This window comes from Staurois parvus, unplaced genomic scaffold (genome assembly GCF_062004578.1).
Source record: "Staurois parvus isolate SC_StPar_1 unplaced genomic scaffold, SC_StPar_1.0 ptg001648l, whole genome shotgun sequence".
Taxonomy (NCBI): Eukaryota; Metazoa; Chordata; class Amphibia; order Anura; family Ranidae; genus Staurois; species Staurois parvus.
The window spans coordinates 71738-215916 of NW_028319444.1; the positions used below are offsets into that span (position 1 = coordinate 71738).

General features: G+C 43.4%; 1 protein-coding gene and 1 pseudogene across 3 annotated transcripts; one reads left to right on the forward strand and one right to left on the reverse strand.

Moving 5' to 3' along the window:
* Positions 1 to 29171: 29171 nt before the first annotated feature.
* On the forward strand, positions 29172 to 102111 carry LOC149434870 (serine/threonine-protein kinase 38-like). Of its 3 annotated transcripts, none has more exons than XM_089663282.1 (14): positions 29172 to 29291; positions 78923 to 79067; positions 81880 to 81931; positions 82548 to 82670; positions 83630 to 83713; positions 85919 to 86042; positions 86878 to 87032; positions 91093 to 91195; positions 91505 to 91566; positions 93082 to 93199; positions 94972 to 95095; positions 95512 to 95607; positions 97448 to 97557; positions 101171 to 102111. In XM_089663282.1, the coding sequence occupies exons 2-14, from the start codon at positions 78934 to 78936 to the stop codon at positions 101296 to 101298; spliced, it is 1413 nt and encodes a 470-aa protein (XP_089519408.1). In that variant the 5' UTR covers positions 29172 to 29291; positions 78923 to 78933; the 3' UTR covers positions 101299 to 102111. The 3 variants fall into 3 exon arrangements, with proteins under 3 accessions (XP_089519408.1, XP_089519410.1, XP_089519409.1); XM_089663284.1 differs by having other exon boundaries at positions 97448 to 97539; XM_089663283.1 differs by lacking the exon at positions 29172 to 29291 and adding an exon at positions 75769 to 75881.
* Positions 102112 to 139165: 37054 nt separating this feature from the next.
* On the reverse strand, positions 139166 to 139281 carry LOC149434871 (U2 spliceosomal RNA; annotated as a pseudogene).
* Between the last annotated feature and the right edge of the window lie 4898 nt (positions 139282 to 144179).

A 144179-nucleotide genomic window follows, 5' to 3' on the forward strand; every position in this document is an offset into this window, starting at 1 on the left:
GTATTCAGCTATCTTTTTAGTAAAACAAATAACCCAAATTAGTTTATAACCAAAAAATATAATTTTTCTAAATCTTTTTTACATTTTTATTTTATTTTTTTAACATACTGTCACCCTAGCAGTACAGTATCACCATAGTGACACTGTACTACTTGTGGGGGGTGATGAAGATTTTTTTTTTTTTACACTTATTGCTTTTACACCCATAAAGGCTGTAAAAGCAATAATTTCTCCTTCTCTCTGGCTGCATTCTTGTAGCCATTGAGAAATACCGTGAGAGCTGTGATTGGTCATAGCTTGTCACATGGTACAAGACTGTTGTGAATAGCCTTGTACCATGTGACCTCTGTGATCATTCACATGTAGTAAGCAATAATGTCAGGAAGTGACATCTTGCTTACTTCTATTCATGTGATCACTGATTGGCCAATCAGTGATCACATGATCGGAACCTCACACAGGGGTTCCGTACAGTGATCGGTGTTCCCAGGGAGCATGCACAGGCTGAAAATGCGGGCGCCGTTTATGAATGGCAACCCACTCCTGCTCTGCTCCCGCCCGGCCTTTTATATACATGGGCCAGACGGGAAGTGGTTAAAGCAAGACTTTCCTAAGAAAATATTGGGGCTTCCAATACTGGTCTGCTCCCTAACAATTTCGGTTGCCAGGCTGTTAAAGTGGTATTAAACCCGGAAGCAAATATTTATCATATCGCAGTTTAGCAATGTTTTGATGTGATGGCTGCATTTGTTTTCTCTTTAGACTTTCTTTCGTTTATTTTCACTTGGTGATCTGGCCAGTAAGTCTATTGCTTTTCAAAAGAACAACCTCTCCTGCAGATATAGCAGTTACAGGATGAGACAAACCATGATCAGAGTTATTTATGTAAAATCTTTATTCCAAAAGTTAAACAAGTTTGCTGAAACTGCTTTTAAAGAATTAGCTGGAATTTAGCTCCATTTTGTTAGTGTTTTTAAATCTGCTAGTACATCTAACATTCCCCTCCCCCCAGACTGACAAAGCTGTTGTCCAAAGGTTCCCCTTGAAGCTGGGTTCACACTTCTGCGGTGCGGTATATCACATGTTATATGCAAAGGAACAGCACCGCATTCCTCTGCAAATCACATGCGAATTGTGTACATTTTGTATGGCTCAAATCGCACCTGATCCGCACCAAAAAGGTGCAGGACCCTTTTTTTGGTCCGCACTAGAATCAGATCACATGGGTATTCACACCTATGTGATCCAATTCTGCACATCGCACCACGTTTTGCAGACCGATTTCAGGGTGTTGTTAACTTAACATACACACCCGCAGAGGTTCGCATGAATGGGGTGCGATTGTGATGCAGTGCAGAATTTGCACAGAAAACGCTGCAAATTCAGCACACCATCAGTGTGAACCCAGGATCATACAGACTGGAGGCACTCTAAGAGCTGATTCACAGATGTGTGGTACGGATTGAAGCTCAGGTTTCACAGCTAATAGATACATTAGTTGTTCACAGGTTCAGGTCAGGTTTACATCAGGTTTAAGACAGGATTAGGTCAGGATTTTATCCTGTTCACACATATGCGGTTTAGAAACAGTTCCCACAGAAGTCAATAGCCTGTAATCTGCACCTGAACTGGACCACACTGCTCAGAAATCGGACATGACTCTTTTTAAAACTGCAAAAATAAAATAAAATTTGTTTCCGAACCTTTAGGCCTCATGCACACAGGGCATTTCTGCAGTGACTTTCAAGGGCTTTTTACAGCTTCCAAATGCCCCTCCATATTGCCCTATGTATCCATGCACACATAGACTTTTAGAAGCTTTTAGTGGAACAGGCTTTTAGGAGCTGTAAAAAAACCCCACTGCCAGTGAGACCAGGAGCAGCAGCAGCAGCAAGCGTTTTGGCAGACAAATGCTTGACACGTGTAAACGCATCTAAATGTGCTTAAACATGTGTTAACGCTGGGCGCTTTCAGCGCTTGAACATTAATTCATTTCAGTGGCCAGAATTACTTATTATTCTGGCCAATAAAATGCATTGATGCCCAAGTGCTTGACTCCTGTAAACACTTCTAGGTGCTTGTAAAATCGTGAGACATTTGTACAAGAATCAGGCATTTTTCTGCCAAAATGCTGCTGCCAAGAGGAGGGGAGTTTTTTTAAACGCCCTGTGTGCATGAGGCCCTATAATGTAGTATGAGGTGATAGGGCATTTGAGGAATGTTTCTGTGCATTGCAGGGTGATTTTTAAAGGTGGGATACCGGATGAAGTGTTGGAGCTGCTTGCCAATACTGTATAAAAAGCTAAAGTCATTGAAGTCAGAAGCAGGGCTGAAAATGGGCGCGTCATCATAAAACTGGACAGTCTGATTGTTCAATCTCAAATAACTATAACTCTACAAATAACTATGTAGCATGCATGATTGGATGCAGATTGAATAGTTTGTATAGGCAGGTCCTGACATTGCATAGTTTAGATAAATCTAAGGCATAGATCATGCGACTTACTTTCCTGCAATCAGGGGAGGACTGACCATTAGAGCACTTGGGCACTGCCCGAGGGCTCAGGGTCAGTAGGGGGCCCATGAAATGCCCCTGGTATCTTTTGTAGGCTTTTTTTGAGTGTGCTTTGAGTGTGGACAAGGACACAGAGGCCCCATGATCCCCTATTGCCTGGGGACCCTATGAGCTGTCAGTCCTCCCCTGTCTGCAACCACGGGTTGCAGGAAAGAAAATGGCTCAAGGCAAGCCATAGATCATGCAACTTTCTTTCCTGCAACCATGCTTTGCAGGAAAGAAAATGGCTCAATTCCTCAATCAATACAGTCAGTGTTGATGGAGAATCCCACCCGCTGAGCTATTGTGTTCTCCCAGCAAGAAGCCTTCCCTGCTGGAAGAACACAATGATTACTGTTAGTGGCTATAGCCACCAGCAGTAATCGCATGTAAAAAATGTGCCATGCTGATTGTACTAAGATTGACCAATGGATTGACTTAAATACAACCAGCCTGTCCATATGGATCCCTGCTGAACCGGCCAAGATTCTACACTTACAGTAATAGCAACTATACTTATGGTTGCATGCAGATTTTTTTTCTAAAGCACATTTTGATGACAGTTTGTAACTGCAATATCCACTGCCGTGTCCAGTTTGTTGCTGTTTGTAAACCACTTTCCTATGTTCTGTGGCCTCTCCTTCCACAAACATTACGAATGGGTTTGTAGGCGAAGAAAGGGTTAATAGGATTCTTGTTTTCTTGCGTGCCTGATGGGTGTGTTGCTTGCGCTGTTAAAATCGTTACAAGTGCATTTTCAAGGGCATTTCTGAAATAGTTCTGAAACAGATCTGCAATGTTGATGCATAGCAAAAATCCTCCTTTCAAGTCTGGAGGAGAGAGATGGATTAAGAAGACAGTTAAGCTGACCTTTCTTTTTCAGATAATGTAAGACAACAGGAGACACACGTGAGATAAATGGGCTCAAACACTTGGCTTGGCTTTGTAACTAGAATACTTTTGCTACATTTAACTGCCTTTGCTCCTCATATAAAGCTAAACTCCAGGGAAACAGCTGAATATGTAAAGGAAATATATATAAGGGGCATTTTTGTCCATCGATTTCTGAGATTTATAGGGCAGGAGACCTACTTTTTCACACTTACAGGGGTTGTCAACAAACCAAACATCCCAAAAAAGGGACATGCCTCAAAAGTTTACCTTAATGCAGTAGTTTCCAAACTGCAGCTCATGGCCTTTTGCTTGTCTTTATCCAGTCCTTGGGGGACTGATCCTCCCACGTATGTGAGGAACTATGCCTCACACTGACATTAGTGATACAGCACTATTCCTTCCACTGACACCAACTATGGGACATTATTCCTTCTGCTGAAACCAATGATGGGGCACTATTCCTTCCACTGACACCAACTATGGGACATTATTCCTTCTGCTGAAACCAATGATGGGTCACTATTCCTTCTACTGACACCAACGATGCAGCACTATTCCTTCCACTGACACAAACGATGAGGAATTATTCCTTCTGCTGAAACCAATGATGGGTCACTATTCCTTCTGTTGACACCAATGATGGGTCACTATTCCTTCTACTGACACCAATGATGCAGCACTACTCCTCCCGCTGACGCCAACAATGGGGCAACATTCCTCCCACTGACACCAACGATGGGGAATTATTCCTTCTGCTGAAACCAATGATGGGTCACTATTCCTTCTACTGACACCAATGATGCAGCACTATTCCTCCAACGGACACCAACAATGGGGCAATATTCCTCCCACTGACACCAATTATGGGCTATTATTTCTTTTACTGACACTAATAATGTGGCACTATTCCTTCTACTGACACTAAAAATGGGGCATAATTCCCCCACTAATATAAAGTATTAGGCACTATTTCTCCCACTGACATCAACGATGGGGCATTATTCCTTCTGCTGAAACCAATGATGGGTCACTATTCCTTCTACTGACACCAACGATGCAGCACTATTCCTCCCACTGACACCAACAATGGGGCAATATTCCTTCCACTGACACCAATTATGGGCCATTATTTCTTCTACTGACACTGATGATGTGGCACTATTCCTTCTACTGACACTAAAAATGAGGCATAATTCCCCCATTGATATCAAGTATTAGGCATTATTCCTCCCACTGACACCAATGATGGGGGATTATTCCTTCTACTGACACCAATGATATGACACTATTCCTTCTACTGGCACTAACAAATGGGCATAATTCCCCTATTGATATAAAGTATTAGGCATTATTCCTCCCACTGACACCAACAATGGGGCATTATTCCTTCTACTGACACCAATGATGGGGCACTATTCCTTCTACTGGCACTAATAATGGGGCATAATTCCCCCATTGATATAAACAATTATACACTATTCCTCCCACTGACACCAACAATAAGGTACTATTCCTCCCATTTATACCAAAGATGGGGCACTATTCCTCCTCCTACTGACCATGGGTGCGCTGTAACTTTTTCTACTCTCACTGACCCCCAGCCCTAGGACATTTTCTACGTTCACTGGCCACAGTCTGACCCCCTAAATTCTGAAGGACTGGACTTTTGCTTGGAACTTTGGAGACCCCTGCTTTAGTGCATTAGGGTGCTATTCAAAAATGAATGGTGTCACCAGGGGTGGACTGACAACTCATGGGGCCCCCGGGTAATAGGGGATCATGGGGCCCCTGTGTCCTTGCCCAAACTCAAAAAAGGCTATGAAAAAGGTCGCTGGGGCATCTCATGGGGCCCCCTACTGACCCCGGGCCCTCGAGCAGTGCCCCAGTTTCCAAATGGTCAGTCGGCCTATGGGTGTCACCAATGTGTCAACACATGTAACGCACATTGCTGCAGGTTGGTTAATGTGTGCATTCCCACATTGCAGAGATGTAAATGGGCCCTGAGAGGTGTGTGCTGTTGGTGAGTGGATGGATGTTGGGGCCCATTCAAAATGGATGCACCTGCAGCACACATGTATAAGTGTGTGTAATGTGCCAATGCAGATTACAACATGCATAGGTGTGAACAGGGCATGATGGTTTTGTGACATCCAAGTAAAGTAAGAAAAAGTGAAAAAAATGTAAGATGAAAAAAAAGGATTATTATTATTATACAGTATTTATATAGCGCCAAAGGTTTGCTCAGCGCTGTACATTACAATGGGAGACAATACATGAGAAAGTACAATAACAATACAATACAGGAGGGGTTCGAGGGCCCTGCTCCTTGGAGCTTACAATCTAGGAGGGAGGGGATAGTGGTACAGGAGGAAATGGCTATGGGGGATGGAGTGGTAGGAGGAGTGGAGGAGATTGGCAGTTAGGTGAGGGCGGGGTAGGCTTCCCTGAAGAGATGGGTTTTCAGGGTGTGCCTAAAGGTAAGGAGGGTAGGTGACAGTCTGATGGATTGGGGTAGTGAGTTCCAGAGGATGGGGGAAGCCCTGGAGAAGTCCTGGAGCAGGGCATGGGAGGAGGAGACCAGGGAGCTAGAGAGTAGGAGGAGCGAAGAGTACGTGTTGGGTGGTATTTGGATATCAGGTCGGTGATGTAGTTTGGGCCAGTATTATGGATAGCTTTGTACGTCAATGTTAGCAATTTGAATTTTATGCGTTGGGCAATCGGAAGCCAGTGGAGGGATTGGCAGAGGGGGGTGGCGGATACGGAGCGGTTAGTAAGGTGGATGAGTCCGGCCGCAGAGTTCAAGATAGACTGAAGCGGGGATAGCCTGTGACAAGGTAAGCTGGTGAGGAGGGAGTTACAGTAGTCAAGTCGTGAGATAATAAGGGAGTGAATGAGTTGCTTAGTAGTTTCTGGGGTTAGGAATGGACGTATTTTGGAGATGTTGCGGAGGTGGAGCCTGCATGAATTTGCCAGTGATTGGACAGATTGGCTGGAAGGACAGATTGGAGTCTAGAGTGACACCTAGAACTTTGGCTTGGGACTGATGGTGGTGTTGTTGGTCGTGATGGAGAGGTTAGTAGGGGGGGGGTGGGCTGGGGGGAAAACTAGGAGCTTGGTTTTGGAAACGTTTAATTTGAGGAAGTGGAGTGACATCCAATCTGATATGTCGTTCATTAGGCAAGTGATTCAGGTGGAGACTGAAGGGGTGAGGCGAGGGGTAGAGAGATAGATTTTCGTGTCATCGGTGTAGAGTTGGTAATTGAAGCCATGGGAGTGTATCAGCTGGCCCCGGGAGGAGGTGTAGATGGAGAAGAGAAGGGGCCCGAGGACAGAGCGTTGAGGGACCCCAACAAAGAGGGGGAGATAGGGGGAGGTGGAAGCGTTATAGGTAACACTGAAGGAGCGCTGGGATAGATAGGAAGAGAGCCAGGAGAGAGCGGAGTCTCTGAGGCCAAGAGAGCATAGTTTTTTAAGGAGGAGTGGGTGGTCATCCGTGTCGAAGGCCGCGGAGAGGTCGAGGAGTAGGAGCACTGAGTACTGGCCATTAGCTTTGGTGGTTAGCAGGTCATTAGTGATTTTGAGTTGGGCAGTTTCGGTGGAGTGTAGGGGACGGAAGCCAGACTGTAGGGGATCAAGGAGGTTGTTGTTGTTGAGGTGGGAGCTTAGGCAATTATAGACTAAGCGCTCAAGAAGTTTAGATGTAAATGGCAGCAGGGAGATGGGTCTAAGGTTGTTCAGGTCAGTGGGGTCCAGGGAGGGTTTTTTAAGTATGGGAGTGATGTGCACATGCTTTAGAGGGGAGGGGAATGCACCAGTAGAGAGGGGGAGGTTGAAGATGTGAGTGAGGGAGCGAACGATGGAGGAGGAGGTTGACTGTAGGAGTTGTGTGGGGACAGGGTCAATGGGGCAGGTGGTGAGGCGGGCTTAGGAGAAGACCTTAGTGACCTCTTCAGTGGTAGCAAGGTCGAAGGAGTGGAGTGTTGAGGGGGTTTTAGTGTGAGGGATGTTAGGTGGGGTGGAGGTCTGGACAGTTGCGAGGTCAGAGGAGAGGAGTGTTGAGGGGTTTTCATGTGAGGGAGGCTAGGTAGGGTGGGAGTCTGAGCAGTGGCGATGTCCCTACGAATTGCGTAGGTCTTGTTTTGGAAGTGGTTAGCAATCTCGTGGGTGGTGAGTGAGGTACTGGGTGGGAGTGGGGAGAGAGTAGAGAGTTAAAAGTAGAGAAGAGCCGGCAAGGACTAGGCTTGTTTGGCAGCATGGAGGGAGGAGGTGTAGGTGAGGAAGGCAGATTTTGGGCCCCAAAAAGGATATGAAAGCCCAACTCCAGATTTTTTTTAGGCCACACATGTCCAGAAGCATTTTCAGCAAAAAATACATAAATGTACATGAAATGAAACACATCATGAACCAACTAAAAGGATATGCCTTGTAAAGGAAACAGGCGAGAATGTGGCCTGATGGTTTCCTCTCAATAGTAGGTTCTTCTTAATGTTGTTTGGACTGTTAATTTCTGCGGGGATAAATGGCTTTGATTCTTCCAAACCCTCAGAGGGTGTCCCCACCCATGGCAAACAGAGCTGCAATTATCCTGGCAGACTGTGGAGGGTTTGTGACTTTGCCGCCTTGTTTAACAATTGTCCTCTTATTTGCTCTTTCACACAGATCACATCTGCTGTGTGTCTATTTTCACCTTTTCACAGGTGTCACACAGCAGTGTCATGTTTGCAGTAAGTTCAGGAATGACATGTTCTTGTCATGCGGCCAAGAAAGGTTACACCGAAAAAAAGTTACTTTACATCTGTTCCTTCCAGGGCTCTCTTCCCTGTGTATGGTTTTGAAATAATACAGCCGAGTAAGGAAAATAATAGATTTTTACATTTGTATTAAAGAGTATGTAAACCCAAACTTTTTCTTAGTTTTAGATGGATTAGGGGATGGTTAGGTGTCCCTCATTCATACAGGGCGTCTCCAAACTTACAAAACAAAGGGCATTAGGAGGGCCGGATTGTGGCTAGGGAGTAGAAGATGCCTAATCTTTGGTATTACAAGAGGAATAGTGCCCCATCTTTTGTGTCAGTGGGAGGAATAGTGCCCCATCTTTTGTGTCAGTGGGAGGAATAGTGCCCCATCTTTGGTGTCAGTGGCAGGAATAGTGCCACATCGTTGGTATCAGTGGGAGGAATAGTACCCCATCATCGGTGTCAGTGGGAGGAATAGTACCCCATCATTGGTGTCAGTGAGAGGAATAGTGCCCCATCTTTGGTGACAGTGGGAGGAATAGTACCCATCATTGGTATCATTGGTATCAGTGGGATGAATAGTGGCTCATCGTTGGTGTCAGTGGGAGGAATAATGCCCTGTTCTTGGATGGTGCCCCAAGGACCTTATAAAGGCAAGAAAAGAGCCACATCTTATCCCATGGGCCACAGTGTGGAGACTATGGGTTTAGACGTTTGGAGCTGCCTTTAGCTATGTGCAGGCAGTGTATACGTACAAAGGTGCATGTCCTTAAAAAACATGCAGGACAGGTGAGTGGCCCCGACTGCACTGTTTGCCACTGGCGATGAGAAAGACAGACATCTTATAGTACAAAGTATATAAGTAAAGGATACACTCCCTGCCACACCTCCAGTGATGCTGATCAGAAAATATTAAAACACAAAAAGTGATTGTTTAACCCCTTGCTGACTACTGTACATAGATATATGACCTGTCAGCAAGCAGTTGGACCAAACTACAGCCACGAGCTTGGTGGCATTTTTTACAGCCGGTGATTGGCTGTTTGGTAAGAGCGATCCAGGCAGCTACTTGACTCTTTTTCAATTTGCACTGAATCCTCACTCTGGCTGCACCGAACATATGTGAACAGGCACAACAGAAAACAATGCTCTTTCACAAGTCATGCGAATCGGTTCAAAATGCATCCAATTCGCATATGTATATTAAATCATTGTCGCTTCCAGCTTCCTTAGTCACAGAGGAGATTGGGGAATGGATGTTCCTCCATCTTATTTGTGTGAAAGGATCCTGTTCCTGGATCCTGAGAAGTTCCCACCCCTCAGGATCCAGGAACAGGATCCTTTCACACAAATAAGATGGAGGAACATCCATTCCCCAATCTCCTCTGTGACTATTGCAGGCCATAGACGGGTCAAAAACCGTCCGTTTTTAAAAAAAAAAAAAGGAAAAATCGGTCATTCAATAGGCCGACGTTACCACCAACGGTAAAAAAAATCGACCGATTTTCGTCCCGTCTATGGCCGGCATTAAATTACTTCTGTCCCTGCAGAGAGCTCCGCTATTATATTTGACATGAAAAAGTATTGCGGTTGCAACAATGTATCTATTTGTATCCATTTCGGACACAGATGGTCTTATTCAGATACAAATAGATACATTGTTGCAATCGCATACTTTTTCATGTCAAATATAATAGTGGACTGGAATTCTTTTTCTTTTGCTTCTTTTTCTTCTCCTTCTTTTTCTTCTTCTTGTAGGTCATGGCTCATGCGCAGATTTTTTATCGGTAAAAAGATCGGCCAATTTGCCCATCATTGCAGGGAAAATCGGCCGCTTGGCAAAATCAGCCGATTTTTTTCCAACTTCACCGATTAAAAAAAAAAGTGCCCAAATCCCGAAAAACGGTGGACCAATTAACCCACTAATGGTGCGAAAATTGACGATTTTTTTTCTGGCTGAAAAATTGGCCGATTTTTGACCCGTCTGTGGCCTGCATTAGGCAGCTGGAAGCGCCAAAGATTTAATCACTTCTGCTTTAAGAGCTGTCATTATAGTCGGGGAAGCAGTTGATCAAGAATGATCTGTGCTTGATTAGCTGCTTTGGAGGACTGGAGAGTTATTGGGGGCCTAATAGACCCCTGGTGTTGGCATAAAGAATATCTGTCAGTTGCTCAGGGTGGGCTCGTCCTAGCAATAAAGTTAAAGTGGAACTTTAGGGTCCCAAATTAAAATGGGCAGACAAGCCGGATTTTTAATGCAGAAGACACATGCCTTCCTCTGTAGTGCCGGCTCCTGTCCCAGGTGGAGTGATACCAAATGCACTTTGCCTGGGACCTATCTAGCAGCTTGGAGAGTGATGCCAGCAGAAGCTGAAAGAGGAAAAGAAGGTCAGTGTATTAAACATCACACACACTGCACTGTTGCAATGGGCATATTAGCACCTGTAAAAGTGTTAAGCAGAAAGTGGAAGCTCCGCTTGTTTGCCTCCTTTCCCCCTCCACTGCCTTATTTGGCACCTTTTGGGGGGGAGCGGATGCCTGCTTTTGACAGGTACCCACTCCTACTTCTGGCTCATTTCACCACGGCGAAGTGAGCCGGAAGTTCGGCCCCCTCCTTGCTCCTGCAGTTTTTGGGGAACCTTCACAGGTCCCAGAAGACTGCCGGACCAATCAGGAGGTGCAGCGTGACTTGCGCATGCGCAGTGGGCACCCGGCTGTGCAGCAACAAGCTGTCACAGCCTGGTGCTCACAAATGAGATGCCAGTGCCATGGAGAGAAGAAGAGAAGGGACGATGCGGGTGAGCACATCGCTGGACCTCAGAACAGGTGTGCGTTTATTAAAAGTCAGCAGCTACAGTTTTTGTAGCTGCTGACTTTTAATAAACACAAAAATGGCTGAAACTCCACTTTAACAACTATTAGGCTACTTTCACACTAGCTTTGTCAGCAGGCGTCAGACAGGCGTTTGGGAAGCATTTTTGATGCTTCTCAAATGCCTGTGAAAATTCTGCACATGGCTGCACACATTGCTGTTCACACGGAAGTGTTAGCGTTGCGTAGCAGCAAAACTGATACCTCATGTCGAGTCTTGAGGAGTTGAAGCCTCCCATTCAAGTCTGTGGTGCTGCTCCGCAAACGCCTGCCAGTCGTTTGCAGTGCGTACGCGAGGCGGTTGCAGAGCGTTAATACCATTAAACTTCATTATAGGCGGTTGTGGTGTGGTTTTAATGTTTGGCCAATGACTATCAACCACCTCAAAACAGCACATAGGGTGTTTTGGGAGCATTTGGGGAGCGTTTGAGGAGTGTTAAAAATGCTTCCCAAAAGCCTGTCAAACGCTATAGGGGTGTTTAGCAAGAGTTAGAAAAAAAGTCAAGTGTGAACGAGCCCTTAGGCTGCTTCCATACGGATCTGTGGGTGCAATGCGGTGCACCTGCATCTTTCCTATAGGTTGGCTGCACTAAGCCATATACATCTATTATATCCTGTGGGTTTGATGAGCTTTCTGTTGAAGAACAACTGACTTACTGGGCAGATTACCAGGTGAAAATACAAAAAACAAGCCTAAAAAAAGAAAACCAATGCAGCCATCACATCTAAGAATTGGTTATCTGCAATATAATAAATGTTTGGTTTTGGGTTTAAAGTGGTTCTAAAGCTTCAGGGATTTTTACCTTAATACATTTTCTGCATTAAGGTAAAAAAACCTTCTGTGCTGCAGTATCCCTCCAGCCCAAGGGCGGACTGACAACTCATGGGGCCCCCGGGCCCAAACTCAAAAAAGCCTATGAAAAAGGTACCAGGGGCATCTCATTATTGCTGAAATAGTGTATTTTAGCCCTGGTTCACACCAATGAGACTTGTCATGTGATTTGACAGTTCCAAATCGGGTGACAAGTCACACCCTATTGTCCGCAATGGAACCGTTGAAATCAGTGCGACTGCGACTTCGTTGGAGTCACACCAATTTTGAAAGTAGTACCTGCACTATTTTCTGCAATTTCAGGGGCAAGTTGCTTAGACATCTGTGCATGAAGTTGCAAAAATGTCAGGCGAGTTGCACCTGAAATCACACTGACCTGTGGCTTTGCAATGGCAAAGTCGCATCCAGTGTCAACCAGGGCTAATGGATGTCACATTCCAAAACTGCAATGTTGATACATTTAGCAAATATCTTCCTTTCATACCTGGTGGAGAGATAACAATTAAAGTGTGTCTAAACCTGAGAAGAAGAATATAATTTATTGCAGCTGACCAGTCCTTACATATGATGACTGCATTAGTTTTCTTAGACTTTTTTCCCTTACTTTCACCTGATGATCTTGCCATTAACACACTTCCCGACAAGGGTGACAACATTTACTCATTGTACTCTATCTATGGATAAGCAGCTTTGTCGCCCTAACAGGAGCGGGCTGACAACTCATGGGGCCCCCGGGCAATAGGGGATCATGGGGCCCCTGTGTCCTTGCCCACACTCAAAGCACACCCAAGCCTATAAAAGGTACCAGGGGCATTTCATGGGGCCCCCTACTGACCCCGGGCCCTCGGGCAATGCCCGAGTTTCCAAATGGTCAGTCCGCCCCTGCTCCAGCCCCCCAGTTCTTGCAGATACAGGTGTCTTAGCGCTTCTACCTTCCCATATCCCAGCTCCACCCGGTGCTCAGACTCACAGGCTGCCAATGCCTCTAAGTAACAAAGATTACAAGAGGAGAAGTCAGCGCTCAGAATGGCATCCAACAACGGTTATCATTTATTGCAAAAACACGTACAACAGCTATAAAGCTTCCAATGCATTTCGGCTGTCAGGCCTTAGTCATGGAGGCCGAAACATGTTGGCTGTTTTACAGCTGTTATACATGTTTTTGCAATAAAGGATAACCATTGTTGGATGCCATTCTGAGTGCTGACTTGTGACTCCCCATATTCTTACATGATCCAGCGATGTGCACGAGAGCAGCTGTCTCCTTGTTCACTGGGCAGATTGATGGTAGCAGGAGCCATTGGCTCCCACTGCTGTCAATCAAATGTTGTGATAAGGGAGTGGGGGACAAGGCTGAGCTGCCCCCGCTGTGTCAGTAGATGCAGACAGTTCAGTTTGAGAATGAGTATGCACAGGTGCCCCCATAGAAAGCAGCTTTCCATGGAGGCACTGACCGAAGAGTAGCCTGGAGCACCGACGGGGGACCCTAGAAGCAAAAAATTTGGGCTCTTCTGTGCAAAACCATTGCACAGAGCAGGTAAGTATAACATGTTTAATATTTTAATAAAAAAAATAAGGTTTAATGTTATCTTAGTACCCCTTTAACTTTTAAATATCACAAAATGACACCTTATACAACACACTGCAGCAAACTGTGATGCTGTGCATTTAGCTGCGTATAAATGCAAACAGGTTTGAAGTGCTTTTAATTTAGAAGTGGACCATAAAATACTTTGTGATGAAGATGGGCCGTCAGACTCGGCTGGTTGCAGCACTGCGATTATACTCAAATAGCACCGAAAACAAACCAAAAAAGCAGAATCTGATTCTTATGGTTTTAGTTTGGCTTGTGCTGTGTACATTCAGCTGTGTTTCATGTTTGTTGATGCCCAGAGGTGTGCCGGGTGTGTGTAGGTGTCAGTGTGTACAAATGGAATGCAAAAAAAATGTTTATGTCTCCAAGTCTTGATACATTAGCGCAACAGTAGCAGACTGTAGACAGATATTAACCAGACATGTTTCACAATAATCATTCCAAACAAGTAGATTTAAAGGTGAAGGAGATTAGAAGGTTTAAAGAGCTATTAAATTCAAAAACAAACATTTATTATATTGCAGCTTACTAATTATTAGATGTAATGGCTGCATTAGTTTCCTTAATTAGTTTTTTTTTCTTCTGTTTTGTTGATTCAGCCAAGGATGAGACAAACCCTTTACACTGGAAGGGGTGCTTACAATGATCAGCTTTTATTTATTCATTCAAAACCTTTAGGGTTCAAGTACACTGCAGCTGCTAAACTGACGTTTAGGAGCTGTTCAGCGTTTTTTTTTCAGCAGCCCCTGAACTCTCCCTAATGTTTTCCTATGTTTACAGTCATTTTTTTGAATGCACCAAACGTGCATTCAGGAGTAGATTTTACTGGTGTTTCAAACACTTGTAGATGTGTGTAAACGCTTGTACGCTTGGTTAACCGCGTTTATAAGTATTTGTGTTTAGAGGTGTTTTTTAACTGTTCCATATCCAGATGCTGTCCAGAGCCTTTTTTCATCATCAGAAATGCATGCAAAGCGTTTTCCATGTATTCAAATGGACCCGGTACACCAGCGCAGGCAGTTCCAGGTTTCGCGTGAACCAAAAAATGGTAGAACGTGCCGCATTATGCTCATGATGGGATCCATAGTGAATACAACCAGAAAAGACAGGTCATCTCAACACATACTGCTCTCTCTGGTTCTGCTCTTTCAATTTCTCTCAAAATGTCTGAAATAGTTAATTATTTACTGTTTTTCAGTGCATTCTGGGCATTTTGGAAGCAGCTGGATGTTCCACAGCACTACTGGCAAAATATACTGTGGACAGATGAAACCAAGATTGAGTTGTTTGGGAAGAACACACAACACTATGTGTGGAGAAAAAAAGGCACAGCACACCAACATCAAAACCGCATCCCCACTGTAAAACATGGCGGAGGGAGCATCATGGTTTGGGGCTGCTTTGCTGCCTCAGGGCCTGGACGGATTGTTGTCACTGATGGGAAAATGAATTCCAGAGTTTATCAAGATATTTTGCAGGAAAACATACGACCATCTGTCCGCCAACTGAAGCTCCGCAGAGGATGGGTGATGCAACAGGACAATGAGCCAAAGCATACAAGTAATTCAACAAAACAATGGCTGCAACAGCACAGAATACGCCTTCTGGAGTGGCCCAGTCAGAGTCCTGACCTCAACCCGATTGAAATGCTGTGGCATGACCTTAAGAGAGCGATTCACACCAGACATCCCAAGAATATTGCTACACTGAAACAGTTTTGTGAAGAGGAGTGGTCCAAAATGACTCCAGATCGTTGTGCAGGTCTGATCTGCAACTACAGGAAACGTTCGGTTGAGGTTATTGCTGCCAAAGGAGGGTCAACCAGTTATTAAGTCCAAAGCTTCACATACTTTTTCCTCCCTGCACTGTGAATGTTTACATGTTATGTGCAATTAAACCATGGCAACATCTAATTTTTGTGTAGTATTATGTTCAGCAGACTGTGTTCTTCTATTGTTGTGCCTTAGATGACGTTCAGAGCACATTTTATGCCCAATTCATGCAAAACTCCACGTAATCCCAGGGGGTTCACATACTTTTTCTTGCAACTGTATATCAGTGCCCATCAGTGCTGCCTTTCAGTGCCCATTAATAATGTCTGTCAGTACCCATCAATGCCCCATATCAGTGCCAATCAGTGCCATCTACCAGTTTCAGTCAGTGCCACCTATCAGTGCCCATCAGTATCAGCACCAGTCATTGCCCCATATCAATGCCCGTCAGTGCCACCTATCAGTGCCATATATCAGTGCCCATCAGTGTTGCCTTTCAGTTCCCATTAATGATGCCTGTCAGTACCCATCTGTTTTGCCTATCAGTGCCATCTATCAGTGCCGCCTATCAGTGCTGGCTATCAGTGCAGCCTCATTAGCACACATCAGTGTTTTGGTACAGTGTTGCATGGCCACGTTGACTGGGCCAGTGACTCACTTCACTGACACTTCAAACACTGAGGACATTGGATCAAAATGACAGCCAGGGGAAATAGTATTTTCAGAAGCAGAGATCCACAGCAACAGCTTACAGATTTCCTCAATACAGGAGATCCTCCTGTTTAATGAGACAGACAATGACAGTCTGATCTGTCAGCGGAAATGCCAGTTCATACTTGGGATAGCCTACACACCCTGCCTGCACCTGAACCGTCTCCCTAGACCTACTTTCATTTTACCTTGCCTCCTCCTACCTCCCTCTCTCACACTTGGATATACAATGAACAATTTTTTTTTTACATTTATTTAAATAGATTTTGTTGTGTGTGGAAAAGCAGCATTTCCATAATTCTCACACTTTAGTATCCCCGCTCCCCCTCCTGCATTCTGCACATGTGCAGTTGTGCCGCCCAAGCTCTACAACATATCTGCACATGCATATGTTTCTCTCACAACTGCGCATACACAGCTTTTACCGTGCATGCGCAAAGTAGTTTAAAAACTGTCATTCTTACACATGCTCCTGTTCATACACTGAAATGCTCAGCATGGACCCCGAAAGCTAGGCAGAGCCTTTCAGCACATCTGTGCATGCAACATAATAGGATAGTGGCACTCGGAGGGGTGAGTCTAATAAAAGGAGACTGAAGTTTCGCTTTAAGCTGCAAAGGCATTCAGCTGCCAGTACCAGTAAAGATACACTGCTCAAAAGAATTAAAGGAACACTTAGAAAACACATCAGATCTCAATGGGGAAAAATCTTATGCTGGATATCTATACTGACATGGACTGGGTAATGTGTTAGGAATGTAAGGATGCCCCATCATTTGATGGAAATGAAAATTATCAACCTGCAGAGGACGGAATTTTAAAAATCAAAGTGAAATAATTATGCAGCAGGCTAGTCCATTTTGCTGAAATTTCATTGCAGCAACTCAGAATGGTACTCAGTAGTTTGTATGGCCCCCATGTGCTCGTATGCATGCCTGACAATGGAATGCTCCTAATGAGACAAATGATGGTGTCCTGGGGGTGTTTCCTCCCTGATCTGGATAAGGGCATCATTGATCTCCTGGACAGTCTGAGGTGCAACCTGGCGGCGTCAGATAGACTGAAACATGTTATCCCAGAGGTGTTCTATTGGAATAAGGTCAGGTGAGCGTGGGGGCCATTCAATGGTATCAGTTCCTTCATCTCCCAGGAACTGCCTGAATACTCTCCCCACATGAGGCCGGGCATTGTCGTGCACCAGGAGGAACCCAGGACCCACTGCACCAGCATAGGGTCTGACAATGGGTCCAAGGATTTCATCACGATACCCAATGGCAGTCAGGGAGCCATTGTCTAGCCTGTAGAGGTTTGTATGTCCCTCCATGGATATGCCTCCCCAGACCATCACTGACCCACCACCAAAACGCTCATGGTGAACAATGTTACAGGCAGCATAACGTTCTACATGGCTTCTCCAGACCCTTTCACGTCTGTTTCATGTGCTCAGGGGGAAGCTGCTCTCATCTGTGAAAAGCACATGGCTCCAATTGTGGACCTGCCAATTCTGGTGTTCAATGGCAAATGCCAATCAAGCTCTATGGTTCTGGGCAGTGAGCACAAGGCCCACTAGAGGATGTCGGGCCTTCAGGCCACCCTCATAAAGTCTGTTTCTGATTGTTTGGTCAGAGACATTCACACCAGTGGCCTGCTGGAGTTAATTTTGTAGGGCTCTGGCAGTGCTCATCCTGCTCCTCCTTGCACAAAGGAGCAGATACCAGTCCTGCTGATGGGGTAAGGACTTTCTACGGCCCTGTCCAGCTCTCCTAGAGTAACTGCCTGTCTCCTGGAATCTCCTCCATGCTCTTGAGACTGTGCTGGGAGACACAGCAAACCTTCTGGCATTGGCATGTATTGATATGCCATCCTGGAGGAGTTGGACTGCCTGTGCAACCTCTGTAGGGTCCAGGTATCGCCTCATGCTACCAGTACTGACACTGACCCTAGCCAAAGGCAAAACTAGTGAAAAACAGTCAGAAAAGATGAGTAGGGAAAAAAATGTCAGTGGCCTGTTTTGGGGGTCGTCTCATTGTTGCCCATCTAGTGCACATGTTGTTAATTTCATTAACACCAAAGCAGTTGAAACTGATGAACAACCCCCTCTGCTACTTAACTGACCAGATCAATATCCCAGGAGTTTAATTGACTTGATGCTATACTCTGATTAAAAAGTGTTCCTTTAATTTTTTTTGAGCAGTGTATATAGCATATAAGATTCCTGATGAAAAGTTGCAGCACACTTCTGAGATTTATTCTATATTCAGGAAGTAACAGCTTAAAATAGCAACACTTCTGAGCATACCATGCTCTCGGTCAAGCTTGACAAGGATCATGGTATGCTCAAAACTCTCTGTCTGGATTGCTATGCAAAGGAGTTAAAAGTTGGATTGATCTCCTACAGCCTATTAGCAGCCACTTCCTGTCTATATGTACTCCAGTGGTGGCTTCATAGTGATAGCCTGTTCCCTGATGTGTGTTGAAACAGCCATTTGTTGTTTCTGTCAGAAGCCATGGTGACAACTCTGGAGCACAACTGAGAGAAAAACACGGAGTGTTGTCATCCTATTAGAGAAAGTCCCTGAACAAGGACCTTCATGGCAGGATCACCAAGGAGTATTTTATTGAAAATGCCAAAATGTAAAAATATTGATAATTACTTATGAAATAGCATTGACATGTTAATGTTTATATGGGATTTTATTAGTCAAGTTTAAATATTTAATGGCCTTTTAATTCTAAAAAAAACCTATTGACGTAACTGCTCTGAATAGTCTGTTTTTAATAAGGTGGCATGAGGAAGAATAACCAAGGTCAAACTATAGAAATCCTTTGCAACCAGTTGTAGTTTGATTAGTTTACAGGGTCCTTCCTCCCACATTGTATATGTGCTTTAGCTGATGCTAGAGAATTAAAATGCCAGTCCACCCATAACTGATTTTGTGTTTGCTAATGCTGGAGAGCTGAAGAAACAGGCCACTGCAAACAAGTGATTTTGTGTTTGTTTAGATGCTGGTGAGTTAAAGTGTTACTTAACCCACAACAGTAAAATCAGTCTGTATATGCAGTAAAGCATGCTTGTTATACTCACTGTGGAACCTAAGGGGTTAATATTCTGCATTGTGTAAAAAGAATGTTTGATTCTGTCTTCTCTGATCCTTCCCTTCTTTCACAGTTCCCAATCCTTCTGCTGATAGAGTTAAGCCTTGAGGGAAAGTTGCACATGCTCAGTTTGGTGTGTATTGCTAGAGAGTTTTTTCTTTTTCTTGGGAGAGTGCATACTGTATGATCAGCACAGGGCCAATCAGCACTGTGCAGACAGAGAGTTAGGGGTTCTGCAGCCTCATAGGACAATCAGGGGAGAATGAAAACTCCTCCTACAAGCCTTAACCACTGCTCTGCTAGACACTGATAGAAGTCTCAAGACTGTTCTAACTGCTGATGAGAAAAGGTATTTAGTAGTTTATATTCACTAAAATAATTGCATTTCCATGTATGTACTGTGGGAGATCAGATATAGTGAATTCAGAGTCCTGGGTTTAGTAACACTTTAAACTCACTGACAGTTTCTTTTATCTCTGTTGGTGAGGTCTGCACACCTGTTCTGCCAATTATGAAGGGTTCCCACAATCCCTGCACTGACATCCTGGTTCTGCACACCTGCTCTGCCCATTATGAGGGGTTCCCACCATCCCCACACTGATTTCCTAGGTCTGCATGCCTGCTGGACCCATTATAAGGGGTTTCCCCTATCCCTGTGCTGAGCTTCCTGTGCCCATTATGAGGGGTTCCCACCATCCCCACACTGATTTCCCAGGTCTGCATGCCTGCTGGACCCATTATAAGGGGTTTCCCCTATTTCTGGGCTGAGCCTCCTGTGCCCATTATGAGGGGTTCTCACTATTCCTGCACTGAATTACTGGTTCTGCACACCTGCTGTGCCCCTTATGAAGGGTTCACACCATCCCTGCATTGAGTTCCTCGGTCTGCCCACCATCCCTGCCCTAAGTTCCCAGAGTGCACATTTTTTGTGCCTGTTATGACAGGTCACCTCAACTGGTTATTACCTATTATTATTATTATTATTATTATTAATATATGTTGAGTGTGCCACGTGTTACTAATTTTCAGTATAATGGTAAGTAGGCTGGATGTCATACATTTCCCACATTACACTCTTCCTTCCTCTGTGTTTTCGCACGTGTGCAATTATCATTGTTAATGATGTGATGAACCGCTGGTAATAATTACTGTTTATGTATGCTATCACTGCTAATACATAAACAATACATTTGGCAGGATCTACAATACCGGTGCTGCAGATTTATTTACTCGGCTGAGATGGGCAGGAGCCCCAAAAACTGTGGGATGAGAGGTAGAAGCACCAATAATTGGGGGAGAGTTCAGAGGCAGGAACGTCAAAAATTGGGGATGAGTTCAGAGGCAAGAACACCAAAAATTGGGGAAGAGTTGAAAGGCATGAACACCAAAAGTCGGGGGAGAGATGAGAGGCAGGGACACTAGAAATTAGGGGAGTGTTGAGAGGCAGCAGCAGTATAGGTTGGGGAGAGATGATAAGCAGGAGCCATAACGACCAATACTAACTGGGGCTGAGATGAGAAGAAGGAGCACCACAAACTGGGGGATAAATAAGAAGCAGGAGCAGTACAAATTGGGGGTGAGATGACAGAAAAGAACAGTACAAACTGAAGGTGAGATGAGAAACAGGAGCACACAAACTAGGGGAGAGATTGGAGGCAGGAGCAACACAAACTGGGGGTAAGATGAAAGGCAAGAACAGTACAAACTGTGGTCGAAATGAGCAGAATAAGCAGTACAAACTGAAGGTGAGGTAAGATTAGAGGCTGGAGTACCAAAAATTGGGAGTGAGATGAGAGGCAGGAATAGCATAAACTGGGGGTGAGATGAGAGGCAAAGGCAGTACAATCTAGAGAAGAGATGAGAGGCAAAGAGCACCACAAACTGGAGGAGAGGTGAGAGGCAAGGAGCACCACAAACTGGAGGAGAGGTGAGAGGCAAGGAGCACCCACAAACTGGAGGAGAGGCGAGAGGCAAGCAGCACCACAAACTGGAGGAGAGGTGAGAGGCAAGGAGCACCACAAACTGGAGGAGAGGCGAGAGGCAAGGAGCACCATAAACTGGAGGAAAGGTGAGAGGCAGGAGCACCACAAACTGGAGGAGAGATAAGAGGCAAGGAGCACCACAAACTGGAGGAGAGGTGAGAGGCAAGCAGCACCACAAACTGGAGGAGAGGCGAGAGGCAAGGAGCACCACAAACTGGAGGAGAGGTGAGAGGCAGGAGCACCACAAACTGGAGGAGAGATGAGAGGCAGGAGCACCACAAACTGGGGGAGAGATGAGAGGCAGGAGCACCACAAACTGGGGGAGAGATGAGAGGCAGGAGCACCACAAACTGGGGGAGAGATGAGAGGCAGGAGCACCACAAACTGAAGAAGAGATGAGAGGCAGGAGCACCACAAACTGGAGGAGAGATGAGAGGCAGGAGCACCACAAACTGGAGAAGAGATGAGAGGCAAGAGCACCACAAACTGGGGGAGAGATGAGAGGCAGGAGCACCACAAACTGGAGGAGAGGTGAGAGGCAAGCAGCACCACAAACTGGAGGAGAGGCGAGAGGCAAGGAGCACCACAAACTGGAGGAGAGGTGAGAGGCAGGAGCACCACAAACTGGAGGAGAGATGAGAGGCAGGAGCACCACAAACTGGGGGAGAGATGAGAGGCAGGAGCACCACAAACTGGGGGAGAGATGAGAGGCAGGAGCACCACAAACTGGGGGAGAGATGAGAGGCAGGAGCACCACAAACTGAAGAAGAGATGAGAGGCAGGAGCACCACAAACTGGAGGAGAGATGAGAGGCAGGAGCACCACAAACTGGAGAAGAGATGAGAGGCAAGAGCACCACAAACTGGGGGAGAGATGAGAGGCAGGAGCACCACAAACTGGAGGAGAGGTGAGAGGCAAGGAGCACCACAAACTAGAGGAGAGATGAGAGGCAGGAGCACCACAAACTAGAGGAGAGATGAGAGGCAGGAGTACCACAAACTGGGGGAGAGATGAGAGTTAGGAACACCACAAACTGGGGGAGAGATGAGAGGCAGGAGCACCACAAAGTAGAGAAGAGATGAGAGGCAGAAGCACCACAAACTAGGGCAGAGATGAGAGGCAGGAGCACCACAAAGTAGAGAAGAGATGAGAGGCAGGAGCACCACAAACTAGGGGAGAGATGAGAGGCAGGAACACCACAAACCGGAGGAGAGATGAGAGGCAGGAGCACCACAAACTGGAGGAGAGATGAGAGGCAAGGAGCACCACAAACTGGAGGAGAGATGAGAGGTAAGGAGCACCACAAACTGGGGGTGAGATTGGAGGCAGGAGCACCACAAACTGGGGGAGAGATGAGAGGCAAGGAGCACCACAAACTGGAGGAGAGATGAGAGGCAAGGAGCACCACAAACTGGAGGAGAGATGAGAGGCAGGAGCACCACAAACTGGGGGTGAGATTGGAGGCAGGAGCACCAAAAACTGGAGAAGAGATGAGAGGCATGAGCACCACAAACTGGGGTGAGATTGGAGGCAGGAGTACCACAGACTGAGGGTGAAATGAGAGGCAAGAACAGTACAAACTGGGGGTGAAATGCGAGGAAAGAGCAGTACAAACTGAAGGTGAGATGAGAGACAGGAGTACCACAAACACGGGGAGAGACAGGAACAGCATAAATTGGGGGTGAGATGAGAGGCAGGAGTACCACAAACTGAGGGAGGGGGAATGAAGGGCAGGAGCACCACAAACTGGAGAAGAGATGAGAGTCAGGAGCACCACAAACTGGAGAAGAGATGAGAGTCAGGAGAACCACAAACTGGGGGAGAGAGGAGAGGCAGGAGCACCACAAACTGGGAGAGAGAGGCATCACCTAGGGCAGATAGATGCCCGAGTCCCCAAAATTATAAACTGTGCAACAACACAAATTATCTACTTCTGCTGTTAGCTGAAATGCCACTTTTGGGTGGACAGAATCTTTAAAATGATTTATGATGTTTGATATGGATAACTGTATGTTTGTAGGATAGGAATTAAAGAAATAAAGGAGGAGAGGAGAGAAGATGAAGAGAGGAGGAGAGGAGATGAGAAGATAAGGAGAAGATAAGATAAGAATGGGAGAGTAGGAAAGAAGAGGAGTGGAGTGAAGAGGAGGAAAGGAGAAGAAAAGAGAAGGGTAGAAAAGAAGAAATGGACAGACAATGAAGAAAGGAGGAGAGGGGAGAACATGAGGAAAGGAAACAATAAGGAGAAAGAAGAAGATGGGGGGGAGAAGACCAGATGATGACAGAAGAGGGAAAGGAGACAAGATGAGGAGAGGATGTCAAAAGGAGAGAAGGTGAGGAGAGTGAAATAGATGAGGAGGTGAGGAGAGAAGAATAGATGAGGAGGGGAGGAGATCAAAAAGAGGGGAGGAGAAAAGATGGCAATGAAAAGGAGAGAATATAAGTAGAGGAGAAGATGTTCAGAAGATTAGGAAAGGAGACATAGAAGAAAGTAGAAGATGAGGACTGTAAGACCTCGTTCACACCATACATGCAGAAAAATTGACGGAAACTGACGTGCATATTTGACTTGCAGAGACATCAGTTTTCATACATGCTTCAATGAGTTTTATACATGTTGCAGATTCCTGGGCAGAAAAAATCTGCAGGTGATACTAGTGTTGCGGTGTAAACAGGACACATAGAGAACAATTGATTTTGTTGTGCCCTTGCAGAATGCATGCAAAAAAACTGATGTCTCTGCACCATGGTGTGAGTGAACCCTAAGAGAGGATATGATGAGAGGAGAGAGGATGAGGAAGGGAGAAGGGGAGAAAAAATCAGATGAGGACAGGAGGAGAGAGGATGAGGAAAGGGGAAAAGGTGTGTATATGTAGAGAGTAAATAAAGAGAGGAAAGAAGAGGATGACAGGAGAGGAAAAGATGAGAAGAGTAAAAGATAAAATGATAAGAGGAGAAATGAAGAGGACAGGAGAGGAGAAAATTAGATGACAAGAGGAGAGAAGAATAGGAGAGGAGAAGATGTGCAGTGAAGATGAGAAGATTAGGAGAGAAGAGGAAAGGAGAAGATAAGGAGAGTAAGAGAGAATATATAGGGAGATGAGGAAGGGAGGAGAGGAGAAAGGATGAAGAGAAAGGGACAGAAGGAGACAGGATGGAGAAAGGAGGAGGGGAGCAAAGATGTAAATGACAATGGGGGTTGAGCAGAAAAAAGAAGAGAAGAGGACAGGGAAGAAGATGAGGAGAGTAAAAGATGAAATTCAGGAGAGAAGATGTGCAGTGGAGAAGAGAGAAAATGAGGAGATAGGGACAGGAGAGAGGGGATGAGGAAAGGATGAGAGGAGAGAAGATGTAGAGAGTTTATGAGGAGGGGAGTTGGGGAGAAGAAAGAAGATGGGAAGAGGAAGACAGGAAAGGAGAAGGAGAATAAAAGATAAAATGAAGAGAGCAGAAAAGAAGAGAAGATGTGCAGTGAAGAAGAGGAGAACATTAGGAGAGAAGAAAAGGAAAGGAAAGGAGAAGATGAGGATAGTAAGGGAGAATATGAGTAAAGGAGGGAGGACCAGGACAGGAGGAGAAGAAGAGAGAAGATGAGAAGAGGACAGGTCACAGGAGAGGATGAAGAGAGTAAAAGATGAGGAGAGGAGGACAGGAGAGAGGAGAAGAAAAGCAGACAATTAGATAAGGGGAGGGGAGCATGAGGTTCCTTTTTTAAAGTTTCCATTAAAACATTGATGCTAAAACACATAGATGTGATTCTGGTCTAAGGCTGAGAACACACTACAGTGCCTTCAAAAAGTATTCATACCCCATGAAAGTTTCCACATTTAGTCATGGTACAACCAAAAACGTAAATGTATTTTATTGAGATTTTATGTGATAGACCAACACAAAGTGGCACATAATTGTGAAGTGGAAGGAAAATGGTAAATGGTTTTCAAAATTTTTTACAAATAAATATCTGAAAAGTGTGGCGTGCATTTGTATTCAGTATTCAATACTTTGTAGAACCACCTTTCGCTGCAATTCCAGCTGCAAGTCTTTTTGGGGATGTCTCTACCAGCTTTGCACATCTATAGAGGGACATTTTTGCTCATTCTTCTTTGCAAAATAGCTCAAGCTCTGTCAGATTGGATGGAGAGAGTCTGTGAACAGCAATTTTCAAGTCTTGCCACAGATTCTCAGTTGGATTTAGGTCTGGACATTGACTGGGCCATTCTAACACATGAACATGCTTTGATCTAAACCATTTCATTGTAGCTCTGGCTGTATGTTTAGGGTCATTGTCCTGTTGGAAGGTGAACCTCCACCCCAGTCTCATGTCTTTTGCAGACTCTAACAGGTTTTCTTCTAAGATTGCCCTGTATTTGGCTCCATCCATCTACCCATCAACTCTGACCAGCTTCTTTGTCCCTGCTGAAGAAAAGCATCCCCACAACATGATGCTGCCACCACCATGTTTCACGGTGGGGATGGTGTGTCCAGGGCGATGTGCAGTGTTAGTTTTCTGCCACACATAGCATTTTGCTTTTAGGCCAAAAAGGTAAATTTTGGTCTCATCTGACCAGAGCACCTTCTTCCACATGTTTGTTGTGCCCCACCACATAGCTTCTCGCAAACTGCAAACGGGACTTCTTATGGCTTTCTTTCAACAATGGCTTTTTTCTTGCCACTCTTCCATAAAGGGCAGATTTGTGGAGTGCACGACTAATAGTTGTCCTGTGGACAGATTCTCCCACCTGATCTGTGGATCTCTGCAGCTCCTTCTGAGTTACCATGGGCCTCTTGGCTGCTTCTCTGATTAATGCTTTCCTTGCCCGGCCTGTCAGTTTAGGTGGATGGCCATGTCTTGGTAGGTTTGCAGTTGTGGCATACTCTTTCCATTTTTGTAAGATGGATTGAACAGTGCTCCGTGAGATGTTCAAAGCTTGGGATTTTTTTATAACCTAACCCTGCTTTATACTTCTCCACAACTTTATCTCTGACCCGTCTGGTGTGCTCCTTGGCCTTCATGATGCTGTTTGTTCACTAATGTTCTCTAACAAACCTCTGAGGGCTTCACAGAACAGCTGTATTTACACTGAGATTAAATTACACACAGGTGGACTATATTTACTAATTAGGTGACTTCTGAAGGCAATTGGCTCCACTAGATTTTAGTTAGGGGTATCAGAGTAAAGGGGGCTAAATACAAATGCACGGCACACTTTTCATATATTTATTTGTAAAAAAAAAATTAAAACCATTTATCACTTTCCTTCTACTTCACAATTATGTTCCTCTTTGTGTTGGTCTATCACATAAAATCCCAATAAAATACATTTACGTTTTTGGTTGTAACATGACAAAATGTGGAAAATTTCAAGGGGTATGAATACTTTTTCAAGGCACTGTATGAGTTTCAACACACATAAATTTCCATTGGGAATCAATAGAAATACATGTATAAAATAAAGAAAAGTGAGCGCACTCCAGTGAGCGGCAAATGCACAAAAAAGGAACTACAAGCCCTTCCAACCAGAATAGAAACAATATAAGTGCAGCGCTACAAATAATATCCAAGTGACAATTATATACGATCATCAAATATAAGAATATTAAAGATGATAAACAGTTCAGTGATGGGGGACTCGCAGGGAGTATAGGTGTAATCCAATCCCAGGAATAGATAAATTGCCTGCTTACCAGAAGCGCAATTATAATACGCATGTACAGGTTTCATGGCATCACCCCTACAGTAGACGTGTATTGACACGAAACGCGTCCAGGAGGAGCCTTCGCACGCCTTGACGTTACGCCGCCGGGTCAGGAGGTCCGGCGGCCCACCTATGGTTTTCACTGGTCAGTGTATAGAATCTCTTTTTCAAGCTGCTTATACTGGCTACAGGCTGCAGGCATGCGTTTTGTAACTTCTATGGTTTTACGTATTGGATTTAATAAATATTTTTAAAAACATACTACACTATGAGTATTTTTACTCCTTATACCTGGCACTGAGTTCCCATACCTCAGCCCCAGCATTTTTAGGTTCTCTGTGTGGATCCAAGGAGCAGTGTGATCCGACCAGGCCAGCATCGTCTTACCACCGACGGACCATCTGGGTACTATAAAGCAGTGCCTACATGGGACCCCGGCTACATGAAACCTGTACATGCGTATTATAATTGCGCTTCTGGTAAGCAGGCAATTTATCTATTCCTGGGATTGGATTACACCTATACTCCCTGCGAATCCCCCATCACTGAACTGTTTATCATCTTTAATATTCTTATATTTGATGATCGTATATAATTGTCACTTGGATATTATTTGTAGCGCTGCACTTATATTGTTTCAATAGAAATACATGTTAAAGCATATCCACGTGTTAAAAAACATGCAAAAATGTACAGAAATGCAGGTTTACGCTTGTTAATATGCATCAATACACAGGTTTTCTCACCTTAATCTGCAATGCAAGCTACAGTTACAAGGCACAGGACTCTGCATTCACTATCTCTGGTCTCCCACAGTACACACAACATGGAAATGATTTTAGTAAAAATAAACTGATAAATACATTTTCTCATCAGCAGTTAGAGCAGTCTTATGACTTCAGCAGAGCACTGGTTAAAGCTTGTAGGGGGAGTTTTCTTTCTGCTCTAGGAGGATGCAAAACCCCTGACCTCTTTCTGGGCAGTGTTGATTGGCCCTGTGCTGATCACATGCACTCTCCCAAGAAAAAAAAAATCTTTCTGTCATTACACACCAAACTGAGCATGTGCATATGACTAGGGCTCTGTCTGTATCAGGTGGTCATTTCAACAATCAGTCTTTTTACACAATGCAGGGGATTAACCCCTTAGGTTCCACAGTTTGTATAACCAGCATGCTTAAGGGATCGATCACACTTGACTTTATTTCTAACTCTTGCCAAATGCCCCTATAGCGTTTGACAGGCGTTTGCAGAGGCGTAGTTAGGATATTTTGCGCCCGGGGACGAATGGCCACCTCATGACACCCCCCCTGCTTCATATGGTGCCTGTAGACACCCCTCCCGCACATTGCCCCCGCCCCCTTCATCCATGGCACTACTCACCTGGCTCGGCTCTCCCCTCCGGCACATGCCCGGCTCACTGCCCTCCTCTCCACTCCCGGCCGGCTCCTCTCATAACTCACTGTGGATGGCAGATGTATCAGATGACACGTCTGCTGCAGCCGCTGCAGTGATCTTGTGACCTCATTTTGGCGCCCCTGTACCTTGGCGCCCGGGTACATATGTACCCCCCTGCCCCCCCCAGCTATGCCTCTGGGCATTTGGGAAGCATTTTTAACGCTCCTCAAATGCCCTATGCGCGGTTTTGAGGCTGTTGATAGGCGTTTGCCAAGCGTTAAAACCGCACCATAATCGCCTATAGTGAAGTTTAAATGGTATTAACGCTCCGCAACCGCCTCACAACCGCGTTGCAACAGCACCGCAACCACACCGCAAATGTCTGCCAGACGTTTGCGGAGCGGTAACATAGACTTGAATGGGAGGCCTCAACTCCTCCTGACTCAACACAAGGCATCAGTTTTGCCGCGACGCTAGCGCTTCGGTGTGAACAGCACTGTGTGCTTTCATGTGCAGAATTTTCATAGGCCTTAAAAAGGCTTCCCAAACGCCTGAAGCCTGCTGACAAAGCTAGTGTGAACTGAGCCTTACTGCATATACAGACTATTATTACTGTTGTGGGTTTAGTAACACTTTAATACATTTTCTTCTCTCAGCTACGTTCATAAACAATGGAAAATAAATAGTAATAGGCACATGGCAGTAACTGAAGACAACCAAAGCTCAGGTTACTGTAATCCCTAATAAATAACAAACTTGTCACAGCTTTACTACACTTTACCCATAGATTCCACACCCACCAAGCGCACTAGACATCATTTCTGATAAGAAGAATTTATTGCTATGTCTCCAAAACAAGAGCCATTTAATTGAAGCCAAAGCAATGTTTATAAATACAGTGAGTCTACTTTGAAATGGCGGCATGCCGCCTACACTTGGGAGACTATTATGGGGGAAGGGCACAGGCCTCTAGCGGTAGCAGATCGAGACTTGCCGAAGGAGGGGGCGTGGTGTGTGCACAGGGTGTGCCGGTGGGCGGGGTGTACAGGGACAGGTGCGTGGATCTCGCGAGAGGTGGGAGAACTACTGCTGATGCTCCTTGAGCGGCCGGAGGACGCTGAAGGCTGAGTGGAGACACCGGGGGTCCCCGGAGGAGGTGAGATGGGGGGCGTGCTCCGTGTACCGGGATACTTCATTGTATATCATGTCTTTATTGTCGGATGCGGGCTGCGCTTGGCCTCTGCTGTGATATTAGTAGAATGACAGGTCAGCGCTGTGTGTTCTGTACAATGATAATCATCCATAGGACTGACACTGCACTCACTGCTGGCTTCATCCTCATCACTGACACGAGGACTAGTAATGTCATTCTATTGCAGGACATCACTCTGGGGTTTCTGTATGAAAAGTGTGCTAACTACATACTGATATTCCTTGTTGCCTATAGCAACCTACACTACATGGCGGATGAGGAAATAACTGGAAGTGGTTGCTATTGGTGACGTGAAATTGTCTTGCAGCGTTTTTTTAATGCATGGCTTATATAATCACCTACCATAGCTGTGTACTTACCTGTCATGATGATTATCATATACCAGGGCAGCCCTGATCTCTGCATACACTGTACTAATACGTCATACAGACCAGAGCCTGATCTCTGTATACACTGTACTAATACGTCATACAGACCAGAGCCTGATCTCTGTATACACTGTACTAATACGTCATACAGACCAGAGCCTGATCTCTGTATACACTGTGTGCTGAACGAGGAACACGCTTTGTTCCTGTATGTGGTCACTATGTATTATGTGTAACGCCCTGCTTTCACACTGAGGAGTTTTTGAAGCACTTTTGTTAGAAAAGCTGAAGGAAAATGCTTCCCAATGTGTGTTTTCACACTGGTCCAATGGAAAAATATCCTGCTTGCTGCATTTTGGGGGCATATTTGGTCAGTTTTAAAAAACGCACCCTTCCATTGAAATGCACTTGTGTTGCAGTTTTGATGTGGTTTTGATTCACATGTCCTGTGAAAAGTGCACCATAATTGCAGTAAAATCGTGGCAAAAACAAGTGTTCTTCCTGCGGATCAGTGTGAAAGTGCCCTAATGTACTGTATTGTGTCTAGATGAGACATAGCTGTGTGTATATATACCATATAATAGTACAGAGCTGTGTGTATATACCATATAATAGTACAGAGCTGTGTGTATATATACCATATAATAGTACAGAGCTGTGTGTATATATACCATATAATAGTACAGAGCTGTGTGTATATATACCATATAATAGTACAGAGCTGTGTGTATATATACCATATAATAGTACAGAGCTGTGTGTATATACCATATAATAGTACAGAGCTGTGTATATATACCATATAATAGTACAGAGCTGTGTATATATACCATATAATAGTACAGAGCTGTGTATATATACCATATAATAGTACAGAGCTGTGTATATATACCATATAATAGTACAGAGCTGTGTATATATACCATATAATAGTACAGAGCTGTGTATATATACCATATAATAGTACAGAGCTGTGTGTATATACCATATAATAGTACAGAGCTGTGTGTATATATACCATATAATAGTACAGAGCTGTGTATATATACCATATAATAGTACAGAGCTGTGTGTATATATAACATATAATAGTACAGAGCTGTGTGTGTATATACACACCATATAATAGTACAGAGCTGTGTGTATATACCATATAATAGTACAGAGCTGTATATATATACCATATAATAGTACAGAGCTGTGTATATATACCATATAATAGTACAGAGCTGTGTATATATACCATATAATAGTACAGAGCTGTGTGTATATATACCATATAATAGTACAGAGCTGTGTGTATATATACCATATAATAGTACAGAGCTGTGTGTATATATACCATATAATAGTACAGAGCTGTGTGTATATATACCATATAATAGTACAGAGCTGTGTGTATATACCATATAATAGTACAGAGCTGTGTATATATACCATATAATAGTACAGAGCTGTGTATATATACCATATAATAGTACAGAGCTGTGTATATATACCATATAATAGTACAGAGCTGTGTATATATACCATATAATAGTACAGAGCTGTGTATATATACCATATAATAGTACAGAGCTGTGTATATATACCATATAATAGTACAGAGCTGTGTATATATACCATATAATAGTACAGAGCTGTGTGTATATACCATATAATAGTACAGAGCTGTGTATATATACCATATAATAGTACAGAGCTGTGTATATATATATACCGTATAATAGTACAGAGCTGTGTGTATATATACCGTATAATAGTACAGAGCTGTGTGTATATATACCATATAATAGTACAGAGCTGTGTATATATACCATATAATAGTACAGAGCTGTGTATATATACCATATAATAGTACAGAGCTGTGTGTATATATACCATATAATAGTACAGAGCTGTGTGTATATACACACCATATAATAGTACAGAGCTGTGTGTATATATACCGTATAATAGTACAGAGCTGTGTGTATATATACCGTATAATAGTACAGAGCTGTGTGTATATATACCATATAATAGTACAGAGCTGTGTGTATATATACCATATAATAGTACAGAGCTGTGTGTATATATACCATATAATAGTACAGAGCTGTGTGTATATACCATATAATAGTACAGAGCTGTGTGTATATATACCATATAATAGTACAGAGCTGTGTATATATACCATATAATAGTACAGAGCTGTGTGTATATATAACATATAATAGTACAGAGCTGTGTGTGTATATACACACCATATAATAGTACAGAGCTGTGTGTATATACCATATAATAGTACAGAGCTGTATATATATACCATATAATAGTACAGAGCTGTGTATATATACCATATAATAGTACAGAGCTGTGTATATATACCATATAATAGTACAGAGCTGTGTGTATATATACCATATAATAGTACAGAGCTGTGTATATATACCATATAATAGTACAGAGCTGTGTGTATATACCATATAATAGTACAGAGCTGTGTATATATACCATATAATAGTACAGAGCTGTGTATATATACCATATAATAGTACAGAGCTGTGTATATATACCATATAATAGTACAGAGCTGTGTATATATACCATATAATAGTACAGAGCTGTGTATATATACCATATAATAGTACAGAGCTGTGTATATATACCATATAATAGTACAGAGCTGTGTATATATACCATATAATAGTACAGAGCTGTGTGTATATACCATATAATAGTACAGAGCTGTGTATATATACCATATAATAGTACAGAGCTGTGTATATATATATACCGTATAATAGTACAGAGCTGTGTGTATATATACCGTATAATAGTACAGAGCTGTGTGTATATATACCGTATAATAGTACAGAGCTGTGTATATATACCATATAATAGTACAGAGCTGTGTGTATATATACCATATAATAGTACAGAGCTGTGTGTATATACCATATAATAGTACAGAGCTGTGTGTATATATACCGTATAATAGTACAGAGCTGTGTATATATATACCATATAATAGTACAGAGCTGTATATATATATATATACCATATAATAGTACAGAGCTGTATATATATATATATATACCATATAATAGAGAGTATATCTGACAGTGCAGTGTGTATACACTATAGTAATACACAGTGCTGGCATTGCAGTCTTGTATACTGTCAGTGCACTAACCTCTCTATATATTTTATTTATATCATTTATGACTCTGTTGGCTTTATTGGGTCTATATATGAGACATCATGGTCTGTATACACTAAAATAGTACACAGTGGAGTCACTGCTCCCTATATACTGCAGTACTGAGCTCTGTATTTTTCTTTCACATACATGACTCTGAAATGTTCCATTAAATGTCTTTAATGTCATGAGACCATGCCATGTGTAGTATGTAGCGCAGTGTTCCACTAACCTTCATTATTACTATTATGGGTAACATAGTGTGCAGTGCTGCCCCATAAGTATCCAGATTAAAGTACAGAAACGTGACCTCAGAGAAGAGCATTGTTCCCTATTACTGTCCTTATTCGAGTATAGAAGACTCAGTTTACGAAGTTATTGGAATCCTTTGCCATTTTTGTTGTTGGAATCCTTTGCCAAATTACAAATTTGCCCCCCCCCCCCAAAAAAAATCCCTCTTTTCTATATTGAGAACTAAAAATTCACATGGCAGAATCTAACAATCATTGTGGCAAATAATGCATGCATTGTAGCTGTCATCTGATATTATTGATAAAATGTTACAATACAATGGCCTCTGCTTAAAGCGGTATTAAACCCAAAAGCAAAAATGTAATGTATTGCAGATGAACTCAGTCATTAGGGCTCATGTACACTGCAGCTGATGAACTGACATTCAGGAGCTTTTCTGCATTTTTTTTTCAGCGGCCCCTGAACTCTCCTTTGTTTTCCTATGTGTCCACGTACGCTATGTCCTTTACAGTCGTTTTTTTTTTAACCACTTGCCTACCAGGCACTTATACCCCCTTCCTTACCAGGCCAATTTTCAGCTTTTAGCGCTGCCGCACTTTGACAATTGCGCGGTCATGCAACATTGTACCCGTATGAAATTTTGATCATTTTTTTCTCACAAATAGAGCTTTCTTTTGGTGGTATTTAATCGCCACTGGGCGCTTTACTTTTTGCGCTATAAATTAAAAAAGTGAAAAATTTTATAAAAGAAACAAAGAAACTTTTTTTTTTTTTTCAAATTTTTTGCAAACAGGTAATTTTTCTCCTTCACTGATGTGTGTTGATGAGGCAGCACTGATGGGCACTGATAGGCGGCACTGATGGGCACTGATAGGCAGCACTAAAGGGCACTGATAGGCAGTACTAATGAGGTAGCACGGATAGGCGGCACTGATAGACAGCACTAATGAGGTGGCACGGATAGGCGGCACTAATATGCAGCACTGATAGACGGCACTGATAGGTGACACTGATGATGGGTACTGATAGATGGCACTGACTCGCATCACTGCTGGGCACTGACTGGCGGCACTGACTGGCACAACCGCTGGGCACTGACTGGTGGCACTGACTGGCAGCACTGCTGGGCTGCACTGGTGGGTGGGCACAGGTGGGTGGCACTGGTGGGCACAGGTGGGTGGCACTGGTGGGCACAGGTGGGTGGGCACAGGTGGGTGGCACTGCTGGGCACAGGTGGGTGGCACTGCTGGGCACAGGTATGTGACACTGCAGAGTGGCACAGGTGGGTGCACTGCTGGGCACAGGTGGGCGCACTGCTGGGCACAGGTGGGCGGAGCTAGTGGGCGCACTGCTGGGCACAGGTGGGCGGAACTTGTGGGTGGCACTGCTGGGCACCGATCATCAGGGCACTGATCATCAGTGCCCTGAAGATCGGTGCCGATCCTCGCTCTGACAACTGCCGGTTCTCGGCAGTACTTTCCTCACGATCTGACAGCGTGAGGAAAGTGCAGCCGAGAACCGGCACTTGCAGTTCCCTGTGATCAGCGTGTCATTGGACACCGCTGATCATGTGGTAAAAGGCCGGTATGATTGGCCATTTACCACATCACGTGATCACGTGATCACGGAGATCGCCGGGTGCGCGCCCCCTGGGGCGCGCAGGAGAGCGCGTTCTGGGGGGACGTCATATGACGTTCACCCAGAACTGGCCGGCTGCAGTGAAGCCGTCATTCGGCTATCTGCGGTCGGCAACTAGTTAATGCACAAAACTTGCATTCAGGAGTAGATTTTATTCAGTGTTTCAAACGCGCGTAAACACGGCTAACCACGTTTAAAAGTGTTTTTGTTTAGAAGCTTTTTTTAACTGTTCCATATCCAGATGCTGTCCAGAGCCTTTTTTCATCATCAGAAATGCATGCAAAGCGTTTTCCATGTATTCAAATGGACCCGGTACACCAGCGCAGTCAGTTCCAGGTTTTGTGTGAAGGAAAAATGTTAGAACGTGCCGCATTATGTTCATGATGGGATTCATAGTGAATACAACCAGAAAAGACAGGTCATCTCAACACATACTGCTCTCTCTGCTTCTGCTCTCTCAATTTCTCTCAGAATGTCTGAAATAATTAATTTGTACTGTTTTTCAGTGCATTCTGGGCATTTTGGAAGGTCTTCTGATGTTTTCTTTAAAAAAATGTTCCTAAACGCACCTAAACACAGTATGCAAATGTGGCTGAACAGACATTTTTTAGCTCACACATCCAGCAGTCAGTTTCCATTGTTCAGAAGTGTTTTCCAAACGTCCCGTGTACATGGAGCCTTAGATGTGATGGCTGCATTAGTTTTCTTTTTCAGGCTGTTTTCACCTGGTGATCTGTCCAGTAACACACCACCTGTATTAGAGTGCCCTATGTAGGAATAGGATGGAGGGGAGTATTGGATGGACTAGCAGATTTAGATACATTAATAAATTTAAGCTGAATGCCAGCTCACACTTTATAAGCAGTTACAGGAAACATGTTTTTTTTCCCTTTTCAGATAAAGGTTTTACATAAATAAAAGCTACCGTAGTTATTCTAAGCAGCACCCCTGTCAGTGGTAAATGGTTAGTCTCCTGTCTGTAACTAATACATTCTGCTGTAGAACTTGCTCTTTGGAAAAACAACAGACTTACTGGTCAGATCACCAGGTGTGAATAAAGGAAAGCAAGCCTAAAAAGAAAACTAAGGTAGTCATCACATTTAAGAATTAATAAGCTGCAATATAATGTTTACTTTTGGGTTTAATACTGCTTTAAGATATAGACATGTGCATCTGTATATCATTCAGTGACCATGTGTTATTACACAGTATGGAAATTTCTATACAACACACGACTCTGCTACTGTAAAACTATGCCTTGTGTACAAGCCTGGCATTTATAACTATATAGTCAGTAATGATAGAGAAGCCTCGAAGTGTACGATTTGTTTATATGTCAGCTTAGATGCTGCTCTCTATATGGTTGTGTGCCTTGGTTACTATACATAATCTATTACTAATACATTGTCATTTTCCTATATTAATATACATTATATTGCCAAAAGTATTGGGCCAGCCCTCCAAATCATTGGATTCAGGTGTTCCAATCACCTCCATGACCACAGGTGTATAAAATCAAGCCCCTAGGCATGCAGACTGCTTCTACAAACATTTGTGAAAGAATGGGTCGCTCTCAGGAGTTCAGTGAATTCCAGCGTGGTACTGTGATAGGTTGTCACCTGTGCAATAAGTCCATCCGTGACATTTCCTTGCTGCAAATATTCCACAATTAACTGTTAGCTGTATTATAACAAAGTGGAAGCCAATAGGAGCAACAGCAACTCAGCCACGAAGTGGTAGGCCACGTAAGATGACAGAGCGGGGTCAGCGCATACTGAAGTGCACAGTGCGCAGACATCTCCAACTGTCTGCAGAGTCAATAGCTAAAGACATCCAAACTTCATGTGACCTTCAGATTAGCACAACAGTGCATAGAGAGCTTCATGGAATGGGTTTCCATGGCTGAGCAGCTGCATCCAAGCCTTACATCACCAACTGCAATGCAAAGCGTCAGATGCAGTGGTGTAAAGCACGCCGCCACTGGACTCGAGTAGTGGAGACATGTTCTCTGGAGTGACCAATCACTCTTTTCTGTCTGGCAATCCAATGGACATGTCTGGGTTTGGCGGTTGCCAGGAGAATGTTACTTGCCTGACTGCATTGTGCCAAGTGTAAAGTTTGGTGGAGGGTGGATTATGGTGTGGGGTTGTTTTTCAGGGGTTGGGCTTGGCCCCTTAGTTCCAGTGAAAGGAACTCTTAAGGCATCAGCATACCAAGACATTTTGGACAATTTCATGCTCCCAACTTTGTGGGAAGAGTTTGGGGATGGCCCCTTCCTGTTCCAACATGACTGCACACCAGTGCACAAAGCAAGGTCCATAAAGACATGGATGAGCGAGTTTGGGGTGGAGGAACATGACTGACCTGCACAGAGTCCTGATCTCAACCTGATAGAACACCTTTGGGATGAATTAGAGTGGAGACTGCAAGCCAGGCCTTCTCGTCCGACATCAGTGCCTGACCTGACAAATGCACTTCTGGAAGAATGGTCAAACATTCCCATAGACACTCCTAAACCTTGTGGACAGCCTTCCCAGAAGAGTTGAAGCTGTTATAGCTGCAAAGGGTGGGCCAACTCAACATTGAACCCTACGGACTAAGACTGGGATGCCATTAAAGTTCATGTGTGTGTAAAGGCAGGCGTCCCAATACTTTTGGCAATGTAGTGTATGTGTAATCTTTGCAATGTTATCATTGTGTGATTTGTGCAGGATGGGCTGTGTAGTGTGCATGCTATTATGACACACAGAAGCGACACCTGGACTGTATAAACTACCACACACTGGAGTAGTATTGTGGGTTTGTGTCCCCCCTGTATTTCATATATTATTATGTCAAATTTGCAAATTATTACTCTCAAAATATACTGATCAGTAAAAACATATGGAAACCCAAAATCTATTTTTCAGTATGTTTGGCATAGTTCCTCACTAAGTGACACTAAAGCTTCGTATTTTGGTTTTTTTTTTCCTAAAATAACAAACTTCTCTATACTTACCAGATCTTTTCAGTGGTTTTGCACAGAGCAGCCCCGATATTCTTCTTTTCAGGTCCCCGCCGGCGATCCTGGCTCCTTCCCCTCGAGCCGTGCCCCCAGGGAAAAACGCTTGCCCTGGGGGCACCTCTGCGTGCTTGTCCCCAAGCTGCTGCTCTATGTGTCCATAAGACACACAGAGCTGTAGCTCCATCCTGCCCTCTGCTCTCTTCTCATTGGCTCACTGGCTGTCATTGAACCAATGGGCTCCCGCTGCTGTCTTAGACAATGAGGAGGAAGAGTACCCAGACAGCAGAGGCTGTGGAGAATGTCACTGGATCACAATGGGACTCAGGATTTTTTTAATTTGCAGGGATTTCCTCTGACTTCCTCTTTTGGCAGTGGGACAGGAAGTGAAGGTATATCTCTCCAATGGGAAACAGATGGAAAAAAATGACAAGGCTTATACTCTCCCTTACTCTATCCAAAATGAGAGAGAGGGGAGGGGAGTTGTGCCTATATTTCTATTTTAAAGGGTATGTCTAGTCAAAACTTTTCAAAACTTTTTTAATTTGCAGGGATTTCCTCTGACTTCCTGATTTGGCAGTGGGACAGGAAGTGAAGGTATATCTCTCCAATGGGAAACAGATGGAAAAAAAAAGACAAGGCTTATACTCTCCCTTACTCTATCCAAAATGGGGGGGAAGTTTTGCCTATATTTCTACTTTAAAGGGTATGTCTAGTCAAAACTTTTCCTTTGTTTTGGACAGAGTAGGGAAGGGTTAGCACACCCGTTGAACTGTTACTGCTATATAAAGCTCTGTAAGGTTCCATTCACACGATGCAATTGGGAAAATGTGCATGTGTCTTGGGCAGCCCATTCATTTCAGTGGGCTGCCCTTCATGGGAAAATTGAACAAAGGTATAATGGGGTGCCATTAAGAATTAATGTCACCATTGTATGTCTGCAAAAGGGACGCACACTTGTTACACGTTGCGGTTGCACGCATTCCCACAGTACACAAAGGTGAATCTAGCTTTAGAGAGCTTTTCCCTTACTTCTGTCCTGCTGACAAGCCTCTCCAACAGCAACACAGACAAGTTTTTTTTGTTTTTTTACATACACTGTAAAGCCCAAGTGTATGTTTAGTTTTAATCAGCTAAATACTTTACATGCATCAATACAATTTGTCCTATGTCTTACAGTTTTGTTTTTTGTTTGAAAGCAGCCACATCCAGAGTAGAAAGGCCTGTTCCCTGCCAGAATGCTTCAGACTGGGTCCCTTGCTCTTTGTGCGGAAGCAGTGGTTTCTCTGCAGATGTCTGAAATGCTTTTTACCGAGTCAGACCTATAGCCCTGTATTCAGCAAAGGTTGTCCTTCAGTGTTCAGCCAAGGTTGTAGTTCCCACTGATTGGCTCTGACTCAGAAGGGGAAGTGTGGGACCTCTGCGCAGAAGCCACTGCCTACCTTGCAATGGTATTTTATTTCTTGCGCCCCTCGCTTCTTATCCTGCATTTCAGCTTTAAGATATGATGTCAAAAATACTGAAAAATTAATTTTTAGTCTACATACACGCTAATTATCCATGAGTAGTGGCAACCGGTCTTTTGGCCTTTTTTTTTTCTCCTTCAGTTAGTCTTCTTTTCACCTTATTTTGTACTTAACCATCACAGCTTTCCATATCAGTCTTCTATAGGAATGAACGTTTAGCAGTAGAGAACAGAGCAGGTTGAGGCACGAAGCTCAGTCTTGGACCCATGGTGAGTCCTTGCCGTATTGTATACCATTATACAACACTCAGCTGTACTATTTACCACACTATTGTGCAATATTTCTATGTCTGGGGTAACCTGGCTTCATGGTGTTGTGTATTTTCTCAGTACTGTACACCGTTCTGTATAGATCTGCAGAAGATCTCAGATTGCAGTGCTGGAGTAATGGGTGTTTACAATGATGACTAAGCTGCAGAATCCATTCTTTTGTATTATATCATTCTCTTATTACTTGGGTAAATATTTGCTGTGCAGTATGCATTAAAGTGATGTTATTAAGCATGCAGTACTGCACATAGTTATATTTTTAATCTCGTACGGTATTTTATATAGTAATGAGCCACCATGAGCTAGTATGTATCATCATTGATTATTACATCCTGGTGCTCAACTCTTTTGTGAACCAGGCAGCATTGTGATGCTGGGTGCATAACATTGATCCTAAAAATTCTATATTCTAAACAGGGTCAAAATCATTCCACTGTGGTAGGGAGTGTGGCTTTCCAGAATTGGGTTTCCCACCAGTAAGGGAATTTGAACATAAAATTACCTCCCTGTCATAACAAACATGTAGGATAAGTTAACTTTCTCCCCCCAAAAAATAGCCTGGAAAGCATTGCATCAGCAATCAGCAGGACTCCTGCAGACTATCAGTGTGAGCTGTCGGCATCGTACGGGCAGGCAGTTTCACATCGACAGGAAGAATCAATGAACTACCACAGCGAACAACAGTGCCACTTTAGTTCATTGAGAACGACAAGCTAACAGCCACAAAGGCTGTTGGGACTTGTAGTTTCTCATTCATAAAATTTTTAAATTGTGACAGCTTATCCAATATTGGCTGTGCTCACAAATGAGACACAGATCAGCCCCAGCCTCTTATGCCTTGTTCACATGGACAAATGTATGAGTACAATCATGTGAAGGGCTGTGTTCGCCTCCACAGGATACACAGGTGTTCGTTTGCACCTTTCAGGAAGTCCTAGTCATGTCAGTTAAGCTGGTCATACAGTCGGGTCCATAAATATTGGGACATCGACACGATTCTAACATTTTTGGCTCCATACACCACCACAATGGATTTGAAATGAAACAAACAATATGTGCTTTAACTGCAGACGGTCAGCTTTAATTTGAGGGTATTTACATCCAAATCAGGTGAACAGTGTAGGAATTACAACAGTTTGCATATGTGCCTCCCACTTGTTAAGGGACCAAAAGTAATGGGACAATTGGCTTCTCAGCTGTTCCATGGCCAGGTGTGTGTTATTCCCTCATTATCCCAATTACAATGAGCAGATAAAATGTCCAGAGTTCATTTCAAGTGTGCTATTTGCATTTGGAATCTGTTGCTGTCAACTCTCAAGATGAGATCCAAAGAGCTGTCACTATCAGTGAAGCAAGCCATCATTAGGCTGAAAAAACAAAACAAACCCATCAGAGAGATAGCAAAAACATTAGGCGTGGCCAAAACAACTGTTTGGAACATTCTTAAAAAGAAGGAACGCATCGGTGAGCTCAGCAACACCAAAAGACCCGGAAGACCACGGAAAACAACTGTGGTGGATGACCGAAGAATTCTTTCCTTGGTGAAGAAAACACCCTTCACAACAGTTGGCCAGATCAAGAACACTCTCCAGGAGGTAGGTGTATGTGTGTCAAAGTCAACAATCAAGAGAAGACTTCACCAGAGTGAATACAGAGGGTTCACCACAAGATGGAAACCATTGGTGAGCCTCAAAAACATGAAGGCCGTATTAGTTTGCCAAACGACATGTAAAAAAGCCTTTACAGTTCTGGAACAACATCCTATGGACAGATGAGACCAAGATCAACTTGTACCAGAGTGATGGGAAGAGAAGAGTATGGAGAAGGAAAGGAACTGCTCATGATCCTAAGCATACCACCTCATCAGTGAAGCATGGTGGTGGTAGTGTCATGGCGTGGGCATGTATGGCTCCAATGGAACTGGTTCTCTTGTATTTATTGATGAAGTGACTGCTGACAAAAGCAGCAGGATGAATTCTGAAGTGTTTCGGGAATATTATCTGCTCATATTCAGCCAAATGCTTCACAACTCATTGGACGCCGCTTCACAGTACAGATGGACAATGACCCAAAGCATACTGCAAAAGCAACCAAAGAGTTTTTTAAGGGAAAGAAGTGGAATGTTATGCAATGGCCAAGTCAATCACCTGACCTGAATCCGATTGAGCATGCATTTCACTTGCTGAAGACAAAACTGAAGGGAAAATGCCCCAAGAACAAGCAGGAACTGAAGACAATTGCAGTAGAGGCCTGGCAGAGCATCACCAGCGATGAAACCCAGCGTCTGGTGATGTCTATGCGTTCCAGACTTCAGGCTGTAATTGACTGCAAAGGATTTGCAACCAAGTATTAAAAAGTGAAAGTTTGATTTATGATTATTATTCTGTCCCATTACTTTTGGTCCCTTAACAAGTGGGAGGCACATATGCAAACTGTTGTAATTCCTACACCGTTCACCTGATTTGGATGTAAATACCCTCAAATTAAAGCTGACAGTCTGCAGTTAAAGCACATCTTGTTCGTTTCATTTCAAATCCATTGTGGTGGTGTATAGAGCCAAAAATGTTAGAATTGTGTCCATGTCCCAATATTTATGGACCTGACTGTAGATGGTTCAAATCTCACCCAGTTAAGCAGGGAAAGTTCGAGATTCGATCCATCTGTAGGCAGACTGATTGTACCCAAGTCAATCCTTTGATTTGAGTACAACCACCATGTCGGATTTTTGGCATTCGATTATTGCCAGCAGTAATCCCTGTGTTCTCCAGCTCTCTCTTCCCCGCAGGAAGAACATAATAGCTCTGTGGGAGGGATTCCCCCGTCAACACTGAATGTGTTGATGGGGGAATCAAGCGATTTTCTTTTTGCAAGAAAGAAAATTACATTATCTATGGCCTGTGGATGCAGAGGCTGCACAGACACCTCCACTGCTCCCAGTTTGACATCCGTGTGGGTGCGTGTCTCTGAACCCAAACTGTCTGTGTTCTGGGACATACATTGCACCCAAATGGATGTCAAATAGGGAGTAGTGGCTGTGTCCTTGCAGCTGCTGCATCCCAATTGACATGAATAGGACTGCCTGCACACGGATGTACAGAACACCTGTGCATCCCATGTAGGAAACACGGGCCTTCACACAGGTGTACGCTTAAAGTGGCATTCCAGTCATAAACTAACACTTAATACACTTCCACCCCCATTTTAAACCTATGCTATCTAACCCTGTAAAGAAAAGATTGCTGTACTTGCCTGTTCTGTAGCCACTCTGGTCCAGTCTCCTACGGCGGCTTCTGTGTGCAGGAAAGAAAGCCGACAATGGCTGGGAGATGACTTCACCCATAGACTTCCTTTCGGGCATTTGTTATGGCTGCCCCTCCTACACACAGAAGGTGCCACTGATGGCTCATCCTGGGACCGGACAGGAGCAGCTTCAAAATAGGTACGTAAAGGGATCTTTTCTTATTCAGGGTTAGATAGAATAAGGTTAGTATGGGGGGTGGGGAATAGGTTTAGTCTTAAGTTATGGGTGGAATTCCACTTTAAGTATGCCCGTGTGAACGAGGCCCTACCTTGTGACTTGCTACCAGGTTACAACATTACAGTCCACTCCCTGGAGGAGAGGAGACTGAGGAAATGCTTCCCCCTGCCTGCAGCAGACAGACAATCTCATCTCCAAATACGCACAGTCACTGATTGGAGAACAAAGGTATCCTTTTGATAAAAGGTGGAGCTTTCCTGAAAAAGACAGATTATTCATGCAGATTTATAAAGTTACCAAATGTTTATACCACTGCTGGCATAAATTGAAGGATTCGCCTGCCCCCTACCTACTTGATAACGTGCAGACCATGGGATAGGTTCTGTAGGTTCTAGTCTTTGAAGGAATGGGGGTGAGTGTGCCTAATATCCACTACCAGGAAGGGATGAAACTCTGAGGGTCATGTCCATCACAAAGCTGTATGCGTAGCCAGTTATTTCCCTATTGCTGTTATAACATTGTAATATAATGCCCAACAACTTTACCTTTTATTGAAGTTGTCCTTTAATACCCCCACCCCACTCCCATCAGTGCCTCCCACTTGGGATAATCTAGCGCACTTTTACCCGACAAGGTCGTGGCCTGCTCTTCATCCTGTGACCACATTCATTCCGTTGGGTAGCCATACTCATGGTCGCCTCCAGCAGTTTCAGGGAATACAGCTTGCCTATAGGAATGAACGGGGTTGTGGTGCGCATGTGCAGTATGAAGAGGAGCCGGCTGAGACCTTTGCTGAAGGAAAGATCGCTGGATTGGGGAGGAAGGGAAGCGTTATCCCAGGTGGGCTTCACTGGTGGAGAATATAGGACAACTTTTTTAAGGTGAACCTGGCCTAAGCCACATGTTTATCCCAAGCTGTATGAACAAAGATCCAGTTGAATTTACTCCTTCCTCTGTATTTGTTATCTTGGGCTGCTGAGATTTCTGTGTGAATGAAACAAAGAAAATGTGTGTTCTGTATTTCTTAACAAATATGACATTTCCTGTGTTTTCTTTTGATTTAGTAAGTGATATGATTTACGATTTCTCTAACTGGTTAACTCCCATTTTCTTGTTTTAGTTTTACTACTGTGACGAACTAGACTCATTGATCTCAAATAAAATAGACTGCCAGTGGCCAGTCAGGTTGCAGGTTGGAAGTTTAAAATCTTCAGATTGGTTGATTTGAATAGCTAAGGGGTCATTAAATGAGCACAGGGACTGTACAATGTGTAGATGCTTTCAGGAATTTCATATACAGTCATGTCCAAAAATATTGGCACCTCTGCATTTCTGTCAGATAATTCACTACTTCGCCCAGAAAAAAATGTTGCAATTACAAATGTTTAGGCATTCTTATATTTGTTTATTTTGTTTGTATTGGTATGACACAAAAATAAGTGGAGAATCAAAAATTCAAAACCTCAATAATGACTGGACAAAACTATTGGCACCCTCAATTTAATGTTTGGTAGCACACCCCTTGGAATAAATAAATCAATTGCTTCCTGTAACAATCCGATGAGTTTCTTACACCTCTCGACTGGAATCTTGGACTACTCTTCTTTTGCCATCTGCTCCAGGTCTGTCAGATTGGTAGGGTTCCTTTTTCCCAACTGCTGTTTTGAGATTTTTCCACAGGTGCTCTATGGGATGGAGATCTGGATTGCTGGCCAGTTCAGTACTCTCCAGCCCTTTGTCTGAAACCATTACTGGGTACTTTTTGATGTGTGCTTTGAGTCATTGTCCTGCTGTGAGACCCATGACCTCTGACAGAGACCCAACTTTCTGACACTGGGCACTGCATTGCACCTCAGAATTCTTTTGGTAATTTTTAGATTTCATAATGTCATGAACACGGTCAAGACATCCAGTGCCTGTAGCAGCAAAGCAACCCCAAAACATCAGTGAACCGCCACCATGTTTGACTGTAGGGACTATATATTGTTTCATCTGTCCAGAACACATTCTCCCAAAAGGATTTTGGCTTCCTCAGGTAAGTTTTTGACAAACTCCAATCTGGCTTTTTTATGTTTCTGTGTCATCAGTGGGGTCCTCCTGGGTCTCCTACCATAGCGTCCCTTTTCATTCAGATGGTGATGTATAGTGAGAGCTGACACAGTTGTACTCTGTGCCTGAAGGTCAGCCTGAATTTGTCTGGAAGTTGATTGGGGTTCTCTGGCAATCCTTTGTTGCAGTCTTTGATCAAGTTTTTTCTCTTTCATCCACGTCCAGGGAGATTAGCTACAGTGCCATGGGCTGTAAACTTCTTGACTATGTTGTGCACAGTGGACACAGGAACATTAAGATCTGTTAATTGATACAGGTGAATTTAATTACAAATTACAGGAGCATCACAAACTTGGAATGCAATTATTTCTTACAATTTTGAGAAGGTGCCAATAATTTTTGTCCAGTCCATTTTTGTGGTTTTGCATTGAAGGTGTCAAATTTGGCTGTTTTTCTTTACTTTTTTGTGTCATACCAATACAAACAAAAGAAATGAAACATAAGAATACCAAAACATTCGTAATTGCAGCACTTTTCTGGGCGAAATGGTGCATTATCTGACTGAAATGCAGGGGTGCCATTATTTTTGGCTAAGACTGTAAGTGAATGAACACGGAACATCTATATAGACTCATCTGCACAGCTGAGTTTGACAGGGACAGGGGCAGGGCCCTGGGCACACAGCTATATGCTAGTACAAAAAGATAAAGGACTCTTCATGTTCTGAACTCATGTGAATGAGTCCTATATCTAGTTTGGTCCCAATACACTTTTTAAAATTCTTTCATTACTGAGAAAATGTTGGGCCTGTATTAGGTATGTTCTGTCTGTAATAATGACCACTGCTGATCTGTCAACAGGCAACTTTGTTTTTTCTAGATTTGATTGTTCTTTTGTAATAGTCATGTCTTGGAGTTGAGATATAGCTCTTCCATTTTACTATGTTTGGCAAGAGGCTAGGCTGCAACAACTGGACAGAGCTTGATGGTGTGTTTTAAAAAATGAGGGTGTGATTTGTGTAGCGCCAGTTTTTTGTGTCACTTGATATTCGTGCAATAGTTTATAAAGTGCAAAATTTTACTAAAATATATGCTAAAGTTAATTATAGGGCACAAAAACAACATGTCAAGCCCTAAAATTGTGTGTGCCTGGGAAACAATGAAAAACTTCAATTCCCTAAATTTTCCATAGGCAATGCTTTAGAAGAAACTATAGGTCATCAGCTTGGAGTGTACCATGAATAATGGCCCTGGAATTCTTGCTCTCAATCCTGCGTGTGCTGCAAATCCATGTAGTCCATTTGATAGTTTCACACCTGTGTGTGTGTATATATATATATATATATATATATATATATTTTGTGGGGGTTAAGGTTCTTGGGAGTAACTATATTTTTAAAAAAAAATGTTTAAGTACAGCAAACTTTATTTCTTATCACATAGGTGATTGAAAGTCCTCTATGTGATAACATAGGGGACTTTTGGAGGTCGGCAGTGAACGTACTGGAGTGCATGGATTTCTTCAGTCAGTATGTATCAGTGGCAGTGAAAGAGTTAAAGTGGTTGTAATCCTCAGAAATGAAGTGTGAACAAAGGAAAAGCATATCCCTCTATAGTGTGTACTTGTCTGCTTAGTTCCTCTATCAGCATGAATCACTTTTGAACTTCTGACATGTTTTCTTGACACCAAGAGAAAAAAAGGTGATGGTAGGGAGCTCTAGCACACAGCCTGTGATTGACAGTCTCAGCTCTGTGTTGCTGCATGAACGGAGGGGGATGTCCCTTCCCCTCCTCGGCTTTGATGTAACTGGGGACTGAAAGTAGGGTGTCTGAATTTAATTTTGAAAATTTGGTAACCCTTTTTTAGGATGCACGTTAACTTTTTTTTTAACTGCATACGTGCCTTTTGGAGATGCTTAGAATGAATGGCACCGCAATGCCTGTATATCCCTGAGTAGGTAACAAATGTTACCATAATGCAGTAGTCTGCATGGGCTTTTAATAGATTAAAATCTGACATATAGTTATACACTTATTTATGGCTGTGAATGGAAAAAAATTATGCACTGGTCATCTTTTAGGGTCCTTTCACACTAGGAATGCATGTTAACTGCACATTTGTGACTATGCATTTGTATGCGGTTTGCAGTGCGTCTTTTGTATGGTTGCAGTATATTTTTGGGCTCGTCTTGTATTTCCTTTTGAGGTCACTTCTGTCCATTTCTTCAAAAATTGGGTACATTCTTTACATTCCTGTAATTTTATTCCAGATCGCCGCTTTTCTTCTGTTGCCTTGACCTGGGCACTGACAATGTACGCTACACTAAAAAAAACAAACTGGCTCCTAAGTTTTTTTTAGCTGGCTCCTAGACGTTGGAGTGCAGGCAAAAATGTATCTACTACATCCCACTGCGTTAGGTGTGAAAGGGCCCTTAGAATGCAGTGTTTTGGTGCCACATACCATGAGGCAGTGAGCATTTAGCAGTGTTGCCTGCACATTGTACTCCATGTGCCGTTTGTTTATTTTTTCACTGACCTGTCATATTCCGGATTATAATTGTGTGTATTTTTCCTCCTCTGCCAGGCCACACCAGAGGTGCTATCATTGCAATTTCACAATACATCCTCTGCTATTGCCTTGTTCTATTGAGTGTTATTACATCCTGTGTGCTGATAAGTAATAGTAGAGGCAGTTTACTGAGTCGTTATAAAGGAGGTGCATCAGACAGGGTTTTTTTTTTCTTTTTTTTTTTTTTGAGACCACTTGTGACTATCTTATTCCCTAATATTCCTAGGGTAAAGTAAACCTGTCTTAACCCCATTGCATAGCAAAGCTGGCACGCTATACATTTTATGGGCAAACGTTTGTGGACATCTCACCATCACACCTATATGAGCTTGTTGCCCCCAACTTTACTGTAAATTTGCTTACTTTGATCCTTGATTTTCATGATGCTTCTTTAGTGATTCATACCTCCCAAATAAAATGGCAAAAAGGAACATATTATAGTGCCAACTTTTTTTGCAAAATACACCCTTTCTCTACTCCTCAGCCAGACTTCCGTCATTACCGGATAAAAACAGGCTATCAATATTTCATTTGAGAAAATTAATTATTTTAATGACTTTATAGGCTTTTCCAAATGTCAACATCAGAAAGACCGAAAACAAAGCAACACAGTTATATGAAAGGAGGTCAAGCGGAGAGGGAGGGTTGGTACTAGTGGCAAGTTGCCCTTTGCTGCTTATAGGGAGTGGAGGTGACCACACTGTATTGGCTAGAGAATCATGGGATCACCAACTGAACTGTTCTGTGTAAGTATAGGAAATATCTGGGAAAATGTATAAATCGTTTGGCATGTACAGTGGGGATCGAAAGTTTGGGCACCCCAGCTAAAATGTTGTATTAATGTGCATAAAGAAGCCAAGGAAAGATGGAAAAATCTCCAAAAGGCATCAAATTACAGATTAGACATTCTTATAATATGTCAACAAAAGTTAGATTTTATTTCCATCATTTACACTTTCAAAATAACAGAAAACAAAAAAATGGCGTCTGCAAAAGTTTGGGCACCCTGCATAATGTATAGCATGCACTGCCCCCTTTGCAAAGCTGAGACCTGCCAGTGTAATGGATTGTTCTCAATCATCATCTGGAAAGACCAGGTGATGTCAATCTCAAAGGTTTTAAATGCCCAGACTCATCTGACCTTGCCCCAACAATCAGCACCATGGGTTCTTCTAAGCAGTTGTCTAGAAAACTGAAACTGAAAATAGTTGACGCTCACAAAGCTGGAGAAGGCTATAAGAAGATAGCAAAGCGTTTTCAGGTGTCAATATCCTCTGTTCGGAATGTAATTAAGAAATGGCAGTCATCAGGAACAGTGGAAGTTAAAGCAAAATCTGGAAGACCAAGAAAAATATCAGACAGAACAGCTCGCAGGATTGTGAGAAAAACAATTCAAAACCCACATTTGACTGCACGATCCCTCCAGAAAGATCTGGCAGACACTGGAGTTGTGGTACACTATTCCACTATAAAGAGATACTTGTACAAATATGGTCTTCATGGAAGAATCATCAGAAGAAAACCTCTTCTATGTCCTCACTACAAAAATCATCGTTTGAACTTTGCAAATGAACATATAGACAAGCCTGATGCATTTTGGAAACAAGTTCTGTGGACCGATGAGGTTAAAATTGAACTTTTTGGCTGGAATGAGCAAAGGTACGTTTGGAGAAGAAGGGGCACAGAATTTAATGAAAAGAACCTCTGTCCAACTGTTAAGCATGGGGTTGGATCAATCATGCTTTGGGGTTGTGTTGCAGCCAGTGGCACAGGGAACATCTCACGAGTAGAAGGAAAAATGGATTCAATAAAATTTCAGCAAATTTTGGATGGTAACTTGATGCCATCTGTGAAAAAGCTGAAGTTAAAGAGAGGATGGCTTCTACAAATGGATAATGATCCTAAACACACCTCGAAATCCACGGGGGATTACATCAAGAGGCGTAAACGGAAGGTTTTGCCATGGCCTTTACAATCTCCTGACCTCAACATAATTGAAAATCTATGGATAGACCTTAAAAGAGCAGTGCATGACAGGCAGCCCAGAAATCTCAAAGAACTGGAAGACTTTTGTAAGGAAGAATGGGCAAAGATACCTCAAACAAGAATTGAAAGACTCTTGGCTGGCTACAAAAAGCGTTTACAAGCTGTGATACTTGCCAAAGGGAGCAGTACAAGATATTAACTCTGCAGGGTGCCCAAACTTTTGCAGACGCCATTTTTTTGTTTTCTGTTATTTTGAAAGTGTAAATGATGGAAATAAAATCTAACTTTTGTTGACATATTATAAGAATGTCTAATCTGTAATTTGATGCTTTTGGAGATTTTTCCATCTTTCCTTGGCTTCTTTATGCACATTAATACAAATTGTTAGCTGGGGTGCCCAAACTTTCGATCCCCACTGTATGTAATACTCTCCTTCAATCCAGGGCTGGCATCACAGTACCTCTTCTTCACAAAATGTCCTCAGTCTTTCAGGTTCAGTAATGTTAAGAGTTGAGACTGAAGACTTAATGTTAGTATAGTAGGCCATCACCATGGCCCGGAGTTGGACATTTAAGGGAAGAATCAGCCAATTTAAACTCTAATTTGACCATTCACCTTCAAAGACCACAAACTAAGGTGTTTGTATATGTAAGCAGCACTGTAGAGAGTGTTGAATAACATTTTTCTTTTGTTACTTTTTCTCCACAAGATTTTACCATTAGAGTACTGGTCAAGACAGAGATTTTCTAGGTGATATATTTTAAGTTGTTGTGGAAGGTTGAGTACAATCTGTTTATTTTTGGCTCACATCTAAAAATAAAAAAAAGGGATTCAGAGGCACCACTCACCACATAGCACATCTATATCTCCTTCATACAGTATTTTTCCTGCGATCTGTACTGCAAGCTTTATTCCAAGAAACAAGTCAGATGTAAGCAATCAAATGCAGCATAATCTGCTGTTCTTGATATATAACTGTGTGTTTGGCGGTACACCATAGTTATCACTCTGCCCCCAATTATATCTCCAATCTTGTATCCAAATATTATTATTATAATTATACAGTATTAATATAGCGCCAACAGTTCGCTCAGAGCTGTACATTACAATGGGAGACAATACACGAGACAGTACAATAACAATACAATGCGATACACGAGGAGTTCGAGGGCCCTGCTCCTTGGACCTTACAATCTAGGAGGGAGGGGATAGTGGTACGGGAGGAATAACTGTGGGGGATGGAGTGGTAGGAGGAGTGGAGGAGATCGGCAATTAGCTGAGGGCGGGGTAGGCTTCCCTGGACAGGTGGGTTTTCAGGGTGCGCCTAAGAGAGAGGAGAGTAGGTGATAGTCTGATCGATTGGGGTAGGGAGTTCCAGAGGATGGGGAAGCCCTGGAGATGGGCATAGGAGGAGGAGACCAGGGAACTAGAGAGGAGGTCTTGTGAGGAGCGGAGGGTACGTTTTAGGGTGGTATTTGGATATCAGGTTGGTGATGTAGTTTGGGGCAGTGTTATGGACAGCTTTGTACGTCAGTGTTAGCATTTTGAATTTTATCCGTTGGGCAATTGGAAGCCAGTGGAGGGATTGGCAGAGAGAGGTGGCGGATACGGAGCAGTTATTAAGGTGGATGAGTCTGGCGGCAGTAATCAGGATAGACTGAAGCGGGGATAGCCTGTGGTGAGGTAGGCCGGTGAGGGAGTTACAGTAGTCAAGTCGTGATATAAGGGAGTGAATGAGTTGCTTAGTAGTTTCCGGGGTTAGGAACGGATGTATTTTGGAGATGTTGCGGAGGTGGTCTACATGAGTTTGTCAGCGATTGAACCTGGGGCTGGAAGGACAGATTGGAGTCTAGGATGACACCAAGTACTCTGGCTTGCGGGGTGGGACTAATGGTGGCATTGTTGGTTGTGATGGAGAAGTCGGGGGGGGGGGGGCGTGGGCTGGGGGGAAAACTAGGAGCTTGGTTTTGGAAAGGTTCAGTTTGAGGAAGTGGAGTAACATCCAATCCGATATGTCGTTCAGTAGGCTAGTGATTTGGGCGGAGACTGAAGGGGTGAGGCGAGAGGTAGAGAGATTTGCGTGTCGTCGGCATAGAGATGGTAGTTGAAGCCGTGAGAGTGTATCAGTTGGCCAAGGGAGGAGGTGTAGATGGAGAAGAGAAGGGGCCCGAGGACAGAGCCTTGAGGGACCCCAACAGAGAGGGGGAGTGAGGGGGAAGTGGCAGCATTATAGGTAACACTGAAGGAGCGCTGTGATAGATGGGAAGAGAGCCAGGAGAGAATGGAGTCTCTGTGGCCAAGAGAGTGTAGTTTTTTGAGGAGGAGGAGGTGGTCGACTGTGTCAAGAGCCGCAGAGAGGCCGAGGAGTAGGAGCACTGAATAGTGGCCATTAGCTTTGGCGGTTAGCAGGTCGTTGGTGAGTTTGAGTAGGGCGGTTTCGGTGGAGTGTAGGGGACGGAAGCCAGACTGTAGGGGATCAAGAAGGTTGTCGTTGAGGTGGGAGTTTAGGCGATTATAGACTAAGCGCTCAAGGAGTTTGGATGTAAATGGCAGCAGGGAGATGGGTCTAAGGTTGTTCAGGTCGGCGGGATCCAGGGAGGGTTTTTTTTAAGATGTATCACAGTAATAGGTGCAGCGCTAATAAATATATGGATATATTATATATACTGTATAATACAATATCAGCAAGTGCAAAATGAATATCACTTAATGGTGATTATTAGTGACTGAACAGTTCAAGGTGATAAAATTGTGTGGATCCTGAGGGATCACAATTTCAGGTGCACGGATGTCTTGGTCCAAAAGTGATAGGTGATGTGACTCAAATGAATGAAATACGCACTCACCAGAAGTGCGTTTAAAATACGCAATATGAAATCCTGCGTCATCAAGCAATAAGTAGGTCATCTGTTTCCAGGTCAGATCACATCATAAATCACCATCCAGGTACATCAGCGTGTAGGATTCCCTGGTCCGTTAACATGTATCACCATCTAGGATCATCTTTTGTTGTATGGGCACTGCGAATGATGGCACTCACACGGAGAGCCCAATAAGAGACCACATAGCGTGATACTGTATAAAGTACCTTTATTCCAAATAGTGGGTACAATCAATATGACAAAAAGAATGGTACTGACCATGTGTTCCAGATTGCCACCTGTGGTGGTCAGATGTCCAGTTGCTGTAGCCCGTCTGCCGCGTTTCGTGCGATGCACATAGTCATAGGGAGAAAGGGCTTACAGCAGGGACATCCATTGCAGTGCCATTTATATGTTTGAATGGCGATTATGCTTAGTGCGGCCGCCATTTTGCCGGCTATCGGCGCATGCGCAGTCCATCGGCGCCATTTTGCCGTGGATTGCGGGGTTTTTTTAAGTATGTGAGTGACGTGTGCGTACTTCAGAGGGGAGGGGAATGCGCCAGTAGAGAGGGAGAGATTAAAGATGTGGGTGAGAGAGCGTAGAGTTGTGAGGGGGCAGGTGGTGAGGCGGGCTTCAGAGAAAACCTTAGTGACCTCTTCAGTGGTAGCAAGGTCGAAGGAGTGGAGTGTTCAGGGGGTTTTAGTGTGAGGAATGTTAGGTGGGGTGGAGGTCTGGACAGTGGCGAGGTCGAGGGAGAGGGATGTTGAGGGGGTTTTTGTGTGAGGGGTGCTAGGTGGGGTGGAAGTCTGAGCAGTGGCGATATCGCCCAAACCGTCCTCTCTGCTCCTCGCACGACCTCCTGCTTTCTAGCTCCCTTGTCTCCTCCTCCCATGTTAGTCTCCAGGACTTCTCCAGAACCTCCCCTATCCTCTGGAACTCTCTACCACAATCTATCAGACTATCGCCTACTCTGCCCACTTTTAGGCTACCTCTGAAAACCTGTCTCTTCAGGGAAGCTTATCCTGCCTTCAGCTAATAGCAGAATCTTCTATTCCTCCTACCAGTCCATCCTCCACAATTATTACCTTTTGTACCACCAGCCCCTCCCTCTTAAATTGTAGGCTTCAAGGTGCAGGGCCCTCCTAACCCTCTTGTATTGCTGTATTGTCTCCCTTTATATTGTAAAGCGCTGAGCAAACTGTTAGTACTATATAAATCCTGTATAATAATTATAGTGGACAGAATAATCTCCTTTGCAATGTAACTAGATGTTTTCGTTTTTATCGCTAATCACAAATAAGAATTTCTGAAAGTCCTTTGATCTTTGATTTTTGTGTTATTACCTTGTTTGTTCATATCACAAACATCCCTGTTTTTTTTCTAATCTTAAATAATTTTGACCTTTTTTAAGGTAGACAGTCCTCTTGTAGAATGACCTTCAGGCAGGACAGAACACTGATTGCCCTGTTAGCAGTTCATAGTGATGCGATACAGCCAACCGTGATGTGACATCAATAAGGAGAGCAAAGATTGGATGCTCCTTAACTGCAGGAGAGGAGCTATAAATAATCTGTTACACAGCATTGTTAAATCATGAATTGGCAGAGCTGTTTTAGGCTCGGTTCACATCTGTGCTGGTGGTGCCGCTGTGGGACCCGCACAAATCCTGGCAGCCGCAACCACCCACACAGAGGAATGTGGGACCCAAGGGCGGGTGCCATTAATCCTCATGGTACTGGAAATCACATCTGTACTAGGAATATTGGTTTCTGTGTGAGCTGCGATTTAATAAATAGTGCTGGGACTTCTTTCCGGCGTGTCCTGGGGCACGGCTGCCCATTCAAATGAATGGGCTCTTGCTGCCCCACAGGTGTGAACCTAGCCTTAGGCCTCATGCACACTGAGAAGCTAAAAAACGCAGTAAAAAGCCACTTTTTTGCATGCGTTTTAACACTGATTTCCACGTCTGGCATTAATGCAGTCTGGTGGCTAGAATTCTGGGCATAAGAATGCCTTAACGCATGCTAATGTGCGTTTATGTGCACTAATGCACGTTTTTCCACTTTTGAGCCTTGTTTATGCTCAAAAGCTCCTCTCCTGAATGCACAAGTGATGTTTTTGTGTTTCCTGCCTGTAAACACCCCTGCCATTAAACTCCTAACATGGGGGGGAGTTAACAGGCAGAGAAAAATAAAAGCTCAAAGCAGCGCAAATGGCTGTAGGGTCAGCTTCTTTGAGTGTGCAAAAGGCCTTATACTGCCCTGAATTAATTTTTGCTGTCTGTTTGACTTTGACTTTTGGCTTTCATTTTATAGAGCAGCTCCAGATTATAAGTAGTAAATATTCCAGTGTCTGATTTTAGCTCCTGCTTCAAAAGTTTGTGTATCTATATCCATTTTTGGGGGGCTAGAGTAGGGATGGGTTAGATTGGACTGTATATAAGTTTTTATTTCTGTCTGTGTCCCTGCTGTGTCACCTTCTCTATATTTTTTGGTAAACAATGTCAACGGGAAAGAAAATGATGGCAATTGAGAAATTTTATAATTGTCACCAGAACAGGAAGTGATGGGGAATTTCTCTGAGGGCATCTTTTCCAGTGCTTATTATCTTCTCTCCCTTCCTGTTATGTCTGTAGGAGAGAAAGTGATGGAAAATTCCCCCCAGCTCCCTGTTTGGAAAACCATTCCCTACTCCATCCAAAACTAAAAAAAAAAATTTACATTTCCAGAAATGTAGAAATCTATACAGCTCTGCTATTAGCCCTGGTTCACGTTGAATGCAACTTTGAAATTGCGCTACTTCAGTTGATGTAGCGTGATTTCAAAGCCGCAGATCAGTGCGATTTGTACCTTGGATTTCACTGCGGCTTGCAACTTCATTTAACAGAATTCAATGCAAGGCGCAATGAAATTGGAAAAACGTTCTGTAGGAACTATTTTTGAAATTGTTACTTCAAATCACACTGATTAAGGCATAGAAATAGAAACATAGTGACATAGGGATACATTAGATGCGGTTTCAAGTGCGATTTGTAAATCGCATGTCGCCCCTGTGTGAACCAGGGCTTAGAGCTGGTTCACATCATGAATCGCATAGGAATGCACTGTGTTCCCGGTGAATTCTCATGCAATGTGGGTGCAGTGTGACTTCAGCCTATTCAATTGAATGGGCCGAACTGCGCCAAAAGTAGTGCATACACTACTTTAAAAAAAAAAAAAAAAACTCACAGCAACCGGATCACATGGTACTGTTGTACCATGCAGGCAGATGCATTGCATTTGTGATCTGCATTTAGGGTGTCATTGAGGTTATACTGACACCCACTGCAGATCACAGGTGCTGTGCGTTTTTGAACGTGGTGCTAGAAACCCTCATGGAACGCAAGTTTCCCATACCACGTTCTGGTGTGAACTGGCCCATAGTAAGGAAAGACAGATTTTTGTATACACCAGGTGGTTTATTAACTTTTTTTTTCATGCATGCCTTTGACTGACTGGTGATCTTTCAGTAAATAGATGAATAGCTGCTTATCAGCCCTGTTTGCATAAAGTTGAAGCAGTTGCAGGTGTCTGCTCTGAGACAGTCCTGCTGTAGACTGACACAGCTGGGTAAGTACAGTTAATAAACACAGCTGCGGTTGCCCATCCCCTGATCTGTCACACTGTCATTCACTCTGGACACAAAAAGCAGGCCCACTTTGTATGGGTGTGTCAGTGTTCCTCTTTCTGCTCATTCTTCATGGTGTAACATTGTGTCCTTGCTGTCAGTGAACACATCATCTAAGGCCCATCTATGACATATTTTAAAGGCCAGCTGCAGTTCAGTACATGGGTGAAGTACTTGTACAGTATAAAAACTGTTTGTCCCAACCCCGGAAACGGCTGTTTACATTGGATGGCTCGGCCTGTTACAGGAACTGGGAAATAAAGGACCTACTGGCAGGATCAGCAAGTAATAAAACTGTTACTCTATCAAACAAAAGCTGGCCATACATAGATTGAGATGCGGCTGTTTCAGCAGGGACTGTATTTCAACAGAAGTTGATCTAGTGATCGATTTATGTAGAATCGCCTTGTTGGAAAAGTTTCACTTGATCAGGGCCGCAGGCTACAGACTACAGCATTGACACAGCTGGGAGGATTCCCCATCTGCCTTGAATGTATAAATAGGAAAATTTGGTTCTTTCTTTTTTTTTTTTCCATTCAACCCGCTGGTTGAACAAAAAAACTGACTCTTCTATATCCATCCAAAAACATCTGTATTAACGCTCCATCTGTAGTAATGTTTGCTGATACACTTTAGTTCAGTGTTTTTCAACCTTTTTTGTGCAAAGGCACACTTTTTTCATGAAAAAAATCACGAGGCACACCACCATTAGAAAATGTTAAAAAAATTTACCTCTGTGCCTATATTGACTATATATAAAGTAATTCTCTTGAATAGGAATCAAACACAAAGGAATTATTTTATAATTACTTTATTATGAAATAATAAAGTATTTTATAATTGGACCCGGGGGCCAGACCAAGAGTAGATGAATGATGTGTATGTGTCATCCATAGTAAGTATAGTAGTAATCCCCCATAGTAAGCATAGTAATTAATCCCCCATATAGTAATTCATCCCCCATAGTAATTCATCCCCCATATAGTAATTCATCCCCCATATAGTAATTCATCCCCCATAGTAATTCATCCCCCATAGTAATTCATCCCCCATATAGTAATTCATCCCCCCTATAGTAATTCATCCCCCCTATAGTAATTCATCCCCCCTATAGTAATTAATCCCCCCTATAGTAATTAATCCCCCCTAGTAATTCATCCCCCATATTAAGTCCCCAAGCCCCCCCTGTGTCAATTCACTTACCTTTGCTCCGCGCGTTCCTCTCGCCGTTCCGGTGTAGCATGAAAATCTGTCTCCTATGAGGATCTGTCCCCCTCTACGTATCTGCGCATGTGCCAGTTTCAGGCATTAGCAGCCGATCGGCGATCTCCGGCACATGCGCAGATACGTCGAGGGGGATAGATCATCCTGACAGTATCACGCTCCGCGGGCCGTAGTTTGCCCATTGCTGTTCTAATGATTGGTCTATTTGTGAGCCGAGGCCACATGTTACGGATGAAATTGCAATTTTTCCCACGGCACACCAGACAATATCTCACGGCACACTAGTTGAAAAACGCTGCTTTAGTTAATGCATACGTTCCAATTTCTTTTTTGCTCTTACTGAGCTATATGGCTTTATAGTGGAAAAGGAGTTGCAACGCTCTTTAGAGCCTGCATAAACCAAGTATTGCGCTAATTCATAAAAATAAATGTGCTAAGAATAAACAGACTCAAACAATAAATGTCCAAATACGCCAGTGCAATACAAAATATATATTAAAGTTCCAAAAGCTGGACTAGTGATAGTATGCCACTCCGAATGACAACTGTAGGATGGGAATACCTCGCAGAAAGCCAGAAGGGTCCTCCACCAAGCAACACCATGCAAGGCTTACCAGAAATGTGTGACCTTCTGGTTAAAGAGAGGTCAACATGCGCATAATTCACAGATCTTTGTAGTGATCATCAGAGGGTAGAAGACACCATATTCATCTCAGAAGGTGCTTGGAGAAGGTCCTTCAACAACTTGTCCATCCCGATATTGACGTATCAAAGATAAAGCAAGAAGCTTCACATAATGCGTACCGTTCAGATGTACCCCTTTTATTCATAAACGTAAACCACTTGTATAAAAATGATTTAAAATCGCTTGTAAACATCGGCTCGTAACACAAAAAATGGCTTCCCACAAACTTCCAGTTGCATGATGACGTCACAGCAAGCTCTGTCCGACACGTTTGGTCACAACTGATATCCTTTTGGGCATTCTTTATAGCCTGCAGTTCTGCAGATTTTGGATCTCTATCCTGTCTCTAATGTGCTCTTTGAACCCTCATTGAACAGCACTACATTGGTAACCTTTTTCCCAAACTCTTCACTTCCTGTAAGCCTACTTATCCTTCAGCTTAAAAAGGAACTACCTCCAAGCCTGTTTTTGAATTTCAGCTGCTGGTGGGTAGCTGAAAATAGACAGATTCCAGGTAATGACAAAGTCTGATTGGCCACCAAATGATCCTTTTCTTATAGGATTGTGTCACAAAAAAGCATTTCCACATTAGGTGTCTAGACATGGGATTCCTATAGAGGAAGAAGGGAGCCAGTAAGTAGTCATTTTTGTTGTCAATCTGGCTTGTAGGACAACACAAGCGATCACTTAGAAAAATCCAGCCCAACCAACTATCTCTTGCACAGGAGATATCTGCCATTAAGTAGGACCCACAGATGTATGAATGTTCCCCTAATTTACCCTAAACAGCTGTATTATGGCATCCTCTATGGAGAGGCAGGAGCAAACAGACTCGACTGCCCAATTACATATGATATGGTCCACCCAAACTAAGGTCACAGTCCTCCATTTTCTTTTTTTTTTTTTTTTAGCGGGCCTGGTCAGACCCGGAGGTAGGTGAGCTGTAAATGGACACAAGTAGGAATGCATGGACCATCCAATTAGGTCCACCTGAAAAAACTGACAGGCAGATCGGATCGCCAATGTGAAATGACCCTAAGAAATATGTTGTAAAGATAAACTGCCACAAAAAAAATGTATACATCAAGGAAACCCTTTTTTTTTTTTTTTTTTTTTTTTTTTTTACAGGACAAATGATCGCTTGACATGTTTGTTTTTTTTTTCACCTTAAGATATTTAATCTTAAAATATGTATTTCCTGTACCTGGGATTGTTGTTTGGAAATGACAAATGATCATTCTTGAGAAACCTGCCCAAAAATTCCAACTTTACAGGTTAAAATTTCCATGGACTTTTGCTGTATGTGAGGGGCACTTTACAGAAAATTCAGAGGGTTCTTAGAGAAATAAGGCATCATCTTGAAATGTGTTGTTTTTAAGACCACTAACTCGTGTTTGTGGATAGCCATACCCTGCTGCTTCTTTTACTCTCTCCAGTAGTTGAAACCAAAAGTCCCTCCCTTCTTCCACAGCTCGCTAACCACAGCTTAACCACACGGAAGTGGTTTTCAAACAGCTAAATCTTCTCAGGGACCCTCCCTGGTACTCATCAGACCTGGTGAAGAGGTTGTCAGTCAGGCTTTTAAAGTGAAATTCAACCCCTTTTTTTTACCTGAAGGGAAAATATTTTTCATGTGGTGATGCATTTGTCATGTGAAATATTAAGTACGTCTTAGTTGACATTTTCAACATATTTCCAACACTAGATCTTTTTCCAAGCAGTGCCTACAGATAAGGTCTCTTTCACATGGGTGGACTCCAGCATTGGATCCGCCTGCTCAGTCGGGAATCTGTCCGTTTGATCCCTGCTGAGCAGGTAAATGGCTGCTCGATGTCCGCTCCGCTTATGCAGAGTGGACACGGACACAGCCCGCTTTCCTCTATTGGCACATCCGACAGTCAGCCGATCCATTAGACGGATGGGGAATGGATCCCCCATCCATTTGTTTTTAGTAGATTGGATGCAGGCGGGTGTAAACTAACACGTCTGTTTACATTCATTGCTCCATTGAGGGCAATGGATTGTCCGATCGGATCTGCCTGCCCGTATAAAAGGTTCCTGAAAGTGCTATATGTGAATAAAAACACAAGAAAGAGGGTTGCAGACTGCTCTAGAAAAAAATCCATGATTTATTCCTGTTGAAATGGGGGATTGTAAAATGGGCACCTCATGTAAGAAAACCCAAAACATCTTGCAACTGAAGAAGTTTGCATGGAGAAATGGTCAATTTCATGGAGATCGATGGCAGAGACAGGTGGGCAGTTCTACAAAATGAAAAAGACTAAAAATACAAAAAGTCTTTTCAGCTAAATGGGCTGTTTACCAGCTTTTAACAGCAAGGGTGTGCCTACATTTTCAGAGTACACCATTACATCTATTTACAGTGTATTTGTGTTGAATGTATGATTGAAAATGCACATTTTCTTTCTTTTGAACCATTTCTTGGTGAATGTGCTAGTAAATATTGGATCAATATAGCGATGAAAGACTTGTTTCCAGTTCCACTTCAATTTTTGAACAAATAGCTTCACATTCTCATCAAACACACATTGGTATGGTGTAAAATGTTTAGTTGGCTTAATGACTGTGAACTTCTTCTGACCATGAAGCAGCAAAGCAATCCCAAACTATATTACACAGTTTGTATGAGGTGGTTCTCCTGAAACACTGTGTTCAGTTTGTGGCGAACATGTCTACTCCTATGCGGGGTACATAATATAATTTTTTTTTCATTCAACCCAGCGTGCTGAAGGAAAAAAAATGTACATATTATACTAACACAAGCAATGTTAGTGCGGCGATCTCCCTCACTGAACTATTGTTTTCTGACAGGGGGACTACCCCCACACCAGGACACAATGATCAGCACTCTCAGGCATTGGCTGCAAGCACTGATTGGCTGCTGGTTTTCCAGCATGTTCATTAGAATCTGATCATAACACTGTCTTCTATCAGACAAGGAGCTGTACGCACAGGTTAAAAATCAGCCCAAAATAGTCGGTTCTTTCCCTTTTATGTTCTTTTTGGAGAGCAAAAACTTTCTTATTAGTACACATTTCGTGCAGGTTAAAATGGTCTGAATTGGTCTGATTAAAGATTTTTGCACTGACCTCAGCTGTTGCAAGAATTACCTGAACACCCTGCAATGAAATTTTGGGGTTCTTGGAGACTTTTTTGACATTAAATGGTCCGCTCTTGGACTGAATTGGCTGGGTCGGCTAGTCCTGGATAAATTTGCAGTTTGCAGTCTATGCCACATTATTTTCCTTAACAGTGGAATGATTGGTTTCAGATCATTTGGTGATCCTATTACATCCTTTGCCAGTCTCATTGATATCCACACCTTTTTTTATGATGGACTTGGAGAGCTTTTTTATTTTGGTATGCTGACCCCACGCCTGAGACCCTAGATGGCTAACATCTCCTCCACACAGCCAATTAGACGCATACACTGGATTCTGGCAGCAAGAATCAGCAAGTTCCTGTAGCTGGAATGAAAGGTGCGTGTGAATAGCGGCATGGAGCCGCACACTGTGGGGTTAGCTGCAGTTTGGGGCAAATGTCCAAGTCTGTCACCAGTGTTAAAAATTGCAGGTAAATGCACAGAACAGTCAAGCATTTTAAATGTTTACTTGAAGGGCTTTTCCTTTTTATATAAATTATTTATTTTTTTTATTTGCTTTTTTAAACTTTTTTTTTTGTAGTTGTCAGCTAAGGGAATTACTATATGATGTCACTTGAGACTTCTAGGGCAGCACCCAGCAGCAGTCTCAGGGCTTTTGGAAGGCTTTTCCAGGTAAATCTGTCTAAAATGGTAAATGTACAGATTGTTGTTGAAATGAAGGTTCTTGAATGGGGTTTCTTTAAAATAAAACTGCACCTGTTTGCCAAGATGGCTTTGAAGTTCACTTTGAGAGCTGTATAGGTTCATACCAGGGGCAGACTGACCATTTGGAAACCGCCCCATGAGATGCCCCTGGTACCTTTTTCATAGGCTTTTTTGAGTTTGGGCAAGGACACAGGGGCCCCATGATCCCCTATTGCCAGGGGGCCCCATGAGTTGTCAGTCCACCCCTGGTTCATACCACTCCAAATGTGCAGCCTTTGCCAAGGTCAAATGTTATTATCTGCTTGGCTTTGGAACACCTTCTAGCCTAGAAACCTGTTAATCACATGACCAGCTCTTCTCCAATCACAAACCTATCCTCTGCATTAAAGAGAACTCCCTAGGGTATACCAGGCTTCACACGGGGGATCCTATTTTATGAATTGGCCATTAGGACACATTCACACTTTTGTGTTGCAGTAACACATGGCAACACACATTACATGCATTGGTGAGATGTGTTTAAGGGCTCATGTACATTACAACTGATAAACTGACATTCAGGAGCTTTTCTGCATTTTTTTCAGCAGCCCCTGAACTCTCCATAATGTTTTCCTATGTGTCCATGTACACTATGTCGTTTACAGGCAGTTGAGTTTACAGTCGATTTCTTGAACACACCAAACTTGCGTTCAGGAGTAGATTTTATCAGCATTTCAAACGCTTGTAAACGCAGCTAACTGCGTTTTAGAAGCGTTTTGTAACTGTTCCATAGCCTAATGCTGTCCAGAGCCTTTTTCATCATCAGAAATGCATGCAAAGCGTTTTCCATGTATTCGAATGGACCTAGCACACCAGCGCAGTCAGTTCTAGGTTTTGCACGCAGGAAAAAAATGGGAGAACGTGCCGCATTATGCTCATGATTGGATCCATAGTGAATACAACCAGAAAAGACAGGTCATCTCAACACATACTGCTCTCTCTATTTCTCTCAAAATGTCTGAAATAGTAAATTTTTTACTGTTTTTCAGTGCATTCTGGGCATTTTGGAAGGTCTCCTGATGTTATCTTAAAAAAACGCTTTTTAAACAAACGCTAATATACACGCATAAATGCAGTATGCAAATGTGGCTAAACAGATGTTTTTTTTTTAACCTACGTTTTCCAGCAGTCAGTTTCCATCGTTCAGAAGAGTTTTCCAAATGTCCCGTGTACATGGAGCCTAAGAGTTCGCCCAACACACCTTGCAGACAGATACAGTGCATCTATGTGTTTTGTGGTGCACTGTTGAAAATGTTACATGCATCTTTTAACATTACGTCATTTAAATAAATGGTCTGCCCTAATGCAACGCATGTGTGCTAGCATACCACGATGGTGTGAATGGGCCCTAAAACACAGCCCATAGGGTATAATGGAGAGCAAATGGGTATATCTGCTCTCTATTATACTGTAAATGAGACTCTTGGTTTTCATTTTTCAGATTTCATACTTTAGTGGTTGTAATTTTTTACCAAAAAAAAACAAAAACATTTAGCAGTTTGGATTTTTGTGCAACATAAAGCCCAAAGTGGGAAGTTTGTGTATCTTGTTTTTAGTATCAAGGCACTGCATTGAGATTTACTGTTTACGGCCTATGAGAGGAGGGTGATGTAATAAGCATGTCTCTGCACATATTATGTATATAGTCCCATAAGGCGTCAGCACTCACTTGCTGTTTCTAGGAACAAAGAGAGATAGGTGATTGGCTTGTAATTCCTGCCAGTGCTGACACCGGGCAGGAGACCGCCTCTACTTTTGATATGTTGGCTTTTTTGCAAGTTAAAGAGCAGTGCAGAAAATGCTGTAACTCATGGCAACCTGCCACAATATACCTCCCACTTTGTTGATGGTCCATCAGAAGTACATGGGTGTACCTAAAAGTGGTGGCAATGGATAAAGCCCTTAAACCTCTCCAGGTATGGGTATATATAATCATATAGGTGAAATCCTTCTCTTATCTTGGTATCATTGTAAATTCAAAGAATATTGGTGAAGAAAATGAAATGTTATACTAGTTGCCAGTATATGCTATTATGACTTATTAAAACCCTTCTGAACCTCTGTCAAGGACAACAATGGTTCAGCAGAACATGACACTAATACGACTATGTAGGAGAGCATAACAGGATGACATGATGACCTCTTATTTGACCAGAGTTCATGTTTTAGAAGAAGACAGCTAGCATTAAGCATACTATTCCTTGGATGACATAAAGCACTAGAATTTTGCATCTTTTGTGTTCCCAGGGCAGCTATACATGTGAACTAATATCTTTTATACATAACTATTAGACGAGACTTTGACATCACCGCCTTGTAGCTCAGGTAGTATGCAGCTACCTGCCTGTGCTTGACCTACCTGGTCCTAAAATATTTTTAAGGTAATGGGTTACACCAGTACTGAAATGCAGGCATGTTGGAGTGCTCTTCAAACCTTTTTCTGTGTCCATGTGAAGCTCCTTGAATCCTAGGCACTAGCCACACATAGGATCTTGACTATTACTTGAGTTGAGAGTAAAGAAAATCTGTGCTTTGCACTTTCAGGGCATAACAACAGGCCTGCCTTTAGCTCCCAACAGATGCTTGCCTTTCTTTTTTCCCAGCGGCACTGTTCAGCCTCAGAAGCTGAAGAAAATACACCATACAGCAACTCTGGACTGATCCATATGGTCACCTGGAGAGTCCATAGAATTGCAGCGGCTCAAAGCTAACACACAGGGTTGGTGGCTGAATGGACTCAGGAAGAAATGAAAAACATTTATGCGGTGCTTGGAGGGATTTGGAAAGTGAACATGTTGGTTAATTGGTGAGAGGGCACACTGGATACCTTCGCTGCTATTGCTGGGTGTCCAGTGTGTTCCTTTTACCTTTAGGCCCTCCAGGCTTACCTGCCATTATTCTATCCACTAATATATATGTGCGCCAACTTTGGAGACTCTCAAAATTTACAGAGTTAGGACTGCAGTACACTAGGGTGCCGTGAAGTTGCCCTTCAGCTTAGGCATATATTTGCAAATGTGTGCGAACAAAACCCCTGGTTTTAACATAAACCGTTAGGAAGGACAATTCGGTTTGATGCAGGCTGACTATTGTAACTCCCTCCTCTTTGGCCTACCTAATTGCAGGCTATTCCCTCTTCTGTCTATCATGAATGCTGCTGCCAGATTCATTCACCTTACCAACAGTTCCATGTCTGCCAATCCCTCCACTGGCTTCCCATTGCCCAACAAATGAAATTCAAAACATTAACAACATATAAAGCCATTTATAACTCTGCCCCAAATTACATCACCAATCTTGTCTACAAATATCACCCAAACAGTCTGCTCCACTCCTCCCACGACCCCCTGCTCTCTAGCTCCCTTGTCTCCTCCTCCCATGCTCATCTCCAGGACTTCTCCAGAGCCTCTCACATCCTCTGGAACTCTGTACCCTAATCTGTCTATCGCCTACTTTTAAGTGATCTCTGAAAACCTCTTCATTGAAGCCTAACTTGCCTTCAGCTAATAATGGAATCTTCTATTCAGGGGCAGACTGACCTTTTGAAAACTTGGGCACTGCCCAGGGGCCCCATGAGATACTCCTGGTACCTTTTTCATAGGCTTTTTTGAGTTTGGGCAAGGACACAGGGGCCCATGATCCCCTATTGCCCGGGGGCCCCATGAATTGTCAGTCCGCCCCTGCTTCTATTCCTCCTACCAGTCCATCCCCCACAGTTATTACCTTTTTTTACCACAAGCCCCTCCCTCTTAGAATGTAAGCACCAAGGAGCAGGACCCTCCTAACCCTCTTGTATTGAACTGTATCGTTGCTGTATTGTCTCCCTTTATATTGTAAAGCGCTGAGCAAACTGTTGGTGCTACAGAAATCCTGTATAATAATAATAATAAAAAAGGCAGGCTGATACGTGAGCTGGAAATTTTTGTTTGTTTTTTGACTTGCCCTATGTGGGCAAAGCAAAGGTTCACTTTGAACTGTTCTGTACTGTACACTGGGATTTGATAGGGGTGAGGCTTAGTAGTGACTTGGGCAGCGGTTCAGGCTCCAAGTAGAATGGTAGTCTAGCATCTAAGTGGGTCCACGGGGACATGGGGATTGATTTGAATACAACACTTTAACACACCCTCTTGCAGTGTTGTCCTTTTCCACTTTTGGACCAGTGACGTACCGCAATTCCACTACGATGATCTAACATCACTTCCGGTTTACTCTGAAACTTTTGGCGCCATTTTTTATAATCTGAGCATTTTCAAAAACACTGATCTTGGTGTTTCTGAATGCTTTTAAGTGCAGAGGAGGGATTTGTGGTCTTAAAGTCCTCCATAAAAAAAAATATGTCATTACGTGTCTATTGCTGTCATGGGGTATTTACATTTTTTGTGACCGCAATAAAAGTGCTAAACAATTTTTTTTTTAAATTTCATAAAATTCAAAAAACATTTTTTACAAAAATTGCTTTTGAGAAACTACCGCACAAATACACTGTACTATAAAAAAAAATGCACAAAACCACCAATTTATTCTCTATGACCTCTGCTTTAAAAATATATAATGTTTGGGGGTTCTAAGACAGACATTTTCTAGCAAAAAATACTGATTGTTAAATGTAAACAAAATATGCCAGAAGTGGCTTGGGGCTGAAGTGGTTATTTTCTTTTCAGTATGGCTGTAGAAGGCTAATATAAACGCAGATCTGTGTATTTATTTTGGGTGTATTTAAAAATGTATTAACTAATTTTTTGGGGGTTTATTTGAATGGAATGCATACCAAGATTAAATAGTGATCTATTATTTAGGTAGAGGTCAGGGTTCAGAAGATTATAGCTAGTGTACTATTCTCTGGCTGCCCTGAAACACAGTATCTTGCTTCCTTATCTCCCCCTGGGCAGCCATAGATATGATGTAATGTCTTTCATCCATAGAGATTAAAACAGACACTGACATCACCATTTTACAGATCCCTTGATGCATCAGTGCTGAGCATGAAAAGCTGCAATTTGTAATTCTAGAACACACAGTACATCACAATTGGTGAGAGGATTGAGGAGGTCTTCTTGATGTTGGTGAAAGTTCTACTGAAATCCCTGCTTCATCCACCTTGACCCTTCTTCCTGGAAATTGGACTCATTGCAGGACCCAACCCCAAAAAATGTCCACTTCCTGATAACCAAAATGGAACAAACATAGGTCAGCTGTAGTTGTTCATGGGTTAATAGGAGAAGAGAACAAAACGGGACACACTCTCCTCGTGCATTACCGTGATAGTAAGAAATTTATTATAAAAATACAAATGCATACTCACAAGCCAAAAAGGTCATAAAAACAGAGACAAGGAGTCAAAAGCTGCCAGTCATGGGCAACATAGGGTGAAGTGCTAACGTGTTTCAGTAGAGATCCTTCCCCATCTCTCTCTGTGTCCTTATGAGTGGATCCTGGCCATTTTTGTGTTTTTTGGGGGTTTTCCTAAACCCCCCCCCCTTCTTTACAAGATCCTTCTGATCTATTCCTGGGTTTTATTCTTTTTTTTCAAATCTTTTTCACGGCTCACAGCAGCATTGCTGGCCGTTGTTGCCTCCTTTACAGCAGACTGCACGATCTGCCATTACTTGGTCCTCCTCCATTGCATACTTCCGCCCTCAACATCTATCACTTCCGCATATCAGTTAGAAATTGGCAAGAGCTTTTACGCATGCCCGATTGGCATTTTCACACGGCGCACATGCGCAGTGTCCCGGATCGGTCTACATGCTTCTGGTATCTAAGTATTGGCGTTTTCGTGTACACACACATTTCAGACGCCATGATAGTCAACCCTCAATAGAGCGTGATGTTCTTGATGCGTTTTTTTGATGTGTTTGCCATTTAAAGGAGCAGATCAATCTTTGTGCACGGTATATGCACAGACTTAGTCACATCTATGCTCATTCATAATGCATTATATCCCAGGCGCTTTTGATATGTCCACCTGGTATGCACTTCTTATTGCCATTTTGATTGCTATAATACAATCACAGTCCCTTGGTATAGGTCTATCCAAGTTTGGCACTTGGAGAGGTCACTTACTATATGCTTATTCAAGTTTGGGGACCTCTTCTCCTTTTTGGGCGTTACTTGCAGGATTTTTGCACAGCGGGGGAGTGGCTAGGGTCTCATTATCACTTTGTCTTATTTATATATATATATATATATATATATATATATATATATATATATATATATATAAAATCATATGCATTGTTTTTATCCATTGCTCTGAGGAAGGGAGTTCGACTCCCGAAACACGTTAGCACTTCACCCGAGGACCTATGTTGCCCATGACTGGCAGCTTTTGATTCCTTGTCTCTGTTTTTCTGACCTTTTTGGCTTGTGAGTATGCATTTGTATTTTTATAATAAATTTCTTACTATCACGGTAATGCACGAGGAGTGCGCCCTGTTTTGTTCTTTACTGCTAGTATCAAGATTCCCCAGATCTATCAAGGGCAGCACCTCAGCAAGTGCTGGATTTCATATTTTTGAGTGCAGCAAGAAGGATTTGAACGCTGGTTTCTGGTTGCTGATGGGTTAATAGTAGCTTGATCATTTATGTGGTGAATATTGCAGTTCCTTTGCTGGATTTTGTTCCTCTTTCAAGGTGATGTCACCTCATTGTCTACTCTATTGCATCACTGCTTTGTGAAATGCTGCAAAGCAGCCAGAGTCCTGCTCTATTAATAATGATCGTTCTGCAGCAGGACGAGCCAAGCTGCAAATCCTGCCAAACTATAGGCAAAGGATGATGCTCACTGGACCTGTGGTCGATTCCTTGGTTGTGAAGAGTTTTGCGTGAAAACCATGCCCGAGCATACTGACGGCAAAGAAATTCTAACAGTTAAAAAAAGAAAAAACATTCTCCAAACCCACGTAACATTGAAACAAAGCTTCTATGAGCAGAAAATGTAGGATTAGAGCCAGGTTTGCTGCATGCAGTTGTCTTACAATGGGAAAATAGACATGCAATAAAGATCATTTTTCAGGGTGAAAAGGTAGAATAGGGCTTCTGACCTTTTCTCAATTTCGAGAAACTTGGTCGGTTTGTCTCTTCAGGGAAAAGTGACAGAACCTTTAAAGACCATCCCTTGACCCACTCTTACTTGCCTTCACCCGTTTCTCTGTCAGAGCCACCACAAAATACCCAGTGCTTTTTGTGCAGCCAATCACCAGGCCTGAACACAGTTATATGATGGAGCAGATCAGATCTTTATCTCGAACAGTAAAGTTCAGCACTGTACATGGAGAGCAGGGAAAGGTAGTACACTTGTGTTGGAAGGTGGGGGGGGGGGGTTGTCATTTTGTCCTGATTATGAATAGGTCAGCATGACTAGATCACTTTAACCAACATTTTCTTTAGAAATGTTCCCCAGCCTGAAACCTGATGCTCACCTTCAATCTGGACTTCCCCGCAGTACATATTTTGCTCCACAAGATGCCCATGGTGACCCAGGTTGAGTGACACCCTGTATTACTCAGCCTCGAAGACAGAGGCCATACTGTGAGTGCAGAATTGTGGATCCACCTTCTGGAGGGGTGTTGCCACCGGTCGCTGTGCTTATTGTGTATTAATGCGGAGAGCACCATTGACATCACCAGGGGGGTAGGGGGAGCCTGCAGTTGTTCTTTAGGCCAGTATGTCAGCATAACAGCCAAGCAGTTAGTATTTTCTGCCAGATAGTACAGCCCCCTATGTCTCTTGTTACGTGTACTTCTGCCTTATATAAGTGATTTGCTCTAGAGCTTTTAGGCGGCTTTAGCACCAAGCATAGAAGTTCATAAGTTGATTTTATTGTTGTGTAGAGTTACCCTTTAAGATTTCAGCTTTAGGGGAACTTACCATTCACCAGCAGTGTGTACGCTGAGACTATGAATGCGCTCAGTGACTGATGCAATCAGCCGACTCCAGGGAATTTTTTTTTTTCTGGAGAAAATCATCTTTGCAGATTTCCTTTTTAAGGCTCACGTTTGTATCATGTTTTTATGTCTAATCGCCGACATGTTTTTCCTCCCTGCATAAACACACAAGACCCTTCTTTCATCAAACTCCTATAAATAGCGCCAGACAGCCAAACTATGCAGACTTGGAAGCTGGCGGTGGCATATTCTGAAAATGCTCACTGTTCTCTTAATTTACCGATCCTTTGTAAACTTCAGGGCGTTTCACGGAGCAGGGTGACCTCAGAGCATGTCAGAAGGGACTTCTGATTGCAGCAATTCACATGTTCCTCCACGCTGTTCAGGGGCTGGGAAGTGGAATATGAGTTACATAAAGGAGTTATTATTATATTTTTAGGAATCTTAAAGTTGAACTCCTAGGCACTAGCGGCTAAATACATAAATGGGAGCTGTTTACATACCAAAGCATTTGTATTTCTGTTCATCCAGTCCTTAGATTTACACAGCACAGCCCTGCCTGGTATGGGAGGAGATCTAATTTTCTCTCTGCAGTTCAGGAACACTTTGCAGGTCTTGTCCCCCCAGCTTGTGACTGGACAGTGAATAGAGAAGCAGCAGACTGATGATCTCATCTGTTTTTCATTCTGCTATTGTCTCTAATCAGTGTGCTAAAAAATGAACATCATCTGACTAATGACAATGTTCTTATCAGTATGTGTGATTATTTTCTAAAACTTTCCTTCTTTGCCTAATTTGTAATTATGTATGTGCATGGCATGCATGTTCTGCTTAGAACTGCACTGTGGTTGTGTCTTTCAGCACCTTCCCATCTCTTTATTTCTATATGTACCTGGGACAGCCATATTTGCTTATTACATCCCATTTCAGAACAAAGGCTTAGGCAAGCCACAGATGATGTGATTTTCTCCAGTGTTGATGGGGGAATCCCTCCCACAGAGCTACTGTGTTCTCCCAGCAGGGGGACACGGGGAGAGATTATTTCTAATGGCTATAATTGCTGGCAATAATTGCATGTAAAAATCCAACGTGTTGGTTGAACCAAAGTCATACAACAATTGAATTGGGTACAGTTAGTCTGCCAATAGATAGTTCAACTCTCTGCTGGTTCCTGCTGATCTGGCTGAGATTCGAACAATCTATGGGCAGCTTTAGGGCTCATGTACACTGCAACTGATAAACTCACATTTAGGAGCTGTTCAGCGTTTTTTTTTAGCAGCCCCTGAACTCACCCTAATGTTTTCCTATGTGTACACATCTTCGTTTACAGTCATTTACAGGCATTTGAGTTTACAGTCTTTTTTTTTTTTTTTTAACGCAGAAAACTTGCGTTCAGCAGTCGATTTTATCAGCGTTTCAAATGCAAAACTCTTGTAAATCGCGTTTATAAGCGTTTGCGGCTGAATTTTTTTTTTTTTAACTCTTCCAGTTCCCAATGCTGTTTAGAGCCTTTTTTCATCATGAAAAATGCATGCAAAGCGTTTTCAAGGTACTCAGGTGGACAAAACACTGAACACAGAATGTTCCTATCAAGCTTGTCACACATTGTAATGACCAATTCACACCTCAGACCTCTCCCACCCTTGGAAACAAAAGATATGTTAATGACCATTCACACCTCAAATTCCTCATGAAGACCCCCTACCAGGTGACCTTAATGACTCACTCCACCAGACACCTTCCCACCCTTGGAAACAAAAGAAATGTTAATGAGCAACTCACACCTAAGCTAATCTCAACACATACTGCTGTCTTCTTCTACTCTCTGTATTTCTCTGAAACAGTCTAAAATAATTAATAATTTACCACTTTTCAGTGCATTTTGGGCATTTGGGAGGTTCTCCTGTGCTTATCTTTAAAAAACGCTTCTAAATGCAAATGCACATAAACGCGTAATGCAAATGTGGCTAAACAGACGTTTTTTAACCTATGTTTTTCCAGCAGTCAGTTTCCATAGTTCAGAAGTGTCCCGTGTACATAGGGCCTTAGTGTTGCTGCACAGGGGTTGTGACTTTCAATTCCTTCCCCTCTTTAACTACTTGCCAGCCGCAGATAGCCGAATGACGGCTACACTGTGGCCGGCCAGTTCTGGGAGGGCGTCATATGACGTCCTCCCAGAACGCGCTTTCCTGCGCGCCCCTGGCGATCTCCGTGATCGCTGTGTCCTACGGACACAGCTGATCATGTGATGTGGTAAAAGGCCAATCACAGCGGCCTTTTACCATGTGATCAGCCGTGTCCAATGACACGCTGATCCCGGGAAATGTAATTGCTGGTTCTCGGCTGCACTTTCCTCACGCTGTCAGAGCTGGATGATTATTTTATTTCATTTATACGTCTGGATGTTAGTGCACTACACATTCTTGGTTTAACTACTTGCTGATCGCAGATAGCCAATTGATGGCTTCACTGCGGCCGGCCTGTTCTGGGTGGACGTCATATGACGTCCTCCAAGAATGCGCTCTCCTGCACGCCCCTGGCGATCTCCGTGATCGCTGTGTCCTATGGACACAGCTGATCACGTGATATTGTAAAAGGTGAATCACAGCGGCCTTTTACCACGTGATCAGCCGTATCCAATGACACACTGATCACCGGGAAATGCAATTGCCGGCTATCGGTTGCACTTTCCTCACGCTGTCACAGTGTGAGGACAGTACTGCCGAGAACTGGCAGTTGTCAGAGCAAGGATCGGCACCGATCATCAGGGCACTGATGATCAGTGCCCTGATGATCGGTGCCCAGCAGTGCCGCCCAGCTGCGTCCAGCAGTGCCGCCCAGCTGCGTCCAGCAGTGCCGCCCAGCTGCGTCCAGCAGTGCCGCCCAGCTGTGCCCGTCAGTGCCGCCCGTCAGTGCCGCCTCATCAACGCACATCAGTGAAGGAGAAAAATTACCTGTTTGAAAAATGTTATAATAGAAACAAAGAAACTTATTATTTTTTTTTTAATTTTTTGCAATTTTTTTGTTTATAGCGCAAAAAGTAAAGTGCCCAGTGGCGATTAAATACCACCAAAAGAAAGCTCTATTTGTGAGAAAAAAATGATAAAAATTTCATATTGGTACAATCTTGCATGATCGCGCAATTGTCAATCAAAGTGCGACAGAGCTGAAAATTGGCCTGGTAAAGAAGGGAGTATAAGTGCCCGGTAGGCAAGTGGTTAAACATGCATGGGACAGTCATCTTTGGCCTTTGCATATGCAGGATCCGGCTTAGCAGTGCTACACAGTGGCTATGGTTTGCTTATCCTGAATAGGTGAAGATCACATCAATCATTTTTTTCTGTTAATGTGAACCTTGTGGGTGACATCCCCTTTGTTATCTGGGAAAAACTGTTATCTTGGCTTTTTCCAGATATCTGTGTAAAGTCTAGAGCTGGCCATATACTGTTCGAAACTCATCCAATCCAGCTAGTCCTCCCCCACTTCACAGAAATGGATTTAAACAACTTCTTTTGAAGGAGCTTGTCTCCACCTTTTTAGATGACCAGTTTCTACAGCTGGATTCCGCTATCAGAATACAATGTCCTGGTGGGCAGTATTCCTCCTTTGTATGGATGGAGGCATCTGGCTGAACAAAAACTAACCTAGTTTGGCCAGGCTAAGCTTCTGTTTTAAGAGGAAAAAAAGGCAAATCTGATTTTATCTGTGCACCTAGTGTCTGCAGAGCCAGCCTGTGTGTTTTGTAAGTGGATCATGGCCTGTAATTGTGCCTTTCATTAATTCTGAACTGCATTATGACTACCCCCTGAAGACATACTTTAGAGCCGAAATGTGTGAACACCTGACCATCACAAGTGTATGAGCTTGTTGGACATCCCAAAACCTGGACATGAAGATGATACGCTAGCTGCTTGGCATTTCTCAGGGCAGATTTTCAGATGGTGACCCTAGTGGGCCATGTGTAAATATGTGCTGAAATGGCCATTTCTAGTAAATCAGAAGCCTGGGTGACAACACAAGAACACAGTTGACAAACAGGGTCTTCCTATAATAGGAAATGCCTGAACAATGGCCTTCATGACAGGATCACTAGGTGCCATTTGAATGAAAGCTCTAGATTTTAAAATATTGAATATTACATTATATTACTCTCTGAGTTAGTCCTCATGCACACTGGACATTTTTACAGCGGCTGTTTTTGGTTTGGATGTTTTTTTTTCTACAGCCAGTAAATCGGCCAGCATGTTATCCTATGTGTCCATGCACACATGGACTGTAAGGAATGTTTTTTGGCTGGAAAAAAAACCCAGGACTAGTGGGTTTTTAGAGGAGTTTTTTTAGCTGAAAAACCGACGTTTTTGGACTTTAAAAAATAAACCAATTTTTGGCCCAAAAAAGCTAAAAAAAAACGCAAACGTGGGAAAACGCCACTAAACGCTAATGCAAAAATGCTGAAAAACTCATGTTTTCAACGTCACTTTACACAGCTGACGTTACCAGCGTTATCAAAACACCCCGTGTGCATGGAGCCTTATGCTTGTTTTCAGTCTTTTTTATCTGTTCAATGATTACTAAAGGCAAAACTTTTTTTTCAGTTTTGGATAGAGCGGAGAGGGTTCAGACTCCCTATCAGGTTTTCATTGTTTTCCTGTGCCCCGTTAAGGAGGTTCACGCTCTCTTTTTGTTCTGTTTACCACTATTATTGAAAGAGAGAGTAAAAGAAAATCCCAAATTTTTGGTTGTCCGCAGAAAAGTAATAAAAGAGAAATCTTCCAATGGGGACACTAATTCTAGTGACCTCGGGGTTTCCAAGGAATTCCCTTAGTTTGCAGGGATTATCTCTCACTTCCTGTTTTGGCTATGGGACAGGAAGTGAAGGGAAATATTCCCAATGGGACACATGGCAAAAAAAAATGTGGGGGGTTGTAAGCCTTCCTCGCTCTATTCAAAATAAGAAAAAAAATACCTACAGTTCTACTTTCAGTATCTGTTTGTACTATAATTAGCTTTTGTATTGGAGTGTGAACTATTTCTGTCTGTAAGGGTGGCTCCGTTGCTTTGCTGGGGTCTCCTTTGAGTTTCCCTGACGGCGTGTTCCTGGACAGGTTTTTCTCCATCTGTGTGCTCTCTGGCACTGTGTAAAGGGCATGTGTGTGCATTAGGGCAGGTTGTCTTTCATATTGTGCCAGGTTGGTTGCCATGCTAGGTAAACGCATGCTCGGTGCGGTGCAAGGGGTGTGCATGTGCAGAGTGGCCTCTTGGGTGGTGTGTTAGGGGTGCTAATGCCTAGTGTGGCTGGGGTCCTCACTGATTTAGGGCATGCGTGTGCAGTGTGACACATATGAACCCTGAAGCATCATATAACCATTGCACAGTATGTGCTCCCTGACTCAAAGTTCAGGTGAAGTGCAGCACATGGGTGGCACAGCTTGGAGAATTTTCAAAATGTAGATGTGTTTTGGTGGAAACCGATGAGAAGTCATTTAACAGCTATGTGGAGCTAGAGGCGCAACATCCGTTCACACTGATGGATTAAAAGATTTTAGTGATTGGGTTTCTGTTAAATGTCTTTTTATTATTTTCCCCCTAATTCACAAGCAGATGGTAGCAGAAGAAAGCTCAGTCAATATATGTTCAGTTTGTTGGACTGCTTTACAGAGGAGTAGTTCTCAAACTGTCCCACCTACAGATCATGAGCACTGTGTCAGCACTGAAGGGGGACAAGTCTGGTGATTGTGCGTCCAGGACTGTGAACATGTTGCTTTTTGAAGTACCTTTAAGAGTATCTGGAGAAAGTTCACGTTCTACTTGTGGCAGGTGCTTCCTTCCTCCACCAACTGTTTTTCACTTCCGATGCTTCCATTGCCAGACTGTTCATGACACACCCAGCAGCGTCCAGATAATGCCGAGCTCTCGGCTCTACGTTCCAAGTCGTGTCCTCTGTGTAGTGTGCTATTATGGGCTTTACTTTCCTTGTATCGCAAGAGCCTGGGTGGCAGGTTTAGCAGGGAAATACAGTTGGTAAGTAGGATTTCATTTAACAAAAGTATCGGGAGTGTTTTGTAACCCAAATCTTATGTGTAGTTATTCATTTTTTTTTTTTAATTTTTCTTTTTTTATACTATTATTATTCAGGATTTATATAGCACCAACAGTTTGCTTAGTGCTTTACAATATAGACAATACAGCAACAATACAGTTCAATACAAGAGGGTTAGGAGGGCCCTGCTCCTTGGAGCTTACAATCTAGGAGGGAGGGGCTAGTGATACAAAATGTAGTAACTGTGGGGGATGGACTGGTAGGAGGAGTAGAAGATTCCATTGTTAGCTGAGGGCAGGATAGGCTTCCCTGAAGAGATAGGTTTTCAGAGATCAAAAATGAGCAGAGTAGGCGATAGTCTGATAAATTGGGGTAGAGAGTTCCAGAGGATGGGGGAAGCCCTGGAGAAGTCCTGGAGATGAGTATGGGAGGAGGAGACAAGGGAGCTAGAGAGCAAGAGGTCGTACGAGGAGCGGAGAATACGGTTTGGGTGATATTTGGAGGCAAGATCGGTGATGTAATTTGGAGCAGAGTTATAAATGGCTTTATACGTTATTAATGTTTTGAATTTTATCCGTTGGGCAACGGGAAGCCAGTGGAGGGATTGGCAGAGAGGGGTGGCAAATACAGAACGGTTAGTAAGGTGGATGAGTCTGGCAGCAGCATTCATGATGGACTGAAAAGGGAACACCCTGCGATGAGGTAGGCAAATGAGGAGGGAGTTACAGTAGTCAAGGCGGGAGATAACAAGGGAGTGGATAAGTTGCTTAGTGGTTTCCGAGGTTAAGAACGGCCGTATCTTGGAGATGTTGCGGAGGTGAAGTCTACAAGATTTGGACAGTGATTGGATTTGGGGCTGAAAGGACAGATGGGAGTCTAGGATTACACCTAGTACCCTGGCATGAGGGGAGGGACTGATGATTGTGTTATTGATCTTGATGGAGAAGTCAGGGGAGGGGGCACGGGCTGGGGGGAATACTAGGAGCTCAGTTTTGGAAAGATTGATTTTGAGGAAGTGGAGTGACATCCATGCCGATATGTCACTTAGTAGGTTAGTAATAACTTAAAGTGACTGTTTCATGAGGAAAATATAAGCTGCCATTTCTGCCCCTCTCTCCAACATGCTGATAGCTTTGCTATGTCTGGCTATACCACTTTTGGAGTCAGAGCCAAAGAGAAGCTACCCTAAAAACTTTTGATTAGAAGAGAAACTACCCTAAAAACCTTTGATTAGAAGAGAAACTACCCTAAAAACATTTGTTTAGAAGCAAAAATACTCTTAGGTACATTCAGTGCTGGTTCACACTGATGCAGTGCAGGATTTGCAGTGATTCCTCTGCGTTTACTGCGTCGCATCACAATTACACTCCATTCATGTGAATTGCTGCAGGTGTCAATGTTAACAACATCCCAAAAACAGGTTGCAAATTACAGTGTACCCATGTTTTCCAATTCCAGTGCAGCAAAGAAAAGGATCACGCACCTATTTTGTGCGGGTTCGGTGCGATTTGAGCCATACAATATGAATATTCTCAAATTGCAGAACAAAGATTCACATGTGATTGGAACAGGAATGCGGTGCAATTCCTGTCCAAATCGCATGTAGTTTCCCACACTGCATGAGTGTGAACCAGCACTTAAACAGAAAAGACCATTCAAGCTGAACTAAACCCATCAACTTAATGGTTTCAAAAAAGTTACATTCCATTCATGCCAGGAATGCTGATTGTCACATTTGCTTGTGTTCTCAACCAACCTGTAAAACCATCCAATGACTGGTGTTCTAACTGATCACGTGCAACATCATGGCAATTGCAGATCAATCAGAGGCTATGATGGCAGCTTTCTTGCCTGAAAACAATAGCAGGGTTTATTTCTGCTTTCAGAATATCTGATTTTGCCCAATTTGCACAACAAGAACCGCTTTATACATTGTACAATAAATACTCTACTCTAAATTTAATGAGTGAATGCTGATTAGTTCACACAGAATGATTGTACATGTAGTTCACAGCGCAAATTAACTATGCAATTTTTTTATTTTTTTTTAAATAATCAGGTCCCTTTAATATTGACATGTTGGTGAGGTGGTTGTAAGTGTGTTTAGTTTTGAGTACGGTTTACTTAAATTGGAACTAACGTCCTGCTGTCAAAAACAGCGAGCAGGCAGCTCTATGTTGCAGAAGAGACATGCAGTGTCTCTTCTGCAATAGAAGAAACCGAAATGCCTGCTTGCAGTCTTCTTTGAAATGTACACTGAGCTGCATAGGCACAGCTGAGTTTACTCTCCAGTGTGCAGCGCCTGTGTTCTGGAATGACTGTGTAGGCGCAATAAAGACAACCGAAGTCTAGCAACCAGCAGAAGATGCCAACGAGGGACACAGAAGGAAAGGTAAGTTTTTTTTTGTTTGTTTTGTTTGTTTTGTTTTTTTTGTTTGTTTTGTGTTTTTTGTTTGTTTTTGTTTGTTTTTTGTTTTTGTTTGTTTTTTGTTTTTGTTTGTTTTTTGTTTTTGTTTTTAGCTATGTTTTAATTTTTGCAGACTAAGAATTTTTTTTTCCAAGGTCTTTTTAAATTTCACAGTGCTCTCGTACCTTTGTAAGGCTGTGTTCACACTGCCATGCACGTTGGTGTGAAGCAGGGCCCTTCAGTCTGAATAGCACCCCAAGGCACCTTCTCAATGCATATGCATTGTTGTGCACTGCATTGCCAAAAATTCTGCATGTACCGTTTTGGTTTGTTAGCCTATGCAAAGAATGAGTTGCCTTAACGCAGTGCATATCAACGCACAGCATAACACGTGTGTGCGCAGTGTGATCATGTGAACCCAACAAGGTTAATAAGTGTTTAAAAAAAGTAAGTAAGGTGCATTACTTGTATCCATAGACCATTAGTTTTTCCACAGCAGGAAATGGGGTGCTTACGCAGTGCTGCCTGGCTAAGAACTGGCTGTACCCTTAGGCATGACTTGGATCTTCTCTTGATACTTTTGCCTGACATCTTTTACTAATTTGTGTTTTTTAGCACGTGTTACTATGGCAGTGACTGCTGGGAATGCCACTTCCTTTCCTATGAGTAACCACACCCGCGAGAGAGTAACCGTTGCCAAGCTTACCCTGGAAACTTTTTATAGCAACCTCATACTACAGCATGAAGAACGGGAGACCAGGTAATTCCTCACTGATGTCCATAGTAGGGTGTCCACACATTTCAGTTTTAATTTCTCCTGTGACTTCTTTTCTTAAAGGGTAACTCCACTTTTGTGGCAAAAAATGGCATACAGTATTCAATTGTTAAACAAGTCATATTGTAATTAAATGTTATTTAAAATCACCTTTCCTTTCACGTATGGTGTATGGAACCCCCCCCCCCCCCCCCCCCAGAAATGTAATTTCCTGCTTGTGTGATTGGCTCACTGATTTTCCCAGAAGTCTTCATTGAGATACAAGTCAGTTTTTGAGCATCCCCTGCAACAAAAATTAAATTTTTAGAGAGATGCTTCCAAAAATCCAAAATTACGTCTAAAGGGATGAAACTTCAACTTTCTTCATTAGAACCCTGCATGTTCAGTGACTGATTAATTGATTTTTAAGGTCACTCCCATTCACATTCACTTTGCACACAGACAAACAAACCGCTATTTCCTCAGAAGAACAAAAAGTAGGAATCTGCAAAGTTTGTTAAAATACTTAGATCACCCAGAGGGAAATGTTTTTTTTTTTCTCAACAAAAGTGGAGTTACTCTTTAATTCAGTTACCTACTTCCTGAAGTATGTGGCAGTGGTTTTTACTTGGATGCAATTAGAATTATTTGGATCTAAATAGTTGCAAAATATCAGTCTGATATGAAATGTTTTGTTTTACTCCATGTACTTTTGTGGATTGCGAAGAGTTAATTGTCTTGGGGCACATTCAAATCTGTGTGGTGGGGATGCATGGGAAAATACAACATCGGCATTTATTCTAAAAGCTTTCCCAACACGTTCTGGCCAGCTTGCTTGACACCATTCTGTGTTGGAATGAAGTAACTCCCATGCGCATGCATGGGAATTAAGTCATCCAGGCCTGGCAAATGAAGAAGCCAAAATCTCTGAACTTTGAAGAAGATGGATGCCCCAGCGACAAAGGGGAGCGCTGACATTGCCTCACTGCAGAAGATCGCTTTGCTAGGGAAATCTATCATAATGTGCAAATATGCTGTTCATGCTTGTACATTATAGGAAAGTCTCCGGGGGGGCCCAAAATTTTGAATTTAGTCTGGTGTTTTGACAGTACAACAGCTTGGGGACCTAATTTTTCTTCACTGTAGTTATTAAATACAACTTGGTCATCTCCTCATCTCTAACCTGTGATCAGACAATAAGAGAGCACTGAACAGGTGAGGACATTGCTCACCTGCTGTCAGGGTGTTCCTTAAAAGCACATGTGCATGCAGCAAAGTGTGATTAGTTCAGAGTGCCGCTTTCCCTCTTCAAAGGTGACTACTGCCATACAGGAATTTAACAGAGGGTAATATCAAGATAGAGTCAGGTACTAGCTACATGTGAAAATGTATTTATGGAAATGTATTAGTTAGTGGTTTTATATCTGCCTGATGTTCATCATTAGGGCTCATGTACACTGCAGCTGCTAAACTTATGTTTAGGAGCTGTTCAGCGTTTTTTTCAGCAGCCCCTGAACTCACCCTTATGTTTTCCTATGTGTCCATGTACACATCTTCATTTACAGGCAGTTGAGTTTACAGTCGTTTTTTTGAACGCAACAAACTTGCGTTTTAGATGTTGATGTTATCAGCGTTTCAAACGCAAATCGCATTTATAAGCGTTTAAAAATTTTTTTAAATCCATGCTGTTCCCAATGCTGTCCAGAGCCTTTTTCATCGTGAAAAATGCATGCAAAGAGTTTTCAGGGTGCTCAGATGGACAAAACACTGAATACAGGATCTTCCTATCAAGCTTGTCACATATTGTAATGACCAATTCACACCTCAGACCTCTCCCACCCTTGGAAACAAAAGATATGTTAATGACCATTCCCACCTCAAATTCCTCCTGAAAACCCCCTGCCAGGTGACCTTAATGACTCACTCCACCAGACACCTTCCCACCCTTGGAAACAAAAGAAATGTTAATGAGCAACTCACACCTAATTATCTCAACACCTACTGCTGTCTTCTTCTACTCTCTGTATTTCTCTGAAACAGTCTGAAATAGTTAATAATTTACCACTTTTCAGTGCATTCTGGGCATTTGGGAGGTTCTCCTGTGCTTATCTTTAAAAAACACTTCTAAACGCAAACACGCATAAACGCGTTATGCAAACGTAGCTGAACAGACTTTTTTTAACCTACATTTTCCAGCAGTCAGTTTCCATTGTTCAGAAATGTCCCGTGTACATGGGGTCTTAGTTTTTAGTTTTTTTTGAAACCTTAATGAGGGTACCCTAAAATGTAAGATGGACAGTTACTTAATGCAGAACTAAACCCTCCTATCCTTTTCAGCCAAGGAAGCTGCCATCTTAGCCTCTATTTGATCTGCAACTGCTGTGGTGCTGCACATGTGAACAGTTTTGACACCCGCCATTTGTTGGTTCAACAGTTCGGTTGAGAGCACAAGCAAATGAAACAGTTAGGGCTTGTTCACACCATGATGAAGAGACATCAGTTTTTCTGCATGGACACAATAAAATCAGCTGTGCTTTATGTGCCCTGTTCACACCACAACACTAGTATCGTGCAGATTTTGTTCTGCGCAGGAATCTGCAACGTGTATAAAACTCATTGAAACACGCATGAAAACTGATGTAAACTGATGTCTCTGCAAGTGAAATCTGCACATCAGTTTCATACACGTATAGTGTGAGCAAGCCCTTAAATCGATGGGTTTAATTCTGCTTTGATGCGTTGGTTACCATTCAGAGCTAAAGTGTGATGTTTAGATGGAATGAACATTTAACGTTTAATATGCTTTCTTTGCTTGAAGGCAGAAGAAACTGGAAATTGCCATGGAAGAGGAAGGATTGGGTGATGATGAGGTCAGTTATTTATAATTATTTGGCTTATTTCTGTCCCGTTACAAAGTGTTTGTTTTCAATCCAACTCATCAGGCAGTGAGTAATTGTTGAGCTCCACCCTGAAATGTCATGCTAGTCTTTTCAATCGTTGCCACCAAAGAGTCAATAAATGGACAAATATCTCTGCCAGTTAGGCACAATGTCTGCATATGCTAAGACAGCACAAGGCTCTACTAGTCCATAATTACACAAAGTTTAAAGCTGACTTGACTCTATTACTGTACGGAGAGGATTATTTGAAAATCCATTTACCAATGTATCATCAGAAATCGTCAATTTATTCGTTTTCTGTTCAGACTGAGAACTGTAGTTATTTTCTTTACTTTTTCTGCCCTCTAGTGTTATAATAGAACTCTGCAAGAATGTTGCACACTAACTAGTAACCTCCAGCAGCTGTTCATTTTTTTTTTCTTTTCTTTAAGTTTCTTCTCTAATCTGTTTTTCACGAAGATTCTCTAAATTTTGCTATGATTGAGGTTTAGTTTTTCTTATTGATAAGACCAATCCTTTTCATTTAAAAATGCTGTATTGCAGCTAGGTTTTTCAAAATTGATTGATTTTTTTTTTTTTTAATTAGAAAAGGCTTCGGCGCTCACAGCATGCCAGAAAGGAAACGGAATTCCTGCGGTTGAAGAGGACCAGACTGGGATTGGATGATTTTGAGTCACTCAAAGTCATTGGTCGGGGGGCATTTGGAGAGGTTAGTTTTTCATGGATGTTGCAATTTATAGCAGACATTTACTGAAATCATTTACTTTATAGAGGAACTGAACTCTTGAAGCTGTATCCAACAAAACACAGGCAAATTGCAAGTTGCCAGTATTGCCTGTGGTCTCTCAGAGTTTGATAATTGCAATATTAATAACTTACCATGCCTTGTTCTGCTCTGTGTCTGTCACCTCTGTAGAGGTAGCCAGCTTGATAGAAGAAGGGATTGACTTCCTCATATCAGAGCTGGCCATCTAGTGACTAGTAGGCCAGTACTCCAGAAGCAGCAGGAGAAATGGAGGAAGCACAGATCAACAGAATGGATGAAGCAGGGACTTGCACTGCACAGCTTCCTTTCCATCACGGAGAACAATTAGCAGCACAGTAGTGACATAATAAATCTCACTTCAAATTTCTTGAAACTAGCAGTCGGGGGCAGCAGTGCCTTAGCTCTCAAAGTGCAGACATACAGCTATGAGGCTGTAGACACAGGATTGCATAGGCACTCGCATACCAGGAAGTGCTCTCCTTTTTTTTTTTTTTTAGAAGGAATTCTAGATAAAGGTACGTTTTTCATGGTACTGCTTAGAAAAAAGTAACATTACTAGATGCTTCCATTTCCTATAGCAAAGCCAACCTTCATTTTTTGACTTCAGGTCCACTTTAACGGTCATACTGCAATCCATAAAAGTGTGGTAGAAGGGCTTTTGGGACAAACTGCCAAGCTAAACACTTTATAAGCTCTTCCGCAGAGATTGCATATATAAAGATTTATAAAATAGAACTGAGCATGAGAAATCAGATTACATAGACTACACAGAGAGTCACACTGGAGTGACAAGCCCTCCCTTTCATTTAAAAAGCATACAAACATTACTTGACATTTTTCATCATGTTTTGCAGCAGATTGTCATGGATGCATGCACATTTAATGTTTGTATGCTATTTCAGGTGCGTCTAGTTCAGAAGAAGGACACGGGACACATCTATGCAATGAAGATCCTCAGGAAAGCGGACATGTTGGAGAAGGAACAGGTTTGTACAAAACTCAAACTTTCTTGTCTGTCTTATCTTCTTCCCTGCCCAGATATGAGTCATCTACCTATAGTGCAGCTTCTAAATATCCATCCCAGCCCATGATTTAGTTTGAATGGCGGGGAAAAGGTTGATTTAAATTCCAACGCCATCCAAAATGTATTTATAATTTTGAATATATTTGGGAAGAGTTAGAACATCAGTCAGGTTTTTACTTTTGTGCTTGTTGCTGTCTGTCTCTCCATTAGAGAGCTATCTTATCATTTCTGGTCCCTCTAAACATCTGCCATCTGGACGGGAATTGAATTTCCTGACTAGAAAGGCAATAAAAACGTGTCAGTTGTTCTAACCCTTTGCACCAGTCTAGAAAGACAAACTTCATGTCTTAAAAGAATGTAAATATTTGCTTCTCCTGTAGCCTGTACAGCATAATTCTATTAAAGCTCATCTACGGGGAAATATTCGGGGTGTTTGGGCTATACCAGGGGTCTGCAACCTTTAAGACATAAAGAGCCACTTGGACCCGTTTCCGAAGGGAAAAAAAAGACTGGGAGCCGCAAAACCATTGCAACATTTATAACAAATCCAACACTGCATATATTGCAAAAAGCACTCTGGTCATGAAGGGGGTTTAAGGGCCCAGTAAGCAAAGGGTTAATCAGGGCCACAGTGTATCTTCATAATCACAATCATAGCCTTAGGTCAGTGGTGGGCAACCTTTTTTTTCAACTGAGCCAAATCTCGCCAAAACCACGATTGAAATTTATTTTGACAGCCACATTTTTAAAACTGAAAATACATCCCCCATATAGTAATTCATCCCCCATAGTAATTCATCCCCCATAGTGTAATTCATCCCCCATAGTGTAATTCATCCCCCATAGTGTAATTCATCCCCCATAGTGTAATTCATCCCCCATATAGTAATTCATCCCCCATATAGTAATTCATCCCCCATATAGTAATTCATCCCCCACATAGTAATTCATCCCCCACATAGTAATTCATCCCCCACATAGTAATTCATCCCCCACATAGTAATTCATCCCCCACATAGTAATTCATCCCCCATATAGTAATTCTTCCCCCATAGTAATTCATCCCCCATATAGTAATTCATCCCCCATAGTAATTCATCCCCCATATAGTAATTCATCCCCCATAGTAATTCATCCCCCATAGTAATTCATCCCCCATAGTAATTCATCCCCCATATAGTAATTCATCCCCCATATAGTAATTCATCCCCCATAGTAATTCATCCCACATAGTAATTCATCCCACATAGTAATTCATCCCCCATAGTAATTCATCCCCCATAGTAATTCATCCCCCATAGTAATTCATCCCCCATAGTAATTCATCCCCCATAGTAATTCATCCCCCATATAGTAATTCTTCCCCCATAGTAATTCATCCCCCATAGTAATTCATCCCCCATAGTAATTCATCCCCCACATAGTAATTCATCCCCCATATTGTCTCAATTCACTTACCTTTGCTCCGCGCGTTCCTCTCGCTGTGTTCCCGCGCCGTTCTGGTCTTCAGGGCGGACTGAGAGAGGAGTTCGTCACTCTGCCCCGCCTACATCCTGGCTGCCCCACCTACATCCTGACAGCCAATGTTCCACGCTCCGCGGGCCGGATTTTTGAGGAGGGAGGGGAGCGGGCGCCCGGCACACAGAAGAGCCGCATGTGGCTCGCGATCTGCGGCTTGCCGACCACCTGGTGGGCAGTGTGCTCCGGGGCCGCAGCAAAGATGAAAAAGAGCCGCATGCGGCTCTGGAGCCGCGGGTTGCCGACACCCGGGCTATACTAATAAAGTAAACATGGATATGGACTTTAAAGGGGGAAAAAAAACCTGGCATAGGTGTCCCTTTAGTAGACAAACTTATTTATAGTGATATTTTAGAGAAAATAAGTTTGCAGTAGCACTTCTGTCCTCACAATGAGCGCTCCATAACCTCAGAGCTCATATTGTCATGACCATGTATGCATTTAGTGTTCCAATTATTGCATATGGTGCAAATCTAGTATGTGTATGTATGAATGAATGTAAGTTAGGGACCTTAGATTGTACGCCCCTTGAGGGTTAGGGACTGATGTGAATGTACAATATATATGTAAAAGCGCTGCGTAAATTGACGGCGCTATATAAGTACCCAAAATAAAAAAATCTTACTTTTTTTTTTTTTAATCCCTGTAGGTGGCTCATATTCGTGCTGAGCGAGACATCTTAGTGGAGGCTGATGGTGCCTGGGTGGTGAAAATGTTCTACAGCTTTCAAGATAAAAGGAATCTCTATTTGATCATGGAATTTTTACCTGGAGGTAACTTTTTGAAATTCAGGCAAATGGTGAAATACACAGATAAATACATATAAGGGTGCTTACCTGCCAAATGATTTGTATTACTGTTCATCCAGTCCTGAGATTTACATAGATCTGCCATATAGTACAGCCCTTTCTGAAAGGGAAGGAGACCTGATATTTTTTTGCAGCATATCAGTAACGCTAACTTGTCCTTTGCCCAGCCAATGACTGGGACAACCGACTGATGAGCTCTTCTGTCAGTTTTCTCTCTACTCCTATCAGCATGCTCCTTGTGCTGCTTTCCCTTTCCCCTGTCTAAGCTCTGCTCTGCTTACAGGAATTGCAAGAGCACTTGTACCAAGTCAAATTTAGGTACTTACACTGCTTGTATTTAAAACAGTACATTTAGGGCCTGTGTCGATTATTTTTGTTAGTTTCAAATGGGTTTTGCATTCTTACAAAAGTTTGAGAATGCAAATCCTGCTTGAATAAACTTTGTCATTTAATTCTGAATGATCTCAGAAGCATTTCAAACTGATGTCAAACTAATGCCATCGACACAGGCCCTTAATAATATATTAATACAGAGCTTCATTCATTCATTTCTTTCTTTTAGATCTGTCTGAAGTTCAATGTTAAAACCTCTGTGTGTCCCTACTGAGGTTTCCCCTCGCTTCCTGTTTTGTCTGACATCATCACCTGGACAGGAAGTAGTAGGAAACCTTCTTTACAAGAAATACTGTCATAAACACCTGGCAAGGGTTTTAAAATCTTCCTGGCTTTACTAGCAAAATAGTTTTCTATTTCTTGTTATCTGTGCCCCCATAGTGAAAATTAACTCTCGCTCATCTAGGTGACATGATGACGTTACTAATGAAGAAAGATACTTTAACAGAAGAGGAGACACAGTTCTACATAGCAGAGACTGTATTGGCCATTGACGCAATTCATCAGCTGGGCTTCATCCACCGGGACATCAAACCAGACAACCTGCTATTGGATGCTAAGGTGCTTTTGTTGTTCCTCTTTACTTTTTTTTTTATATCCCTTTAAACTTTTCTCTTTAGTAAAATTATTATTTTTTTGCTTCAAAATAAGTTCTGTTATGACAGTAATATGTGGGCTACTTCCATCTGAAAAGACTAGTCTTTTGATTGTTACAGCTTGTGTCAATGTGCGATGGGCTTCTGTCAGCTCAACATGATTCTGAGGTCATTCAGAATCGATTGTATTTTGCCTGCAGTTGACCTGCCTCAAGCTGCTCTTGGATTACCCTAGACTTTTATTGGGCGAGTCTGAGTCACTGTTCTGACACATGATTTGGAGATCATGAAGTTGAAGAAATGTTGTCATCTGTATGCATGTGATGGGTCATATACTTTAGCAGGCCGCAGCATGATGGACAGGGAGATAACATTTTCCTGAGGCTTAATTCAGAAAAATCTGCTTCCATGATTTCTTCTAATTGCTCACCCTAATGTACTGCTGACTGGACAGGCCTATTACCTGGTGGTCCTACCCTCCAAATTTTTTTTGTCAAGAGGAACAGTTTTGCCCAACGCCTCAAGCAGGGTGGGAAGGATCTCACTGCACAAATCCTTAACCACCTCCTGCCCGCCATATAGTCCAATGACGGGCGCAAGGTGGTTCTCTTGTTCTGGGAGGACGTCATACGACGTCCTCACATTATCACCGCGCATGCGTGGCTCAGGGAGCGCGTGGCGATCGGCGGTGTGCTGTGTCCCTCGGATCACCGATCACGGAAAGAGCCGACGATGTCATGACGATGTCATGTGATCAGCTGTGTCCAATCACAGCTGATCACATGTAAACAGGGAAATGCCGGTTATCGGCATTTCTCTCCACTCGAGCAGTCATGCTGACAGCTTGAGAGGAGAGCCAGTAATCGGCTTTCCACGGAGGGGATATGTACATTGATTATCAGGGCACTGATGATCAGTGTGCCCTGATGATCAGTGTAGCCCCAGCAGTGCCACCTGTCAGTGTCCATCAGTGCCTTGTGTCAGTGCTCATCAGTGCCTCGTGTCAGTGCCCATCAATGCCACATATCAGTGCCCATCAATGCCACATATCAGTGCCCATCTGAACTGCCTTTCAGTGCCGCCTATCGGTGCCATGGATCAATGCTGCCTTTCAGTGCCCATCAGTGATACCTGTCAATGTCCATCAATGCCACCTACCAGTGCCTCCTCATCAGTGCCACCTATCCGTGCCCACCACTGAAGCCTCATTAGCGCATATCAGTGAAGGCGAAAAATCACTTCTTTACAAAATTTTATAACAAAAACTAAGAAAACGCTTTTTTTTTCAAAATTTTCAGTGGTTTTTGGTTTGTTTAAGAAAAAATTAAAAACCAAGAGGTGATTAAATACCACCAAAATAAAGCTCTATCACAAAAAATGATAATAATTTCATATGGGTACAATGTTGTATGGCTGCGCAATTTTCATTCAAAGTGCAACAGCGCTGAAAGCTGGAAATTGGCCTGGGCAGGAAGGGGGTATAAGTGCCCTGTAGGCTAGGTTAAAGTAGAACTAAATGCAAAACTTTTTTTTTTCCTTATTTGACTTTAGCTTCCTCTCAGGCCTGCAGAATACAGCCTGTCTGATAAAAGCAGATTTCTCTGCCACTATATCCGAATTCTTCGGAAAATTTTCTGCATTTCTCGAACCTTCGATTTGCAAAAGCCAGAAACACCACACATCCTCTTATCCCCCTGACCCTGCTCAGGAATGAGAAGCAGAACCTCCTTTATTTGAAGATCTTAGGGAGGAAAGTATTGAGGACACTGATTTTGTAGTGGAGTCAATGGTGGATTTTCCTCCTCTGCATTTTGAGGTACAAGCCATGGTTTTGTTTCAAATGCTTTCCACTGTGGATATACCCATTGTCTACTCATATAGTCTGCCTACCAGCACCTAGTCTAACCTTTGCCTAACAGCACCCGATTTTCCACAGCCAAAGTAGATCCCTGCGAAGACTGGTTAAGTAAAAAAACATGTTTCCCCATACATGCACAGGTTGCTTGTGTTCTTCCATCTCATTGAGGATATTGTCCTCCTTTTCCTCTGCCCTGCCCCAAAAACAACACAAGGAAATTTCCTCACATTGTTTGGATGTGGTTAGGGCTGTTAGAGTCTACTTGGCAGCCACGGGCTTTTCGCAAAACTGAGCCTGAGACTTGTTCTACGTGTAGGTCCTCGTATAGAGGACCCCTGCTCCAAACAACCGATTGCCAGGGCCTACACTCTGGAGGAAAACCTTTCTCCCTTTCCCTTCAGTGCCTATTCAACCAGGAATGTTAGTGTTACCTGGTCTTTTCATCGTCAAGCATCTGTATTCCAGATTTGCAGGGCTGCCATCTGATCTTCTGTTCATACATTTACCCAACTTTTATTGGGTGGGCCTTCAGACCTCACCTGATGTGAGCTTTTGGCCGAATGATGCTTTAAGCTGTAATCTGAGTATTTGTTTGGGTTCTTTAACCACCTCCCACACGCCATATAGTAATATGACGGATGCAAGGTGGTTCTCTCGTTCTGAGAGGACGTCATATGACATCCTCCCATTCTAACCGTGCATGCGCGGCTCCCGGAGCGCGTGGCGATCGGCAGTGCGCTGTGTCCCTCGGACACAGCGGATCACCAATCCACGGAAAGAGCTGAAGATGTCGGCTCGGTCATGTGATCAGCTAATCACATGTAAACGGGGAAATGCCAGTTATCGGCATTTCTCTCCTCTCAAGCTGTCACGCTGACAGCTCGAGAGGAGAGCCAGTAATCGGTATTCTGCGGAGGGGACATGTACACTGATCATCAGAGCACTGATAATCAGTGTGCCCTGATGATCAGTGTAGCCCCAGCAGTGCCACCTGTCAGTGTCCATCAGTGCCAGCTGTCAGTGCTCATCAGTGCCACGTGCCAGTGCCACATCAATGGCACATATCAGTGCCTACCAGTGCACATCAATGCCACATATCCGTGCCCATCTGAGCTGCCTTTCAGTATCATCCATCAGTGCCAGTCAGTGCTGCCTATCAGTGCCACCTATCAGTGCCAGTGAATGCCGCCTAACAGTGCCAGTCAGTGCCATCTATCCGTGCTAGTCAGTGCCGCCTATCAGTGCCCATCAGTGATGCCTGTCAATGCCCATCAGTGCCACCTACCAGTGCCACCTCATCAGTGCAGCCTGTCAGTGCCCATCACTGCAACCTCATTAGCGCACATCAGTGAAGGAGAAAAATCACTTATTTACAAAATTTTATAATTTTTATAAAACTAAGAAAAAAACTTTTTTTTTTTTTTGAAAATTTTCAGTGGTTTTTGGTTAGTTTTAAGAAAAAATAAAAAAACCCAGTTGATTAAATACCATCAAAATAAAGCTCTATCTGTCACAAAAAAATCATAAAAATGTCATATGAGTACAATGTTGCATGACCGCACAATTGTCATTCAAAGTGCAACAGCGCTGAAAGCTGGAAATTGGCCTGGGCAGGAAGGGGGTATAAGTGTCTGTAGGCTTGTGGTTAAAGCTTTGTGTCTCTTGTGGACTTGATGGCAGTTCTTTGTTGCTATGTTGTTGCCCACCACTCAGTTTTATTACTTGGGTATAGCCCATGATCTGTGAATACGAGCCCTGTGTTCTATACTGTATGATTAAGATAATAGGCATTTGACTTACTATAAATTCCTTATCGTGAAGTACAGTACAGGACTCTGTTGCTCCCCTCTGTGGCCTGATCACTCCTTTTTGCTTATTAAAAAAAATGGAGCCTCATGGAGTGGACAGGGTTATAAGGGGCAGCCCTAACCAAGATTATTATTATTTTTTTTTTTTTTTTTTTGCCAGTGTCCATTCACCTGAAGGTAGCAGCATATTACCCGTGGTCTTTGAATACAAGTCCCACATCGGGTACTATACTCCTACGTAAGGAATTTATAAGTCAAAAGTCCATTTTTTTTTCTTATTTTGATGACCCTGTTATTTTTGTGTCCCCTGTCATTCCCTTGTACTTTGTACAACTGTAATAACATGGTTTATTTTGCAGGGTCATGTCAAGTTGTCAGACTTTGGTCTTTGTACGGGACTGAAGAAGGCCCACCGGACAGAATTCTACAGGAATTTGAGCCATAATCCTCCCAGTGACTTCAGTGAGTGCTGTATGGTCCTGTTTCTGTGTCCTTGCATAACATGAACCGCAGGTCCACTTAGAGAGCCTAAAGCTATTAGTGAAACACTTTTTTGAGAGGAGTTACTAGACCCTTTGCAGCTCGGCCAGCATGAAACTATCTACAGTGTCTTTTGTTGGTCTGTATAGTAGCTTGGACAGCATGCTGCCTCCAGTGCCTTTTTTTTTTTTTTTTTTTTGCAACCTGTGCAAAAGTGTCATGCATAGGGCATGGATGTATATTGTGCACCATAATCTAAGAAATCTTATATTTCTTTTTTTTGCTTGTCAGCATTCCAGAATATGAACTCAAAGAGGAAGGCAGAGACCTGGAAGAAGAACAGAAGGCAGTTGGTAAGTACACAGGTGGGAAATAATATTTGTATTTAAATCCTTTGTAGAGTATATGAGTGGTAGCAGTGATAGAATAGTTAGATTACATTGTCAATTCACACTCTGCACATATACTAAAAGTAAGTTATATTGTACATCCTAAAAGCAAGTAAGCACGTTCTATGTATAGATGACTTGACCCCAATCCACCATTTATATTGCAGCTAATGCAAGGAAAAGAATGTCTAACCAAACCTTTTTTTTTTTTACATTTTGAATAGAGAAATATTATAACCCATGGTAGGTTCTACTGCTTAATGGGGGCTCTTTTGGAGAGATTTATCCATCCATCCTTCCTGTCCTGCTGATGGCTGTTGTCTTCTTGCCAGTGTCTGCTGATAGCGCAGGCCTCCAGCAAAGTATATTTACCAATCCACCCCCTCCTACCTGCTGCAGGAGTTCACCTCAGGTGTTGAGGCTTAATCAATGATATCGCTGCCCCTTCGCATGTGTCAGTGTTTGGGCCTGGAGACTGGTTGCTCAGGCCCAAGCACTGTCACGTAGAGGCCACATGCTCCCCCCTATCCAGAATCTCCACTTCATTATAGGAACAGAGTGAGGCCACCGACAAAGCAGGAAGAGAGCAAAGGCAAGTGGATAAGTAATATACCTTAAAGAGAGGTGGGTTATTCGGAGACACTGTTGCTTTACAATGAATTGCCAAAGTGACAGTCTGTCTTTAAGCCGAATAATGGGGTAAGTGTAAACCTTTCCTAGGTAAGCCTAAACATTTATGTTAATTTAAACTGTATGTTCAGCCAAAGCTGTTTTTTTTCCACCATCAAAGAGGTTTTCACTTTCTTCTTGTCCTGGTTGGTGGTATAAATTTGCTTTCCTTTGCTGCCTCCCAGCTCCGTCGGTGCCCTCACTCTTTTGCTCTGATGGTGGGGATTCTGAGTATGGGGGAGCATGTGACAGTGTTCAGGCCTGAGCAGTCAGTTGCTAGGCCCGAACACTGCCATTTGGGGATCAGCAGTGACCTCAACACATTGGGTCAATTCTGAGACCTGAGCTTACTCATGATGGACTCCTGCAATAGATAGGAGGTGGTGTATTAGTGAGTAGACCTTGCTGGGGGAACTGGGCTAACAGCAGATGCTGGCACTTTGCTAAGGACAACTAAAGCATTCATGCCTCTTCAGTGTACTTTGACTGAGAACAACTATAGGAATGATGCTGAATTGGAGTGGTTTAGAGAGCCAGATGATATCACAGCCATTCAACCATCACATGATCAGGCTAAAAAGAAGCTAAATTCTGAGTCGCTATGCTGAACAGTTTTTTTTTAACTCGGTTTGCTAAACACTGTGCTGGTAAACTGTAAATAGTTTTCATTGTTATGTATGCTGCAAACCATTGAAATGTAACATATCTGGTCATTAAGCGATTCTGTATTTCTTTGCTGTTTTAGGTTTTATACAGTATGTCTTGTGGTCCATTGATCTAATTAATCATTTATCGTGTGTCATGTTTCAGGCCTATTCCACAGTTGGGACTCCCGATTACATCGCCCCTGAAGTTTTCATGCAGACAGGATATAACAAGCTTTGTGACTGGTGGTCATTGGGTGTCATCATGTATGAGATGTTAATAGGTACGAAGCATGAATATAATGAAACATTGCAACTGTACTGTAATCCGGAAGTCTACTTTATCTGTAGACTGCAGCATCTCAACAAATGACTGCGGTTTTCCACTAGTATTGGCATGTGGTCAAGGTTGCAGTTTGTGGTGTTCAGGCTGTGGGGGCACAGCCTGCATTTTCACAGATGCAGGTTCAGGGAAAAATGAGGTGACAACCAAGTTTAAGAAGCTGCCCAGGATTAACAGCAAAATGCTAATTACAGACCCCATGTAGGCTGTGTACCCTGAGTAGTTTTACAGAAAACCTGTCGGCTTAGAAATATTGAAGATGCCAAACTAAACACCAGGCAAACCGTTACAAACAAAGATGAAATATGCCAAAGAATAATTATTTTTTTCCATCCAGTCCTGAGATTTACACAGCTCTACCTACATACAACACAGCCCTGCCTTGCAGGGCTGGAGGCCTAATTGTTCTCTGCTGCAGTCAAGTAGCACAGGTCTTGTCTGTCCTCAAGCCTGTGACTGTACAGTGAAAGGAGAAGCAGCAGACTCACAAGCTTATCTCTGTCATAGATCAGTGGAAAGTCTGGGAGGCCACACTAAAGCACATATCTACTTTGTTTAGAAAAGTCGCTTAAAAACACCATTGTATATGCCAGTGGGGGAAAAAAGGTTCACGTGTATCGTGCCAACCTGAGGTTATGATTAAGCGCTGAGGTTGGCACGATACTTGTGAACCTTTTTCCCCCCTTTAACATACAGTATTGTGTTTTTAAGCAGCTTTTCTATACAGTAAAGTGGATATGTGCTTTAGTTTGGCCTCCTGGACTTTCCTTTGATCTATAGCATAGGTGTGAGAACTGGGCCAACACACAGGTTGCAGGATTGTGGAGTGTGGGAGTGGTGATCTTACCTGGAGCAGCGTTACTTTCTTTCTCATCTGTCACTCTGCTCTCTGACTCTATCAACATGTTCACTGTTTGCACATGAGCACTACAACACAGCTTATTCTGCTTCTCCCTAATTAAGTCTAAGCTCAGTTGTACAGGTTTTGTAGGAAGCTGATAATAGGGCAAATTTGGGTACTTGCTCTGGTTGCATTTACAAAAAAAAAAAAAATTAATACAGAGCTGAATTAATTTTATGACTTTTATATATGACTGGATTTCAACTTTAAAGTGACATTAAACAATATCCTTATTCTCCGAAAATAATCCATACACACTCTATAATTAAGAGCCATGTTATCTGTTTTTCATAAAATAGTTTCTTGCTGTTTTCTGTTTCTTTGCAACATCCTCTGCAAGCTCCTGAACCTCTATTCCCCCCCATTACTTTGTTTGTTTGGAACAAGCAGTGCATGTTAGTTGCCATCCTGTGCCCTGCTCTATGCATACTAAACATCCCATAGTCCGTAGACTATCTCGGGAGCAAGCAAGAGAGGATAGCTACGTTCCTATGTACTGTGGGACTATAGAGAACAAAAGTAGCCACTCTGGGGGGGCGCAAATGTACTTTCCATTTTTCTGTGGTGTTGCATAACCTTTCACTGCACCCAGAAATAGCTGTACAGTTGACATTTTTCATAAGTTACAAACCCTTTTATCATCAATTTTTCACAGTTCCTGACCTCAGCTCTGTGAACTCTGTAACATAAATATTGTTGTTTGATTCATTTACATAAAATTTAAGGAATTCTGACACTTAATTGTTGTACTAGTTATGCTCTTGATTTGCTTTGGCTGATATAATTAAAGTTCTTTGTTATGCCTTACACAGGATATCCTCCATTCTGTTCAGAAACGCCACAGGAGACGTATCGGAAAGTGATGACCTGGAAAGAAACACTTGTTTTTCCTCCCGAGGTGCCAATATCTGAAAAGGCAAAGGATTTAATTCTCAGGTCTGTACCTAGTCGCCTAGTAGGGGATGCCTAGGTATTAGCGATGCATACTTGTTCATAGATTGACATTCACCCTTCACCGTTGATTCCCATTGGACGTTTTAAAGCGTTCTGCCACATGTATTTTCTGGAGTTCCCAATCATGCGATCACTGTGAATTGCCTGTCACAGCGATCACAAGTTTGGGAGCCTATACTAGTGGCTCCTAATTGTAAACCTGACCAGGAGCTATCAGTGACAGCACGGTCGCAGTGCTGGGGGCACCAAGTGAGTGTGCCACACACACACACAAAAATATTGCAGCATGGCATTAAATCCCCGTGCTGTACTGTCACCTATAACTATCAGTGGCATCAGTTTAAGAATTTGTTTGCCATAAAACTCATGTCTGTTTCTCATGTGTTGTTTTGTTTCAGGTTTTGCACTGATGCAGAAAACAGGACTGGTGCAAATAGCATTGAAGAAATTAAGAGCCATGCTTTCTTTGAAGGAGTAGACTGGGGCCATATAAGGTACCAATAATTTTGTGTCTGGTACATGTGTGTATACGCAGGTGGCCCCTTTAGTAAATTACTGGCTGTCAATGACCATGTAAAAAACAAATATACCATTGCCTGGCTGATCCCCCTAGAAGCTGAAAATCACTGTAGTACACAATGTTACTTCAGTGATCTCCGCTTGCTTTCAGCTGAGAGGCTTCCTTGCTGCTTTCTGAACACAAGAAATTGGGTGCCCAGTGCAGGCACCATCACTGAATGCTGATGATGTCACCAACACTCCTCTACACCTTACCCAATCAGAGAACACTTTGCATCTATTCAGAAAATGCAAAGCATTCTCTGAATGGCGTGGTGCTAAGCTGCCGAACTCCTGTGTTCACAATGCAGCAGTCCAGACACTTGGCATGGGACCCAGTAGCAAGTAGAGTTCACAGGAGTAGCGGTACTTCGGTGATTTCAAGCTTCCAGGGAGATCAGCCAAGAATAGTATATGCATGGCTACATTTGTCCAGGCTGAGCATTATTCCAGTACCAAGCGGTACTCGCATAATGACTTGTGAGCACCGCTTAGTCCTGGAGTACAGTGAGCCATGACTGCGTGATGAGGGGGGGGCGTGTAAACAACAGGTTAGACTCACAGTAAATAGGAAGAATCAATCAAATGTTGTGCCCTAAGAAGTCCAATGGTGCCAGACCTGTAGTTATACTTCAAATGCAGTGTAAGTATCTGACTTTGACCTGGAATCTGCCTATTGTGATCCTGTACAGCAGGACTGAGAACCAGTCAGGTGCACTGCATGCATATATGTTAACAAGGAACATGTTGATAAGAGGAGAGAAGAAGGTGAGCAGAGGGGGGTGACCGCACTCTGCTGCTCTTTCATTGTCCAGTCAGTAGGATGCCCACCCCCCTCATTTTTAGTCTTGCTGTTTTATGCAAAGAAATCTTACTTTCTGCTGGTATATTACTAATATACTAATACTACTAACCAAGCCCAACTCTCTGGCTGAGAGTTGGGCTTGGTTAGTAGTATTAGTAGTATCCTTTGTTATAAAATGCCTGAAAAATTAATGAAATGATGTCTGTGCTTTAAATAGAACACACATCCTTTATGATGTGTACATTAATGCTTTTAAAACACTGAAAATCTAAATGAGGAAAAAAGTGCATTAACACTAAACTCCGGACAGATATAAAAGACACAAACTGATGCAACTCTGTATTCGTTAAGTTCAATAAGTGTGTTTTTGTAAATGTAAGCAGTGCAAGTAGCTGACTTTGGCTTTGTAGCAGCCTCTTGCTGTCCCTGTACTGCAGAGTTGAGACTGGGGAAGGGAGAAGCAGCACAAAGAGCCAATCTGTTTCTGATGTGCTATTGTGCTGAGAAGGGATATTCTGGACATTCAGTAGGAAGAGAGCAGAGTGACAGGAAGATGAGCTTATCAGTGTGCTGCTTATCTTTTACTGTCCAGTCACAGGTTGGGGAAGGGACAAGACCTGCAAGGGTTCCAGAACTGCAGCAGAGAAAATTGTCAGGGCTATGCTGTGTGACATAGCTGTGTAAATCTCAGGGGTGGAAGAACAGAAATACAAATTCTTTGGCAGGTAAAACAAATGCCATATATGTATTGCTGCTCCAGATTCTGTCAGCTCCAGTTTTAGTAATGTGAATTATGGAGCCGGAGGAAAAAAATACGGGTCAATTAAAATGTGGTGGGGAAAGAGGGGTAATTCGTAAACTGAGTTATGTATTTTTGCTCTCTGTACCTTTCCACCCTTATTTGTCTGTCTGAACAGAAGGTGAGTGGAGATATTTGGCGTATGTCTCAAAAATCCATTGTTTTCTTATAGAGAGAGACCGGCAGCAATAACCATTGAAATAAAAAGCATTGATGACACTTCCAATTTTGATGAGTTCCCAGAGTCGGATATTTTACAGCCAGGTATGGACACGATTCTTGGTAAGCAGCATTAGGCACGAGTAGCATATACATATGTATATATTTATTAAAATGATTGTAAACTTTATATTTTAAAATTGTTTTTAAATAACAAGTAAGTTTTATACTTACCAGCTTTGTGCAATGGAATTGCACACAGCGGTCCCGATCCTCCTCTTCTCGGGTTCCCTGCCAGAGCTCCGGGCTCCTCCTCTTCTTGGTGTGCTGCTTCTTATTGTGGCACCATGTTGCCTGCACCTATAGATAGATACAGACAGCGCGGCTAGACAGCCCGCCTGTGAGAGTAGGGTGAAGGGAAAGAGCTGCTAAAGGTGGGCAAAGCACTGGATCGAGTGAGGGCTTGGCTAAGTATAAAGAGCAGTGAGAGCGCATACTACTCTCTAAATATTGTTTACCTTACAGAAACCTTTTCAGTACAACTCTGTAATGCAGCTCTTTTCTCCATGTTATAATATTTTAAAAACACTGCATGTACAAAAAAATAACTGGTGATCTGTCAGAAGTCAGTGCACTTCTATCTTCCAGCTGAGAACACAGTGCCTCTGCTGCACTGAAATCCCATGCAGTGTTGCCAAGTACTGCCACCGACTGGCCTACAGAACTTCTCCTATCCTTGCCCCTCTCCATATAAAAATATTGAATTGAATTATTTCCCAGCCAAACAGTGCTGCTGCCCTGACTACCAAGAACCTGCCCATACATTGTGCATGGAAATGTAGTTCTAGGGTATAACTACATTGATAGGAACTGAGCTCCCTGCAAGAATTTTACAAGCCTGTTGATGGTAAGGTCACAGGGAGTAATAAAAGCTGTACAGGAACAAGGTAGAGAAAAAAAATGAATATATGAGGTGACTGCAGGAAATTGTATTTTTGTATTTGTGAATATTGCTGAAGGATTTGTTTTGTAATTGTCTTACTGTTTCGATTAATATTTTGATGAACTAGGAGAGTAGAGAAAAATCAAATAGAGGCTTAGCACACATGGCCTGATGTTGGGGCATTTATTGTGGGTGTTTTAGCACACAATAGGGTAGAATGGAGGGGACAAATATAATAAGTGCCTGTCAGTGTTCCAAAAATTCACAAAATAGGATTCCAAGGGCACCACCAACTCGAGCAACAATCATGCTAGTGTTGGGGTAGCACCACAAGTCCTAGCAGTCCCAGTGTCCCAACTAGCAGAACACAGCCTATACAGAGATACAAAACCCAGTAGTTCTAAGCTGCTTGTTTAAATCTCCTTTCAGTCTTCTGCCACTAAGATCCTGCAACCATGTGTTTCTCTGGAGTAAACCATGAGTATACTCTTGACTCTTTTTTAGATGAGCACAGGGCTGTTATATTGTATCTGGAGTTCAGAAGTCGGAAACCTGATCCCAAATTTCTGGTGTTAAGGTGTATGGTTATATCCAGCTACAAGATATGTTGAATCATGTCCTGCTGAATCTCCAAGATAGGGATTAGCCCACAGGGGTGAACAAGATGAATCTATTGATTCCCCTATCAGCACTAAACAGTAAGGATAGAAAAATCTTCCCAGCCATCTGTTGTATTGGCAGTCAGCATCCACGGCTGTCAAATATCCAAACAGTGATTGTATCTGGATGTAGCAACTATTTGGCTGACAGTTTTCTGCTCACCTTCTTTGATTTAGATTGAAGGATATTTGGCCAGAGGGTACTGACCGGGCCACCCACAGCCAATGGCCAGTTTAGCAAAAAAACAGCAGGGCTTTAACCATTTGCCGCCCGCCCTATGGCCGAGCGGCGGCCGGCAAATGTCATCAGTGTTCTGGGTGGACGCCATATGGCGTCCTCCCGCACGTGTGCAGATTGTGCTCCTGCAGAGCCACGAAGCGGTGCGATCTGTCACCGGCCGTGTACCTCGGACACGGCCGATGACAGATCTGAGTATCGGCCCCCGTTGCCGGTACCATGTGACCTGCTGTGACCAATCACAGCAGGTCACATGACAGTTGTATACAATGGATGGCTTCATTGAATTCATTGAATCTATGTCATTCAGGTAAATGCTTGCTTATAGCAAAGTAATTCTTTGTTATAAGCAAATTGTGTAAAAAAAAAAAAAAAAAAAAAAATATTGATCACTTCCCCAAAGTAGTACAATGTTACTATGGTAACATTGTACTACTTTGGTCATAGTGAAATATGAAAAAAAATCTTAAAATATATACATTTTTTTTTTTTTTTTGCATACTGTCACCAGTCAGTGTCCCTGATCACCGCCATGCCAGTTATATTATGACGCTGTACTGCACTGGTGACAATATGTAAAAAAAAAAAATAGTGAAACTAATTGTTTTAATTTTTTCATTTTCCGAAAGATTATGACAAAATAATACAACTTCACAAAACTCACCATGCCTCTTATGAAGTACGTCAGACTGTTTTCTTTGCAAAAAGGGGTCATTTGGGGGATATCTGTACTATTCTGACATTCTTGGACCTCAAGAAATTAGATTGGCTGTCAGTACTTCAGGATTGATCAATTTTCAGATATATACCATAGTTTGTGAACTCTATAACTTTCTACAAACTAAAAAATACATCCTAATTTGGGTCATTTTCAGCAAAGACATGTAGTAGAATACATCTTGGCCTAAATTTATGAAGAACAATTATTTATTTGCAAACTTTTATAACAGAAACAAAGAAAAACGTGTGTTTTTTTTTCAAAAGTTTTGGTCTTTTTTTGTTAATTTAGCAAAAAATAAAAACCCCAGCGGTGATTAAATACCACCAAAAGAAAGCTCTAGTTGTGTGAAGAAAATGATAAAGTTTTAGTTTGGGTACAATGTTGTATGACCGCGCAATTGTCATTCAAAGTGTGAGAGCGCTGAAAACTGGCCTGGGCAGGAAGGTGTAAAATTGCCCGGTATTGAATTGGTTAATTAAATGCCGAACAATGTAATATTTCAGGGGCTCAGGACCCCTTCCTCAGGCAGTAGTGAGTCTTACAGGAAACAGACACAAAGTTTACATACCCTAGGCCACCATTCCAGAGCCCCCAATGGTGCAGAACTGCCACTATTCCAGATCCCCCCCCAGTGCTGCAGGACTGCCTCCATTCCCTTACCAAACAATTAACACACACAAAAAAATAATCAAACTTTTAAAAGGCAAATGGGTTCATCCAACAATGCCCCGAGATCAAGTAACATTAACAATCCCCTAATGGCGATGGAACATATCATCCCATCCTAAACTACAAAACCAGCCTGTCAGGGCCGGGACTGGAAAAGGAAGTTGCCCCAGCCTGGAAATGTACTCCTGGCAGAACCCAGTACACATCTCTGCACAAAACAATGCCACAGTAGATGGAGAGCAGTGAGGAAACTGGTTACAGAATGAGCACCGAAATGTGTAACATACATATCTTTTAGGTAGTCTGTACGAAGGACAGTGAAGAATTTAATAAATACCCTGGTGACCTAAAATTTAAAAATGGAAACCCCGCAGAAAACAGATTATGCACTGCCTAGTTTTTTTATGTAACCTGTCTTGTTTTTTTCCAAAGATGCTGCTGTTTTTTTTATTATCGAATACTACTAACCCATGTCACAACTGATATGTACTTCTTTTATTCTTCAGTGCCAAACACCACAGAACCGGACTACAAATCCAAAGACTGGGTCTTCCTAAACTACACCTACAAACGCTTTGAGGGTCTGACGCAGCGCGGCTCCATCCCATCCTACATGAAATCGGGAAAGCTATGAGTTTTGACAACCACCGCTTCTCGGGTTGAGGAGTACACAATACTCAGGTATCTGCCAAATTGGACTTGTTCGGCAGACGGACCTATCAGCCGAGAACTTGTAGAACTGATATATACCCAAGGAAAATCTGCAGGAACCGGATTCCTTATGACTACAGAACCGTGTTGGCAGAGCCAGCTGGAATTTTTTTTTTTTTTTCTTTTTCATTTTCCCTTGTTGGAAAGGGATGGGTTTTAAGTTATCTTGCAAGGGTACTGCATTGAGCATTAAATCATATCAATTCCTCTTTGAACACTGGGCACCGATGGTCTGCTCCTCTGTAGTGACATCCTTTGCACTGTGAGGCCCTGAATTTTAATTGCTGCCATTTACTGTCACACTGGCCTTTAGGAAATGACGACCGCTCAAGAGTTACGGCGGGAATTATGGGCTGCAATGTGCTGCGTTTTAGTGAGGCAGTTGCCCTTTGATAAGGGAAGAAAGTCATGAATTTCATTGTTTCACTTTTTTTAAAAAATGTTTTTAATTTGTCAAATTATTTATTCTGCGGTGTATTGAGGTTTGTTTTTGTGCTTAGCATATGTTTATTTCCTTTTTTCTTTTCTTTTTTTTTTTTAACACTCCATTTTAATTGGTCAGGGAAGGGAGGACTCATAATTTGGTTCACAGGCCATGGAATTTCTCTATACTCTAAAGCTTAATGTTCTGTCCATTTGTTCCTGTTTTAGTATGAGAGGTGGGAGACATGCTGTTTTAGCTCTGAATGAACTGAGTGTACTAAAAAGAAATAAAACCGTTTAAAGTCACTGTTAACCTGTATTGACAGCCTTGGTTAGTAAGTCTTTTAAAATTGGTCAGTCACCATCTTCATAGAGAAACCTGAACTTTAAATCTACCTTGTTTTTGCCTTCCCTGGTTCTTTCTTTTTTCCCCTCATTGACATGCTAAGGATTTTTTTTCCGCTAACTCTTTATTAGAACATAGTTATTTTTTTCCCATTTTTTTTCAAAAAGCAGTAGTAATAAACAAAGCAAAATACACAACTCAAAAAAGATACTATTTCCTCCAGTCACCAACACTTAAAGTGGTTGTAAGGTTCCATTCACATTTGTGCGACTCCAAAGTCTGGAGGGAAACTTTGATGCAACTGTGGATAGGTGCAGCTTGGATACAACTTTGGCTTTCATTAATGATGATGGACAACTGTTATATGTATAACATTCAGGTGCAACTTTCATACGACTTTTGAGGGTTTATTTTTGCAGCCTATGGCACTCAAGTTGCATGAAAGTTGTACCAAAGTAGTGCATGAACTACCTTGAAGTTGCTGCAACTTTAAGTTGTACATATTTCAACAGTTGTCATTGGGTACGACTTGTCATGCAACTTTAGTGTCCAAAGTCGCATGACAAGTTGCAAAAGTGTGAATGGAGCCTAAACCTCTGACATGAAATATGAACAAAGCATATCCCTCTATAGTGTGTGCTTGTCTCAGTTTAGAGCATTATGTGTATTTCAGGCTGCTGCCTAGTTCTTCTGCTATCAGCATGAATCACTTCTGAGACTTTTCCTGACACCAAGAGAAAAAAAAGTGACGGGAGGCACAACCGTTGATCGCCTCAGCTCTGTTTCGGTGTGCTGTGTGAAGGAGGTGTGTCCCTTCCGTCCAATCAACTCTCGGAGCTCTCCTCAGTGTAACTTCAGCTCCCCTCCCCTGCATTTCAGAGCTGAGAGATACTGTGTAAATTCTGCACTTTGAATGAGTATGGCTACATATAATCAGGTTCAACTTATTTAGGAGGATTTGTTTCAGCTCTATGTATCACCCGATGGCCGTCATCTCACGGAGTATATGTAAGGGTTTGCAACCACTTTAAGTTAAGCATGTACAGTGGGGATCAAAAGTTTGGGCACCCCAGCTAAAAAATTTGTATTAATGTGCATAAAGAAGCCAAGGAAAGATGGAAAAATCTCCAAAAGGCATCAAATTACAGATTAGACATTCTTATAATATGTCAACAAAAGTTAGATTTTATTTCCATCATTTACACTTTCAAAATAACAGAAAACAAAAAAAATGGCGTCTGCAAAAGTTTGGGCACCCTGCAGAGTTAATATCTTGTACTGCCCCCTTTGGCAAGTATCACAGCTTGTAAACGCTTTTTGTAGCCAGCCAAGAGTCTTTCAGTTCTTGTTTGAGGTATCTTTGCCCATTCTTCCTTACAAAAGTCTTCCAGTTCTTTGAGATTTCTGGGCTGTCTGTCACGCACTGCTCTTTTAAGGTCTATCCATAGATTTTCAATTATGTTGAGCTCAGGAGATTGTGAAGGCCATGGCCAAACCTTCCGTTTACGCCTTTTGATGTAATCCCCCGTGGATTTCGATGTGTTTTTAGGATCATTATCCATTTGTAGAAGCCATCCTCTCTTTAACTTCAGCTTTTTCACAGATGGCATCAAGTTACCATCCAAAATTTGCTGAAATTTTATTGAATCCATTTTTCCTTCTGCTCGTGAGATGTTCCCTGTGCCACTGGCTGCAACACAACCCCAAAGCATGATTGATCCAACCCCATGCTTAACAGTTGGACAGAGGTTCTTTTCATTAAATTCTGTGCCCCTTCTTCTCCAAACGTACCTTTGCTCATTCCGGCCAAAAAGTTCAATTTTAACCTCATCGGTCCACAGAACTTGTTTCCAAAATGCATTCCGAACAGAGGATATTGACATCTGAAAACGCTTTGCTATCTTCTTATAGCCTTCTCCAGCTTTGTGAGCGTCAACTATTTTCAGTTTCAGTTTTCTAGACAACTGCTTAGAAGAACCCATGGTGCTGATTGTTGGGGCAAGGTCAGATGAGTCTGGGCATTTAAAACCTTTGAGATTGACATCACCTGGTCTTCCCAGACGATGATTGAGAACAATCCATGACACTGGCAGGTCTCAGCTTGGCAAAGAGGGCAGTGCATGCTATAAATCCTGCAGGGTGCCCAAACTTTTGCAGACGCCATTTTTTTGTTTTCTGTTATTTTGAAAGTGTAAATGATGGAAATAAAATCTAACTTTTGTTGACATATTATAAGAATGTCTAATCTGTAATTTGATGCCTTTTGGAGATTTTTCCATCTTTCCTTGGCTTCTTTATGCACATTAATTCAATTTTTTAGCTGGGCTGCCCAAACTTTCTATCCCCACTGTACTATAGACAGTGCAGAAATTATTTTACAGAGAGATGGCAATAGAGGCTAATGGCAGAGTAATCTAGTAGTATATGGCGTTCCAGCAAATTTGAAAATACACTAAAGTGTTCCTAAACCCACAACAGTAAAATCAGTCTGTATATGCAGTAAAGTTATACTCACTGTGCTAAGGGGTTAATCCTCTGCATTGTGTAAAAGGGCTGTTTGATCCTGTCTTCTCTGATCCTCCCCTTCTGCTGTCCCCAATCCATCTGCTGATAGAATAGAGCCCTAGGAGGCACTCTGCACATGCTCTGATTGGTGTGTATTGCTAGAGAGTTTTGGCCCTGTGATCACCACAGGGCCAATCAGCGCTTTCCAGACAGAGGGTCAGGGGTCATACAGTCAGAGTAGAATGAAAACTACTCCTACAAGCTTTAACCAGTGCTTGACCAGACACTGATAGAAGTCACAAGACTGCTATATACTGCTGAAGAGAAAATTTATTTAGTACTTTATATTTACTAAAATATTTGCATTTCCATGTTAAGACAGACTGATCCCATAACCCTTCTGCACATGCTCAGTTTAGTGTGTATTGCTAGAGAGGTTTTTTTTTTTCTTGGGAGAGTGCATGTGATCAGCACAAGGCCAATCAGCACTGTCCAGACAGAGGTCAGGGGTTTTGCATCATCCTAGAGCAGAAAGAAAACTCTTCCTACACGCTTTAACCAGTGCTCTGCTGGTCACTGATAAAAGTCACATGACTGCTCTAGCTGCTGATGAGAAAAGCTATTTAGCAGTTTATATTTACTAAAATAATTGCATTTCCATGTAGTGTGTACTGTGGGAGACCAGATATAGTGAATGCAGGGTCCGGAGATTAGTAACACTTTAATACCTGTAAGAAATTGTACAGGGTTATGATTTTTATTGTAGCAATTACCAAGATAGCCGTTGGTGGCCCAGAATGAGACAGGACAGCCAGGTTGTCCATAGTGTAAAGAACTTTTCAGTACATACTCTATGCTGGAAAGTAGGATTTTTTTTTCTAGCAGGACATTAACAGTGTCTTTCCATTGGGTGAATGTTGGTGGAGTTGGGGAGGTCCATTTCTGTGCAACATAAAGCAGCCTTGTAAGTGGCAGCTGTAGTGACTCGGGAACCACATTCTCTAGAAGAATGCCCAATATAACACTTTTAGGGTCTTGTGGAAGTTGCAATGTATATAAGCACATTCGACATTTGCAATATGGAGGTTCAAGATCTAAATAGTTTTGGATGTCTCCACAACATGTGAATGAGAGTACTTGTGTCTCTAGAGCACCTTGTGAAGTAAGCCAATTTTGGCCCCAAGAGAATTTTTGGGTACGATGAACTTTGCGGAATATAAACAGTTGGGCAAGTCTGTGGGTTGGTGGGAGGGAAACACACTCAGCATAGTCTCTTAGGTCTTTTTCCATTGATTCAGGTTTAGGAGACCAAGGTCTTGATTCCAAAAGTCTAGGCAGTGTGATTGAATACCGGATTTAATGGGAGTAGCTTATAGAGTACATATCAGCGATCAGCCCTTTCCTGGTATCTCTTGACTACTCAACTAGACAGACTACAGAGTAAGGAGCAAATGATAAGGTAGTTAGATGGGATTGCGCCTGTAATGCATGGCATAGTTGCAGGTATTGAAAGAATGAGTGTCTACTGAGCCCATATTCCTCTTGTAAAGATTGGTATGGTTTAATGATATTACCCTAATAGATGTGAATTAGTAAAAATATACCAGCCTCATTACAGATTTTGAAGCCCCCTGACTTGGTTAGTTCTGGAAAATGCAGGTTATTGCAGAATGTTATACAATGTATGTATCCTTTATAATTGGTAATAGTCTTCTCAGTAGGCCATACAGTATGTAAAAGTGAAAGCATAGGAAGTGGCTAGCCTTCATCAGCAATATGAGGGGATCGTGAGGAAGATTAGATGCTGTTGCCCTCTGGGATGACATTGAATGCACCATACCATGCCTACTAAATCTGGAATGCCAAAACGTAAGGTTTAGTGTTAGGCACAACCAGGTCCCACTTGTTTTGGAAATTGAAGAGTTTCAAGTTTGATTCTGGTTTGTTTTCTATTTCATATGAGGTCCCTAAATATCAATCCTCTTAAGGTCTTTCACAATTCCCCAATTTGGATCTCTTAAAAACTTTTAAGTAACTGGAACATCCAGTTAAATTTAGTCATTAGGGTTCAATGTATATAGTTGGCTAATGTAGGATACACTTGTATCCTTGGTGGGTATTTGAAGATATTTGTGGTTTAAATTTGACTAGCTGATTCGGGGGGATGCTCTCAGTCAGGGAGTTGAGTGTCAAAAAGTATGAGAGGCGCAGGGCACGTCCCATAATATACAGCATATACAGTAAAGGTATGTGAGCAAGCAACTATCCAGGTCAAAAAAAAAAAAAAAAAAAATATATATATATATATATATATATATATATATATATATATATATATATATATATATATATATATATATATATATATATATATATATATACACATACAGTTGTGCTCAAAAGTTTATATACCCTGGCAGAAATTGTGAAATTTTGGCATTGATATTGAAAATATGACTGATCATGCCAAAAACTGCTCTTTTATTGAAGGATGATGATCATATGAAGCCATCTATTGTCAAATAGTTGTTTGGCTCCTTTTTAAATCATAATGATAACAGAAATCACCCAAATGGCCATAATCAAAAGTTTCCATACCCTGGAATGTTTGGCCTTGGTACAGACACACAAGGTGACACACACGGGTTAAAATGCCAATTAGAGGTTAATGTCCCACATCTGTGGCTTTTTAAATTGCAATTAGTGTCAGAGTATAAACAGTAAATGAGTTTGTTAGCTCTTACGTGGAAGTACTGACTAGGCTAGATATTGAGCCATGGGGATCCGAAAAGAACTGTCAAAAGTCCTGTGTAACAAGGTAATGGAACTTTATAAAGATGGAAAAGGACATAAAAAGATGTCCAAAGCCTTGAATATGCCAATCAGTACTGTTAAATCACCTATTAAGAAGTGGAAAGTTCGGGGATCTCTTGATACCAAGCCAAGGTCAGGTAGACCAAGAAAGATTGCAGCCACAACTGCTAGAAGAATTATTCGGGATACAAAGGGAAACCCACAAGTAACCACAAGAAAAATACAGGCTGCTCTGGAAAAAGTCTGTCCACTCCAAGTCTGCACCTCCTCAGTTTTTACATGTATATCAACAGGAAAAAAATGGGGACAAAAAAAAGAATGTGAGCGATAATAAAAAAGGATGTGTCACCCTGCAAAGTCCTGGTCATACTCAGGAATATGCAGAAAAGAAAAAAAAAAAAATAGGGGGGGGGGGGGGGGGCAGGTAATGAAGAGATAGAAGGGGATGTGGAAGGGAAGAAACAGTAGGTTATGGGGGAGGGAGAATCCTGTCCTGACCCTCAGGAGGCAGCGATGGCAAATTTGAATGCTCTAGGATAGATATTCATCAGAATATTTAAGTTCGTGCCAATAGAATTATTTTTCCAGAACTTGTCTCGGGTGTCTGTCAGCCAAGACTAGGTGTTCCATTCTGTTGAATTCCCCTACCCTAGCCATGGGGAATTCTTTACCTTAATGCAGAGAATGCATTAAGGTATAAAAAAAACCCTTTAGCCTCTATTTAAGCATTTTCTGGAGGGGCTCTCTCAAAGAGGAATAATGGAGTGAAGCTATCTGCCCCACAAGTGTCCGTGAGCCAGCCTTCAATGAATACCGCTTTAAGCCTGGGTTCACATGTGCGGTATATCGCATGTGATTCGTACAGGAACCGCATCGCATTCCTGCGCAAATCACACGCGATTTGTGTGCAGTGCGATTGGAGCCGTACATTTTGTATGGCTCTATTTGCACCGCACTATAAACATGCAGGACCCTTTTTTGGGTCCACAATAGAATTGGATCGCATGGGTATTCACACCTATGCCATCCGATTCTGCACATCGCACTGCGTTTTGCGGACCGCTTTCAAGGTGTTAACATACACACCCGCAGCGGTTCACATGAACGGGGTGCGAAATTTGCACCAGGGCTAAATCTTTTCAGTTTGTTCAGGTAGGCCTATGTCGTGCATGTTGTTTCTGCATAGTCTGTTTTGTTTTTAAGGGCCTTGAAGTGATAATCACATTGAGAAAGTTTCTTGGTTGAGGCTCTAACATCACATTGCAAACGGTTAATGATATCTACCACAGAGCTGACTTTACTTTCTCTATTGCTGTTATTTTCTCCCTGTCACTCTCTGTATGTCCTAACACACAAATAAAATGTCCTCCTTAATTCCATGAAGACCTTTGGTAAGGGCAGTCAGGGAGGGGTTACAAGTGTACGGCTTCTAAGATTTCTGTTAGAGCCCCGTACACTCGATAAAATCGTATGAAAATGTGCGTATGGGAGCGATCTAATATTCTGATCATTAGTGCATAGATTTCAAGAGCAGATCACGACAATATCCAAAGGGACAAACATTAAATTTTTTCTTGTATGATGCCAGAACGAACGATTTTTGTTTAATCGATGTCTGAATGAAATCGGAAGGCCAAGACCATGCATGCTCAGAAACAATAGAATGCATTACAATACATTACATCACTTCTGAAATTGTATTCTGTCATATGAGAATGTTCGTAACTTCAGTAACCTCTTAATTTTCGATATGAAACTAGTATGTGAAAAAAAAAACAAAAAAAAAAAACAATCATTTGTCTGATATTCTCATGTGTATGAGGCTTTAGGGTGGGATCAAGGTTTGGAGAGTTTTTGCTGCCTGGTGCTGGTAAAAGGTGAGAGCCATAGTTGTTACTCGGTGCGCCCGTGGGTACATTCTGGTTGGTTGTTTGCTCTAATGGTGTTGTCTGGTTTTCTTTTTTGTGTTTTGGGTACGTAGTGCTGAGAATTCGCTGGTAGCTGGCAGTAGTTTAACCGCCTCCCGCCCGCCATATAAGGAAATGGCGGTTCTCTTGTTCTGGGAGGACGTCATATGACGTAATCCAAATCTAGCTGCGTATGTGCACCGACCAGTGGTGCGCTGTGTCCCTAGGACTCAGTGGATCACCATTCAGCGGAAAGAGCTGATGACCTTGACTCTGTCATGTGATCAGCTGTGTCCATTCGCAGCTGATCGCATGTAAATAAGGAAATGCCGGTTATCGGCATTTTTTCCCTCACAAGCTGTCACACTGACAGCTCGTGATGAGAGTAGAGCCGGTAATCGGCATTCCTCAGAGGGGACATCTACACTGATCATCAGTGTAACCCCATCAGTGCCACCTGTCAGTGCCCATTAGTACACATCAATGCCACATATCAGTGCCCATCTGAGCTGCCTTTCAGTGCCCATCAGTACACATCAATGCCACATATCAGTGCCTACCTGTGCACATCAATACCACATATCAGTGCCCATCTGAGCTGCCTTTCAGTGCTGCCTATTAGTGCCATATATGAGTACTGCCTTTCATTGCCCATCAGTGATGCCTGTCCTTGTCCATCAGTGCAGCCTGTCAATGTCCATCACTGCAACCTCATTAGCGCACATCAGTGAAGGAGAAAAATTACTCATTTACTAAATTTTATAGCAGAAACTAAGAAAAAAAAATTTTTTTTTTCAATTTTTGGTTTATCAAAAAATAAAAAACCAGTGGCGATTAAATACCACCAAAAGAAAGCTCTATCTGTTTCAAAAAAATTATAAAAAAATTCATATGGGTTTAGTGTTGCATGTCATTCAAAGTGCGACAGTGCTGAAAGCTGAAAATTGGCCTGGGCAGGAGGGGGGTAAAAGTGTCTGGTAGGCAAGAGGTTAAGGCACCCTTTAAAAATTTGGACCACCTCAAGGCGCCCCATTCTAAAATGTAATAAACTATTCTAATAGTTTTACATAATGCATCAACATCCACACTCGTAGGACACCCAACGTTAGAGGTGGTTTATTCTTCCAAATCAAATACACTTTTGCACACTGGTACTGACTGACTAGTAGTCCAGTGTTTCTCTTCTCCCTCAGTTTTTCTCCATCACTGAGCTAATTTGACCCCCCCCCCCACTCCCACATGTATACAATATTTGGGCAATTTTTATGCATTTTGCCAAGACACCCCTGAAGAAACCTCAAGGCACCCCGGGATGCCTGGGCACTCTGGTCTAAAAAGGCTGGTTTAACCGCTTGCCGACCCGCCGCAGTGTTTTTACTGCGGCAGGGCAACACCTGTACGCACAGCGCCGTCTTTTAACGTCGCTGTGCAAAACAAGTAGGGGGCGTGTGTGAGGTGCGTGCCTGCCCTACCCGTCCCACCGATCGTGGCAGCGGGTGTCCATCACCGACTCCCAGCGGGTCATTTCTCGCTGGGTGCCAGCGATTACAAGTAATCACTGACAGCACGGCTGCAGTGTTTACATTGCAGCTCTGCTATCTGTCAGTTCAGAGCACACTGAACCTGAGAGAAGACTTTATCTCTCTGGATCACCTTGTTCCTGTGAAGTACACACCCCGCCCCCTAGTAAAACACTCCCCTCACACAGTTAACCCTCTCTTTACCTAATAAAAGTTAACCCCTTCCTCCCCAGTGCCATTAGTACAGTGTCTGGTTTTTTTTTGCACTGATCACTGTATTGGTGTCACTGGGGATGTCAGTGACCCCAAGTCAGTTCCCCCCCAGTGTCAAAATGTCTGACGCAGTCCTGCCATAAGTCGCTGATCGCCGCCATTATTAGTATAATAAAAAAAAAATCCCAGTATCTTTCCCGCCATTTGTAGACGCTATAATGTTCACGTAAACCAATTAATTTACATGTATTGGGATTTTGTTTAAGCAAAGACATGTCGCAGAATACATTTTGGCAGAAATTTATGACTAAATTTGATTTTTAAATTTTTTTTACTGGACATGTTTTATAGCAAAAAGTACAAAATATTTTTTTTTCTCAAAATTGTCAGTCTTTTTTTTTTATAGCGCAAAAAATAAAAAACGCACAGGTGATCAAATACCACTGAAAGCTCAATTTGTGGGAAAAAAAGGATGTAAATTTCATTTATGTACAGTATTGCATGACCGCGCAATTGTCCGTTAAACTAGCGCAGCGCTGTGTAGCAAAAAAATGGCGTTAATTGCAGTATCTATACCAGGGGTGGGCAAACTTTTTGACTTGAGGGCCGCAATGGGTTCATATATTGGACCCGGGGGCCGGACCAAGAGTAGATGAATGATGTGTATGTGTCATCCATAGTAAGTATAGTAATATTCCCCCATAGTAAGCATAGTAATTAATCCCCCATATAGTAATTCATCCCCCATATAGTAATTCATCCCCCATAGTAATTAATCCCCCATAGTAATTCATCCCCCATATAGTAATTCATCCCCCATATAGTAATTCATCCCCCATAGTAATCCCTCATATAGTAATTCATCCCCCATATAGTAATTCATCCCCCATATAGTAATTCATCCCCCATAGTAATTCATTCCCCATATTAAGTCCCCAAGTCCCCCCTGTGTCAATTCACTTACCTTTGCTCCGCGCGTTCCTCTCGCCGTCTTCCCGCGCCATTCCGGTGTAGCATGAAAATCTGTCTCCTATGAGGATCTGTCCCCCTCGACGTATCTGCGCATGTGCCAGTTTCAGGCATTAGCAGCCGATCGGCGATCTCCGGCACATGCGCAGATACGTCGAGGGGGACAGATCCTCATAGGAGACAGATTTTCATGCTACACCAGTCTTCAGGGCGGACTGAGAGGAGCCTAGCGGGAGCCTAGCTCCGCAGGGCGGATTAAAAGGTCCGCCGGGCCGTAGTTTGCCCATTGCTGATCTATACCATAGTTTGTAGATGCTATAACTTTCACACAAAGCAATCAATATACACTTATTGGGATTTTTTTTTATACCAAAAACATGTAGCAGAATACATTTTGGCCTAAATTTATAACTAACTTTGAGTTTACTATATATTTTTTTTATAGCTGAAAGTAAAAAATATTGTTATTCTTCAAAATTTTTGGTCTTTTTTTGTTTATAGAGTAAAAAATAAAAAGCGCACAGATGATCAAATACCACGGAAAGAAAGCTCTATTTGTGTGAAAAAAAGGACATAAATTTAGTTTGAGTGCAGCATTGCATGACTGCGCAATTATCAGTTGAATTAGTGCAGTGCTGAGTAGCAAAAACAGGCCTGGTCAGGAAGGGGGGTAAATCCTCTGGAGGTCAAGTGTTTAAAGAACTGATACTTAGCAGGGGTTCATGTGAACCTCTCCAGACAAGCTACAGTGTCTTTTATATTTCTCTTTCCCAGTCCTGGGAGGTAGAGCCCCAATGCCATGATGAGCGGAGTGCTTGGTGTGTGCCGCATCTGCTTTATACCTGTTCTTCATGGTGGAACTATGAAACCAGGAATCAGCTGTTGAAGAGGAGTAAGGTGCTCTATGATGGCAAATCAGGAGGTAACCGGCTGTAAATGGTTTCAGGATGGATTCATTTGGATGGCTGGAGTTGCTGATGTGCATCCACCATGTCCTCAATGACATCTTTAAATACTCCTTTTATTTTCCCTCCATATTTTATCACTGGGTCTCTTTACTTCTCTAAGTAATGCAAGCAGATCATGGCTGGTGGAAGGGGCAGGCAGGATGCTGTGCGTCATGAAATCATCACAGCACCCTTCCTCAGTTCTCCTCTCAAGTGATCTCAGCCTTCATATAAGCAGTAATATGGCTTTTGTTGAGTTATGCAAATATCAAACTATCCTGATGGGAGAAAGTCAGTTTGGTGGCATGGATGTTCAGACTGCCATAGACAATGCCCACAATGCCCCTGTGGCTGAAAACTGAATTTTAATGAATGAAAGGGGCAAGCTGGGAATTAAAAGGGCTGGCTGATGCTGCCTGTCCTCCAGCTCGGATATGAGATGGTTCTAACCTGACTTGCTTTACCTTCTCATGCACATTGAGAAAGGCTCACAGCTTGCAGTGAAATCAGAGTACGCTACATCAGTACAGGAGAGGAGCCTATAATAGTGGGAGCCGTGAAAATGTGGAATAGACTCCCTCAAGAGTTGGTTCTGGCCAGCTCATTGGATTGCTTTAAAAAAAAAAAAGCCTAGATTGTTTCCTGGATACACAGAATATAACTGGATACTAACATTTATAAGTAAAGTTGATCCAGGGAATATCCGATTGCCTCTCGGGGGATCAGGAAGGATTTTGTATCCCTGCAGGAGAAAATTGGATCATGCTTTGCTGGGTTTTTTGCCTTCCTCTGGATCAACTGTGGGTGTAGGATTATAACTTTTCTTTTTTTAATGATTAAATTGGATGGACTTTTGTCTTTTTTTCAGCCAGACTAACTATGTAATACTCTGTGTAAGGCTGGGGTTCAGCGTTAAAGAGTAAGTCCAAAATTTCGTTGGCTTGCAGATGAAGTTCCAATTTATCTCATGGTTAAAGCGGAGTTCCACTCACGCTGTCAAAAAATAAAAGTCAGCAGCTACAAAAACTGTAGCTGCTGACTTTTAAAAAAACAGCCACTTACCTGTCCCATGGTGTGTCCCCTGCAGCCCGTTTCACTGGCCGTCCTGTATTCCAGGTGGCCAGCATCTTCAGTGTGGGCACCTGACTGTGACAGCTTGCGGCTTCACAGCCGGGTACCCACTGCGCATGCGCGAGTAGCGCTGCACTTCATGAATGGTCCTGTAGTCTTCTGAGACCTGTCATATGTCCCAAAACACTACAGGGAGGGAGGACACCTTCCACTTCCGATCGCCTAGGCCAGTGGTGGGCAACCTTTTTTTTTTTCAACTGAGCCAAAACTCGCCGAAGCCACAATTGAAATTTATTTTGAGAGCCACATTTTTAAAACTGAAAATACATCCCCCATATAGTAATTCATCCCCCATATAGTAATTCATCCACCCTATAGTAATTCATCCCCCATATAGTAATTCACCCCCCCCCATAGTAATTCATCCCCCCTATAGTAATTCATTCCCCATATTGTGTCAATTCACTTACCTTTGCTCCGCGCGTTCCTCTCGCCGTGTTCCCGCGCCGTTCCGGTCTTCAGGGCGGACTGTGAGAGGAGAGGAGTTCGTCACGCTGCCCCGCCTACATCCTGACAGCCAATGTTTGCCACGCTCCGCGGGCCAGATTAAAAGGTCCGCTGGGCCGTATACGGCCCGCGGGCCGTAGTTTGCCCATTGCTGGGCTAGCTGCATTGTCCTGACTTTTGGGGCGGCCGCCCGAGAGGAGGGAGGGGAGCAGGCGCCCAGCACACAGAAGTGCCGCATTTTAGTGTGTAAAGAGCCGCATGTGGCTCGCGAGCCGCGGCTTGCCGACCACTGGCCTATGCGATCGGACCGGAAGTGGGAGCGGGTACCTGTAAAATTCAGGTACCTGCACCACCCCACAAAGGTGCCAATCCTTAATGGGGAGCAGGGGAGCAGTCCTTAAAGCAGAACTTCCTCTTTTGTGTGGAGCTCGGCTTTAACATGGTTGAGGTCAGGGTTCTGTGCAAGGCCACTCGAGTTCCTCTCCACTCACTTGGCCAAGCCATGTCTTTATGGAGGTGGCTTTGTGCACAGGGACACCATCATGTTGGAACAGAAAAGAGCTTTCTCTATACTGCTACCAGAAGGCTGGAAACACCTGAACACAATACCTTAGAGAGGTGTCCTCATGCTTTTAGCCATATAGTAGGCGTGATGGTGAGGTGTCCACAAACGTTTATCCATAAAGTGCACTTTTCAGACACTTCAGCAGTGCGATCTGTGCTTATGCACAACATTACAAAAATTGGGGGAAAAAAGTAGTGCATGCTGGAATGTAGGTGACCACAGGAATCGCCAACCTTAGAATGGCATCTTTCACTGTGCTTAAAATGTATTTGTTCCTTATGTGACATGAGTTTTGTAGATCTGCTAGAGGTGACTGTATACAAATTTTAATGACTTGTCACTTCTTTTTTTGATGGAAATATTAAGTCTCTATGAGTGCTGTCACCTTTCCAGTCTTACTACAAGTATTCCTAGGCTGATGTCAACCATTAATGCTTTGCTGCCCTCTGCTGGATGAACAGAGATGACAAATTTGTTTTTATTTTGACTTGTTGCTGCCTTCTTTGATATTCATTTTAAATCTGAGTCCACAAGAAAAAGGATAGTCAACAAACTCACATAATCCCAAGTTATACCTACTTATGTTTGAGCTCCAGAAATGCCTTTATTGATCTATAAAACTGCATTAACTGGTTCCCAACTGCTGTAATAACTACCATTATATTTGACTTTGGTCACACTGTAATAGCTAGTTTACACTTAATGTGTTACTAAACCCAGGACTCTGCATTCACTATATCTGGTCTCCCACTCTACACAAAACATGGAAAATGAAATTATTTTTGTAAATATAAACCAATAAATACATTTTCTCATCAGCAGTATATAGCAGTCTTGTGACTTCTATCAGTGTCCGGCCAAGCACTGGTTAAAGCTTGTAGGAGGAGTTTTCACCAATCACAGCATGTGCAGAGTGCCTCCTAGGGCTCTGTTCTAGCAGCAGATGGATAGGGGACAGCAGAAGGGGAGGATCAGAGAAGACAGGATCAAACAGGCTTTTTACACAATGCAGAGGATTAACCCCTTGGGTTCCACAGTGAGTATAACAAGCATGCTTTACTGCATATACAGACTGATTTCACTGTTGTGGGTCTAGTAACACTTTAATGTATTTTCAAATTTGCTGGAACGCCATATACTACTAGATTACTCTGCCATTAGCCTCTATTGCCATCTCTAAAGGCCAGTGAAAAGTCTCATCTTTGCTTTTGAGACCATGGCCCTGAGGTAATGAAGAAAATCAACTACAGTGGGGATCGAAAGTTTGGGCACCCCAGCTAAAAATTTGTATTAATGTGCATAAAGACGATCCCAGAACCTGTGCCTCTACTGTGGTGAAGCTGGTCATATGGTACGATCCTGCCCGCAGAAACTGAGTAAGTGCACCTCTTCTTCCTTGTCCATTGGCAATGTTAGTCCATCCCAATACTTAGTGGTGCCCCTTTCCTTTCAGCTTCCAGAAAGGACCGTGGAAGTATCGGCCATAGTTGATTCGGGGGCATGCAGCTGCTTCTTGGACATTAATTTTGCTCACCAGCAGGGTATTCCCCTCCAATTGAAACAGAAGGGGTTCAATATTTATTTGGCCGACGGTTCCCGGATAAAGTCGGGGGTAGTGAACCAAGAAACCCCCTCCATCGCCACTGTCATTGCCGGCCAGCACCAGGAACTCCTCCGCCTGGATGCTATAGCTTCACCCCTTTTCCCAGTCATTTTGGGGCTCCCATGGTTACGGGCCCATAACCCCCAAATTGACTGGGAGACCGGAGTAATCTCGTTCCCTTCCCCATACTGTCGGGTATACTGCCGCACTTCGGGCCCGGGGGTCCCCCAAATCCTCCTGTGCTCTGAGGGGGAAGCCGAATTAAAACAAGTAATCCCTGCAGCCTACCATGAGTTTCTGGATGTGTTCAGCAAACGGGGAGCCGATACTCTACCCCCCCACCGCCCATATGACTGTCCCGTTGACCTGTTACCCGGTTCAGAAATTCCGTTTGGGCGAATCTTCCCCCTTTCGGAGCTCGAATTTGGGGCCTTGAAAGAATATATATCGAGGACAGCCTCCAGAAGGGGTTCATCCGCCCTTCCACTTCACCGGCGGGGGCGGGAATTTTCTTTGTTGAAAAGAAGGACAAAACCTTAAGGCCGTGTATCGATTACCGGGAGTTGAACAGGGTCACGATAAAGAACCGTTACCCACTGCCATTAGTACCAGAGTTGTTCCAAAGCTTAAAAGCAGCAGTGGTTTTTACAAAGCTGGATTTGAGGGGAGCCTACAACTTGGTTCGCATAAGGGAGGGGGACGAGTGGAAGACGGCATTCCGCACCCGCTTCGGCCACTTTGAATATTTGGTCATGCCGTTCGGGTTGTGCAATGCTCTGGCCACTTTTCAACACTTTGTGAATGATATTTTTAGGTACTTCCTGGATGTCTTTGTTATCGTCTATTTAGACGACATTTTGATTTTCTCCCCTTCTTTGGGGGAACACAGAATACATGTAGCGAGGGTATTGGGGCGATTGCGGCAGCATGGGTTGTACGCCAAGGCAGAGAAATGTTGTTTCGAACAATCCAGCATTACTTTCTTGGGCCTGATTATCTCCACCGCGGCGGTCGCGATGGATCCCCAGAAAGTCGCTGCAATACTGGATTGGCCTGAACCCACGGACAGGAAAGGCGTCCAATGATTTATCGGTTTTGCAAATTTTTACCGGAAGTTCATCAAGAACTTCTTGGGTCTGGTCTCCCCCATTACTCAGCTAACCAAGCTGGGAACCCGGTTTAGATGGACACCAGAGGCTCAGGGAGCTTTTGAAGCCTTGAAGAAGCTGTTTACCTCGGCACCCATTTTGGGTCACCCAGACGCCGCCCTGCCCTACATCTTGGAGGTGGATGCATCGGAGAATGCAGTAGGTTCCATCCTCTCCCAGCGGAAAGGCACCAAGGAATTGCTCCATCCTGTAGCATTCTTCTCAAGGAAGCTTACCCCGGCAGAGAAGAATTATGATATCGGTGATCGAGAACTACTGGCGATCAAAACGGCATTAGAGGAATGGAGGTACCTGCTGGAAGGCGCCGTGCACTCCATCTTAATCTTTACTGACCACAAGAACCTGGAATATCTGAGGACCGCCAAGCGTTTACGCCCGCGACAGGCAAGATGGGCACTATTCTTTTCTAGATTCAACTTCCACATCACGTACCGGCCTGGATCAAAGAACACTAAGCCAGATGCGTTATCACGTATGTACGAGGACGCCAAGGAGGTCCCAGTGCCCGACACCATCCTGTCCTCGGGTAACTTCTTGGCCCTTCAGTCGGACCTTTGTTCCAAGATAATGGAGGCATCCACAACCGTCTCTACCCCAGTCGGAGGGCCCCTCCAGAACAAGGGGGGACTCCTATGGAGGGAAGATCGGATTGTGGTGCTGGAGGAAGCCCAAACCCTGGTCTTGGGGCATTGCCATGACCACCCGATGGCGGGGCACTTTGGCCCAGAAAAGACCCTGGAACTTCTCCGACGCTCCTTCTGGTGGCCGGACATGGCTAAAGATTGTAAGGGCTATGTGAGGTCCTGTATCACCTGCCAGAAGAACAAGCCATCAAGAAACAAAGTTTGGGGTCTGCTGCGACCCTTACCGATTCCTGAACGACCTTGGCAAAAGATCTCGTTAGACTTTATAGTCGAGCTTCTGCCATCGCTAGACCACGCGGCAATCCTGGTGTTCGTGGACCGCTTGTCCAAGATGGCCCACTTCATCCCGTTGAAGAAAACCCCCTCGGCAGCAGAGACTGCGCGAGTCTTCATTCGTGAGGTGGTAAGGCTGCATGGGGTCCCCGAAGACATTGTCTCGGACCGGGGGGTCCAGTTCACGTCAAGATTTTGGAGAGCACTGTGCAAAGCCCTGGACATCAAATTGTCCCTCTCCTCTGCGTTCCACCCTCAAACTAACGGTCAAACCGAAAGGACCAATCAGACCCTGGAGCAATACTTACGATGCTACACTTCGTTTACTCAAGATGACTGGATGCCACTTCTACCCCTAGCGGAATTCGCGTACAACAACGCTCGCCATTCAGCGACGGGACAGTCCCCGTTCTTTGCCAACTATGGTTTTCACCCCGTCTTCCTCCCGGATTTGGTCTCGGAAGGCCCAGTACCAGCAACGCAAGATGTGGTAACGTTTTTCTCCGCGAACAATAAGAAGCTTCAAGAGGCCATCAGTCGGGCCCAGGAAGACTACAGGAAGGCATTCAACAGGAAACGGAGGGGAGACCTGGTGTCGCGGCCTGGGAAGAAGGTTTGGCTAGCGACGTCCAATTTAAAGATGCTCTGCCCATCAAAGAAATTGGGACCCAAATTTATAGGCCGTTTTTGCATTAAACGGATGGTTAACGAAGCGGTCTACGAACTCGTCCTTCCTGACACACTCAAGATCCACCCAGTCTTCCATGTGTCCCTGCTGAAGCCAGTGATCCCAGATGCCTTCCCCGACCGAGAATCTAAACCCACGGAAGCCATAACGGTCGAGGGAGAAGAAGAATTTGAGGTAGAAACAATCCTGAAGTGCCGAAGGAGGGGGGGCCAGACCCAATTCCTTATCAAATGGAAGGGCTATGGCCCTGAGGACAATTCTTGGGAGCCAGCCCATAATGTCCATGCACCCAGACTTGTCCGGAGGTTTTTTCGCGATCACCCGTCGTGGAGAGATCGGGTGGGCATCCGGAGGTTGCCCGTAGGGGGGGGGGCAATGTCAGGGATCTCCTTGATCCCTGCCGCGATGGTCCCGGCGCAGGCGCAGTGCACCACCCTGTGCAGGGACACGGGCACTAGGTCCGGGCCGGCCGTGGCGTTCGAGTTCGCGCATGCGCAGTAGAAGCCGCGGGCCGCCCGCTGGGCACCAATGGCAGCGCAGGGCGGGATATTTAAATGGCCCTGAGCTGTCATTCAGTGCCTTCTGGTCTTTCCTGCATCCTGTGATTCTGCGTACCTGTACCCTGTAAGTTATTGACCCGGATTGTACCTGACCTTGCTGTTTTCTCCTGTTCTGACCCTTGCTTTGCCTGACCTCTCTCCTGGATGCTCCCTATTAGATTTGACCTGCTGTTGCTGACCTGGCGTGTGACCCGACCATTCTCTGCCCGCTGCCTTGTACCTTACCGTCCTCTCTGTTACCGACCCAGCCCGTCTGACCTTGCTCATCCATCCATCCGCCCATCCCTCGCACGTGGGACTCTTTCACGTGGGAGCCCTTGGCGCATACCACTACCACTGACGGATGCACCCAGTAGCCACGACCTGGTCTCGGGGGGCTCCAAGTCCATCCCCACCATCAGGGGCCCTGGTGAACAAGCACCCTGGGACTTAGACTCCGTGCGCTGGGGACGCCTATTCAGTGGAGTGCTAGTGGTACCGCCGGGCGGTCCCTTACATATAGACAAGCCTGATGCATTTTGGAAACAAGTTCTGTGGACCGATGAGGTTAAAATTGAACTTTTTGGCCGGAATGAGCAAAGGTACGTTTGGAGAAGAAGGAGCACAGAATTTAATGAAAAGAACCTCTGTCCAACTGTTAAGCATGGGGTTGGATCAATCATGCTTTGGGGTTGTGTTGCAGCCAGTGGCACAGGGAACATCTCATGAGTAGAAGGAAAAATGGATTTTGGATGGTAACTTGATGCCATCTGTGAAAAAGCTGAAGTTAAAGAGAGGATGGCTTCTACAAATGGATAATGATCCTAAACACACCTCGAAATCCACGGGGGATTACATCAAGAGGCGTAAACTGAAGGTTTTGCCATGGCTTTCACAATCTCCTGACCTCAACATAATTGAAAATCTATGGATAGACCTTAAAAGAGCAGTGCGTGACAGACAGCCCAGAAATCTCAAAGAACTGGAAGACTTTTGTAAGGAAGAATGGGCAAACATACCTCAAACAAGAATTAAAAGACTCTTGGTTGGCTACAAAAAGCGTTTACAAGCTGTGATACTTGCCAAAGGGGGCAGTACAAGATATTAACTCTGCAGGGTGCCCAAACTTTTGCAGACGCCATTTTTTTGTTTTCTGTTATTTTGAAAGTGTAAATGATGGAAATAAAATCTAACTTTTGTTGACATATTATAAGAATGTCTAATCTGTAATTTGATGCCTTTTGGAGATTTTTCCATCTTTCCTTGGCTTCTTTATGCACATTAATACAAATTTTTAGCTGGGGTGCCCAAACTTCTGATCCCCACTGTATATACTGAGATTTTAAATTTGAACTCTGCACATGAATTTCAGCACACCATTCGCAAGTTTTATTTTAAAGCGGTTGTAAGCAATATTTTTTTAAAAATAAGTTATACTTGCCTATTCTGTGCAATGGTGTTGCACAGAACGGCCATGAACCTCCTCTTCTGGGGTCCCCTGCCTTCTCTTTTTGCTTTGTCACCATATAAAGCCGCTTCCTGTGGGGGTGCACCTGCAGGCTCACTCCCAAGGCAGGCTTTGTGTGTCCATTGACACACACACACATCGTGGTTTGGCCCTGCCCTCTCGCCTGTCTGCAGTGGCACTCTCCTTCCTCACAAGATTTGATTGACAGCAGCAGGAGCCAATGGTTCCTGCTGCTGCCTCCATGTCCTGTGAATAGAAAGCGAGGTGATAGCTGCTGCAGACTGGTAAAACTCTGAATCTCGGGATTGGATCCAGGAAAGTATTTTTGGAGGTGCAATGCCAATGAATGCTACAAAAGTCAGTTGTGGCAAAAAGGGAAAGTGGTCTGTCTTAAGACAAGGCAAAGGAGAGGATATCGGTGTGACTGAACACAGTAGCTTGTGGCCAGGCACAAGTGTGTGTGTTTTTGTTTTGTGTTTTTTTTTTTTAATTGGCAGCAAACAGTATTAACCAGGAAACTGTGAAAAAAACTAAAATCAGGACTAAGGCGTATAGCCCAGTCAAGTATTCTTTAATCTGCAATTAAAGTAAAGCATAGATCAGAAAATCGGATGAAAAATACCGCTTTTGAAGAATTTGTATGCTAATCTGATCATTAGTACACAGCTTTTGTCTGAAATTATTTGAAGGAACAAATAGACCAGATCCTACCGTTTTCGTTTATAATCAGTACAGTATCCGACAAAAGAAATTGCAAGAGCAAGACTACGCATGCTAAGAAACAAAAGAATACATTACAACACTTCCAAAGTTGTATTCTGTCGTGCGAGAATTTTTGTAACTTTATTAACCTCTTAATTTTCAATATGAGACTAGCTTTCAAAAGAAACAAAACAAAAGAAACAGACTAACTTACGTCCAATATTCTCATCCTGTGTACCAGGCTTAAGACATTGCAGCCAGGTTCATCCATCAGTATGGAGCTTCTGCTCTGCCCCGTGCAGTGTGTACCTGTTTATACAAGGTGATCCTGTCCCTGTTAATCTCCTTTCCAGGGGTCAATACATTCAGTTAATTGTTCCTCATAGCTGAGATCCTCCATGCTCGTTATGTGTTTAGCTCCCCTTCTCTGCACTCTTTCCACATCTTTTTTTATGAAATGGTGCCCAAACTGAACTGCATATTGCAGGTGAGGTGTTAAAGTGTTACTAAACCCACAACAGTAAAATCAGTCTGTATATGCAGTAAGCATGCTTGTTATACTCACTGTGGAACCTAAGGGGTTAATCATCTGCATTGTGTGAAAAAAAGAAAAAGGTAATTTGATCCTTTCTTCTCTGCCCCTCATCTTGTTCAAATGTCCATGCTGATAAGACAGACTGAACACGTAGCCCTTCTGCACATGCTCAGTTTAGTGTGTATTGCTAGAGAGGTTTTTTTTATTCCTTGAGAGAGTGCATGTAATCAGCACAGGGCCAATTAGCACTGTCCAGACAGAGGTCAGGGGTTCTGCATCCTCCTAGAGCATAAAGAAAACTCTTCCTACAAGTTTTAACCAGTGCTCTGCTGAACACTGATAGAAGTCACAAGACTGCTCTAACTGCTGATGAGAAAAGATATTTAGCAGTTTATATTTACTAAACTAATTGCACTTCCATACAATTCAAAAACCGGTGTTCAAATATAATAAATAAACAAATAAAGAAAACCCTTAGTTGACACTCAAAAAGTCATACTTTGACCCCTGAAAGTCCAAAATCTAAAATAAAAACCCTTTTGGTGTCAGTACATCTTCTCAATTCTTTATTCCTTTGATGTAATAATCCAAATGTGGTATAGGCATCCATCATGTACCTGAAAAAATATAAAACTAGATAGTGTATTACCCTCAATATATAATCACAGATATTCAAAACATATAGAATAAAATATAAAAATAAAATAAAAAATTTTAAATATTTAAATTGCACTTCCATGTTGTGTGTACTGTGGGAGACCAGATATAGTGAATGCAGAATCCTGGGTTTAGTAACACTTTAAAGCAGGCATGTCCAAAGTCCGGCCCGCGGGCCAATTGCGGCCCGCGTTCCGGACTGAAACGGCCCCACAGGTGAGCTACCCAAATACATAACTTACGGCCCCCGGTAGTGATTCCCTGAAAGCTACTGAGGACTCCAGCGATCTCTTGACATCATCAGCTGATGCAGGAAGGAGAGCCCAAATCTCGCGACGTCCGAGATCTCGTGAGATTTCTGCTTTCCTTCTCTGTGTGCCGGCTGATGACGTCAATTCCCGCTCGACAGATCCCTGGAGTCCTCAGTGGCGTTCGCAGAATCGCTAGTGGAGGGCCGTAAGTTATATATTGGGCAGCTCATCTGTGGGGTCCGGAACGTGGGCCGAGTGATCCCAGGTGGTGCGCAGGGAATTACTACTGGGGCTACCATTTACCATTATTTACTATGTCCGCAGTCTCTGGTCATCCCCTGTACTGTGTCCGCAGTCTCTGGTCATCCCCTGCACTGTGTCCGCAGTCTCTGGTCATCTCCTGTACTGTGTCCGCAGTCTCTGATCATCTCCTGTACTGTGTCCGCAGACTCTGGTCATCCCCTGTACTGTGTCCGCAGTCTCTGGTCATCTCCTGTACTGTGTCCGCAGTCTCTGATCATCTCCTGTACTGTGTCCGCAGTCTCTGGTCATCTCCTGTACTGTGTCCGCAGTCTCTGGTCATCTCCTGTACTGTGTCCGCAGTCTCTGGTCATCTCCTGTACTGTGTCCGCAGACTCTGGTCATCCCCTGTACTGTGTCCGCAGACTCTGGTCATCCCTTGTACTGTGTCCGCAGTCTCTGGTCATCTCCTGTACTGTGTCCGCAGTCTCTGGTCATCTCCTGTACTGTGTCCGCAGTCTCTGGTCATCTCCTGTACTGTGTCCGCAGTCTCTGGTCATCTCCTGTACTGTGTCCGCAGTCTCTGGTCATCTCCTGTACTGTGTCCGCAGTCTCTGGTCATCTCCTGTATTGTGTCCGCAGTCTCTGGTCATCCCTTGTACTGTGTCCGCAGTCTCTGGTCATCTCCTGTACTGTGTCCGCAGTCTCTGGTCATCTCCTGTACTGTGTCCGCAGTCTCTGGTCATCTCCTGTACTGTGTCCGCAGTCTCTGGTCATCTCCTGTACTGTGTCCGCAGTCTCTGGTCATCCCTTGTACTGTGTCTGCAGTCTCTGGTCATCTCCTGTACTGTGTCCGCAGTCTCTGGTCATCTCCTGTACTGTGTCCGCAGTCTCTGGTCATCTCCTGTACTGTGTCCGCAGACTCTGGTCATCCCCTGTACTGTGTCCGCAGTCTCTGGTCATCTCCTGTACTGTGTCCGCAGTCTCTGGTCATCTCCTGTACTGTGTCCGCAGTCTCTGGTCATCTCCTGTACTGTGTCCGCAGACTCTGGTCATCCCCTGTACTGTGTCCGCAGTCTCTGGTCATCTCCTGTACTGTGTCCGCAGTCTCTGGTCATCTCCTGTACTGTGTCCGCAGACTCTGGTCATCCCCTGTACTGTGTCCGCAGTCTCTGGTCATCTCCTGTACTGTGTCCGCAGTCTCTGGTCATCTCCTGTACTGTGTCCGCAGTCTCTGGTCATCTCCTGTACTGTGTCCGCAGACTCTGGTCATCCCCTGTACTGTGTCCGCAGTCTCTGGTCATCCCCTGTACTGTGTCCGCAGTCTCTGGTCATCTCCTGTACTGTGTCCGCAGTCTCTGGTCATCTCCTGTACTGTGTCCGCAGTCTCTGGTCATCTCCTGTACTGTGTCCGCAGTCTCTGGTCATCTCCTGTACTGTGTCCGCAGTCTCTGGTCATCTCCTGTACTGTGTCCGCAGTCTCTGGTCATCTCCTGTACTGTGTCCGCAGTCTCTGGTCATCTCCTGTACTGTGTCCGCAGTCTCTGGTCATCTCCTGTACTGTGTCCGCAGTCTCTGGCCATCTCCTGTACTGTGTCCGCAGTCTCTGGCCATCTCCTGTACTGTGTCCGCAGTCTCTGGCCATCTCCTGTACTGTGTCCGCAGTCTCTGGTCATCTCCTGTACTGTGTCCGCAGTCTCTGGTCATCTCCTGTACTGTGTCCTCAGTCTCTGGTCATCTCATGTACTGTGTCCGCAGTCTCTGGTCATCTCCTGTACTATGTCTGCAGTCCATTGGTTCAGAATTTTTTTTTCCTGTTTTTCGCCTCTAAAACCTAGGTGCGTCTTATGGTCAGGTGCGTCTTATGGAGCGAAAAATACGGTATCAATTTGGGCTATAATGGATTGGTGCTCAGGATCGCTTGATGTCATCAGACAGTGCAAGGAGAAACAAAGCCCAAATCTCGCGACCTCCGAGATCTCGCGAGATTTGGGCTTTCCTTCTCCCTGTGCTGGCAGAGTGATTTAACACCTGTTTAGATTTGTCATCCAAGTCACAAAATGAAAAGTATGCCGTTTTCAATAAACTTTTGCATAAAATAGTTCATTTGCATTTAATGTTAATGGTTCATCAGAATGTCGGGCAAAATGGTCGGCCCTCGCACATGTTCACTTCATCAAATCTGGCACTCTTCCAAAAAAGTTTGGACACCCCTGCTTTAAAGTGTCACTAAACCCAATAGAAACAAAAAATATAATTTTCAGTACCTTCTGTTTTTAAATTTCGCAATAGCAACATCTGGTAGAACATCCTGAAATATACATATTAAACTGTTCTGCTTCACTTTATGAGGGTGGCTACGTTTGGATTACAGTGTCCCACTCTGATGTGGGAATGTAGTCACCCTCCTTGGCACTTTCTACAGTAGTATGCACAGACACAGCCAGCACAAATAGCACAGCAAACCCCCCATTCAATAGAATTGGCATTTGCATTGATTACTGCAAGGGAGGAAGGGACCAGTGCATGTGACCACAATATATGTGCATTGCTCATACCCAAAAAGTGGAAGCCAAAGGGGAACCAGCCTCCGTGTTTACTAACACTTTAATAACGCTTTGTATGTGTTTTGTTTGTTTTGTTTGTGTTTAGTTGTGTCTGAAGCATAGTCATGCTTCTGAAATCAGACTGTGATATCACTACTCTTCTGATTGGTATCAAATGTTGGAACTGATCTTTGGAGGAACTTGTAGATGGGATGATTATAGGATGAGATCAGCATAATGGCTTGCTGCATTATGCCAGGAAAAAAATGAATGCCTGTAGAAATGATCCGTTTTTCCCTTTTATGCATACAAGTTTTCTTAAAAGAAAAAAAAAAACCAAAGAAACTAAACTTTGATTTATATGTTGTTTTTTTGTGGATGGATAAACATGGGAAATCAGTGATGAGCTTAGAGCATATCTATGGTCAAAATTTTAAATCACATATTCATTTACAAATTTATATTTTGAATATTTCTAGGCTAGTCCTATTAATCTGAACAATGTAGAAGTTTGTAAACTTCATTTGTGAAGGACCCCACACATTTATTTTCTTGAATTCTGTGACACGTAGGCACTGCTGTATCAAGCGTTTCACAAAGTCTACCTTCTGTACTACAGAGCTAGACATGTGCGATTCATTTCATTACGAATCGAAATTCAGATTAAAAGTTTGTTATTCTGATGTATTCGAATTTGTCACAGTAGTAACAAATTTCAACAAATCCGAAATCAAATATAATGAAACAAATTATCAATGTTCAAATTTTAAATGGAAACATATTGCAATAAATACAGCAAGGTATAAAAGTGAAATAAGATGATTCCTATTTATAGAACAGAATAAAACAAAATAGAATCTAAAAGAATAGAATAGTTTAAAATAGAATAGAAAATAAAAGAATGGAATAAAATAGAATGAATACAGCTGTCTTCTGAAATTCAAAATCTTTTGAAAATAACAAATCTATGAAATTAAACCAAATATCCAAAATGAATTCCGAAAACGTATCATTCTAACATAATCGAATACAATTATTACCTTAATGAATACGAAGCAAAACTTACTTTTCCTGTCATGCACATCTCTATAAAGCGGTGCGCAGAGCTCCAGGATATTGAAGCAGAATGGGGGAATTTATTTAAACTATAGCAGTCAGAATCTGAAGTAGCGGTGCATAGTACCCAATCATCTCATAGCTTCGGTTTGTTCATTTAAGCTTTGAAAATGCACGCTAGAAGTTGAATGGTTGCCATGCACAACTGTTTTAGTAAATTCTTCTTGGTGTGATTTGGTTGGAAGGTAGCCTTGCAGAATGTACAAATATAGCTCCCTAGGAACCTGAATAGGGGAGAATATCTGGCATCACATAGTAAGGGGAATACAGTGCCTTCTAGGAAGGATTGGATGGGGTTGGGAGAGAGGACTTGTAAAATTAAAAATATTTTTACCCTGATGCATTTGATTATCCACGAGTTTGGAATATAGTTCAGTCACATGCTTCTGAAAATAGAGAACCCGGTTTAGCTCCCAGCATGCAGCTTCGTTCTCCATGGTGAATTTGTCACAGCACTACATACTCCACTTCAACACAGAGATTACTTAACATAAATAAATATACTTTTTTTTTTGCAGTTTATTTTTTTATGTAAACTAACACAACCAACATATAGGCATCAGTTTTGATCAGTGTGGTGGATGGTCATTTAAAGTGGTAGTAAAGTCTTCTATTTGTATCGACTAAATGTGCACCGTTTAGGAGATCTTTACTTTAAAAGCAGCAGATGACATCATTGGCGCATATGCATGCGTGAGTGAATTCACTGCGGCTCGACCATTCAAACCAGTGGTCTCCAAACTGTGGCCTGAGGACCAGACACGGCCCTTTGCTAGACTTTATCCGACTCTTGGGGCACTATTCCGCCCATTGACATGAGGTACTATTCCTTCCAATGATATCAACAGTGGGTCATAATTTCTGCCACCAATGATGGGACGCTATTCTTCCCACTAATATCATTGATGGGGGCACTCTTCCACCCACTAATATCAATGATGGGACACTATTCCACCCACTACTATCAATAATGGGGCATTATTTATCCTACTCATACTAACAATGGGACACTATTCCTCACACTGACACCAACAATAGGGCATCAGTTCTTCCAATGGTACCAATGTTGGAGTACTATTCTTCCCACTGATACCAATGATGGGGTATTATTCCTTCCACTAATACCAATGATGGGCTACTATATCGCCTCCTCCTGCTGACCATAGGTGCTGTGTAACGGACTACTAACCCTGAGGCAAGGTTAGTTCTGCCTGATGCTGGGTCCAGGACATTTTCAACCTCCATTGGTCACAATCCGGCCCTCCTAAAGTCTGAATCATAATAAGCTGGCCCCTGATTCAAATGGTCGAAGCCTGCAAACCCGGAAGGAAGACCTGGTGAAGATGGAAGCCCTGATAGGGGTGACAGCCCTGCTGGAGGGCTTCTTTTTACGGTATGTCTGTCATAGTGTGCTAGTATGCTGTGCATACTATCACATGATGACTTTATCCTGCAGAGGGGCTCTTTTTTTGCGGTTTACTACCGCTTGAAAACCTCCTCCTAACTTCAAATCTACCTATTTTGACTTGAAGGAAAAGGTATTAAACACTTGTGGGAGATGGGCAGGTTTGAGTACTGCCAAGAATAGAGAGTTGATGGCCTATTTAAAGGCAGTAGTCTTAAAGATACTGTATTTCCCCGAAAATAAGACACTATCGTATTTTTTTTTTTTGGCTCAAAAAAAGACACTAAATCTTATTTTCGGGGTAGGTCTTATTTTTTTAATGTACAGGTGTGGACAGGGGGTGCAGAGGTGTACACAGGGCCAGTGACGGAGGTGGTGGAACAGCTGACCACAACTAGGTCTTATTTTCAGGGTAGGTCTTATACTTCAGCAATTCCCAAAAATAATGCTAGGTCTTATTTTTGGGGTAGGTCTTATTTTTGGGGAAACGGTATACAGTGAACTGACCTCAGTGTATTATGCATGATGTGGATGGTTGCCCTTGGTGAGGTTGGGTGGCTTGGGACATAGTTTACCAGTCAGAAAATAACACAATACAGTTGTGGACAACAGAAGCCAGATTAAAAATGTTTAATATAAAATAAGGTCCAACTGTGGTAAACTGCAATGGGCTAAGGAACCTCATGACCCATCAAAATGGCTAGAAAAAAACATTGATAATACAGTTCCATTTGCACAGCCATGATCATGATGTTTTTGAGGTGAAATTAGAACACAGCATTGACGGAAGAGATGGTCTGATGGTAATGACGGTGACATAGTCATGTTTAACATCCAGAAGCTATGAGGACTGGGTGGAGTTACTGCCGGTTTTAGGTCAATGATGAAACAGATGTTTTCTGGCTGCTAAGTATGTTACTCCTAGGGCCCATGTAAACCTACAGTTAGGTCCATATATATTTGGACACAGGCACAATTTTTATACTTTTGGCTCTGTATGCCACCAGAATAAATTTGAAATGAAACAATCCAAATGAATTTGAAGTGCAGACTTTCAGCTTTAATTCAAGGGTTCAACATAAATATCAAGTACAACTTTTAGGAACTGCAACCATTTTTATACACAGTCCCTCCATTTTCAGGGGCTCAAATGTAATTTGACAAATGAATATAATCATAAATAAAATGTTCATTTGTAATATTTTGCTGTGAATCCTTTACTGGCAATGACTGCCTGAAGTCTGGAACCCATGGACATTACCATAGACTGGGTTTCCTCCTTTCTGATGCTTTGCCAGGCTGTAACTGCAGCTGTCTTCAGTTGTTCTTTGTGGGTCTTTCTGCCTTTAGTTTTGCCTTCAGCAAGTGAAATGCATGCTCAATTGGGTTGAGATCAGGTGATTGACTCGGCCATTGCAGAATATTCCACTTTTTTTCCTTCAAAAGCTCTTGGGTTGCTTTTGCAGTGTGTTTTGGATCATTGTCCATCTGTACTGTGAAGCGCTGTCCAATCACCTTTGATGCATGTGGCTGAATCTGGGCTGACAGTATATTTTTAAACACTTTAGAATTTAACCGGCTGTTTCTGTCACATCATCAATAAACACCAATTGAAAAGGCTCACACTCGTGCGCTGCTACACCCTAAATAATATAAACAAAGATTGTTGCACCCACTCACTAAGTGTACTCTCACTTAAAATTTATATAAACCAAGATCCTGAGGAAGTCACATGACCAGTGATGTAATGTGTGGGTGAAGCCTAGTGACGTCACTTTCAGTATTGTGCAAACCAGGTCAATCACAGCGGCCTTTTACCACGTGATCAGCCGTATCCAATGACACACTGATCTCCGGGAAATGCAATTGCCGGCTATTGGCTGCACTTTCCTCACGCTGTCACAGTGTGAGGACAGTACTGCCGAGAACCGGCAGTTGTCAGAGGAGGGATCGGCACCGATCATCAGATTTCAGAGTGGCTCCTTTCTCTTGTAATGTTTATGGAGTCACCCTTGCATGCAGGGACTAGATTGGGTCTCCCTACACTGTGTGCATCAATAGAAGCACACAGCCCCAAAGGCCTAGGATGTCAAAGTACTCCCTTGCTCCTCCCCACCTCTAAACTATAAGTTAAACTTGAGCCTGCATAAACCCTTTGCAGTCACTTTATTAAAATATTAAATAGGTATACATTATCTGCTCTGTGCAATGGTATTGCACAGAGCAGCCCCAAACCTTCTCTTCTGGGATCCTCTTCTCTGTGTCCCACCATTGAAAGCACACCTGCAAGCTTAGTGTGGTGCTGGGATGTGTACATCCATTGACACACACAGCATGGCTCTGCCCCACCCCATCCCACTCTCTGCTTGCAAGATTTGATTGACTTTTTGATTTGATTGCTGTCTCTGAGCCTATGAGGAAAGACCAACGCCGCTGCAGATGGGCACAGCACTGGATCAAGTTAGGTAAGATAGGTAAGTATATAGGGATGTAAGGGGGTGATACAACTAGTGGGTCATTATTTATCGGAATGCATTAAGGTAAAGAAAATGTCTAGTCTTTATAACCACTTTAACTCTTACCTGTGAAGATCAGAAGTTCAGGGAAGCAGCACAGAGAGAGCAGGAGACAGCAGCAGTATTGGAATATGTAAACTGCAGGTGCTGGGGTAAGAATTTTAACAAGTAGTTTACTGGGGAATGTTTATTTTATTGTGCTGAACATTGACAGTTTATTTTTACAGGTACTTATATAGCACTGTCAATTTATGCAGTGCTTTATATATACAGTGGGGATTGAAAGTTTGGGCACCCCAGCTAAAAATTTGTATTAATGTGCATAAAGAAGCCAAGGAAAGATGGAAAAATCTCCAAAAGGCATCAAATTACAGATTAGACATTCTTATAATATGTCAACAAAAGTTAGATTATATTTCCATCATTTACACTTTCAAAATAACAGAAAACAAAAAAATGGCGTCTGCAAAAGTTTGGGCACCCTGCAGAATTTATAGCATGCACTGCCCCCTTTGCAAAGCTGAGACCTGCCAGTGTTATGGATTGTTCTCAATCATCGTCTGGGAAGACCAGGTGATGTCAATCTCAAAGGTTTTAAATGCCCAGACTCATCTGACCTTGCCCCAACAATCAGCACCATGGGTTCTTCTAAGCAGTTGTCTAGAAAACTGAAACTGAAAATAGTTGACGGTCACAAAGCTGGAGAAGGCTATAAGAAGATAGCAAAGCGTTTTCAGATGTCAATATCCTCTGTTCGGAATGTAATTAAGAAATGGCAGTCATCAGGAACAGTGGAAGTTAAAGCAAGATCTGGAAGACCAAGAAAAATATCAGACAGAACAGCTCGCAGGATTGTGAGAAAAACAATTCAAAACCCACGTTTGACTGCACGATCCCTCCAGAAAGATCTGGCAGACACTGGAGTTGTGGTACACTATTCCACTATAAAGAGATACTTGTACAAATATGGTCTTCATGGAAGAGTCATCAGAAGAAAACCTCTTCTACGTCCTCACCACAAAAATCATCGTTTGAACTTTGCAAATGAACATATAGACAAGCCTGATGCATTTTGGAAACACGTTCTGTGGACCGATGAGGGTAAAATTTTACTTTTTGGCCGGAATGAGCAAAGGTACGTTTGGAGAAGAAGGGGCACAGAATTTAATGAAAAGAACCTCTGTCCAACTGTTAAGCATGGGGTTGGATCAATCATGCTTTGGGGTTGTGTTGCAGCCAGTGGCACAGGGAACATCTCACGAGTAGAAGGAAAAATGGATTCAATAACATTTCAGCAAATTTTGGATGGTAACTTGATGCCATCTGTGAAAAAGCTGAAGTTAAAGAGAGGATGGCTTCTACAAATGTATAATGATCCTAAACACACCTCGAAATCCACGGGGGATTACATCAAGAGGCGTAAACTAAAGGTTTTGCCATGGCCTTCACAATTTCCTAACCTCAACATAATTGAAAATCTATGGCTAGACCTTAAAAGAGCAGTGCGTGACAGACAGCCCAGAAATCTCAAAGAACTGGAAGACTTTTGTAAGGAAGAATGGGCAAAGATACCTCAAACAAGAATTTAAAGACTCTTGGCTGGCTACAAAAAGCGTTTACAAGCTGTGATACTTGCCAAAGGGGGCAGTGCAAGATATTAACTCTGCAGGGTGCCCAAACTTTTGCAGATGCCATTTTTTTGTTTTCTGTTATTTTGAAAGTGTAAATGATGGAAATAAAATCTAACTTTTGTTGACATATTATAAGAATGTCTAATCTGTAATTTGATACCTTTTGGAGATTTTTCCATCTTTCCTTGGCTTCTTTATGCACATTAATACAAATTTTTAGCTGGGGTGCCCAAACTTTCGATCCCCACTGTATATATATCTTACAATCTAAGGTACTTAACTCACATTCAAACATACTGACCCGGACTGCGTCAAAAAATAGGCCTGGGCATTTTAGACTGAGCAGCCATTTTCTCCACGGAGCTGGCCTGCGGATGGTGTCGGGATCACGGAATTGGTCCTCCATGCTGTAATGTAGATGGGCACTGTTGATATAAAGGGGACTGCACTGTAAAAGGGCACTGTATTGATTATAGTGCACCTTTACAGTGCAGCCCCTTTATATCACAGTACCCCTAGCAATCCCAGCCCCCTTGCAGTCATGCCCCCCTATTCTCTTTAATCAGAGTGCCCTATTTTACTCTCTGGCTTCCCCTGCACAGTCCTACCTTTGGCAGGGCACAGGCAAGATTCAGCCCGTGTATCTTCTCCAGGGTCTCCCTCCCTGATGACGATGTCATGCTATCAGCAAAGCAGGGGGCAGGATGAGCTGCAGCTGGATCATATTTACAGTATATTTTGACCAAAGAGCAGCAAAGAGACATCCCCATATATTCAGCAAAGAGATATCCCCATATATTCAGCAAAGAGATGACCCAATACAGCAAAGAGACTTTCCCATGTATTAAAAAAAAGGCCCAATCCAGTAAGGAGACATCCACATATACAGTGGGGCAAAAAAGTATTTAGTCAGCCACCAATTGTGCAAGTTCTCCCACATAAAAAGATGAGAGAGGCCTGTAATTGGCATCATAGGTAGACCTCAACTATGAGAGACAAAATGAGAAAAAAAATCCAGACAATCACATTGGCTGATTTGGAAAGAATTTATTTGGTGGAAAATAAGTATTTGGTCACCTACAAACAAGCAAGATTTCTGGCTCTCACAGAACTGTACCTTCTTCTTTAAGAGGCTCCTCTGTCCTGTACTCATTACCTGTATCAATGGCACCTGTTTGAACTTGTTATCAGTATAAAAGACACCTGTCCACAACCTCAAACAGTCACACTCCAAACTCCACTATGGTGAAGATCAAAGAGCTGTCGAAGGACACCAGAAACAAAATTGTAGACCTGCACCAGGCTGGGAAGACTGAATCTGCAATAGGCAAGCAGCTTGGTGTAAACAAATCAACTGTGGGAGCAATAATTAGAAAATGGAAGACATACAAGACCACTGATAATCTCCCTCAATCTGGGGCTACACGCAAGATCTCACCCCGTGGGGTTAAAATGATCACAAGAACGGTGAGAAAATCCCAGGACCACACGGGGGGGGGGGCGACCTAGTGAATGACCTGCAGAGAGCTGGGACCAACGTAACAAAGGCTACCATCAGTAACACACTACGCCGCCAGGGACTCAGATCCTGCAGTGCCAGACGTGTCCCCCTGCTTAAGCCAGTACATGTCCGGGCCCGTCTGAAGTTTGCTAGAGAGCATTTGGATGATCCAGAAGAGGATTGGGAGAATGTCATATGGTCAGATGAAACCAAAATAGAACTGTTTGGTAGAAACACAACTCGTCGTGTTTGGAGGAGAGAGAATGCTGAGTTGCATCCAAAGAACACCATACCTACTGTGAAGCATGGGGGTGGCAACATCATGCTTTGGGGCTGTTTCTCCGCAAAGGGACTAGGACGACTGATCCATGTACAGGACAGAATGAATGGGGCCATGTATCGTGAGATTTTGAGTGCAAACCTCCTTCCATCAGCAAGGGCATTGAAGATGAAACGTGGCTGGGTCTTCCAACATGACAATGATCCCAAACATACCGCCCGAGCAATGAAGGAGTGGCTTCGTAAGAAGCATTTCAAGGTCCTGGAGTGGCCTAGACAGTCTCCAGATCTCAACCCCATAGAAAATCTTTGGAGGGAGTTGAAAGTCCGTGTTGCCCAGCGACAGCCCCAAAACATCACTGCTCTAGAGGAGATCTGCATGGAGGAATGGGCCAACATACCAGCAACAGTGTGTGCCAACCTTGTGAAGACTTACAGGAAACGTTTGACCTCTGTCATTGCCAACAAAGGATATATAACAAAGTATTGAGATGAACTTTTGATATTGACCAAATACTTATTTTCCACCATAATTTTCAAATAAATTCTTTCCAAATCAGCCAATGTGATTGTCTGGATTTTTTTTCTCATTTTGTCTCTCATAATTGAGGTCTACCTATGATGCCAATTACAGGCCTCTCTCATCTTTTTAAGTGGGAGAACTTGCACAATTGGTGGCTGACTAAATACTTTTTTGCCCCACTGTATTCAGCAAAGAGAAACCACCATCCACCAAAGAGCCATCCCAAAAGCAGCAAAAAGACAGCCCCATACAGCAAAGAGACATATCCATATAGCGGAAAGACAGCCCAATTCAGCAAAGAGACAGCTCCATATAGCAAAGCGATGGCCCAATTCAGCAAAGAGACAGCTCCATATAGCAAAGAGATGGCCCAATCCAGCAAAGAGACAGCTCCATCCAGCAAAGAGACATCTCCATATAGCAAAGAGACATCACAATCCAGCAAAGAGAAAGCCTCTTTTAGCAAAGAGACAGTCCCATATAGCAAATACATGCCCAATTTTGCAGAGACAGCTTCATATAGCAAAGAGATGGCCCAATCCGGCAAAGAGGAAGCCTAATCCAGCAAAGAGACAGCCCCATCCAGCAAAAAGACATCTCCATATAGCAAAGACATCTCCATGTAGCAAAGAGACATCCCAATCCAGCAAAGAACTTCATATAACAAAGCAACAGTTCCATATAGCAAAGAGACAGCCCAATCTAGCAGAGACAGCTCCATATAGCAAAGATACATCTCCATATAGCAGAGAGACAGCCCAATCCAGCAAAGAGACAGCCTCTTTGATCAAACAGAAATCCCAATCCAGCAAAGAGACATCTGCATGTAGCAAAATGACAGCCCAAATCCAGCAGAGACAGCTCCATGTAGCAAAGAGACAGCCCCATAAAGCAAAGAGAAAGCCCCATTCAGCAAAGAGACAGCTCCAAATAGCAAAGAGATGGCTCAATCCAGCAGAGACAGCCCCATATACCAAAGAGACAGCCCCATATAGCAAAGAGAGGGCCCAATCCAGCAAAGAAACAGCTCCATATAGCAAAGAGATGGCCCAATCCAGCAAAGAGACGACTTAATCCAGCAAAGAGACGGCCCCATCCAGCAAAGAGACATCTCAATGCAGCAAAGAGACAGCCCCATCCAGCAAAGAGACATCTCCATGTAGCAAAGAGACTTCTAAATCCAGCAAAGAGAAAGCCTGACAAAGCAAAGCGACAGTAGCAAATAGACAGCCCAATATAGCAGATACAGCTCCATATAGAAAAGAGACTGCCCAATCCAGCAAAGAGAAAGCCTCATATAGCAAAGCAACAGTCCTATATAGCAAAGAGACAGTCCAATCTAGCAAAGACAGCTCCATATAGCAAAGAAATGGCCCAATCCAGCAGAGAGAGCTCCATATAGCAAAGAGACAGCCCCATTCAACAAAATGACAGCTCCATATAGAAAAGATACTGCCCAATCCAGAAAAGAGAAAGCCTCATATAGCAAAGTGACAGCCCCATATAGCAAAGAGACAGCCCAATCTATCAGAGACAGCTCCATATAGCAAAAAGATAGCCCCATTCAATAAAAAGACAGCTCCATATAGAAAAGAGACTGCCCAATCCAGAAAAGAGAAAGCCCCATATAGCAAAGAAACGGCTCAATCTAGCAGAGACAGCTCCATATAGCAAAGAGAAAGCCCCATTCAGCAAAAAGACAGCTTCATATAAAAAAGATACTGTCCAATCCAGAAAAGAGAAAGCTCCATATAGCAGAGAGACGACCCAATCCAGCAGAAACAGCCCCATTCAGCAAAGAGACAGCTCAATCCACCCACGGTTGCAGACTGTTTGGCTGTAACACATACTGGATCAGTGCACTCACCTTCCTCCACTGTGCAGCTGTCACTGTGTGCCGACCACTGTTAGGAGGAAGCCCACCGTTGAAGCTGCAGGTGCTTCCTGTGTGTCACTGACTGGAGCCCTCTTGAACTCCCTAACTTGCTGACACTGCCCCTGCTATAGGAATGGCCGCATAGCGGGTGGTGAGCGGCGGCCCCCAGCCTGTGTTAGTCCTGCTCAGACCATGATCGCCGTTTACCTCCCACTGTGAAGCCCGGTCATCAACAGGACTCCCTTCTTAGAACATGCAGCCTGACAGCCCTGGCCCACTGGGCAAATGCCCGATGTGCCCTATGGCCAGTCGAGGCCTGCATACATACACATACTAGGGCCAATTTGGACAGGAGCCAATTAACCTATCAGCATGTTTTGGCGTGTGAGAGGAAACCGTAGTACCCAGTAGAAACCCACGCAGGCACAGGGAGAGCATGCAAACTCCATGCAGGTAGTGACATGGTTGGGATATGAACCAATGACCCTAGTGCTGCCAAGTGGAAGTGTTAACCACTTGGCCACTAATACTACTTTAACTTCTCAACTATGTGCCACATTGCATCATGTTTTCATCACCCTTATCAGAGAGTGACAGCAGATACTAAAAGTGCAGCTCAGCATGTCAAATGATCTTTGTTTCTTGCCCATTCCCCCAGACATTAGGTCCATGTAAGTTCAGAACCTCCTTGTCCTGATTCCCAGAATACAGATCACATGATCACTTCCTGGAAGAACTGGTATAAACTGTAATTAAGTACTTTGCATGGCACCCTGCAGAAACCGGACTGGTAGCTTTGGGTGGCAGAAGTCTTCTCAGCATTAAAGTGGTTGTAAACCTCAGACATGAAATACAAACAAAGCTTATCCCTCTATAGTGTCTGCTTGTCTCAATCCAGAGCACTAAGTGTCATTTCTGTCTGCTACTTCCTTCCTCTCCTATCAGTATGAATCACTTCTGACATGTTTTCCTGACACTAAGAGAAAAATGGTGACAGGGGAGGGATTTTTTTTTTTTTTTTTTAAGTCCGCAAACGTGCAAACTACAACGAAAAAACCCGTAAGTGAACACAAAAAAAGTGCAAGTGCGAACACCACACGAAAAAGTGCACTTAGGGGTGTGTTTGTCCTACCCCCGGAAGGGTTGGACCGTTCACCTGATCCCCCGGGGCACGAAGCTCCTGACAGGGACAAGGTTCCCATTTGGTCCTCCTGGCCAAAAGGCCTGGTGGACCACCGTTCCTTATGCCCAGCCGAAGCCAGACATCCAGTACTAGGCAAGGGGGTTCTCCCGAAGAGAAAACCCCCTAGGGATCAGGGGAGGAAGGAACCAAAAGGCCACACATCCTCCCCCTAGACTTCAGGTTAGGCCCGAGGACCCACACCCTCCATCCGTGAAAAACACACACATAAGAACAGAAAAAGTGACAAACGTGGGAGTGAAAATAAATTAAATAAATAGAAAATAAAAAAGTGGTACCGTGCCAAATTGTGCACAGACCAGGCCCTGAGGCCTGTAGCAAAAATTGCCCTGGTCCTAGCCAAAAGGCCTGGTCCTTAGGGCGCTGTGCAAAAAGAAGTGAAAAACAGTGGCCGAGTGTCATCTCACACCCAAGTGTTACTAGTGACACCCCTGAGCGCGTCTTCCCCAGGGGGCACTGAGTTTGCGGACTTTTTGCGCCCCCAGCCCCTGGCCAGACCAAGGTAGATCCGTCCAAATCAGGAGGTACTGGGTCTTTCCAGTCTTCCCAGAGGAATTACTCCCAAGGCCCCAGAACGAATCATGGCGCTCCCTGGTTTCTGTCCCTCCGGTACTAGCCTTCCGGACCCCCATCATACCAGTGAGGGTACTATACAACAACCATCCCCGCAAAGCTAGAATGGTCGGGAGCACCCCCACTGGACACTGATAAGAACAGATACTACACTTGATCTTAGCCAAAAGGCCGAGAAGCGATGACAGGGGAGGGAGCTCCAGCTGATTGACAGCCTCAGCTCTGTTCCTGTGAGCTGTGTGGAGGACGGGGGGTGTCTCTTTCCTCCAATCAGCTCTCAGAACTCTGCTCACTGAGACAAGCTTTATAAATTCTGGACTTTGAATGGCTGTAGAAAAGAGAAGACTGCAGGTAAAACTTATGTAGGAGGATTTGTTTCTACTCTGTGTATCACCTGAGGCCAGTCACTGGGTATATGTAAGGGTTTAAAACCACTTTAAAGCAGAACTACACTGCATCTGAGGACCACAAACCAAAAGTGTTATTTAATTCATTTTTAGACTAGGTATACACACACTATATTGCCAAAAGTATTGGGCCAGCCCTCCAAATCATGTGATTCAGGTGTTCCAATCACCTCCATGGCCACAGGTGTATAAAATCAAGCACCTAGGCATGCAGACTGCTTCTACAAACATTTGTGAAAGAATGGGTCGCTCTTAGGAACTCAGTGAATTCAAGCGTGGTACCGTGATAGGTTGCCCCCTGTGCAATAAGTCCATCCATGACATTTCCTGGCTACTAAATATTCCCCAGTCAACTGTTGGTGGTATTATAACAAAGCGGAAGCAACTGGGAACAACAGGGTTTCCATGGCCCAGAAGCTGCATCCAAGCCTTACATCACCAAGTGCAATGCAAAGTGTCGGATGCAGCAGTGTAAAGCATGCCGCCACTGGAATCTACAACAGTGGAGACGTGTTCTCTGGAGTGAGGAATCACGCTTCTCTGTCTGGCAATCCAATGGACGTGTCTGGGTTTGGTGGTTGCCAGGAGAACGGTACTTACCTGACTGCATTGTGCCAAGTGTAAAGTTTGGTGGAGGGGGGATTATGGTGTGGGGTTGTTTTTCAGGGGTTGGACTTGGCCCCTTAGTTCCAGTGAAAGGAACTCTTAAGGCGTCAGAATACCAAGACATTTTGGACAATTTCATGCTCCCAACTTTGTGGGAACAGTTTGGGGATGGCCCCTTCCTGTTCCAACATGACTGCGCACCAGTGCACAAAGCAAGATCCATAAAGACATGTAGGAGTGAGTTTGGGGTGGAGGAACATGACTCCTGAACTCAACCCGATAGAACACCTTTGGGATGAATTACAGCGCAGACTGCGAGCCAGGCCTTCTCATCCGACATCACTGTCTGACCTCACAAATGCGTTTCTAGAAGAATGGTCAAACATTCCCATAGACACACTCCTAAACCTTGTGGACAGCCTTCCCAGAAGAGTTGAAGCTGTTATAGCTGCAAAGGGTGGACCAACTCAATATTGAACCCTATGGACTAAGACTGGGATGCCATTAAAGTTCATGTGCGTGTGGAAAGGCAGGCCGACCAATACTTTTGGCAATGTAGTGTATGTACGGGGCTGGTTTGCAATGCAATTTTAAAACCCGATTCAGTGTGATTTCATTCAGCGATTTAGGTGCGATTCCAATGCAAATTGATAAAATGTATGAGATTAGAAATTGCACCTGAACCAGACTAAAGTTTTTCTTCGTTTATATTATAGAATTCTGCAAACAGATACATTTTCTCCTTCACTGATATGCGCTGATGAGGCTGCACTGATGAGGTGGCACTGGTGGGAATTGATGAGGAGGCACTAATGATGCTGCAGTGATATGCAGCACTGATAGGTGGCAATGATGGCCACTGATAGGCGGTATGGATGGTCACTGCTGGGTGGCACAGATGAGCACTGATAGGTGGCAATGATGGCCACTGATAGGCGGTACGGATGGTCACTGCTGGGTGGCACAGATGAACACTGATAGGTGGCAATGATGGCCACTGATAGGCGGTACGGATGGTCACTGCTGGGTGGCAGAGATGAGCACTAATAGGTGGCACTGCTGGGCATCACTGATGGGCACTGATGGGTGGCACACGCCACTGCTGGGCACTTTTGGGGCTGCACTGATAATCAGTGCCCTGATTATCAGTGCAGATGTCCTCTGTGACATTTGCCTGTTATGGGCAGTACTTTCCTCACACTGTGACAGCCTGAGGAAAGTGCTGCCAATAACCGGCAACTGTATTTACTTTGTGATCAGCTGTGTCATTGGACACAGCTGATCACGTGGTAAAAGGCCGCTGTGATTGGACTTTTACCTTATCGTGATCAGCTGTGTCCATAGAACACAGAAATCACAGACAGCGCTGGGGGCGCGTTCTGGGAGGACGTCATATGACACCCTCCCAGAACTGGAAAACAGCGCGGTTGTAAAGTGGCTAATTTTGGCTGTTCTGGGTCTCACTGGCTGAAGGCTCAACTGCTTCTTCCTGCCTTCTAGTGGATTCTGGAATGTAGTGGGTTGGAAGAGGCAGACCCTGGGCCTGAATATTTATGTGGTCTCAGCTGATCCCTGGATGAGAATGCCCAGTATGTGGATGAGGAGTGCATAAATAGTCTGGGGCCTGGGGCAGCAGGGTTCTTGTCCGGAAGGAGAAGGTCCCAGCCTGAACCTGTAGGAGTTCATAATGTCCCATAATGTCCCAGCTCATGGACAGGTGGGGGGCCTACTTTCTGAAACTAGCTGGACCTAATTCAAAGGGGGTTCCCTGAGGATCTAGTCTGGAGGATCACAGGAGGTGTCTGGTCGGTGGCTTCAAAGTATAAGGGACATTGTGGGTGTAGGATCCTGGTGACTGTTGCTGCTTTAACCCTTTGAACCTCTGAACCAGTGCTACTGATGTGGGACCGTTCCTTTGCTCCAAGGGTTGCTCGTTCTCCTATGGTCTGCTGAGGGGAGAATTGTCCTGCAGAGTGTAGACAAATCAAAGTGTCCTCTGCTTACTTAGAGAAAAATGGCTCTGGACTATGCCAAAGCCCACCCTGCACAATATCCAAGTTCAACGAGCATTACCTCGTATAAAGACATTCCCTGCCTGGTCCTTGAGCTGTGTGCCTGGCTGATTTTACACCCACATGGGGAGAGGGAGGGGCTGTACTAGAGGCCAATCAGGTGCTCTACATTCACATGTCCAGGAAAAAAGACTCTGACAGGAGGAGAGAGCAGACAGATGTCCTCATCAGTTCACTGGTCTGTTGCTGCTCCTTCAATGTCTCATCACACTGCAGCTGAGAAAGAGAAGCAACCACTAAAGACTGTGCTATATGGCAGAGCTGTGTAAATCTCAGGAATGGATGGACAGATATACAAATCCTTTAGTAGACATGACAACTCCCATTTATGTATGTTACTGTATAGCTGTTTGGTGTTGGTGGGGAGAGGGCTGTACTCTGTTTGTGGCCCATGGCTGGGGTTTGTGTCTGGTATTGACCCCTGGCTGGATCAGTGCTCTCTCTGTGGCCCCAGGCTGGGCCGATGCTCTTTCTATGGCCCCTGGCTGGGTCAGTGCTCTCTCTGTGGCCCTTGGCTGGGCCATTGCTCTCTCTGTGGCCCCTGGCTGGGTCAATTCTCTGTCTGTGGCCCCTGGCTGGGTCAGTGCTCTCTCTGTGGACCCTGGCTGGGTCAGCGCTCTCTCTGGCCTCTGGCAGGGTAAGTGCTGTCTGTGGCCCCTGACTGGGGTCTGTGTCTGGTATGGGCACCTGGCTGGATCAGGGGCTCTGTGGCCCCTGGCTGGGTCAGGTCTCTGTCTGTGGTCCCTGGCTGGATCAGTGCTCTCTCTGTGGCCCCTGGCTGGCTCAGTTCTCTGTGGCCCTAGGCTGGGTCGGTGCTCTGTCTGTGGCCTCTGGCTGGGTGATTGCTCTCTCTGTGGTCCCTGGCTGGCTCAGTTCTCTGTCTGCGGTCCCTGATTAGGTCGGTGCTCTCTCTGTTGCCCCTGGCTGGGTCAGTTCTCTCTCTGTGGCCCCTGGCTGGGTCGGTGCTCTCTCTGTGGCCCCTGGCTGGGTCGGTGCTCTCTCTGTGGCACCTAGCTTTGCACCCCGCTCTATTTGCGTTCCTTGTCCGCTCTCCGTTTTCTGCTAGCAGAGTGGGCGGTTCCTTTCTCGGGAAGCTTTGCGGTTGTCCTGGAAACATACGACCCCGCCTCCTGTCACTCTCGCGGGAAGGCTCCCAGCAATAATCTGGCCGCAGGACGGGAGTGGGCGGGGTAACAGGAAGGGGTGGTGCTGGGTGGCAGTGCGGGCTGCTCAATGCCGGCTGGCCGGGATCAGGATGACAGCGGCCGGGGGGGACGGGGACGAGCTGCCAGGTGAGTGTGTGTCCAACTTGTCATCACCGATATCGGGGATCGCATCGTGTGTGTGCGGTCACCGGTCCTCTTTGATACCGATCCGAGAAACCGATACCGCACCATATACGATCCTACACAGGACTCTTCTATAGATCACTGGATCCCACCGCACGGCATTCCCCACGACTATACTCCCCGATCATCCCTCCATGGAGTACTGGGCGATCTATACATTGTACACGTGACCGTGCTCTGTATATACGACCCCTCATCACCTGTACAACGACACACATTTCCCTAGAAAGGACTTGCCACCATCTCCGATGGAGTACTCCATCACCTCTATATTGGGCCCTCCATATGATACTTTGTATGAATGCTTCCCCATAGTGACCGGTCCGGTCCTATACATCACTCTGTGTGACCCTCCCTATGATCATCTCTGTGTGACCCTCCCTATGATCATCTGTATACTGATCATCTCACCCCCTACAGTGTACAGGACCCTCATATACAGGACAGATCTTCATTAAGTGTTGTTTCATCCTATACGTTGTTCTTTATACCTCCTGTCATCACCTACAGAACGCTTTATTAGATATATTAATATTTATCATCACATGCAGAATAATATACTTCATTCAATATACTCAATCAGCATCATATACTGTACTCTGCATACAGATCATAACCTCCCAACATCCCTATAGGGTACTGTGCAC

Excerpts from the sequence above, each read along its gene's own strand:
- LOC149434870 (XM_089663282.1), top strand. The coding sequence starts at position 78,934 with ATGGCAGTGACTGCTGGGAATGCCACTTCCTTTCCTATGAGTAACCAC. Across the intron at positions 91,567-93,081 it reads AGAAGAACAGAAGGCAGTTG|GCCTATTCCACAGTTGGGAC; the intron begins GTAAGTACACAG and ends GTCATGTTTCAG. Across the intron at positions 95,096-95,511 it reads GCAAAGGATTTAATTCTCAG|GTTTTGCACTGATGCAGAAA; the intron begins GTCTGTACCTAG and ends GTTTTGTTTCAG.